We start from the raw sequence: 121,940 nt of genomic DNA, 5'->3' as shown, positions 1-121,940 counted from the left end.
CTTTAATAAATAAATGAAATACGTATCAAAATTGTGTGTTATGTGTTCACTCAGTGTCCCTTGTATCTAATACTAGATTTTGGTTGAAGATCTAATAACACTCAGTGTCAAAAATATTAAAAAATGCAGAAAATCAGACGGGGCAAATACTTTCACGACACTGTACTTACAGAAAAAAAGCGCTTCAGCTGTTCAGGGATTATCTATTCAAATCATCTATATAAAACAAACCAAAAAAAAATAAAACAAATTTAAGATCGAAACTGATTTGGTCTACACCAACTCGATCCCCCTATTATACAAGTTATGTGCAGTGTATATACTGTACTTTAAAATCTAATTTATACAACGTTGTAGTATCTTCGATAACCTTAAAATGATAAGCTTTTTTGTTAGAAAAAGAATTTGTGTAGATGAATCCATCAAATTATATTAGATAGTATTTAAACCAAGTGCTATCCCTGATGTTACTTTATTTTATATAAAAAAGACATACCAAACCTTGTGTTACTAAAGCCTTTACTGTAATAAACCAAATATTTACAATTTGTACAAATGTTTGACCTTCAACAAAAATACAAAAGTATCAATATGCCAAAAAAAAAAAAAAAAAAAAAAAAAAAAAAGTTCATCTGAGACACCACTGTTCTACAATTAGACAAAATAGATGCTGAAAGAATAGGAAACACCACAAAGATATAGTAAGAGTTTGAGGTCACAAAGGCGTCCAACATTCTTCTGAAGACCCAAGGTCTATAAAGAACAAGTCCCGATTCTAATTTCTTCAGGTATTGTTTGAGAACTTCCCCTGTCCACTCCACTGACAAGACCCCCCTCCCCTCTCCCTTCCCCTCCCTGTTGGGTCTCTTGACTGTAATCACCAATCAATCACAGTGAGCAGTTTGCACTCCCAGAAAGCTACAGGGTCCTAATCTATCTGGAGCACCCTGGCTTTGGCCCAGTCCAGACATACAAGGTACAAAAAAGCATTTGGTATTCAGTAGATGACTTCATAGACGGTGGCCTTCTTGTCCCCGGAGCCTGTGACAATGTATTTATCATCCACAGAGATATCGCAGCTAAGCACGGAGGACGATTCCTTGGACTGGGAATGAAAGAAAAAGAAATCTATATGTTTACAGGAATAAATGAAAAGATCTGAGTTAAATATATATTATTTGTGCTACCTTTAAGAAGCCATGTATTAAGTGTGATCTTTTTTTAAAAAACACTGCCTCTTTATAGTCATCTGAAGTCTAGTTTTGATCCTGCTGGTAATCTCATGATAATAGGTTCAACCCCTCCGGCAGACTATACTAAAGTCTAAAGTAAGTACTGCAGGGCAGGTTGTCTGCCAGTATGAAGGTTGCAGGTTTAATCATACCTGGTTAGAAAAAATTGCCACTGGGGACCTACATTTCCATTCAGTCTGATAGCTCCTAATGAAAAGGAGACAGGCACTGGCAGCAGTGTGGGCATATTAAACTTGCCATGCGAAAGCCAGCTGAGCCCCAATGCCACTGTGGGACATGAATAAATAAGCAGACTCTAAATTAAAAGTAAATTGACATTTTACTACTGAATTCTCACCATTCTAAGCTTTACATATTTTTCAATCTGAAAGTGTATTTAAAATAAATAAAACAATTGAAATAATGACATATCTAGATGTGAATTATTGTACTGCTAAAATGTATATAATATTTTGTACTTGTGTTCCAATTGTATGCATCTAGAAACATTTCAACACTTCTGAAAGTATAACTCTTCACTTTCATCTCTTATCGCAACCATTATTTAAATGTGCATGTTTTAAAGCCTTCTGCCATCAGAACCACAAACAATTATTTATAGACGTTCTTGCTGGAGTATTAAGATTTAAATGTAAGTTAAGCCAGGATCAACCTGTTGCATAACCCATTCATTCTTATCCTATTAACTACAGCTGGTAAAAACAAATAAAACAGGCCATCCAGATAGACCACAAATTATGAAAGTCTTACCTGGAATATGCTGGCTCCGTAAGGGGTCCGCCAGGCATTCAGCAGGTTATCTTTCCCAGTGCTCACAAACCATTTACCTATTGTAATAAAAAGCAGAACACACAAGTTAATCAAAATGACTCAGTCTTATAAAAATCAATACAAATCTAAATCACTAGCAAACCCTCACTTTAAAAACAAATGGATGCCTGTTTAATTGCTGTGGCTTGGTAAACGCTGCTGTAAGAAATACATCAATTGGCTAGATGTTTCTGTATACAGCACTCAAGTGCTCAGATTCTAATCGTAATGCAGGAACATTTGGGTCAGCTTGCCAATTCTTACCACAGTAAGCAAACTGCAATGATAGTACACAGCTCTCGTGGAGGTGCAGTTGGTACTTGTCTGGTTTGTTCACGTGCAACACTTCAACGTTGCTGCTCTCCATTCCTACAGCCAGCCATTCTCCAGTTGGACAGTACCCAAGGGAAAAGATCTAAAAGGAGACAATGCATTAACCAATCCAATCATGTAGCTAAAACCTCAGCCTTTTCAAAACCACCTAGCATATCACTTATTTAACTTAATACAAGTCTATACATTGATCAATTGCTAGGGCAGAGATGTTTTTCATATAAATTCTGCCTAAGATGGTAGTTTAAGTGCAGACTAGTCCTTTAATAACATAGCTAAGCCAAAGAAACATTACAGTCTATTCTTGTTAATTGCAAATTCTTACAATTAAAATATATTGCTTGATAAAACATTTAGGCTTTTAAATGACACCATATCACTTCATTTGTTTGTTATTATCCCATATGCAAAAGGCCAGCAGATTTAGTTTGTATTTTTAAAGGAAGAATCACTAATGCTCTTAGAATAACAATTTTATTGCCCCATACATTGTAAGATAAGGCAAGGCATATTACTATTAAATTATCCGCCACTTTGATCTTTAGCTTACCTGGGAAGTGAAATCATGTTGCTGTAGCTGCCTTCCTTCTCGGAGGTCCCAAGACCTGACTGTGTTGTCCAAGCCCCCTGTCCACAGCTTGGTGCCATCATTGGAAATATCAATACAGCTGGCTCCATCCGTGTGGCCCTGGAATTGCCTGATAAAATAAATAAGAGCTGACTAAAGATTTCCTGTCCAAGTTGAAGGTAAACACAGTAATGTTATTAGTTTTGGACTCTGTTTAAAAGGGTCGTCTCTCCATTGTCTGGAAAAGCATTTGAATAAACAAATTCTGAACATGAAGTGTGCTTATAATATGTAAACATTTCCCAGGTGTGAGAAAAGCAATTCCAGGGTACAGCTGGAAAAATAAGACTCTTTTTTTTGCTAACACAGAGATCGATTTTATAGTTCAATAGATTTAAATGTTAAACCATTAAAAGATCATAGATAAAATTTACAGACAAGTATGATGACCATAAGATAGTTATCTAAAAAACGTACAATATTACCTACAACTTAAGAGGTTTGGGGTAAAAATTAAAGGTACATTAAGACTATAAACAGGCATAAACTAAAGCATGTGATCTGGCATATAGCCTAAAGGTTGTTCAGAGTCCATAGGTTTAAATCTTGCTTTGAGATCAGAGAAACAATTAGAGATCCATCTCCTCTGTGACAATACATATTACCCAGAGTAATTTCTCTGAAAAACAGTTTCACTGCCACACCCAAGGACAGGGAGAAGATCCGTTTGCAAACTGACAATACAAAAATAACTTCCCTAAAAAAAATAACACACAAACCCTGGAAATTAAAGATGCAGATTTGAACATGACTGAAGATGGTACATGGTTAACATTTATTTATACATAGATGCACCAATATTAGTTTTTGGATGACAAGTAGCTTTCCTACATATTGTTACTAGGTGCAAAAAGACTTAACTAAACCTTATCCAACATATCTGTAAAAGCAGTTAACTAGCATTCAACTATCTAGATATTTGTCTTGTGTGGTATAGAGAGTCTCACCTGACTAGTGTCTGGTTGTGCAGGTCCCAGACTGCGATGTTGCCGTCACTGCAGCAGGAGAAGCACACCTTGGAGTCAGGACTGATGGCCAGAGCGTAGCAGGCAGGCGCCGAGGACGTCAACTCGGCCTTAATGCGTGGGGTGGGAGCCGCCAGGTCCCAGATGGATAACGTGCTGGCCTCCCCGCCGACAATCAGGGTGCATCCATCGGGCAGCAATTTACAGGAGCGGATGTAGTTATCTCTGTTCTGTAACAGGTTTGTCAAAACAAATCAGAAACATTTCCATAAAACTCATTATCAGATGCCAGTCTAGTGTCATTTACTAGAGTACCCTTTTTAGTTCTAAAGCACGCTGCTTCCATGGCCGTTTACCAGCAATATAGGGAATATAAAAATAAAAAAAAAATGCTACTAGATCAAAAGCCCAGTTTAATTTTGGCGGTGAAATAATAAAACATACCGTTTAATTAGAGTGTGTCTTCTTAAATAAACACACTCTGCATGCTATTTTATTTGCCCTTAACCTGTTTAGACAGGTCAAGTGTAGCCAGCTATCTGGAATTCCGCTTTAAAAGAGCAGATACTTCAACCACAGCAATCAAATCCAAGAATAACATTGTTTGTTAGCCATGTAACCCTTCAAGCATGAACATTAATAAGATGAGAAGCTTTCAAAAATGAGAATCCACTCAAGAACATAAAAAAGGGGAGTAGTGAAGCTGAATTTGACAATTCAATTGTGTGTGAAGGCACAAAAACTGCAGCAAGACCGGCCATATTACTGTACTGTTTAAATAAATTATATATAAAATATTGCAGCAAGAAAAGTTTAAAAAAAAAAAGAAAAAAATTACAGGAATGAATTTAACTCAACTCTAACAAGTTAAACCCAGTAACTAGTGTCTGGGTTTATTTTTCTCCAAAATAACACATTAAAAAACACACACAACATAAACAGTCACTTAGCTGTATAGGAGTTGGCCCTTCCTTATTTGTAAATAAAGTGTCCAACAACAGACACATAGTGACTGCTCCAGAACAATACGTCCAATTCACTTACCAAGCAGTCCAACTGAGACACTGGGCTCTTGTTGCCTGGCTGGCTGATGTCCCAGACCTTCACACAGCCCTTGCCACCAGTATACACGTGTCTAGTGGGATTGCTGATGGTAACTGCGCACACCACCTCTCCGTGACTCAAAGTGTTGATCTGACGGGCGTGCCGAGGGATCCCCGGACCAATCAGAGCATCAGGAGGGAAGGGCACAGGCTGCATCTGTCCGTCAGCACTCACATGAAATGAGTATGCTCTGTGTGAAAGGCAAAAACATTTTAAAAATGTTTTGTTAATTTTTAAATTTACTTTTAATCTTTTTTAATTATGGAATTCATTTTGTAGTACCATAGTTGCAGCTCTGCAGTACCTCCAAACTGTAAATTTAAGGATGTTGGAAATGGCAGTTTGCGAATAGTTACATACCAAACTAAATTACACTCTGTAACACAATTTTTGTTCCTGAGTAGTAAGTGTTATTTCCTAATTTCTTATGCCTCAAAAGTTTTTTTGGAAATAACACTTACTACCCAGGAACAAAAAAAATAAATAAAATTGTTACATAGTGTTATTTATCATTGTGGCATCCTCTAAATGTAAACTACATATGTGAACTATAAGAATATAGCGATGGAGTAGCCCAGAGAAAAATCCCCCTCACTCATCCCAGCCATTCTTTTATTTTTCTTTCTTTGATTTCTTCTGGGTCAGTCCAAACACATGTAGTTGTTACTTAGGACTACTTTGCTTTTTATAGTTTGTTCAATTGTAAAAAAGTTCCTGAAACTTCATTAGTGCATCAGTTAGGGTTGATATTAAAATGACAGAAGTAGGGAAAAATGCGATGTTAGGGTTTTTAACCCTAACTCTGCATTCCCCCCACCCCCCACAAGCAGTGGAAGGAGCAAGGCAATACAAGCAACCACAGACAGTCAGCATCAGTTAAAATGAACATACAACTCTCTGAAGACAAAACAAGAGACATCCATCATTACGGTCCACTAGAGACCTATTGGGAGGCTGCCGAGGTTGTCGGGGAAGGCACACTGCATAAGGATGGATATTTACAGAATGCATGTGTGTGTGTCATCTTAATATCAACCCTAACTGATGTATTAATCTTTTTTGCAAAGAATTTCCTTCCTTTTTGAGAATATATTTTTAGCTAGAAAGCCTGTATATTCTATTATATTTGTAAACTTGATTAAACATGTCACAGGTGTACATATGTTAAACACTGGCACAGGTTTATATATAATACACATGATTAGTTGCTCTTCACCTAGTCACAGTGTTTAGCGTTACAATATTTCAGTGTGTTTAAATTATAATTACTATATAGTTTAATTTGTGCTTAGAAAATAAACACCAAGACGTGTTTATTATCTGCTGCCTGTAGGCATTTCATTTTATGTTTAATTTTATTTTGTTACAGTGTAATTAGTTCTCTAGATAAAAGTTGAAACACGTTATTTGTGGATTCATGAGTAGGTAAATACCGACACTCCATACACCTCCATATTCTGATACTCTTAAAGAATACTGTAACCAAGTTTTATCACAATCAGAGAAGTAGTTCTCTAAATATAGTTCCCAGTGTTTCACAACCCAGTCCAGGGGGCACACAAACGGTCAACATCTACTTTATTTATGCTCTGCCTGATCCTTCTACTGACTTTGTTCCACTCTCTCCCATCTCGTCAATCCTCCCTGCTTGGCCTGGGAAACTGCCTTTACGCACCTCATTGACTACCAGCTTCCTCCATTGAGCTTGGGCTGCTTTGTGCCATGTAGGAGGAGCTGAACTGAGACCAAGTCACCCTCTTCCATGCTGTACTTACCCCACAGTATCACTGACACGAAGGGCAGCCTTTGCATCTTCCACATCTTCCTTTTATCAACACGTGCTGCCCCCCTCACACATTCATCGTGTGACTTTACCAATGTCATTTCCAGTCGAACCTTGGCACACTTCACATTACAGTCCCATTCTACTGAGGCAGCTTTGAACTCCTAACATTTAGTTTTGTGTAATAGACATCTGTCACACTGTACATGTTTCCTTCGCATGTTGTATTTTGATGCATTATTATGATTAATGTTGCATTCAATAACGTCTGCTGTGTAATTGGTTGCAGGGAAAAAAAAAAAACAAGATGGATGTAGGGCGAAATTGACAGATACTCGTCACTTGCTCACCGCCATGCTCTTGGTACAACCTGTTTTTCCCTATGCTATTTTCATCACTTTCCACAGGAATCATAGAACATCAGGGGCCTTCTTGTACACACTGTACAGAACTCCATTAGGCTCTCCAGCTCAGATTTAGTTGCTTTTAGTGTGCCAATTTTCTTCCCAGTGAATAACTTCTTTGCAAATTTGAATGGGTCTTTATAAGAGTTAGTTCTCGCATGCTCCTTTTTGCAGTTTCCTTAGGCGCTCAGCTCTGCGCAATGTTGCAAGCTTACCATTTATGACCCTTTGTAAAAGATTGAGTGCCTTTCCTGACTTTGTTCTGCTCGCCTCCATTGCTTCCTCAGCTGCATCCTTTCTCTAACTAAGCGTTCAGTCTCCTGCTGCCATCTAGAGTTTACAGGAATAGTTTGCACTTTCTCCAAACTTCTCGTTTCCATATCTTTGACTGTTCCACCTAACCTTTCCAAATGCAAAACAGAGATCCATGTTTACTGTGTCCCACACTGTTTTCTCAGAAGCTCTTTGCCATTTAACTCCAGGCTTGTGCCCGTTGAGGTTCTTTTCTTTCTTACGCTGGCTCATCTGACTGGGTTCACAAGGATCATTCGGTTCATCACTAGTTGTGTTTGTGCAAGTCCTCTCATCTATGACAGGGTTGCTGATATCCTGCAAACTGTAGTTTGCTTCATGCCACTGGATTTCATTCGACTTTGTAAAAAGTACTGATCAATGTGAGGCCCTTGTTCCTTCTCCCTCAAGCATTTCATTCTCCCTTGATGAATCTTCAAACCCTTAACCGTTGTCACTTTGCTCCAGCCAGACATAAACTTGGAGCTCCACCTCTTTGCTAACTGCAGATCTTGAGCTAGTCCTTTGCAAAGCACTCTCCGTTCTCATATCCGTTTCCTTTCCTAAGTTGTTAACCATATTGTCAAACCTTGAGTCTTCAGCCCCAGCTCTCGCAGATTCTAGGGCTATTTTATTCTTTAATTTCTTAGAAGCCTTGGGCTGGTGTCTCCAGCATCCTGTTCCATTTGAAAACAGAGCTGGATCCTGCCAGCTAGGGTGGCTAACCCCTGCCAGCCCCAATGGGGTCTCTCTCCTCCTGTCAGCTGTCTCTCCAGGCTATCACAAAATGCTGTCTGTCCTGGGAAAACCTCTCCTGAGGACTCAGCAGTGGCTGTCCAAATTCTTTATTTTGTCAGATTTTTTTTTTTTTTAAAAAGAACCTCATGAAAGAAGATCCTCCCGCGACAAAACAAATTCAATTATTTTTTTCCCCAGAGTACTTTTACTTTCGTCAGAGCACATTCTTTTTCGTGAGATGAGTGGCGAAAAAAGATTTTAAAAAGATAAAATAAACACATTTCCCACTCACAAAATGAAAAGACAATGTTACAGTCAATCTTCCCAACAATATACAGACATATCATGGTTTATTAAAGATATGATTTTCAGGCTGTTTCAGTTTTTATTTATTTATTTTTTTTTTTTGTAACTGAAAACAAAACATTCGCCTCATGAACAAAGATTAAAACCCCTTTAACATTAAACTGCCCGCCCAACCCTAGCTACTGCATTGCTATAATGATAATGACAGCTAGAGATATATAAATCATTTGGACTTTTCTAGTGTGACTGGTTTGTTGTATTTCTTTTTCACATGATGTGAACCATCTAAGCAGCAGCAACTAACTAGTTAAGCAAGATATGTCATGTCCTTCCTGGCCTGTACACAAATGTAAACTTTCAGTAAGAGTTTATAATATGGGAGCATTACAAAGCAAACAGGAGACTTCCATTTCCATCATGTGAAATTCTACATTTATAAATAAAAAGGCATTGGTTTCCTCCATCGTCGTGCACACAATGATATATTATTATTATATAAACTATAAGCAATCTCTTGGAAAAAACCTGTAATTACAGCTGCTCACCTTGCAGACCTTCATTAAACTCATAATAAATATCTCAGTCTATATAAATAAAGCAGCAAAAATAAAGCAAACGTTTGTTTTTAAAGTGAAGGTTACTTACGGTTTTCCGCCAGGGATTCCTGCCAGATTTGGAGGAATTCCTCGCATGTGAGGATGTGGATCGAACCCAACCTAACCCAAAACAAACAAATACTGTTCCATAAATCCAAAAGCACCTCAAGAAATATCTTTTCTTAGCCTCAACATCTTTATCCCACCCCACCCTTCCAGTTACCAAGCTATTTTGATTTATACAGACAGCAAGCAAAATTTCCTCTTTACAAGTCAAGTTGCAAACTAGTACACAATTACAATACCACTCATCGTGGCTACACAAAGCAGCTGTGCAGAAACCGGGTTGTAGCAAGAGTTAAACAGACAATGTAGATGTATGTTTTTCATTTCAGAACAGTTCAAAAGTAAACCTAGACCCAAGAGCAAATAAAGAAGGGGGTTTAAAACAATGTTTAAATTGGTTGTCTGTCCCAAGAAACCCATTTGCATGTAACTTTATTTTTTAATAAATACTCTCCAGGAGAACGATTTGAGCATGAAGTTGAAAAGAACTGGAACCAGGGGAGTAGATGCTGTTGTGAAATCCTGATTACATACTGCCTACTAATACAATAACAAGGTAAACGACCAAGAACAATGCATTCTTCATAGTAATGAGATCAATCCTCCTTCCTGAAAAAGTACAATAAATAAAAACAACAGCCAAGCCACAGCCTCCTTGAATTAGAAACACTGCGATGCTGATAGCCTAATCATAGTATAAGAATGCCAACAATAATTTATTTCAGACAAAAGAAAAAAATGGGGGACTTGCTGTTTTAAAGTATTTGATACTGCTTTGGATTACAAAGTTCGAAAGCAAACACATGCCTAAGGGAGATACAATAAACAGGGAAGCCCACCTTGATCCTTTTAAATATGTTATTTTTATTATTTAGGACATTAACAACTGCTTTCAAAATGGGACAACAAGGCCAATTTACAAGTTTATATCTCAGTTTTCTTGTTTGTTTTCTTGCATTTGAACAAGTGTGTATATGTGGGAGAAATCAAAAACAGAACCAGTTCAAAATGATCATCTACACAATAAATGTACTGTTACAGATAATAAAAGTTATAATTATAAAATAATTATATACTAACTAATTATTATATATAACAATTAGTTGTCCCCTATTGGAGGACTTTCCTTTACACACAATACATACATTTTGTAAAAATCCACACGCAATATGAAGGATACTATAAACCAAGATATATATCCAGTATTTAGAACAAGTATTGTTCTAGCATTCAACCAATAAAACATAAAAAGGAAACAGAAAGTGTGTGGTTTATGTTGTTGGTAACCATAAGTAACTTTTTTTTTTTATTAATCTAAATTAATGCAACTTAACAGAACAGAGTAAAAGCAAAAAATTACTTAACAAATTAATTATTACCATGGGGGAGCGTCCATAGGCTGCCACTGCTGCAGCAGCTGCAGCAGCACTCATCTGAGGTGACATGTTGTGGAGACTGGCGTAAGCAGCCCCTGGACTGGTCAGATCTCCATTCATCCCAGCATGGGGCACCATACCAAACGGACTGGGATAGGGACCTGGGACTGCTAAGGGGGCCCGCAACCCTGCAGCTGAAGAGATACAATCACTAATCCAATATCTGCAATTCACACTACAGTTAAGAACATGTATCTACAATGTTAATCTGAAGTGGGGCACTCATCATTGCATTTAATTACTCATCAAGGCAAGCTGAAATAGTAACTCTGTCTTCTGGCATCCGATACAAAACACGGATGTAAGTGGATGTTAAGTGGGACTTAATTAGATACACCTGTTTAAGTGGAAAGCCACTATTTTAAAATAAACCATGCATGTTGCTCTAAAGGGGCCTGGTAGTAAATGCACATGGAGAACTATTGCCCTGTCACCCCAAGAGCAGGCGCCCCTTTCACTTGTATGTGCGAGGTACATTGGTAAGGAACATGTACAAATGCTTACAAAAGGCCAAACAGGGATCAATTACGGGACAGGAATTTAGTACCAGACTATAACTGGTACTGCTGAAAAAACACAGAAATTACAAGTTTCACGTAGTTTGACAATGAAGAATATTAAGTATGACTAGGTATAAAATGCTTACCAGTATGGTTCACTAGTTGCTCCATGGACGGAGGCTTGCCTAGATTGGGCCGCAGACCGGGGGTGGCACTGGTGCCTGGAGTGGACGCGTCCCGGCGTGGAGTTGGTGTAGTGGATTTTAACACAGGTGCGCTGGTTTTTTCATGCTGGTATGAGTAAGCAAACTAAGTTATATTTAATCCAAACTATTACAGAATTTATCACCACAGCAGCTGGGCCGCTGGGCAACACGTACCGTTGATTGCAGCCAAATTTGATAAATTCAAACAATGCTGAAAGCATTAACTGCAGGAGGAAAATGCTGACCTCCCTGCTTTAGATAAAGTGATTACCGCTCATCTTAAATTACACGCCTGAAAAAGATACTGTATATGGTGTGTTATATATATATCACAAGTAACTTTGTCAAGTTATTAACACTGGATTGGGAGGCCTGGCTATACATAAGCGCGCACACGCACACAATCAGTATCTGGAACCTTGCCATATACAGCAAGAGTTTAAGCCCCTAGCCAAGAACTAAACCTCCCAGGGCCTTAGCATGCAACCTTTTTTTTTTTTTTTTAAACCACGGGAGAGTGGCTTCACGTACGCTACCTACCATGCTCATCTCTTTGGACTTGAGGGACAAGGAGCTGCTTGAGGATGCTGTTGATGCTGGACTGCTGGAAGCATCCTTCTTCAGCAGACGAGTTTTGTCCAGACCGTTCTCCCTTGGCGAATGAGCAGGAGTACCACGTGGTGAAGCAGGGTCCTAGAAGGGTAACGGCACTTACTGTATTATAGACACACCCTAAAGAAGTAGCTTTCATCACAGGTGTGAGCCTGAATCCAAGATCATCTTAATCTCAAAGGAGCTATGTTACATTTGCCAAGAGACTAATCACCATAAGGGTTTCAATCATGTATTTAATTATTTAAGTTTTTCTTTCAACCAGGGATGTTTCAATTGACTGATCTTAGCCAGTGCTAAACTCAAATCAACACTAAGTCACTAAACAATTCTAGGCATGAATCAATGCACACTTTATTTTAATTGAACTTTGATTTACATACATTAGAAAACTTTTTAAAAGAGCTTTCTTTCTGAAAATATGGCACAACTGAAAGTGATTGAGGTCCTTTACAACTAACAACGAATATGTTTCAAGAAGTAACTGATCTTTTTTTACTTTTAGTCCACTATGTCCCAGTCTGTCCAGCAATTCATTTGTTATGGTACATATAAACCCAAATATAATATTGTAATATAATATTGCACAACACAGACAACAAACAATTGCAGCACCTAAATTTAGCATTTAATGGTTCAGGTCCCAGCTCCTCGCATATTTGATCAGATTTAGGTCCCAGCTCATTGCATATTTGATCAGGTTTTTAACCTTTGCAGTCCACAATAAATCAAGATGTAGACCCACAGCTCTATGATATGCCTCAGCAGCTATTAGGTCAGGTTCAAATTCCACCTCTGAATGGCTGGAATACAAAGCAGAAATGCAGTAAGAATCCACATCTCAGCACTGCATTCCAGGGTCCACTTTCCTCTGGCATAGGTCATGTTTCTGGTTTCAAAAAGGGTAGTGGTGGTGGTAAATTAATACACAATATTCATTGCTAGTAGCAAAGCCTGGCTGCCAACTAGGTTTGATAATGCAGAAAAATAGGATCTCCTCAAGGACAGATAAACCAATATTGACAAATATTTTTCCTGTAATGGGCCGTTAACATTTATTTCTGACATCCCAAAGATGGAGATGTCAGAAACATACATGAGGCATGTTCTTAAAACAATACATAAATAAATAAATAAACTAACCTCATTAGAAACGTCGACTACCAAGTTGTCATCACTTTTGTCTCCATCACTGTCCTGCAAATGCAGACACTTGTTATGCAACAGCCAGTTACAACAGAAATAGCTGGAAAATGTCTAAAGACAGCTTTTCAGAGCTTCATGTGTATGCATTAGTTTAGCTACAAATTGCATTTTGGAAACCAAAAATACTAGCCAGTGTTAATTAAAGACATTGTCCTAAAAAAATGATATTATTATTATTATTATTATTATTATTATTATTATTATTATTATTATTATTATGCCAACTCAATAACGCAGCTCTGTAAAATTCCAAATCTTTTGCTTACGTAATGGCTTGAATCTTTATCATCAACTTTTCTTTTCTTCAAGTCATTTGAAAATTCTGGTCCATTTCGACGTTTATCTGAGCCTCGCAGACTTTCGGGGACCATCAAGGAATTACTCTAGCAAGGACATAATTTAAAAGTCAGTGTTATTCAAAAACTATTTGTTCAGGGTTCCTTTATTTAAAAAAAAATAAATAAAAAAAGTGATAAGCTCTTTAGAAATATGACACCTACATGCCTTCCATTCCCCTATAATTTAACCCATCAAAAGGCATAGCCTTTATTCCCCTATAATTCAGCAAAAAGACTTCAACGGAAAAACACTTCTAGTTATTCATACATTTTAAACAGGGGGTCTGTGTTATTCACTGCTCAGACAAACTGTTCAAGTCAGTCACTATTCATTCGTCTTCTATTCAAAAATCAATGTGCTTAGAGAACAGATTGCTCAGGAATATTCATGAGCATACTCTACATAGTTTAGCAACATTCTCAGCTCAGACATTTATGTATTGCAGCATTAGCATTTAACAAAACATTCCATCATAAACCAAGTTTGAGCAGTATGTTTTAAAGGATTTAAAAACACAAAGAAAAATATAAATTTGGATATTAAAAAAAAAAAAAAAAAAAAGGGAGACAGAATAACTGCCCCCTGCCCTAAACAAAATAGTTCAATTTTCTGGTATTTTACTGAGGAAATTCAAGAGAAACAACAAATTAACTTAGCCTCGTTTCACAAAGAGATTATACACCCTAATAATATTTTTGTATTAACAGTCACTAATAATATAGCAGAACCACTCCGCAGGTTTCATAGGAAAATATACGTTAAATATATTTAGCGGTTCTGATTTTCTGTTTTAACCGTTATAAACTGATAAAACACCCCCAATACAAAAGAAAAAAGAAATTGGCCTATAGTCAATAAACACCGGAAAAACGGTGGAAATGGTTACTCAATTCACACTGAACCCCACTTTCCCATTTAAAAAAAAAAAAAAAAAAAAAAAACTACTACTGGGCAATGTCCCTCCTTCCTGACTTGTATCTATCATTGATTCGTTCTGAATACTGCGTGGCAGCTCATTTCTATTGGTGACTGCGCTTGCAAGATTTAACAACAAGATTACAATTAGGAATGGCGATTTGTTTGCAGGATTTAAAGCTGTATTACAGTTAAGAGAAGGAGGATTTAAAAAGATAAATTGCAAATTGTGGCAAAATTAAAACAAATGCCTACACACAAAATCCTCAGAAGAATGTCCTAGTGACCATAAGGATTTAGTTGTGGAAGACAGCAAAGGAAAAATGGTACAGCTTAAAGTACTGTCAAGTTACTACTGTACATATGCTGACAGAAAAAAAACGGCCAAATATATATCCACAGTGTAATGTTAATAAATAACTCTGCAAATAAGCAAACAGAAATGCCTGCAGCAATGTTTCCATGTCAAGATGAAGATGAACAGGGTATGTTCCTTAAAAGATTTCACAAAATGATCACTGACCCACAAAATACAAGCAATTTTTATGTTTTTCAGGTCACATAACAATTTAACACTCCTTAGATTCCCATCTCCCCTCTGACTAAAGCATTAAAACATGTTACAATGAGTTCTTTTAAGTGCAGGATTAGCATATCCAAGGGGGCAATTTGTTCAGTGATGTGTTAAATGCTTTGAACAATGCTGAATAAGTTGTGTGAAAAAACCCTTTCACAAGGCTCTGCTAAACCCTCATTTGGAAGAGAAAATTGTTTAAAACAAAAGGAGAGAAAGCAGGCTGCCAGAATACTCTTACACCATGTTTTACAGTCCTGCTGCCATTTTGTTTATAGTAGCTGTAAATACAGGATAAATTATTTCTCGCTTTGAGTGTATTTAAATAAAGCCGATCTAAGTGCAAAAATCCTCCTAGTAAATAAGATGTTAAGACCAGGAGAGACGGATAACCATTTATAAAGCTCTATATGAATGTACAGTACATAAATAGAAATACATGCAATATTTAAAGTCCTGAGGAGCAACAAACAGAACACAAATACCAACTTGTCTTCTGTCTGCCTAAGCTATCTTTCATTCATGGCCAGTCAAGCCCAAAAAGTTGCCAGGGGTCTCTTGCATGAAGAGAGAAAAGACCCCAATGAAATGTAGTCTAACTCACAACATAACCTTTAACAACTAGTTGGTAGCCTGGAGGCACAGCTCCCTGGAATAGACAGTAGTTCATGTGAACTTTTATTTGAAAGCTGTGAATCCCCCATCCCGCCCCCTATTTTCAAAACTACTTCCACAAAGCTCTGTATTAAAAATCATGTTCCCAGTTTCTCATTCAGAAAAGCCAGGCTTCCCAATCCAGTGTTAATAACTTCACAAAGTATGCAATTGATTGATCGATCGATAATATGAAGGTCTCTGAAAAACTGAATTCCCAGCTCAACTTGCAAATGGCTTAGGGCCAGGAGATTCAAAGGCTGGCTTTTAAGATCATGTATGAGGGTACTTTAAAGCTTACAATCTTAATTCAAACATATATTGAATATACTCTTGTAAAACATTTACTGTAGCAGCTTATGGGAAGCAGGATTTTAACACATTTTCCATCTAAAATCAATACATTCAAGATCTATTTCCACCAGAAAATAAGTGACCGCCTCAATGGGTGTATACAAAATTAACAGGATGGACTGTATCAAATGTATTATCTAAGAAAACAATAAAAGATTGCCAGTATACAATCATTAATGATTAATCAATCATTAAATGCCACAAAGTTCAAGCATGCCATTTTGTTCGAGTGGAACGTGTACTTACCCTCCTTTTGTATATTGCTAAACATAACACCAAAACATACATATTGCAACAAGCCAAAAACAGGTCGCCAGATACACGACAGACGATACGAAAAAAAAGAGAACAAATTGTGGACATTGGGAGAGCGGGATAAATTGAATCTAGCTGGTTGTTAAACTTTACTTTCTATGTTTGATCCAATTCATGTATCATCTAGTAAGGGCTAAAGAGTATCTTGCACCATAACATGGTCAGCAGTTCAAACATTGCATTACAACTGCTAAAGAAAATGCATGCTAGCCTTCTACAGTCTGTTTAACTTACTGAACTTTTTTTTAAAAAATTTTTTCGCACTTTGATTAAAAATTTTAAAGTTGGCCTTTTGATCCTTTTTTTTTTTTTTTTTTACTTGGCAGCTTTCAAATAAGATGCCCTTTGCTACCATATCTGCTCATCTTTAACCAATGCAATAATTTGCAATGTCATAGTGAAAGGTTATTTTACCTTTATATAGCTCAGTAGAAATTGTACATCTATTTAATACTTTTATTCTGCATACCTAAACTCTCCCAAATATAAATCAGTCAATTTACAAGACCTGCGACATTTTTATTACCAACGATCAAAACACAAAACTTCCTTAAATCTGGATTTGAAGAATGAAAGGCTTAATATTGCATAACTTCTTGTCATTGCAACCTGGCTGTATGTAAACAGGCAGCCTGACTCTTGAGGCAATGTTCCTGCCAACAAAAATTAAAGCAAAAAGCAATCAGTAGCAAACATAAAACGGGGAAAATTTGAATAACAGCCAGAGTTATGAGTGCAGTGTGTGTGAACTGAAACCCTATGTGGATATAATGCCCATTATTTAGATATGTTTTCTCAGCTGCCATGCCAGGTGGCCCGGGGGAGCAATACTTTTCTCCAACTCATAAGAAATAACAGAAGCGTGTCTGAAAAACAGGCCGGGAGCTCCTGACAGCTCATTTATCCTAAATAGCCCGACCCAGGCATAATGCAGTTTCTGCATCACTAAACCTGTACTGTTGACTAATAACTTTGTACGCTGCACATTTAAACAATTAGATAATCATTAAAGCTCTTGTAACAAAGTGTTTGATTCTAAGCTGCACCTGCTGCAAATTAAAAAATGTGTGTACTTGATTCTATAGATTTTCTTTTTGAAATTAAGAATGAAATGGACAATTTTAAAATCAACACATTAACTCAATAGGTTGCTATGAGACCGACTGCTTTTACCCTCTGAACATGACCTTTGCAGGAAATTTATTTTCCCTCCCCAAGTGAAAATGGTGGAGGCGATATTCATATTAACTAACCCTAAAATCATGATTAAAGAAGTTTCTATCTTGTGGACTTGAATTCCAGCCTTCCAATCACAATACAAAAAGCTACCAGGTGCATATGTCAAGCAGCATTAGTGCCTATGTCACAAACCACACAAGCAGTTTTCACTCATTTGTTATATGCCCAAGTTGGCTTTGATACATTACTGCGTCAGAGGAGTCTTTGCTCTATACAGACTTTGCTTGGCGAGTCATGCTTAATGGACATGGGTGTGGAACTAAGGTTGCCACCTGTCCGGGTTTGACCCGGACAGTCCGGGAATTGGCATCTGTGCCCGGGTGGCAGGAATTAACAAACCCGCACTCCTTAATGTCCCGTTTTAATTGAAACACATAAGAAACACCAACTTTCCTTTAATATTTTCTTTGACATGCCATATCACGGGACATTTTGGAGTGGAATTTATTTTGGCTTTATTGGCAGTTTGGATTGGATTGACAATAATACTTCCACCAATCAGTGTGGCATACAGTGAGTGATCCCAGTCTCTGACAGACAGGTATGCAGCACAGGTTAAAGAAACGTGCGCCGGACAAGGGAAAGAATGTGCCGGGTGTCAAAGTGAACATGAGAATGGCAGTGAGTGATGAAGCCAATTTACTTAAAAAAATGAAAAGCAAACAGGGCATTTCCAGCAATAGATTTAGGAAATCTGGAATTTATGATGCGATCAGAAACTCTGAGGCTTTGTAAACTGTGCCTGCTACTGTGGTACCAGTCGGACAATTTTTTCATAGTTAAGTTATTTTTAAATATTTATTTGTTTACAAGGGGTTCATTAAGTAACAGCCAAAATTGTTATGCCAGACTTCTTAGAAAATCTGTAACAGTGCAGATTTGCTTTGGATTGTTATTGTCGATACATGTAGATACTACTATCCACCGTGGAGGTATCGCAAAGTCCCTAAACAATGTTAAAATAAACTAGTTCTTCACCACATAAACAAAAGCTGATTTTGCCAGTGCTTGCTAGTCTATTAACCAGTTTTAAAATTTAAAGCTTTTTAGTTTCGGCTTTATTTCACACATGCAATACTGTTCTACAATTACTACATGATACTGTGATCATTCCACTGTTTTATAATAAGAATCATCTTTATTTTTATTTAGCGCCTTTCATAGTGGACCACCATCATAAAGCGCATTAGGTTGTGTGAACTATGCATCAGCTGCAGCGTCACTTGCAACAACATCTCACCCGAAAGACTGAGCACAAGGAGGTCAGTGGCTGACCTGGGATTTGAACTGGGGACCTGCTGGTTACAAGCCAGTTTCATTAATGTTTCTTTAACCACTGGACCACACAGCCTCCCTTATGTTAATGAACCATAGCAAAGTTTTAAAACTGAGATTTAGCAAATGCCTATCAAAGTGTTCTGCAATTAGTAATCCTTTCCAATTTCTGATATCTTAAAATTGAAGGCCATATAAAGAACAATAATTATTGTAACTAATTTTTAGAAGGCCTTCTTTGTTGTTCTTCAAGTTGCTGCATCGACATTGTAGATGCTATAACTAGTTACTGTAAATGAGATACTGCTTTAGCAGACACATTTCATTAAGTAAACATGTATTTGAATGTTTTTTAAATTAAAAGTAGAAATACAAAACTGACATTTCTCTTTGTGAATGTGCTAAGTGATAAATGCCAATTCAAAAACCATCAATCTAAACAAGGTAGCAATTTAATACCATCCAAAATTTCCAGTTACATGGTACATTAGTTTCTTAAAGAATTTCGACTCTCTTATTAGAAATGTACCGTTTAGCATAATGCTTTACATTACATTGATCTGCATGTGATTAAATACATAACCTTTACAGTAAAATATGGGTTACTTACGATGTATAATGGCAATTAAACCACATATATGTTTGCATGTATTTATACACATTACATATTTAGTGGTAGCCATTAGTAACATTGAAAAACCTGAAACAAATTTGGAGTACAGTTTGACTCATTTTGCCTCTTTTTACCGACACAACACGGAGACATTGTCTCTTCAGATATTGCATTGATTTACTACAGTGTTACCCATCGCCACAGCTACTTGTCTCAGATAAGACTAGCCTCTAGCCTACCATACAGCTACTGTTTTTCTGGCTTGCAAGTTCGATAGATAGAAATATCAAGAGCACAATATTGTGTATACTGCATGATAATTGATTTGTACCGAGACCGAGTGTGTAACTGTATTACAGTATAGCACTATAGTGCAGTTTTGATAGAGCTAGGCTGACTGAGAAATATGTTCAGGTTTGGTCTGTGGAAAAGGTGGCAACCTTGTGGAACAAAGTGTCAACTGAGGGGTTGCACTCATGCAACCCTAGCAGTCTACGCCACCATACTGGTGGTCAAAACAACCATAACAATAAATGCAAAACGGTATCTCCACACCAAAATGTAATGTGTTTGCAACCACAGTGCACACTTCTCACCTCCAGTCAGAGAAATTAGAAATATATAATGGGCAGTGCCAGATAGTTGGAATTTGTGACCCATACTGTGCACCTCCCGCAAGAGAGCATGAGATTTGCTTTTTTTTTTTTTTTTTTTTTTTTTATTAAACTTACTTACATGTTACCAATTAAGAAAATATACACTTTAATAGTTTGTTTAAAATATAGTATGAATATGAACGATATACAGTATTTCTATGGTGTTTGTATATTAACAACTTTAGTTAAATAGACTTACAATTAAAACAATGTATGACATATTTGGCAGACACTACAGCAGGGGTTCTCAACCTGTGGAGGCTTCAGAAAGGAAAGAAAGTCAGGGGACAGATAAAAGAAAGAAGCATCGCAGCTTGGCAGTAGAAGGCAAAAAGGTACAAGAGGACTGCAAAGAAATGTTTGCAGTTATAGAAAGAGATGGGAAGCCATTTTGTTTATTATGCCATACTGCCCTTACTGTATGCAAGACGTACAATGTTAAAAGACACTTTGAAATGAAACATCAAGACTTTCAATCAAAATATCTGAAGACAAAGTTAAAAATGAGTCTTCAGAAAATCGCTAATACAAATGAGCAGAAAGTGTTGCGTGACACACTTACAGGAGCAGACGCTGTGATACGCATCTGACAATATTTGCTGGATGCTTGCCAAACACGGCAAATCATTTAATGATGGGGAGCTAGTAGAATAATCTTTTTTAGAATTTGCAGTCTATTTCTCATGATTGCAGAAACAAAAGCAAAGTCAGAAAAGGATAAATCAATCTGCCGTTAAGAAATGAGTCGCCTCATCTCAGATCTTTCAGAAAACCTGGCTACCCAATTTAAAAATCAAAGATCGCCTCTGCTGCTGCTTTAAGCTTTGCAGTGGATGAATCAACAGATATAAGAGACATAGCCCAGCTTTGCATTTGGGCTTGATTAGTCAACTTTGAAATTTCTAAAGATTTACTTTCACTGCGGTCACTACACTATCAGACTCGTGGGGAGGATGTATATATTGCTGTCTGCCAAGCCTGCAGTGAAATGAATGTTCAATTAAGTTCAGTAGTTTCTGTAACAGATCGAGCTCCATGTATGAACAGTAAAACTTTGGGGACTAGTTGTTGAAATTACAAAGAAGCAGGCACATTTGTTGACATTTCACTGTATTGTCCATCAACTGGATTTCTGCAGCAAGTTAGGAGACAGTTGCATGAAGAGAATAATTAACAGTTGTTAGCGTAATAAACTTAACTTATGCTCAACCTTTACTACATCGCCATTTTGATTCTTTGCTGCAAGAAATGGAATCGTCATATGGTGAGATACTATTACATACGGAAGATGGCTAAGTTGTGGTCAAGTTTTTCAAATATTTGCTAAATTACTTAAGGAAATCGTAAAATTTCCTTCTGAAATTAGTGAGGCTAATTCCTGATGTCAAACAATGCATGTGCAGATGCTCTGGAAATTGGCAAAAGATAAATATATGCTGCTTTGATACAGCAGCTGCAAGATTTTTTTTTTGTCAAACTTTTGTTCTACGAAGTGTCAGTAACTGGAACCTGTAGATTTTTTATTCCTGTAAAATCATCTTCAGTGAGTAACAGCTAAACAGTTAAGCTAAGAGGCTGTACTAAAGGACTATCAGCAGATACAGTCTTTAAAAAGCAACTGAAAAACAAAAACAATTAATTCTACTGATATAAATAAGTACGTTTTCAGAAAAGGAAAAAATAAACTAAAAAAGGTGTTTACTGTGCTCGCTCACCCCCAGTGAACAAACTATTAAATTGTATATTTTCTTAATTGGTAACATGCAAGTAAGTTTAATTTAAAAAAAAAAAAAGAATTATGTTTGCACAGCAAATCTCGTGCTTGCTCACAGGAGGTGCACAGTAGGGGTCACAAATTCCAAGTATCTGGCACTTATTATATTTTTCTAACTCCTGTGACTTGGAGGTGAGAAGTGTGCTCTGCGGTTGCAAATACATTACATTTCAGTGTGAAATATATTGTTTTTACATTAGCTGCCATGGTTGTTTTGACTGTGCGGTGCTGTCAGATGAAAAACCTCAATAAGGAAGAAACAGTATGCTTCTTTCCATGTTTCTAAAGAGATAGGGTAATCAACATTTGGTGACTAAATATGTACAAATCCACAACTCCCCACAATCTTTGACTGGTTGCCTACTGTAAATTAATGTTATTTAAATCACAAATCTAAACATATATGTTCACTTCTAAACACATCTTGTTTATAATTACCCTCCCCACATTTCAGTGAAAAATAAAAAATAAAAAACTCACCAGATTAAGTATTCTACGTTCATATTTCTGATTATATATATATATATATATATATATATATTATATATATATATATATATATATACATACACACACACACATATATATATACACACACACACTCTTTTTTTCACATATATTGTCAGTGGCCTGCAATCCACCGACAAGACGAAGCTACCGTGTCCAAGTATAGTATTTTCAAATACCAGCACACCCTTAATTATATAGTGACCTGCTTTAGATAGATTTGACGGGTACATTAGACAACAGACAACAAATACTGCACTATTTCAGGTCATCTGCTAAACATACACTTATGTGGGAGTAATTAGTTGGCTTAAAGCATAGTAGTACCTTTGCTATGACAAAGATTTATATAATAGTTTGACAATTTGTCTCTCTGAATAAGTGAACACTATGCACATGTCATGTGGATATCTTGAACAGATTAAGCATCTAACCAGACAGTTTGCTAATTTAACTGTTTATATGTAGTTAAAAATGGTTGAGAAATTCAGTGTTAGCAGGAGAGCAAGTGTACTTACTGTGCTTGGTTCTTTCTCTGTTTCCGCAGTAACCAAGAAAAGCACAAACATGGTCGTTCAGTAACAAGGTGCAAAAACAGAAACGAAAACAGAAAAAAAGGAATTAGAAACACAAGCCAATTCAAGTTTTTAAGCAGATTTTATTAATAGAAATCATTGCACATTCCTGATACAGCAATTTCCTGAAAATGTTTACACTTACGGTTTAATAACAGTATAGTTACAGTTTATCATACCTATCTCCTTCCCCTTGGAAACCAATAACGACTGTTCAATTAATTACTTTTAAATAGTTTAAAAAACAAAGTGCAATTGCTTGTCATTCATTGCGCAAATTACTATCTTTTTTTTTTTTAAATTGCCGTTTAAATGAGCACAAAGTTAGCTTCAGATAACCTGCAAACTTATAATGAAACAGATGTCCTTGCATCAATAGGCTCACATGTCATTATCTTTCCATTAGTACCATTTTCACATATTCTAAAGCCACAGCATGGAGCAGAAAAAGCATGCAGCATGAGGAGGTAATTAACTACAAATTACAAGTGATGGCCTGACTATTTCCAAAGACTATCCGATATTAGTCTTTATATGAAATATTCACAGTAACCTTGAAATATCACCGATACCAATACCAGTTATTTCTTATTTATTCTTTTAGCCAGGTCAAGTTCATTAATGACAGCAGAGATTACGCATACACAACTAGCATTTCACAAATGGTCACAGCTTTCCCTTCACGTCTGATTCACAGATCTGCTCCAGTTCAGCCAGCCTGCTGCACTTCCACAAAAACAAACACAAAAAACAACACAAAAGGCTTTCAAAAATGCAGACACGTGCAACCTCTGCCTTTAGGAAACCTATTTCAGCAGGGCTGCACAGTCTTTTGAAAACCTGATCTGTATGTTTTGAACAGAGAATAAGTTGATTCTCAGGTGCACTTAATATAAAACACTAACAAAAAAACTAAACTTCACTCTAGTGCAAGCCATTGCTTGAAATCATCCCACCCCATTTCCCCCAAAAATATTTAAAAACTTTAAAAAAATATATTCCATACTTTTCATCTTTAAAACAATCCTTACGGATTGGAGTTTTTTTTGTTTTTTACGAACTCAAGCAGGTGGGTCAAGTAATATACAATTTTTCTTTTTTTTTTTTTTTTTAATTGTCTGGACGTTCACACTGCAAAAGGTCCTAATCAAAATTGCCTGGCCTCTCACCTCTGTGGTGGTCGGAGTCATGGTGGCTTTTCTTGTCATCCTTAATTGGCAGGTGAGGCTGCCCACCAAGAGCGTTGGAAAGAGCCAGGAGACCTGCGCTGCTGCCCAGGTGGTGCAGTCCAGAAGGGTGCAGTCCAGAAGGGTGTGGGGTGAGAGGCACTGGAGGGCCATGGCCATGGGGCAGATGCTGGGCCTGTAGCTGCTGCTGCTGTTAGGGACGTGCATGGCAGGACAGGAAAAAAAAAGGAGAAATAACTTGGGTTAACTGAAAAAAAAGCACTTGCATTAATCTACCCGAGTAGTTCTGAACACATAGCAGAAAACTACAGTAAAAAGGAGTATGGGAATTTGAGCTCTTGCATGTGCAACAACAAAAAGGACATCCTTAGACGAACAAATCTGAATACGTTGATACAGTGAGTAACAAGTTCATCATTCCCTTGTTTGTCAAGAAACATTTTAAAGCAATTGAACAAAATGTTTTCCACCATGCAGATCCATTTACTTCATAGGTTTCGAATGTACAGTTATAACAGAAACATATGTTTTAGCATACATTAATTTTAATTTCAAAACATGATGCTAAATAAAAATTTGTTTGGAAGTCAACAAGCTGTTTGCCTCAATGACTAACAGCTTTGCAACTAGTAAGATGCTTTTGACCCCAAGACAATGCTGGGGTGACAAAGCAGGAACAGACTTCATGGAAGACAAGCCAAGAAAATTTATTTACCAAATACAGTGCAAGATGCCACATTTTAATAGCAAGGCACATGTTTACCATGACAAGTGTGTTTCAAAACTGCTCTTCTGAAACATTTAGAGTGAAAAAAGTGCATTACCAAGAATTAATTGTGTTCGCTATAACCACTTTAAGCAATATCAGGCTTTCTATATATTTAAAAAATGGTTCTGGAAAGCCTCTGCACTTATTTCTTTACCATATGAATGCAAATGCATACATATTTATTTATATGTAACATGCAAACATCAACTTTTACCAATTTTAGCTCAACAGAAGGATGTGCTGAAGCTCATTATGAAATTAAACAGATGCCTTCTGTGTGATATACAGTGTATTGACATTTAAAAAAAAAAAAAAGACAAGAAAAAAAATCCTTTAAGTTTTATATTTTGCTCACAAAGTGAAAAAGCAGCCATTAACATTTTTGGACAAGCAATCAACTTCCTACAGTAGCTCAGCTCCCTAACCTTTGTAAAACAAAGTAGAACATTCAACTGAAGGAAGCTGGTAGGGTTTTTTTCAGTCCACTAGACAAGCTCATTAGCCCTTAATTAAGAACTAGACATCTGCCATAAAAGTAACAGTCAGAGTAACAGATCTGCCCCAACACCAATTACTATCATCGCTCACAGAGCAAGAGCTGTGTCCAGCTTCGAGGCGGCAATGCAGAAAGACCACACTGCTCAGTGCTGGCAATTACCACAGCATTGGAATGGAAGAGACTAAAAACTACACTGTACAACTCAGCTAATTAACCTTATTTAACTATTTCAGCAACTTCACAAAAATGCCACCCTAGAAGAACTAAAAAGTTTTGTGTTACACTTAAATAAATACAAATGGACAGAGATATACATCTTGTTATAATAGATTTTTGAGCGGTATACAGCTGTATACAGGTTTGCAGTTTTGAAGGTAAAAAAAAAAAAAAAAAACACCACACCTTTGTAAAATGTACTGCACATTGTACTAGCAAGCATATCTTTGTTATGTATAGCATTAAAGCAGTTTTACTGAATACACTGACCAAATACACTTAATTTTGCCATCATGCGTCTAAGCATATTGTTTTAACATTATACATGTCATGTTTATGAAACAAACAGAAAAAAAAAAACAAACATAGGCTGTGTGTAACCTTGTGTTTTAGGTTATGTAACCTATTAATGTAACCTATTATAAGAACAAACCAAATACTGTACTAAGAACAAACCAAATACTGTACTAACAATAACAAACCCTTGAGGAGGTTAACATCATCATTTGAAAATTCACACAGTGTACAGTCAAGCAGAGAACATATAATAACTTATTTAATCATCTGGCAAATATCATATCTTTTTTTCTCCACTCGGTCATCACATTTATAGATTTTGTGTTTTGCTATAAGTAAAGAATGTTGCATTCAATGCAGCATTGTATAATTAGGCCTCTTTTTTTTTTTTAAATATGGATCTCTGGACTGTTGTATTGAGCATAGTAGTTCTACATTAATAACTACAAGATCACTGGTGTCTCATATACAGTTCATTACTAATTCAGAATTTGATAAGCAAGTATGTCTATTTTAGTCACTAAGTTTTTAATAACCAGTCTTAAATTAAAGTTAATGATGGGTTCAAACTCAAATTATTTTTAGAGCAAGCTAAAAGTTCCTGCACTGCTTTCTATTATTTGGAAACAGGGTGTAAACTCTACTTTTTAAAAGGCTTTGTTTTGAATAAACAAGTAGCCAAACACTTATAGGGTGGACAGAAACACTACAATAAAACCAGTATGGCTCCATTAACATGCAAATGAATGCTTTGGGTAAAGACATTTACTGAAAATATCCTTTTTTTCTTAGATCTTTCATGCTGCTAATGGCTCTCAAACCAACAAATATTAAAAGTTATTAAATTAAAATAACTCATCTTGGCTTAAACGCTACTGTGGTTTTACAGCATGCACCCCTATTGTTCCTACCACTGGGTTAGGTCCCCAAACAATATGGATAGCTCCTACCAAACTGGGCAAAGTTTACTTCGGCTACAGCTGCTGCCAGGAGGAGCAGACAGGCTCCCGCAGCCTCCTTACCCTGGGGAGACAGGTTGACACATTGCATGTGCAATGAGGGGACGGAAAGGTCTAGCAAATTGTCAACCCAATTTTACACTGCTCCAGTTTGTCAGGATGCACACGAACTCTTTCAAGCAAAATCAAGCATGTAACCCATTGTGCTCAAACATAATTACTGAGTTATTAAAACTGGAAATGGGTGGTTACAAGGAAGGAAAGAAAGAAAGAAAGAAAGAAAGAAAGAAAGAAAGAAAGAGGACTACAAAATTAAAACAGTAATAAGGCCCCTCAAGTAATCTAAATTTGTCTTGTTAGACTAAATAATGTTACAGTAAATATATATATATATATATATATATATATATATATATATATATATATATATATATATATATATAGATAGATAGATAGATAGATAGATAGATAGATAGATAGATAGATAGATAGATAGATAGATAGATAGATAGATAGATAGATAGGATATAGATGACTATATCCTAGCTATTGACTTTTTATGACTATGGACAACTTTTTATGCCAAACTTAAAATGTCTATATATATATATATATTTATTTTGACATTTCCCAGTTGTTTTTTTCATTTCGTTTTGGATAATCCAACACGCTCGATTGATATTGACTACTGAAATAATAGTGGTGAGTCGAGGCATTCCTAACCCAGGACCTCTCGCACTAAAGCATAGTGCCGATAACGCTGTACAAAAGAGCCGGCTCCTTTGCAAGAAGTGTACATCGGGCTTATGTCTTCGTGTATGATTACGTGCACGTTACGTTTATAGGACTCACACGGACATGCTGGCTGAGATGTGTTGAATGTCAAAGTGAATATGGAAATATGAGAATGGTGGTGTGATGAAGCCAATTTGCTTGTTACGTTAGTGAACCAGAGCTACGTTTTAAAACAGAGTTAGCAAATGCCTATCGTTAACATGTGCTGCAGCTACTAATCCTTTCCAGTTAGTGGTATCTTAAAATTAAGGACATATAACGATAATGCTGTTACTCATTTTTAGAAGGCCTTCTTTGTTCTTATCCAAGTTGCTGCAGTGACATCGTAGATGCTATAATGAGTTACTGCTTTAGCACTACCAAACACCAAAAGACAAATGCTGTTGCTATGCTGTTACTAAAATGCAGCCGCACCCAATAAATAAAACAAAAACCGTCAAAGTAGGAGGGCTGTGATTACACGATGTAACAATTTTTTTTTTTTTTTTTTTTTTTTGTTCCTGGGTAGTAAGTGTTTCCTAATTGCTTATGCCTCAAAAGTATAGAAAATGGCTATTATACGATTATACTGTAAATACAGTATAATCGTAAATCTCGAAAAACTACTCACTTCTAAATCTTTTGTAGTAATGTTTGTATTACTTTAGTATAAATACATGTTAATTTGGATTCATATGTTGTTTTTTCTGACTATGTGAACGAAAAGACACACATTTGCCCGTTTTCCCATTGGAAATAGTGATATTTTGAAATATCACTGTCCTGGTCACAAAAGCAAAGTTTGTGGGGAATAATAGCCATTTGCTATACTTTTGAGGAATAAGCAATTAGGAAATAACACTTACTACCCAGGAACAAAAATTGTGTTACATAGTGTAATCATTTAGGTCTACCGGAATTCATACTTCTGAAAAATGTGCTTCACCGATTACCATTCAATTACACAATTAATTGAAAGCTCAAGTTCAGAGCTCTCCATAGGGAAATCACCTGATGCCTGCTTCACCCACCCTAATATCAGTGGAAATCCACTCAATGAAATTAAAGATCATAATTTTCTTTTACTTTCATTATGAAGAGCGTACCCTCTATGACCCTTAGAAGTACCCTCAGCCTCACTCCAGCCTTACATAAACAACATACCGCAATGTTTGATGTTATACAGCCATCTTTTTATTTATTTATTTTTTTATAGGAAATGATTCCACGCATGATTTTGCTTTGCACAATTTAAGCAGCTCAAAATTTCAGTGTACTTCTGCCATATCTTGTTTTGTGTTTGTACCGCTTGCATTCCGAGTTCTCGCGGGAAGTTATTATCTCGCGAGATAACATTCGGCATTTTCCAGTATATGTTTCCGTGAATCAGTTTAACCAAAAAGACCAGTATTTTTGTTCAAATACCAGTTATTTTATTGCCTGATGAAGATCGCCATATACCGGAATATCGGTATTGTCGCACACACCTAGTGAAAAGTATTTATAGACATTATGGCATAAAATATCCTCCATATACCACTGCACGGATGCTTTCTCCAAGACTGTTGACATATAGAATTTAAAAAGCCAAAATGTAAAAAACAACACGGATTTCTTTGTATTTATCTAATAAAACAACTTAACAACCTTCAAGGCCAAATGTAAAATGGAACTACTGGAATCACTTTAAATGTTCCTTAAAACAAGGTCGCTACCAATTTGACATTTGTTTTTCATATTGCCCGGGACAACAAGTTTTACCGTTATACTTTGCCGGTCGGACAAGTACTTTTTTTTTCTTTTGTCAAAGCATTCTGTTGCTAGAAAAACTCCTGGAGATTTCTAGGGAGTCACACAAGGTCCTGAAAACTCTAAACTGGAAGTCCCGCACATACAAATTATTATTATATTTTTTTTTTTTTTAAATGTGTAACTCTAAACCTCAAAGCAAACATATATACAGAGTACACAAGTACACATTCTTTTAATTCACAACCCCTTAGTCACACAGTAACAAATGTATTTTAATTAACGCAACAATATTATTACATTGCCTTTGTCTAGTAGTAGCCCAATAAAATTTGACCGCTAGCTCTAGGAAGAACATTTAACATAATAAAAATTACAAAAACCTTTAAACTATTTTATATGTAATGTTTTAGCAATGTATTTATTTATTTATTTATTTATTTATTTATTTTAAAGCTACTTAAAATCAGCTGGTTGGCAGTAGGTTTGTAAAGCTATAGGATTCACAATTACTTTTAATACAAATCTGCGCTGTGACACCGACAGCGCAACGGCCACTGAAACACCCACAGGACAAAATGTATCTTTATCCAATGGCCATATAGGAACGTATTAAACAAGCGTCATTGCCGTTCTTCTAGACGATGTAGTTTAGAAAACAACCCTTTAACCCTTCCACTTCGGTGAAGAGTCTACCTGTTTGAGGTCTGACTGATATAAAAGTGATTTCAGCTTGTGTATCAGAACATCCACTGAACGTACACCGTATTATACCTTTCTAAACAGCTGAGAAACTGAAGATTACAAGAATACCGATTTTTTTTTGTTTGTTTTTACTCTGTTATGAAATATACCCTAACATTACCTAGTTTGAATGTATAAAAAAAAAAAAAAAAGCTTTAGAAAAGTACTTGAATTCATTTATCTAGAAATGTCTCCATAAGCGTAATTTTGTGATCTCCTACCTAAAAACTGTAATGGTACCCACAACTCTCATAAACTAGGATCAGATGTTATAAATACCGTGTCTGGTTTTCATTTTACACCAAATGGTTTGACGGGTGCGTAATGTGAAGAAGTTCGCCATCAGATAGATCTGTCAACTCATCACTATCTTCTGTAAATAATAATAATAATGTTTCTTTCTGATTGGGAAGCCGTTTTGGTTATGTAAAGCTCTCCGGAAATGCTGCGCTTTAAAATCATGGTATATACTGTAATCAAAAATGAAACCTACCAAATACTGCATTGCCTAATAAAAGGTCTCTCTATTGGCCTGGTGCATGAAGTCAGAACATAGATTGAATCTTTTTAGTTTAATTATCATTTTTGTTTTGGCATGTACAGTATTGTTTGGACTGAATTAAGTTTTCTTTATTTGATTTCAGAAAAAGCAGAATGTATTCACTAATTGATTGTGTTAATTGTTTAAAAGCAAAATCCTAAAAGTTATATTCTATGTGTGTGTATGTGTGTTTTGTGGGACACTGAGGGAGAAAGTAGGTTGTTAAGGAGGACAAGTATTTTTTTTTCAAAAATTGCACACCCGAGTCACCCCCCCCCCCCCCCCCCCACAAAAAAAAAAAAGCAGCCAGAATTGAAAGCGGCACACAAAGGGTCTGTATGTTTATGCAAGGCTGAGCTGTCAAGCGTTATAAAAGGGGGATGAACAATTGAAGACAAAAATCCACTGAAGCTCACCGGTTCAGGGGAAAAAAAAAAAAAAAGCTATTAAAAAGGAAATGAAGGTCAGCCTCCCAGTTTATTTCATCTAATTGACTGCCAATAGCTTAACACAGGCACACTGACTGCAGCTATGCAATTGAGAAACTGATGAAAGAAAAGTTGAAGCCAAGGCCAACTTTTATTTATTTATTTTAAATCGGCACTAATCCCCTACTCTTATTCCACATACCCAACTCCTTCCCCAAAAAAAAAAAAAAAAAAAAAAAAAAAAAAAAAACTTAAAGTAAAATATCATCTCCAGTGAGAGATTATAATTTTAAGCACAGATGGATTAACTGGTCCCTTTGAGCCTAAGTGCACCATCACTGGTCTATGCCAGCATTAATCCGTACAGATTAAAAGCATGTTTTAATTTTTCTTTGTGACTTGTCGGGTCGTCCCGTTGAAAAGACCAGTTAATGTACATACATTGATTTAGTATTTTTAATCTGCGAGGTCAGCAGTTATCAGGGTGGGGGGGGGGGGGGGGGGGGGGGGGGGGGGGGGGGGGGGGTTTTATAAATATATATATATATATATATATATATATATATATATATATATATATATATATATATATATATATATATATATATATTCAAAAAAAAAAAATTAACACATAGGTGTTTTGAATGTACTTTTTATAGCATTAGTATGGCAGTTTGCATAGTAAAATAGACAGTTCCAGAGACCCTTAACCTGTACAGGTCAAACAAAGGTCAAGGTCAACAGAAATCAGTAACAGGTATGCCCACCAATGGCATTGATGACAGCCTGACATCTCCTGCCCATGGATCAAATCAGAGCCTGGATAACATGCCGGGGAATGGCAACCCACTCTTGCTCAAGTGCCTGGAAAAGTCCTTGTAATGTCTGTGGCTCGGGGTGACACTGTCGCACATGTCGATCAAACTCATCCCACAAATGCTCAATGGGGTTCAGATCTCGTGATCGAGGCAGTTAGGGAAGCACTTGAACATTGTTCTGAGTGAGGAAAGCTGTGGTGGCCCGGGCTGTGTGCTGCTGTTCATTGTCATGCTGGAAAATTATGCTACGATGGTTCATGAATGGGATCACATGAGGCTGTATGATCTCATGACAATAGCGCTGATCTGTCAGGTTGCCTTGAATGTGAACAAGGTTGGTTTTGCCACTGTCTGAGATTGACGCCCACACCATGACACCCCACCAAATCTGTCAACCTGCCGCGCACAGTTGGCTGCAAAACATTCATGACGTCGCCTGTATACCCGGGCTCTTCCACCTGCACATCGAAGCAGAAATCTGGATTCATCACTGAACACCAAGTTTCTCCATCTTTGTATGGGCCACTCTGATTATGACACGACTGAAGTCATAATTGACGATGTTGCGGTGTAAGAATCACTCCAATAACTGGCCTTATTGCTCGGATACCTGACTCCCGTAGGCAGTTTCTGACAGTCTGGTCGGAAATTCTATGCATTCCTGTTACTGCAGAGGTTGTAGAGGTTGCAGTGGTGAACCTGTCATGTAAATGACGTAGGCGTATAAATCTGTCCTGGGCTGTCGTCGTCACATGTGGTCTACCAGATCTTGGGAAGTCAAGTGTTGCTCCAAGTTGCTGGTATTGGTGCCAAAGTCGTTCTATAGTGCTCTGGGAAACATTCAGAAGCCATGCCACGGAGGACTGAGATACACCAGCTTCCAAATGTCCAATAGCATTCTTCCGCGGTGCTTCGGTAAGTCTAGGCATAACTTCAAATGTGTCAACAATGAACAATAAGACATGCAAGCTGAGAACCCTCCACTTTTATAGCCACATCGCGGCATTTTGCAAGTGCAGTGAATGCACATGAATATTGCAAGTCTGAAGCAAATGGTGTTAAATGTGGGGAATATTCACGTTTTGGAGTACGTCATGCGCTTTCGATCCTGACTGACACGGTCAGCACAACATGTTTAAATAAAATACAATTATTTTGATTGAGTTTTGTTGCAATTTGTCATCGATTGAAGAAAAAAATATCTGATATGTGTTTCTTTTTTTTTTTTTGAAGGAGATATACAGAACTGTGACAAAGTATTTGCCCCTTGTCTGATTTTCTGTATTTTTGCATATTTTTTTATACTGAATGTTATCAGATCTTCAACCAAAATCTAATATTAGATAAAAGGGACCGAGAGAAGAAACACAAAATTGATACTTATTTCATTTATTTATTAAAGAAAGTTATGCAACACCCAATGGTCCCGTGTGAAAAAGTAATCACCCCCTTAGACTCAATAACTGGTTCTGCCACCTTTAGCAGCAATAACTGCAACCAAATGCTTCCTGTTGTTATTGATCAGTCTCTCACAGCGCCGTGGAGGAATTTTGGCCCACTCCTTCATGCAGAACTGCTTCTACTCAGTGACATTTGTGGGTTTTCGAGCATAAACTGCTCATTTCGGGTCCTGCCACAACATCCCAATGGGGTTTAGGTCTGGACTTTCAATAAGCCTTTCCAAAACTTTAAATGATTTGTTCTTCAACCACTCTGATGTAGACTTGCTTGTGTGTTTTGGATCATTGTCTTGCTGTATGACCCAGCTGTGCTTCAGCTTCAGCTCACGGATGGATGGCCTGACATTCTCCTGTAGAATTATCTGATACAGAACAGAATTCATGGTTCCTTCAACAATGGCAAGTCGTCCAGGTCCTGATGCAGCAAAGCATCCCCAAATCATGACACTATCACCACCAAGCTTGACCGTTGGTATGTGGTTCTTACTGTGGAATGCATTGTTTGGTTTTCACCAGACATAAGGGGACCCATGTCCTCTGTCCATAGAACATTGTTCCAGAACTCTTGAGGATCAGCCAGGTGCTTTTTGGCAAACTTGAGACGAGCATTCATGTTCTTCTTAGTAAGCAGTGGTTTCCGCCTTGCCATTCTGCCACGAATCCCATTTTTGCCCAGTGTCTTTCTGATGGTGGAGTCATGACCTTAGCCAAGGCAAGAGAGGCCTGCAGATCCCTGGATGTTGTTCTAGTGTTCTTTGTGACTTCCTGGACAATTTTACACCTTGCTCTTGGGAAAGATTTTGGCAGGACGGCCACTCCTGGGAAGATTCACAACTGTCCCAAACTTTCTCCATTTGGACAATATGGCTCTGACTGTGGTTTGGTGGAGCCCTAGAGCCTTACAAATGGCTTTGTAGCCCTTTTCAGACTGATAGGCATTATCAACATTTTTTTTCCCCGGAGGTCTTCAGGAATTTCTTTTGATCGTATTCAAGTATTCAAACAGACGACCTTAGTTATCCCTTTAATTCAATGTGAAAAATGTGCAAAAATGCAGAAAATCAGACATGGGGCTGTGACGAAGTGCCTGCCACTGTGTATATTATCTGTTATATGTTGCGTGTGGTGTGTTAATGTTGGTGTATAGTCATCGGTACACGGGATATAAACGGGTCTGTGTAACACAAGTGTTTAAAATGTATATTTGTATTTAGGCACGAGGATTGCACAGCACTTCACGTGCAAGTAAAAAGTAATATGTGAGCACGGGGAATTGCACTTTATTAATTCACATGCAGTTGTACCAAGACTCCAATTGAATGATTAATTAGCAATCGAGTCTTGGTACAGCTGCATAAAAACAGCATATTTTCACCCACTCGGGGTTGGGTGTTCGGTGAGTGGAGAACGGGATAGGAGACGGAGGTAGAAATAATAAGAATAGTAGTAATCGTTAAAAAATAGAAGCTCACCGTGTTTGTTTGTTAGTCCATTGTTTTGTTTAGTCCGTTTTGTTTGTCTTTTTATTTTGGCGAATGTGCCGTGTCCTGTCTTTGTATTGTTACAACTGTTTGTTTTCTGTTCTGTTTATTTATTAAATGCTGAGCGAAAGCATTCGCTCAGCTCCACCAAACTCCGCCTCTCTGTTTATTTTCCTGTTCCTGGTCTGATGCCACCCACACCGGCCGTCTTTGTGACAGGCAAATACTTTTTCACAGTACTGTATATTTAAAGTCTATTTCTTGTGTGATCTTTACAACAGATAAACAGTGAGCTATTGGGTAACATATGCACGGTCCATTAGATTAATTTAATAGACTGACAGCTACACACAACTTGTAATTTAACTGAAGGAACACAATTCTAGTACACAGAATACCCAAATAGTACCTTAAGATAAACAAACAAGGGCAATGAGAAGTAAAAAATCAATACATGAACAGCTCACGTGACACTACCAGCAATGGCAGCGCACGGAGCAACGCAGTCTACGAAAACTTTGGTAAGATGTATAATTTCTGAATAAATCCGCTTCGTTCGATAAATTAACGTTGCTGAAGAGCTTGATCATGGCAGATAAAGTTAGGGCGGATATGTGACAGGTGGATAGACAACAGATTACTGTATTAGACTAACTTGAGCAATACCTCGAGATTATACAACGAGAAAGCATTTGCTGTACTGGAAAAGGGGATACTACTGAGCCTCCCAGCTAAGGCCTATTCATCAATTGTGACTGACTACACTATTTTGTACTGTACCCCTTGAGGAACCTATTAGGCAGATACACTGGCATCCAACTTGTTACCCACAAACCCCAGCAATAAGAAATAGAAAGTTTTACACACTGTAGGAGGTAGACCTGGAAGGCCACGCACTCCGATGACGGCGTTCAGTTCTGCCATGGTCACTTGCTTGGCTCGCTCCACTGCTTGTGCAACTTGTTGTTGGTGCTAAAACAAACAAAAATGGACTTGAATATCTGCACACATATCCATGTCTAACTAATTGTAGTAAATACAGACTGAAGAAAACGACCACGAGGGACCAGGATTGCCCCAAGGGAAGACTATTGTTACCCATAGGGCGCTATAATGCCCAAAGCTGCAGGCTGAGGGCATTGCACCCTGGAGGTAACAGTAGTCGTCCCTAGGGGCATTTTATTTTTCACTATGAACTGAGTCTGCAGTACATATTTAATATTAGTTAGTCAAAATAATGAGGAGGCAAGGTAGGATAATAAATATAACTTTATATACTGTTGGTGAGGCTTATGCATTTTTTGTGTATGAAAAAAACAAAACATAAAACTGTTTGGCACCAATATCTTAGTGCTGTACAAATAATGAAGTAAACAACTACCAGTGCAACATTTCTGTAGCAAAATAGGTTGTCAGGATGAGATTCGCTAAATATTTTGGTAGCAAATATTTATGGCTTTACAGTACTTTGTTTAAATATAGCTGATACAGCATAAGTAAATAACTACATATTTACCAGTTTTTTTTTTTTTATCTTTCTGTTGTAGTATGTTTTGAAATTCATTTTCTGTTAAGTCACAGAATCACTTTTTTCATTTAGCCATTTTCTCATGTTAGGAGTAGAGTTAGAGGGCATTCCTTTGAAAGGGGGCGGTACTGACAGTGATGTGAACTAATCACCTATCAGAGGGAACTATTGTCCAGTGGTGTAAGGATGTTAGGGCAATAGTTCAATCTATTTTTGCTCCTATGATGATGTTTTAACTAGAGCTGTCAATCGATTAAAACATTTTTAAAAATAGATTAATTTATAGGCATTAGTTGTAATTAATAGATTAATCCGTGCACATTTTTAATAAAGGAAACAATATTATAGTGGCTGTCCTGCATAATTATTTTTGTATTATTATTATTATTTATTATTATTATTATTAATTTATTTCTTATCAGACACCCTTTTCAAGGGCAACTTACAATTGTTACAAAACATCACCGTACAAAGTATCACATTATAAAATATTACATTACAAGTTATCACATAAAATATCACATTAGAGAATCATAATACAGATAAGAGCAGTTATGAACGTACAATAAGGCAATAAAGAATACAGTAAAATATAAGAATACAGTAAGGTATAAGCAAGAGCAAGTTCGACTAAGTGCAGTTATAACATAGTAAATATTTTAAGAACATGCAGTAAGTATGAAATGCATGACTTCCCAATAACAGCAAATACAAAAAAGATGAGTATGGTTACCTAGAAGAGTAACATCAGATACAAGATATAGTTATAGGTAGGAGCAGTAGTTGAATGCGGTAAGGTATGGAGCAGTTCAGTGCAGGTACAAGCTGATGCAAGTACTGGTACAATTGGGTACCATATAGTCCAGTATAGTTGAGAGTTGAGTTTTACAGATGCTGTCTGAACAGGTGTGTCTTGAGGGACTGAGCAGCCCTGATATCCGTGGATAGGTCGTTCCACCACTGAGGGGCAAGGGTGGAGAAGGAGTGGGCTCTAGTGGCGGGGGAACAGAGGGAAGGGGGGGGGTACAGCTGATCTGCAGGTGGTGTAGGAGTGGAGGGGTTGCTTATGCCTTATCTTAACATATTTATGTTTTCCCGCCTCTGCTCACTCAAAAAGAAAATGTTTTGATGAATGTAGTGTGATGAACTAGTATAATTTTGACCTGATAAACAACTTGTATTATCTGTCTAGCTATAACACATATGAAACCTATGCATAGATAATGGTGATATACTGTTTAATAAACAGCTGTGTAAATTAAGAGACAGAGTAGATGTACTTATTTTAATACAGGGTCGGCTATATTGACTACTTAGAAATCTACTGTAGAAGCAAGTAATGAAGACGTTGGTAGCAAAGGGAATTTAAGCATCGTTTTGCTGCAAAATCTAAAACAGTCTGCTCCATTTACAAGTATTATACCGATTTTTAGCAATAAACAGCGTTTTCAAGCCAACCGGTTTCATACTTTATCCCTGGTTACACTGCAAGGAGTACAGTACTGTGCTTTATCTGTGCAAAGGCATGATACATTAAACTAATACACAGTTGTTATTTACAACAAACAAGTTTGTGTGTGTGTGTGTGTGTGTGTGTGTGTGTGGGGGGGGGGGGGGGGGGGGGGATGTTGTAAGGGGCAAAATTACAGGGGTTAACATTAGATATATTAGGAACATTTCTTATCTCTGCCGTTTCAATACACCATCTGTGTTTAGAAGAATTTGTCATGACGTCACACTATTTTCCTAAATTACCACATGTTTTATCACCTCCACCTTACAGATTGTCGCCCATGCACACAATACAAATTCATCTTCATTAATGGTGATAAAATATTTAGGACCATGAATTTCCAAGTTTATTTGTGGGTTTACAGGTTGCACAATGATATTGCAAAGAAAAGGGCCTTTTGAAGTATTGTTTTCAGAAGGGAGAGAGCTGTGGACCAAATAGTCTCTAATGCTTTTGTTTTCTATTAAGTTCTTCTGAATGAAGTATTGAATTGTCTTTATTTGTAGGATGATATGTTAGTACAAGAGGTTTATGATTTGCCTTGTTTTCTTGTATTTGTACAGGAGGGTGTTATTTGTTATCAACAAATCAGAATTCAAAACAAATATTTTGACATGCATTGACACAAAAATCATATGTTTATATTTGCTACAAATGGCAAATACCTTGCATTTATTCACCATCTCACCAGAAACAGTTTAAAAAATGGCAAATGAAAAAGTGCTCCGAGCTCCATGTGATGTGCGAGATATATACAAATAAAATAAATAAATAAATAAATAAAACACACTGCAGCTCGAGCCTCTACTTTAAAGTTTTAGGAGAGCAAAAAGTAAACAAACTAGATTATGCGCATGCAAGCACAGTGCTCTCTATGGAACGCCATCTGGGTCAAAAAAATGAATTTCATGGTACAGTAAAAAAGGCAAACACGTCACTCTGAAAAGCTGCGCCTAAACAATGTCCAACTTATTGAAAATGTGTAGTGATATATATATATATTTTTTTTGTTGTTTCGACTTTGTTATGTGGAATGTAATAAACGAGAACCAAAAACAGCGAGTATTTTTACCCTTCAATTTACAACACTATTTCCAAGTTTGTTTTACTTGAAGTTTTAAAGTTAAATTTCAATTTTTGTTTGTTTGTTCAAAAAGGCACAAGTAAACCTCATGTTATTACTTTATGAAAGTGTGTCTATGACCACTGTTTATTGTGAAGAAACAGCAAGGAATGAAAAAGTAAAAAAATAAATACAATGTGGTGTCAACTTAATGTACTGTTTTTTTCAGGAACGAACAAAACAACGTTTAACTTGAACTGCTATTTGGCATCCTTTGTTTTATAGTTAATTCACTCAGTTAAAGTAAGCCCTACACAGCTCATCCGTTACTCCTGGAATATTTTATTTCCATTTTAATGTATTACATATTGTAACACCTTGCTGTAAAACAAAGGCACACACACAGGGGCCACAGCCACGCCCCCCTGCACCTGCTGCTATACAGTCTGTGCTTGCGTTCTGAGTAATATAATGGCTTTTATTACTTTTAGAAAACAAGTGAATATCCGAAAGAATATTTAAATGTTTATTACACACACACCTTTGGATAAGAAACTCCTTAAAAGAGGAAGATTAAACTAAATGATAAATTATTGACAAATGTTTAACAAAAAAAAAAAAAAAAAAAAAATTGATGGATGCCAGTTAGATACCATGCGTGTTACACGAATCATCAGGAATCTTATACAGCTGCAATGGTAGCAGTCGTTCCTCAGACTCCTGTGTTGTGATAAATCCCCCCCCCCCCCCCCCCCCCCCCCCCCCAATAAAAAAGCCACTATTACACATTAACAGATGAGCAGACTGACTTACTTCCTGAGACAGAAATGGGATGACCTGTGCACAAATAGTATTCAACCTCTTTGCAATCTCTGTCTGTCAAGAAAAAGAAAATATATGTCAGTTAACAAAACAAAAGCTAAATATTTGTTATATTAAAATAAACCAATTATTCTTCCAATCAAAAGCATGCTTACATTAAATTAAAAAAAAAAAAAAAAAAAACACTGATGCATCGATTCACTGAAATTCATAGGACAGTGACACCACTCCAGAATGTCAAGTCTAGTTATCTATAGGCAGTGGCATCTACCCTCTAGATTACAAGCTAAATGCTACTTTCCCCTTTTAAAAGTTAAATACCGTACTCTAATACTCAAAAGAGCAATTTAAGGTTCGATAATCTAGTTGATATTTCCCTACTCCCATTTTACGTTGCACACAATTACAGTATACTTTTTACTTGTGCTAATTGTAAGACAGTTCATAAGGGACACACAGACAGTGAGCAACAAACTCTTAAATACTGAATACTTCTCAAATAAGACTAGTCCATTAGCTATAGTACTCAAGTTTAACTGATAGATATAAATGTATAGAATTGTCACAGTTGTAATCAGCAGCACATGCACGCAGCCTTCAACAGATTACAGTATGTGTGTTCTCAGTATCCAGCTTTTCTGGTTAGGTGATCAAGCATTTAAAAAATTGCAGATGCATGTCAGCTTTTTGAAGCAGCATCAAAACCATCGTCATAGAATTCTACTTCCCATACAATTATTTTCTACTCCCATCAAGTATCTGAGTTGCTGCTTCATCTGTGTGAACAGCCATGGTGCACCAATGGATGGACTTCAAGTGTACTGCATTTAAAACAATGATGGGGAGGGGGCAATAAACTTGCACTGAAAGATGCTTGGCCTGGCTACACTAATTGAGCTTTCTATTTATCTCTCTGGCAAGGCAGATTGCAGGCTGTATCTCCAGGAGAAAGCTCTTGTATCGGTCTGGCAGCTCTTACCAGAGCTTCAAGTGCCCTTAATTGTTTATGTTCCTAATGCAGAGTCTCTTGAATGTTTGCATTCCTTTTTAACAGCAGGCTTAAGAGCAGGGCCTATCAAAGACTGACAAAGCAATTCCATTCATCAGCTCTTGCTGCAGCAATGATGGCCTTTTGATTTATTTGCAAATGACAAGCTTGCCAGCCCCCCCCCCCCCCCCCCCCCAACTTAAGTGCTTGCCACTTTTTTGAAGCATCATTAAAATTAACATGAAGGAATTCTGTTCCGTTTTGCATGATAAAGTAGCAAACGCGATGCTTCCTACCTTTTTTATTAGTACTTTGTCGGCTGCAATTTGTTGCCAATTAAAAACTAAACACTTTAATGAATCACCGTTCTATGTTACATTTTATGTTAGGTGTCGTTCATGTAAAGATGGTCCATTTTTTTTTTTTTTTTTTTTTTTTTTTTAATTGACAGCCTAGTAACTTAAAAGCATAACAAAACAACCTGTGTGTCAGTTATTATATAACAATGAAATACATGGCCACAACACTACAAGCATGTACAGATACAGAAAAGCATGACTGGGTGACAGAATAAAGGAAATTGTACTCTATTTCAAAAATAAGCTTCCTACCACTAATATAATACAAAAATGGAGTAAGACAGATCTCTAGTAAGGTCAGTGCAAATCTTAATGCAGAAATCTTGCTCAAACACACAGTGATTCAGATGGGAAGCACTTACTAACCAACATTTCCATGGCAGCAAGTGCTTCTAATAGATATTTTATTTAAAAAAAATAATAAAAAAGGAGGGGGAGGGGGAATCACATACCCAAGCCCACATAGTTTGCAAGGATAAAATACTACTATAATATTTTAAAATACAATGCACACTACTATTCTAGCTTTGTTTTACAGCATGTATTCAAAGCTTCAATTTGTAAAGAATACAGACTGACAATGGGATGGGGATACAAAATGACACTTCTCATAAATAAACAAATGCAATTTGCTTCCTTTATTCCAAGTGCAGCAGCAAGGCTGTGGCACTGAAACATTATACCAGCAGTACATCAATGTCATACATGTGAAGCTTAGATTCAATTCACCCAAGTGCCATGCCAAATTCTCCTTTTCCCCATGAGTATTTTAAGATTATTTCAAGGCTTAAAATTGAATTTGTTCCAACTTTAGTCCCCATGGCAACTAGCAAATTATTTTAGTAATTGGATCTTATCTTTCAGTTACTCTCAAAATCAAATAATTCTTCTAGTATAGTAGCAGCCAATCGAATTTACTGGCCTCCTGAGTAATAGCTGTTGAAAAGTAGGCACCTACATCTCAGCTTTACAGCCACATAAAGTTGTACGTGACATCACTAGAAAGTTGTCCTTCCCAAATGTATTTCAGATATCCACTGGTTAAGATGAAAATAATTATTCAAAATAAAGCCTTTGGTACAGCTGGTAAAATGGTTTTGACTGTAAAATTGGTCGTCTATACACAAAACAACACTGTGCCATGCCATCCCCCCCCCCCCCAGTTTATCCAGCAATATGGGCTGAAAGCAGAAGCTCGGCAGCTATTCAGCAGGCAGTGTAAACAATCATCCTGCGGCTGTGAATTGAGCTGAACCTCTGCCAACTGGCAGCAGCAAAGCAGTTGTCAAGACACTGGGAGTCAGTCCCACTCACATCTTTAGTATGTCAGGACCAGCTTTCCCTCCAGCTTTTTAGATACTGAAAAACTTGCCATTTCGACTGAGAAAGGGTAAATTATCAGTGAGAAACTTTCTGCCAAGCATCAACTGTTTCATTTATTATTTGTGTTGTATTATACAATTATGAAACAATATTCCAACAAGTATCTCAACACAATTTTACAATTTGCTTTACATTTAAAAATATACCAGATTTTTATTCTGTCTGAATAGAACAGCAGTTCTTCCTCTGGCGATTCACCGAGATGGAACCAAGCTTCAAACGCTGTATCTAGGTAAAGCACACAATAGCACTGTATACTCAAAACTAATATACCCAACTGAAATCTATTTTAAATTGGATCTATTATTACATAATTGGATTTATAAATTATACCACACAAATAAGAAAAAAAAGGCTGTAATGTAGAATGATGATAAAACCACATAACCGCACACTGGCTAGCCATTATTATTTATTAGTTATTACTAACCTTTTCAGTTTTCACACCCTCCCATTAATAGTATGGCCTAAGTGAAATATCAGAATGTATATACTGTAAAAATACTTCTCAGGTAAGGAAAACCATTATATCAGGAGCCACATTACAACAAACCCTCTGTGCCTAAGATTTCTGTATTTACTAGAGAGTTGCTGCAGCCATCTTGTTAATTCTTAATAGCGTATATATTTTTTTTACAATTAATAAATATGTAAGACAGGGAGCACAAGTTAAATGTAAACTTACTGCTAACAGATATTTTGCGAAAAGCAGCAGCTGCTTGGCTGTTGCTATGTCTGTGCTTTCTTCTAAAATCAAAGTATGGAACCTCGACTCACAAAACATTCACAATTTGACAAATGGTTCATTTAGCGCATCTACAAAACTGCCAGTCGTAGTTTTTTTTCTTATATAATCTGCACCCATTGGATACCTCATGCCTTTCCATCAGTCTCATAGAAGAAAAGGCAGATATAGTTTTCACAGGACGAGCAAGTGTTGATATCATAATTATACATGTTAAAAATGAACAGATATCGCTTACTTGTTGCATTTACTTCAGAAAATGAATACAAAGAATAACGTAGTATTACATTAAGTGCTTGACAAGTCACACAGAAATAACATTTTACATGTGTACTAATAAAAATACTTCTGTAGACATATGTGTGTGTGTGTTTGTGTGACATTAACTTTTACAACCACTTGCTGTCAAACATTGCGTATTATAACGTCAACCTACACTGTACAGTAGAAAAGAAATGTAGCAATGTCAACTACAACAATATTCGTTAAATTCATATTTTAAGTGTACACTGCTTAAATACAGCACAACTTAAGTTGATCACTTATAAAACATTCCGGTTACAAAATTCAGTCAAACTTGAATTTGTTACTTAACAAAAGACAGCACAGTAATCAATATCTGCTTCAAAATGCCACCGAATACACCCGCAACCAATGCAGACTAAACAAGATAAACAAAAATTACAAGAGGCCATTTTGAAGTACATTGTGTAATAATAATAATAATAATAATAATAATAATAATAATAATAATAATAATAATAATTGCAACGACCCGTCAGTCTGCACTAACTAAAATAAGAGGACTTGTTTTGCTGTTCGGACGTGGTGAGAGTCTGTTCTTCTGCACACAACTCAGCTACCCTATTGTTGTCTTCAGATATTTAAAAACAAATTCCAAACACCATTCTTTTGAGAGACACATTTACTACAGGTTGATAGCACGTTACACAGCACTGGGGAAATGATTGCCTCAATGCTTTTGCGTCATAGAGTAAGCGCGCCTGACCAAACATTCAATTCTGTGCTGCCGATCGCCGATTTGTGTTTATTTTCCTTACATCGATGTCATGCTGATAGGCTAACGATCAGCAGTGAACCTCTAGTAATAACCTTGTCTGCCCGTTTCAGTTTTGGAGAAAAAAAAAAAAAAAAAAAAAAAAAACTTCAAATTGAACGCTGCACCATTGCGATAAGTTGAAATAAAAAGCTACGAGTATGTACGTAGGACGTCTACTCTTCAGGTTACGTTTGTGCAAACTCTCAGCTTGTTCTAGGCCAGTGGTCTTCAAAGTTGTGCCTGCGGGCAAATTTGTGCCCGCAAAGCCTGGCCATCTTGCCGCGGCACCTGTTCTTAAGTTATGGGGCGTGAACATATTTCTGGCGGATCGTAGTGTTGGAAAATAAAGACATCTTTAAACACATTTTCCAACAAAAGCGCCACAGCAGTCTGTTGACAGCGCTGCTCGCTTATGCTGTGCTTCTACATACGCGACGTTTTTTTTTTTTTTTCCTGAATGGCTTTTGCGATACGATCAACCAACTGAATAGCTACATTGTTAGCTAAGTGGGACATAAACTGTGTCTGTTTCAAGTGCAGGTACTAACTAAGTTAAACCAATAGGAGAGTCCAAATATCTGCCAAGTTTTACGCAACTGTCCAATGATAAGCAAGCAGAGGCCGTTCACGGTATTTGCATGAAAATTGAAGGCGAGCGAGTAGCCAAATGAAAAGTGAAAGATGCGACAGCTGTCCAATCATTCGCGAGCAGAGGCGGGGTGTTAATATGCTGGGTCAGCACTGAATCTCACAACTGTTATTGAGAAAAATACTACATTTCAGTATGTAGAATTTAATTTTCTATCTCTATTCAGTATTTAGAATTTAATTTTCTATCTCTATATTTTTTTTATTTCACCAGACAAGGGAAACACCGAAGTATATTTAGTTACGAATCCACTTTCTCTGAATAATTGTACTGGAGACTACCTACACTTTTTAATTTTCATTTATTCTCGGTTATCTGTGTAAACATGCTATTTAAAAAAAAAATTGCATTGCGTATTTTATGTAAATTGTTTAAAGAATTAAAGCACGCAGAATTACTACCCAAGACTACCCACACACACATACACACTACTGGTCAAAAGTTTTAGAACACCACCATTTTTCCAGTTTTTATTGAAATTTAAGCAGTGAATAACCTGTATTGGTACAAAGGTAAGCAGTAAACTGCCAGAGGTTAAAATAAAAGTTTAGGTTACCAAAAACAAAAATAACATACATTTCAGAGTTATACAAAAAGGCCTTTTTCAGGGAACAAGTAATGGGTTAACAACTTACAGCTGATCTGCAGCAATGGAAGTAAATTAAGCCTTGAAAGTTGATGCTAACAATTCCTACAGGTGTCTCAGCTTTTGTTGATTACTTACAAACCCTCTGTCTGTATAAAGCAGTGTTGGAACAGACTGTGTTACTACACCCTCTTAAGCATTATTTGGACAGTATTGTACTGCAGGAAGTAGTATATTGCTATCAATGGCGAGAAAAAGGCAATTAACAAAGGAAGACAGACCATTATAACCTTTAAAAGTGTAGGTCTTTCCTTTAGAGAAATTGCAAAGAAAGCCAAGGTGTCAGTGAGTACAGTTTCCTAGACCATCAAAAGGCACTTGGAAACTGGAGGAAACTCTGACAGGAAGAGGTCTGCCAGACCCAAAGCCACAACAGAATCAGAAGACAAGTTTCTGAGAGTCAACAGCTTGCGTGATAGGCGGCTCACAGGACAATAGCTTCAAGCACAGCTTAACACTGGTCGAAGTAAGCAAGTCTCAGTTTCAACTGTGAAGAGAAGTCTTCGAGCAACAGGTTTGACAGGTCGTGTGGCAGTAAGAAAGCCATTGCTAAGATGGCAAAATATGAAATCTTCGGTTCATCACGCAGGGTTTTTGTACGTCGTCGAGTAGACGAAAGGATGGTTCCTCGGTGTGCGACACCAACTGTCAAACATGGAGGAGGAAGCGTGATGGTCTGGGGCTCTTTTGCTGGATCCAGAGTCGGCGACTTGCACAGAGTGAGTGGCACCCTGAACCAAAACGGCTACCACAGCATTTTGCAGCGCCATGCAATACCCTCTGGTATACGCCTAGTTGGTCAGGGGTTCATCCTACAGCAAGATAATGACCCAAAACATACCTCCAGGCTATGTCAGAACTACCTTAGAAGAAAAGAACAAGACGGTAGGCTTCAAACCATGGAATGGCCAGCACAGTCTCCAGACTTAAACCCCATCGAGCTGGTTTGGGATGAAGTAGACAGAAGGGTGAAAGCAAAGAAACCTACAAGTGCAACATATTTGTGGGAACTTCTGCAACAGTGTTGGAAAGAACTTTCCAAACAATATTTGATTTCCATTGTAGAAAGAATGCCATGAGTGTGTTCTGCTGTTATAGCTGCAAAAGGTGGCTACTTTGAGTCAAAAATTTAGATTACATTTTGTTAAACAAAACGATTCCATGATTTCTTTTTTATCTCCAATTGTTTATTTGTTCTATGCTTTAATTTCAGAGTACACTGAGACATTAAACTGCGTAAATTTCTCACAAAAATGGAAAAATGGAGGTGTTCTAAAACTTTTGATTGGTGTGTGTGTGTGTGTGTGTGTGTGTGTGTATAGACAACCCCACCCGATATATATAAATAGATAATTTATATATATAGATGTATTATCTATATATATATATATATATATATATATATATATATATATATATATATATACATATATATATATATATATATATATATATATATACACACATATACATATACATATATACAGTGCCTTGCAAAAGTATTCAGACCCCTGACCAATTCTCTCATATTACTGAATTACAAATGGTACATTGAAAATTCATTCTGTTCGATATTTTATTTTTAAACACTGAAACTCAGAATCAGTTATTGTAAGGTGACATTGGTTTTATGTTGGGAAATATTTTTAAGAAAAATAAAAAACTGAAATATCTTGCTTGCATAAGTATTCAACCCCTGTGCTGTGGAAGCTCCCAGTTTGCACCGATGAAAGAAATTGCCCTAACGAGGACACAATTACCTTACCATTGGCCTCCACCTGTGAACCATTAAAGTTGCTGTCACATTTTCTGGATAAAAACCCCACTGTTGAAGGATCATTGGTAAGGCTGTGAATCTGAAGGAAAATGAAGACCAAAGAGCATTCTACAGAAGTTAGACATTATATTACAAGTTATAAAGTAATACAAATGCATAGATTAGGGAAAGAGTACAAAATAATATCCAAGTGTTTGGATATCCCAGTGAGCACAGTTGGATCAATAATCAGGAAGTGGAAGCTGCATCACACCACCCAGGCACTGCCAAGAAAAGGCCGTCCCTCAAAACTCAGCGCTCAAACAAGAAGGAGACTTGTGAGAGAAGCCACAGAGAGGCCAACAATCACTTTGAAGGAGCTACAGAGTTCAGTGGCTGGGGGGAGTAATGGTGCACCAGTCAACCATATCAAGAGCTCTGCATAACACTGGCCTGTATGGGAGGGTGGCAAGAAAGAAGCAGTTACTCAAAAAGTACAATCTGAAAGCACGTCTGGAGTTTGCCAGAAAGCATGAGAGTGACCCAGCTGCAATGTGGGAAAAGGTTTTGTGGTCAGATGAGACCAAGATAGAGCTTTTTGGCCAAAACTCAAAGCGCTATGTGTGGTGCAAACCTAACACTGCCCATGCCTCAAGACACACCATCCCTACAGTGAAGTATGGTGGTGGCAGCATCATGCTGTGGGGATGCTTCTCATCAGCAGGGACTGGGCATCTTGTTATAATTGAAGGAAGAATGGATGGAGCAAAATACAGGAAAATACTGCAAGAGAATCTGCTTCAGTCCACTAAAAAACTGAAGCTTGGGAGGAAATTCACCTTTCAGCAGGACAATGATCCCAAGCACAAGGCCAAAGCAACATTGGAATGGCTCAAGAACAAAAAGGTGAATGTCCTACAGTGGCCCAGTCAAAGTCCTGATCTCAATCCCATTGAGACTCTGTGGCACTATTTGAAAATTGCGGTCCACAAGCGTCGTCCAATCAACCTGAACAACCTGGAGCAAATCTGCCAAGAAGAATGAGCCAAAATAACTCACTGTATGCAAAACTGGCACATATTTACCCCAAAAGACTTAAAGCTGTTATTGCAGCGACAGGTGGCTCTACCAAATATTAATGTGTGGGGGTTGAACACTTATGCAAGCAAGATATTTCAGCTTTTTTATTTTTCTTAAAAATATTTCCCAACATAAAACCAATGTCACCTTACAATAATTGATTTTGAGTTTCAGTGTTTAAAAATAAAATATCAAACAGAACAAAATTTCAATGTACCATTTGTAATTCAGTAATATGAGAGAATTGGTCAGGGGTCTGAATACTTTTGCAAGGCATATATATATATATATATATATATAATATATATATATATATATATATATATATATATATATATATATATATATATTTATATATATATATCTTATCTATAATTTTCCATATATAGCTTATATATATATATCAATATTATATCATATATAGATATATATAATAGATTATATATATAATATATATATAGTGTGTGTGTGTTCATGAGAAGGCAGTGTGTAAGATAAGAACCTATGCAATAGTTAGCGTGCCCGCAAACAGCCAAGTAAGACCAATTTAAGCCCGTGCCCAAATTACTTTGAGGACCGCTGTTCTAGGCTAATCTGCCCATCTAGTAGATTCATTGGTGCCCAAACGAGCTCTGCACGAACGTGACGTTCATTTTTCCAGAGAGAAATTAGCTTTGCCAGTTAGAAACAAGGGTGTGTAATACCTTCAACTTGAATTGTGAAATGTCATCAGGAGCCACAATGTTATTAATGTAATTAGAAGCACTGTTCAATTTTTACATATTTTGTTTTAAAAGATTAGATAGACGAAGGAATGTTTTAATCAAAATGCTTGCAAGCACAACATCTACTTTAGCATTCTTATCACACATTCCATCTCCTATCAGTGTCAAGGTGACAAAGACTGTAGATACCCATGTAAAAATAAAAGCCTTAAAAACAAATACTTATATAAAAAAAATGTGTTTTTTTTTTATATATATATATATATTTATATATATATTATATTTATATATATATATATATATATATATATATATATATATATATATATATATATATATATCTCAGCCATAAAAAAAAAGAATGGATGCTATTAGATTACTAAAGGATAAAACAACCTTTGTGAGAAGCTCATGAGCCATGGTTTCAAATGCCCTCTCATTATCCTGACTCTGCTTTATGGCCCTCAGAGAAATAACATTTGGATTGATTGCCCAGTTGAGCTAAAGCTACATTAACAGCATCTAAGGAGCGACAAGTCTGTCTATGCGCCACCACCATCAACAGCTCTCAGTAATCCACAGGGGCTTTCATGTGTCACACAGAAACAAAAGCTACATTTGGTTCTCAAGACAATTTGTTCACATCCATCACTAATACTCTGCAGGGGAGAGCAAGAGAGAGAGAAACAGACCTTCCCTTCTAATTCAAAAATCCATACTGTCATTGCCCTTGCAAACTGCTAAACAAGCAGTATTGGCAATTCACTTGTTCTCTGCAATATATTTACTGCAAATCCCCATGGCTGTCCCTAATGCCATTTTCTATTGTGTCTGGCCATGTCAATACACTGACTGGCCATCTGCCGGATAAAGCTAGAGTGGAGTGGCTGTTTACCAAAGGCACCGATAGGATACAAAAGGGGGGTGAACTTTGACAGCTAAGAATCCAGGGCTCCTGCCTTTAGTAAGCCCTATTTAAATTTGCACTCTGCTTTAACTTCATAAATACCATATCTACCAGCCACAGCAAGCATATACACTGCAGTAAGGTACATAACTTGCTTTACATACCAACAGCAAAGATCCAGGTGAAGTTGACTTAGTTTGTATTAGATTTTCCACTAAATTTATTATATGTAATATACTGTGAAGGGGAGAATGGCAAAGAAGGCACTTTTGCATATAAAAAAAACAGATACAGTTTTTTACTGCATCATCATTCACACTGGTGTAGCTTCAGGCAAGTAATTTGTATTACATAGCAAGTATTAATGCAAATGGCTTAAAGCTGCTCAACAAAACCTCTGCATGTATCATCATGTCAGGAGAAAGAAAAAATAATCTCAGGTCATGTACAGCACCCTTTAGCAATTCAATTGTACCCAATGATAAAAGGAAGCTCAAAATCTCCCATATCAGTGCCTGCAATTACTCTGTGTAAGCTCAGGTGCCCAGGGTCCAAGGACCCTATAGGAGATAGAAATGGAATATGTCCACAGATCCACAGATAAGATTAACTACTTCTTTATTATGTAGGGCTTCAGACAAACCTTTTGGCTCCTACACCAAAAAGAATTGGCTGCCAAATCCAATTGCTGGGTGTCACTTTAGGAGCAAGTTGGTAGTTATCATATTCAACTGCTAAAATACAACTTAAGACACTAAAGTGATACTAAAACAGTAACTTAATGTCTGTATGCACTTGTTTGTTGCCTCATTCTGCTGAATGGTTAATCTATGCAGTTGATGACTGCAATAAATGCTGCACGATTATATTTGAAAGTGTTTTGCATGGAATTGGTGACCGCACTTTTAATTATGTACAGTTGTAATGTGTGTCACGGATAGCTTGTGGTGGTGACGTCAGACAAAAGACAATTATAAATACTGTGGATGACTGGTGAATAAATGTGCTGTGGTGCTTTTATTAAATAAACAAATAAACAAAATAAAAAGACTTGACAAAAACAATGCTCACAGAGCAAAATAAAAGGCTGAACCCAAAGCAAATCACAAACAATACAATATTAAATACACCACAGTAAGCAATGTTTAGTTTTATTTTTTTCTCTTCTCAACAGTACACTTCCTAATTACAATCGTAAGTATTTCTAAGAGTTCTGCTTTCACATTTCTTAAATGGTCAGTCTGAGAAATAAACAGTTTTCCCTGCAACAGCTGAGCCTGCTTTACTACAAAACTTATGCTACAAAACCTTTTTTCATTATGGTAATGTCGTAAATTAACGTGCCTGTTTTTTGGCTGAAGAGATATTATCAGCTCTTCATTTAACTAGGGAATCTGCTGCGCAAATAAATCAACCATTCTTAAAACTCTTGACAGATAGTTTAGGCTGCAAAAGAAAAAAAATAAGTTGGTGTTGACTCAAAACTTTTTAGACACCCTACAGTCTGACTGGCACAAAATGTTGGTTTATTGGAGTTCACAAAGAAAACTTTTTTTTCAGCTTGATACATGCTTTAAATAGAGAGGCAGCATTTTTGTGTTAGAGGTGCCAATGGTGCCTAACACCCCCAAAAAACTGTTGCCTTTGGGGGTTAATTGTAATGGAGCCCTGTAATGTAAAGAATTTGTTACGAAATGGAGTTGGTGGTGTGGGGACACAATGTCTTTGCTACAAGAAAGAAGTGCTTTGTGCACTCACCTCCCCTCCACTCCTCTCCAACAAAGAATAAGATAAAAACAAAACAAACATATGACACATATTTAAGTTAATTGTGCTTACTCTTAACACAAAGTAGTAACACGTCTGAAATTTGTATGGGTGGTGGTGGGTAACATAAAGAAAGACTATTAGTTTTCTTATCCAAACTCCACAACTGGTAACCCCAATAAAAGTACTTAGCTAATAGAGTGGCTATGCTGCTGGATCAAAGTGTGCAACTAAAAGCATTAGTGTTGAATGATGTGCTACAAATTTTTTTGGATTAGATTCCATAACTAATCAGTGTGCAAACTTTGAATCTGCTTGTCCTTCAAAACCATATATTACTAAAACCTGTGATTTCAGCCCTTTGATCTGTATAATGCACAAAAGCAAGCCAGATTTATCCAACCCATTCTAATCTGCTGCCTCCCCCTTTAATCACAATGCAAACTTCTTCTATGTGACTGATACCAACATTATAGTTATTCAAAAAACAAATCAAAACACAACAAGTAACAGGTTTCATAGTTCCACAACCAACTTATAGTACAGTGCATCAATACTGCATTACAGCTGGTAAACCTCCCAAAAAATTATTAGAAGTAATTAATTGTACTGTATAAACCCACTGCATATTATATATTTAATCGTTGGTAAAAGCCCTCTTGAAAATCATGTAATATCCTCTACAGGAGAAAATCCTCTAAGTAATACACAGCTGACCTCTAAAATAATCAGTATGGATCCAGAAAGAAGAGGTTGTGGGCTAAACTGTTACAGTGGCCTTAGAGCGCCAATCAATAAATGATGGTGTAACAGACAGGTCAGAAAAATAATGGCTGTCTACAGAGCTGTCACGGAAAAGGGCAAAATGCAAACGTTCAGGTGTAGCAGTTCATAGGGTCTATCAATGGGTTTTAGCAACAGAGACTCTTCTTCGGCTGCTTGCCACAGACCAAAAGCTAATCTTACACCTAAACAACCCAGGCTTTAGACACAGGAAGTGTTATCTCCTGAATTATTCCAGGCAACACAGACAGCAGTCACGGCTGATAAATATAAAAGGGCATTGCTGTAATGCCCGCTGACAGCACCTCTTCAGTCTATTAATGTCTGATGGTCTCATAAGCTTTGCACAAGTACTACAAACATAGGGGAGTCCAATAAGGTCATTAATTAATTAAATACCAAGAAACAACATCTTGGAGCTGTAGAATTGTTAGGCCTTACTAAATACATGACCTGTACCTCTGGGCATCAAGACATTCCACAAGAAGAAACAAGGTTGAGATACTAAAAATAAGGCAGCCTTAATATATTATAAAATCACACACAATTTATTCATGGCCACTGAGAATCTCATGGAACTTTCCAGTTAAAATCTACTAACTTTCCAGCTACTAAAATAATGAATGCCTATCTCATTAGAACAGTTAGAACAGGCTGGCAATATGACTAATAGTCATACAAATACCTTTGTATTTAAAGTACTAATGACATTTTGCACACACAAATATGGTAATGATAAAAGCATATTACTACTAGACATTTAACACAGACATTACCATGTAGTTTAAAATATTAAATCAGCACCTCTGGCACCAACTCTATCAGCTTAAAAAAGTATTGAATACATCTACGGAGAAACACCGAATTGTATTTGCTTCTTTCTATCTCTTCATAATTAACACAGTAGCTGAATAATAATAATGCATTTAAAACAAAACAAACAAAAAGAAAGTGACCCGAAAACCTTTGTGATATAGCCGCCAAATGTTAGCACCCACCACCATGTGAAATCTTGAACGGCAGCCAAACCTCTGTCAAAAAAATCAATGAATCTACTGGTCTGGTTAGCATATTAAAACAAAACTTTTTTATGGTCATTGAGTACTACTAAGACGTACACTGCAATGTTCTTGAATTTAAATAGATTTATAAAAAGGCTATTTTTTCTTCTCCACTGTAAACATAGCACGACAAAAATCTGTCAAACCTCTATTTTAATTAACAGAGCCTGAGGCTTGGCTGATGTTAGGATGTCAGTCAAAAAACAAGACATAACCCCCTACCCAGAAAACAACAAAAAAAAAAAAAATGCAGGCACCTACATTACTGAAAGCAAGATAGTTCTGAATTCTCTCTTTCATCTTCTAGATGGGGATCTGTATGGGAAAGTACACTTTCTGAATATGATACCACCATGAATGAGCAGCATGCCTGAATAAAAGCTTTCAGAAACAGCTCTGCAAACCCACAGGAGGCCTTCACACGGAGTGAGCACTGAGTCAGCCCAGGAGTAAAGATTGCCATGGAGGGGTGGGGGAGTTTCACAGCACAGTGTAACAAAGACATTGTCAAAATGACATTCACAGTGAACGCTAGCATTTGCTTATAAGCCATAAAAAGAATAATTTCAGCCTGCCAGGAGCCTAGCCAATGCCCAGTTCCCCCCCCCCCCCCCCCCCCCCAGAGAGAATTCCTGTCAAACGTAATGAGAGCTGCAAAGGCCCTCTCTACAACATAATGAGCACTTAGGACCCACTGGTGATCAGTCAGCGAAAAGGCATCAGTCTGAGCCTGGCTACACCCTTGGGCTGAGACGTCACCAGTTTTAATATGAATTATGATTACTTCATGCTGTACGCCTCCACAGGATCCGTAACAGTCTGTCATCGCCTTAAAGGCAGGACTGCATTTATGCAAGTTGCAGAGCTGCTAAAATGTATTACTATACATATAGCAGTTTTCTTTGATCTATTGCAATTAATCTGTACAGAAAACAAACTTGTGTATACCATTCCCCCTGGACTACATTTACACAAAAATGCAAGAATGTTTATGTTATCCAAATCCTATTGCTGAAGTACTACCATGTTATTCATGTCAAGTTATGTTTTTTCTTCAATTGAGCACAATCAGTTCAAAGAGCTAAAAAAAAAATCACAATATACATTCATCATCTCCCTACAGGAAATCCCTTATTATACAAAAGCTATTCGCAACAATAGTCTTCCAGTTTACAATAAAAAATGTAATTACAGATAATGCAAAGTATTGGTCATTGTGGCATCCTTTAAATGTGAAGTATATTAGGTTTTGCCTTCTAAAAAGGCTTTCTGGAGTTTCATCACAGCCACTATTAATATATCATTCACATCACTATTGTATACGCATTGTCATGTTAACTAATGTGCATAAGAGTGAAAAGATTCCCTTTCACACTTAACTAGGTATAGCATCAGCACAGTCTTGTCTTTTACAGTCTTTCAGTGTCAAGTTTTCTCTCTCTCATAATTTATATTAAATATATATATATATATATATATATGATATATATATATATATTATATATAATATATATATAGGTCGTCGAGATGGCTACTACCTTGTGGTGAGTTGACTCACTACAGGAGTTTATGTATCCCGAGCGAAGACGAGGACACTAGCAAAAGTCAAGGTGCAACTATCACACAGTACATCTCTCTCTCACAAAGTCTATACCCCCTTGAACTTGGGGTGGGGGGGTGGGGGGGGGAATCCCTTATCTATGCACCATACTCCCACACTGTTAAGGGGGGAAAAAAGTTAGAGAAAAAATGTCCTTATTAAAAATATAAAACTGAAAAAACATAACTGGATCAATCTCCACCCCACTGAATTAATACTTGGTGGAAGCACCTTTGGCAGCAATTACAGCTGTGAGTCTGTTGGGATAGGTCTCTACCAACTTTAGTCAAATATTGCCAAATCTAGATGTGCATTCTTCTTTACAAAGCTGTTCAAGCTCTGACAAGTTCCTCTGGGAGCGTTGATGGACAGCAATCTTCAATCATGCCACAAACTTTCAATTGGATTTAGGTCGGGCTCTGACTGGGCCACTCAAGGACATTTACCTTTTTGTTCCTTAGCCACTCCAGTGTAGCTTTGGCTGTGTGCTTTGGGTTGTAGTCATGCTGAAAGGTGAACTTCCGTCCAAGTTTCAGCTTTCTTGCAGAGGGCAACAGGTTTTCCTCAAGGACTTCTCTGTAATTTGCTCCATTCATTTTCCCTTCTATCCTGACAAGTGTCCTGAGAAACATCCCCATAACATGATGCTGTCACCACCATGCTTCACAGTATGGATGGTGTTCTTTGGGTGATGCGTGTGCTGGGTTTGCGCCAAACATAACACTTTGCATTTAAGCCAAAAAGTTCCATTTTAGTTTCATCAGACCACAAAACATTTTGCCACGTGGCTACAGAATCGCCCAAGTGCTTTTTTGCATACTTCAAATAGGATTCAAGGTGGGCTTTCTTGAGTAATGGCTTCCTTCTTGCCACCCTACCATACTGGCCAGATTAGTGGAGTGCTTAGGATATTGTTGTCACATGCACACTTTGACCAGTCTTGGCCATAAAAGCCTGTAGCTCTTGCAAAGTTGCCATTGGCCTCTTGGTAGCCTCTCTGATCAGTCTCCTTTGTGCTCGGTCATCCAGTTTGAGGGGCGGCCTAATCATAGCAGTGGTCCCGTGGTGCCATACACCTTCCACTTCTTAATATTCGTCTTGACCGTGCTCCAAGGGATACTCAAGGGCTTTGATATTTTTTTTTATTTTATTTTTTTTGTACCCATCCCCTGATCTGTGATATTTTTTCACTTGGAAGTTGTGTGGTAGGATGTGTAGATAAATGAAAAAAAAAAAAAACATTTTTAATGCATTTTCATTCCAGGCTATGGCAACAAAAGGTGAAAATTTTCAAAGGGGGTATAGACTTTCTATAGGCACTGTATTTGTATGTGTATGTGTGTGTGTGTGTGTATTTTTATATATATGTGGTATATATATATAATCATATAATTATATAGATATATAATATATATCTATATATATATATATATATATATATATATATATATATACATACACACACATACAGTACTGTGCAAAAGTTTTAGGCAGGTGTGAAAAAATGCTGTAAAGTAAGAATGCTTTCAAAAATAGACATGTTAATAGTTTATATTTATCAATTAACTAAATGCAAAGTGAGTGAACAGAAGAAAAATCTAAATCAAATCCATATTTGGTGTGACCACCCTTTGCCTTCAAAACAGCATCAATTCTTCTAGGTACACTTGCACAAAGTCAGGGATTTTGTAGTCATATAGTCAGGTGTATGATTAAACAATTATACCAAACGGGTGCTAATGATCATCAATTCAATATGTAGGTTGAAACACAGCCATTAACTGAAACAGAAACAGCTGTGTAGGAGGAATAAAACTGGGTGAAAAACAGCCAAACTCAGCTATTAAGGTGAGGTTGCGGAAGACAGTTTACTGTCAAAAGTCATACACCATGGAAAGACTGAGCACTGCAACAAGACACAAGGTAGTTATACTGCATCAGCAAGGTCTCTCCCAGGCAGAAATTTCAAGGCAGACAGGGGTTTCCAGATGTGCTGTCCAAGCTCTTTTGAAAAAACACAAAGAAAGAGTCAACGTTGAGGACCGTAGACGCAGTGGTCGGCCAAGGAAACTTACTGCAGCAGATGAAAAACACATAATGCTTACTTCCCTTCGCAATCGGAAGATGTCCAGCAGTGCCATCAGCTCAGAATTGGCAGAAAACAGTGGGATCCTGGTCCACCCATCTACCTGTCTGAAGAAGTCTGGTCAGAAGTGGCCTTCATGGAAGACTTGTGGCCAAAAAGCCATACCTCCGATGTGGAAACAAGGCCAATGACTCAACTATGCACGAAAACACAGGAACTGGGGTGCAGAAAAATGGCAGCAGGTGCTCTGGACTGATGAGTCAAAATTTGAAATATTTGGTTGTAGCAGAAGGCAGTTTGTTCACTGAAGGGCTGGAGAGCGGCACACGAATGAGTGTCTGCAGGCAACAGTGAAGCATGGTGGAGGTTCCTTGCTAGTTTGGGGCTGCATTTCTGCAAATGGGGTTGGGGATTTGGTCAGAATTAATGGTCTCCTCAATGCTGAGAAGTACAGGCAGATACTTATCCATCATGCAATATCATCATCAGGGAGGCATCTGATTGGCCCCAGATTTATTCTGCAGCATGAAAACAACCCCAAACATACAGCGAAAGTCATTAAGAACTATATTCAGCGTAAAGAAGAACAAGGAGTCCTGGTAGCAATGGTTTGGCCCCCACAGAGCCCTGATCTCAACATCATCGAGTCTGTCTGGGATTACATGAAGAGAGAGAAGCAACTGAAGCTACCTAAATCCACAGAAGAACTGTGGTTAGTTCTCCAAGATGTTTGGGCCAACATACCGGCAGAGTTCCTTCAAAAACTGTGTGCAAGTGTACCTAGAAGAATTGATGCTGTTTTGAAGGCAAAGGGTGGTCACACCAAATATGGATTTGATTTAGATTTTTCTTCTGTTCACTCACTTTGCATTTAGTTAATTGATAAATATAAACTATTAACATGTCTATTTTTGAAAGCATTCTTACTTTATAGCATTTTCTCACATCTGCCTAAAACTTTTGCACAGTACTGTATATACACACACACACAGTTGCAGACATAAGTATTGCCACCATGTATATGAAACAAGGTTATTCACTCATTTATTAAGTTTAATAAATAGAGTTTGTTAAACTATACTTACTAGTCAATTAAATATCTCAGTGGTGGCTTGTGTGGTTGGGGCTGACAGCAATTTAAGAGAATGCTGCAATATTCTCCCCCTTTAAACACACTTTAGACTGTCATATCACTTAAAATGGGGAGGTACGGACTAAAAATGTGTAATTACAAGATGAGATTCACTGCTTTCACATTCATCTTTAATCTATGTGTTGTTTTCAGTACCAATCATTGATAATGGGAAAAGCATCTTCAGAATTTAAAATATTAAACTGCTTGTGTTTTAATGACACCAATTACTGGCCACAGCAGCAGTTGCTTTGTTATATATGAAACAAGCGATGTAATGAATCTCCAGTATGTAATGCAGTATATATGTTTACATGTGAAATATCAGAAAGTAATAACCTCTAAGTACACAGTATTTAATTAGTTGTTAATTTTACAACACAAAAATGAGTTGGAGGACAGTGCATCATTTTAAGTATAACTACTAAGCCAAGTCTAGTACAGATATTTTATAAGTTCTTTTTACAAGCATCTCTTCAGATAGGTAAAACCAATTTCAGATATCATCATCATCTTAATAATAACAATACTAATAATAATACAAATCTACATGGATAAATATCTAGGGTTGCATAGGCCAGAGGCTTTGTTTGTTTACAAAATAAATTTCTAAAACAACTGAACAAAGAGTTTATTTTCTGTTTATAAGTAAATAGATTCCCAAATCTATTTATGTCCTTAGCAGACAGGAGCAACATACAAAACTAGACAATGTATTTGCTTTAATTACTTGATAATAGAACTGCGTGTGCTTAATAATTAAAGTTACATTAGGCCTTAATATAAAGTTTGGTTCACACTTTAGTTCACAGACAGTAAGAGTTTAAGGTGATGTTTGTGTGTTAAAAGGTTTTTCAAAACACTTCATAATTTTCCCTTGAGAAACGATATAAAATAGGTGTAAAAGAAACGATATATATATATCACGATTGTACAGTGTTTTTAAGTTCACTTTATTTAAAATCAGTCAATACTAAATTACTTACATCTAAAAACAATAATAGCACTTGACCTAAGACACATTCACGCTGTTACAGGTGTAACATCCCATCTTCAAAAAATTTTTTTGCCATCTTAGCTCTAGCAAATGCAGCAAGACAGTAAGAAAGTTACATTTTCGAAAATTCTGACTTCAACTGAATGCTTTACTATTGTTGAGGCTGTACAGTAGCAAGCAAAAGAAAGGTACTGGGAATTTAAAGTACATTTGGATTAACAGAAGTTTATGAGCACAGATAAAAACTGAAGCCTTCACTAATCAATTTCTCTGCCTTGCCCTTAGCCAGTCAGCCATGCTATTTAATTTAATGAAACAAGAGTTCTCAGAGAGGAGACTCAAATGCATCAAGCAAAAATTGCATTGTAGATTAGAATCTGGGCACTTCAATAATAGATTAGAAATTATATTTATATATTATCTATATATATATATATATATATATATATATATATATATATATATATATATATATATATATATATATATAGATAATTTTGAAAATCAATTCTTTAAAACTCATCATTGCCAGGATCTTGATGAAAAAGTAAAATGTCAGCATATCCACAAAACCCTTACACCCTGTCATTGAGTCTATTTGGCACAAGATAACTACTCAATTCAAGATCATGATGAATCAATCCCCACACCACTGCTTATTCACCTCCATTCAAAGCTCACATTAAGTACAGAAATCTGAACTTCAACCTGAGAACTATTTTCACTGTTTTGTTTTGTAGTTTACTCCTACCATACAAAGACACACTGCATAGATTATCCAACTGTGACTTTGCAAGAAGCCATGCTTTGGAGTGCCATCTTGGAGACAGCACTGTTCCAGCCTCTCCACACACACCCCACCCCCTGTGTTTTTGTAATGATGTTTAAATTAACCAGTACTATCTCAACAGGAAAATAAGAGAGAGTGAAACTACCAAAGAAAATAAATGATGCAAAGTTTTGAATGGTTAACGCCAGCACACATCCACACACAACTTTCCCACAATATGCACATGGCCAATTTTCTTTTAGCTTCTGGCTAGACCTGGTTAAACTTACCTGTTTATGCATTTCAATGTTGAGCCCGTAAGACATTTCATAGTACTGTGAATACATAATGTTGAAATTTGTTAGTTGGAATTGTAATCTAAAACAATCAATCATTCTCAAAGTATACAGCAAACATACATTTTATTTAAAAAGAGAACTTACCATAACATAGTGCCTCTGCATTTCTGTTTTCTCACTGGACAGCTTCTCACATTCCAGCTTCAGACTAACAGAAAAAGGACAAGCTCTTTAAAATACAAAACATTGCTGTGTGTGATATGAAAACAATACTCTTTATTGTATCAACAAGTGCAGGCAGGCAGATACATATATATATATATATATATATATATATATATATATATATATATAATATATAATATATATATATATATATACACACACACTACCCATATATATATATATATATATATATATATATATATATATATATATATATACACACACACACACACACACACACACAACACAATATATATATATATATATATAATATATATAATATATATAGATATAATATATATAATATATATATATGATCGACCTAATCAAATTACAGCAAGTATTTAGTTTTGCTGAGCATGTATAGTGCCTATTCGAGCATTTGTGGAAACCGTTTTAGGTCAACGGGGCCTTCGCAAAGAGTATGATGTGTAAAGAATTTCTCATTGAATTACATTCTTTCCGAACTTGGCAACATTTGTAAATTGTCTACTACTGATGCAAACGTATTGTCATTGACCAACCATTAATAGATTAAGTAACTATCCAGCTTTATAACCAACACAATTTATTTGTAGAAAACAAAACAAAAAAAAACACACCACATTGGTTTTATAGAAGCTTATTTAATCTGGCTCCAAACGCCGCCCTATGGTTTCCACAGTGTACCTACCGCAGACAACAACCGAAATGTCGTGAATGCAAACACAAATTCACAAAATGTCGTTTATTCTTGTATTTCTATAGTAGACAACGAATATCTACATTATAACTGCACACACCTGTGATACTGAGCTTGTAGAAACTGAAATTCTTCTTTTATCCGATCCAAGGACTCGGGGATAGTAAATTTAAAGGGGTGTCCCGAAGGCTGATGCGGCGTCTGTCAAAAGGTGTGTAGAAATAAAACAGAAGTAAAAAAAGACAAACACACGATTTAAGTTACATGAGCGGAACTACATAAATCCCTGGATATGTTTACACATACAGCTACATACTTAAGACTGCACAAAAAAAAAAAAAAAAAAAAAAAAAAAAAAAAAACGCATGTGTAGGCTGCTTTTACGAAAAAGCAAGTTGTGCGCTGCTTGTTCAATAAAAACAAACAACTGAAAAACTCTCAAAAGCGCTCAACGTCTCACACACAAGTAATTTTAAAAGGTACTACATTTCTAATGTTCTACATAGTATGAGAACATCAGAAAGACCGAATCAATAGTTAATTAGGGAAGGAACCCTTGAGGCACAGGGCAGTTCCCCCATTTTCCTTTGTGTGGCAACTTGTAAACTTACGGGATGTCTGCTTTGAGGAAACATATCTCTTCGACCACGTAACTCCTGCGAAGCTCGGTTCTCGGTTGTTTATATTTCAATCGGGTTCACGAGAAATTAAGAAGTACGCACAGGAAACTCAGAAGTGTGATAAAACCATCCTGGATCGCGAAAAGAAGAGAGACCGGAAAAAAAATCCCAGACTCGAGTCTTCCCAGCACTCACACAAATAAGATATCCTTTGCAGAACAAAACAAGGGTTTCTTAATCGTTGCAGCCCTGCGACGAAGTTGGATATTGTCGATCCGTCCTTGCTTTTAAAGGTTGTCCAGTGGCAGTAATCAAACTGATGATTTTAAAAAAATAAAAAAAATACCAACTAGTACGCGCTAGACTGCAATATAAACAGTCCACTTTAAACTCTGTTTTGGATACAAATTTCAGGGCTCCGACGGTTCGCAGCAGGGATATGCAGTTCGGTGATTAAAAAAAAAAAAAAAAAAAAAAGTCACACATAAATGTCTTTTGTAGAAGTCAACAGCAACAGAGATTTAAAAGTGGCAATCAGCCCTAGCCACAATACGAGTTAAATTGAAATGTTTGTTAATACAAGGAAATAAATCCCCAATATTGTTATTATTATTAAAACAAACGAAATCACTTAATAGTTATATCCAAGAAAGAACAATGTTGATCTCCAGAATAGGTTTTTAAAAGCAAAATAAATCTTAGTAGGAATAACAACGCAGCTTCACCCTACCCTACACTATCCCACTACTTACATTAACACGCGGTTTCACACTCGCAGAACTAACCAGACCTAGGACTGCCCCTGAACACTAACTGAAGCCAATCAAAATTGCGCAGGCACGTGGGGTTCTGACGTAAATATAATATCTGTCCAATAGAATTGTCAGATAGAAATTTGTACTTGTCGATTACAGTGAGCAACAAAGCGCTGACCAATGGAAACGTCGGTAATGCAGAGATTCGAGAGAAGAATGAGAAGGTCGGTGTGTGGGAGAGTGACAATCCTCAAATGTCAATCAAAGTAACGTGGGGAGAGTGCACTTCTTAAAGAGACAAGCTGTTATTAATAACAGCGTTGCCATTATTGTAATTCCAAGCGTTACGTTTTGGTTTACGCGTCTGAAACTATTTGATTGTTGTCATTATTTGAATCTGCTTGTTACATTACAAATGTCTGTGTAAGAAAGTTGCATTTTTCAATCTTCTCGTATGTTAAATATTTAGAATATATATATATATATATATATATATATATATATATATATATATATATATATATACACATACATATATATATATACATTATATATATATATATTATATATATATATATATATATATATATATATATATATATATATATAGATATATATATTATATATTGTGCTATAAATATATATATATAAGCATTGGCGTAAACACGAAAAATCTTCCCTACAAAGTATAATACTTTGGTATGCGACTCCCTTCCTAAAGTGATGATTGCTGAATCATAATAGAAAACTGTAAGAACTATGCATGTTTTGTACTTCAAATCCCCACAAAATTATATAAACAATGTATTATAATGCTGTTTACCATGACATGTGACAGTGGCATCATCACCTTATCATTTTGCTACCAGATCCATATTAACACGGTAACATAAATTATTTGTGTAAAGTGTTTATTCCAGTTTAACCCTAGAAGCACTCTTAACTTGTGTAACGTGGAACTTTCTCCTTTAAAAAAAAAAAAATTAAATACCAATAAATACCACAAACACAGCTATTAAATTACTATATACACAGGCAACAAGGAAAACAGATCCAAAGGAATTGTAAAATGAATGTGCTAGCTTTCTTTACGCAATGTGAATGTTACTGTAGGCTACTGTATATGAATGAAAAGGAGATCGCAGTGGCGGCTCGATGGAGTGGAGGCACAGCCTACTGATCATTTTAAAATAAATAAGTTATTTTTATTTATTTATTTATTTATATGGGTCATTTCCACGCCAACTCAACCAAACCAACGGACGACATTTTAGCTTGCCGTTCCCTCTCAGAATTTCCTAGAAAAATTCCCCTGGGGGGTGTCTGATAGCTTGTTCAGAACTGATAGCTTTTTTTTTATTTTTTTTTATTTTTTTTTTAAATTATTTTTTTTTTAATGTCCCCTTCGACCTGTGATCTTGTAAATGTCAACCTAAAGTGAGAAAAGGACCTTCACCAGAAAAATCACACTGGGCGCTATTTAAATGCTATCATCACGTGTAGCACCTCGTTCTTCTCGTAGTGAATAGGGCTTTTATATAAATCATAATACAAAATACACATACAAAATAATAAACTACACAGTGGTTCTAAAATAAATAACTAATACTTTATATCAGCAGGGCTTTGCCCCGCCCCCTTTCATGAAGTTAGACACTGAGAAAGTGTCTAAACCAAATAAGGAAATTCTACTATTAGAAACTGGGGGCCAATAACATTGATAAACAATGACGGAACATTACTGGCTTTAATATTTGCTGGTAGAATAAAAAGGGAATGGATTCAATTATTGATGAATCACAGTCTGGCGTTGTGTGGCGTAGACATATAATAGCATTCGTCTGATACTGGACTTGATAGATTATAGTGATATTATATATGAAGATAGCGTGACCTACAAAGCAGTTGATAAAGTAAGCATGACGTTTAATTTGAAAACTCTATAGATTTTTTTAATTATTATTTTGGTTTATATTTTCAAAAGGTAATCAAAGCCCTGTATATTGGTTGCAGCAGTTCAGTTAAATTGTCAAATGGAACCTCCACAAGATTTCAAATTGGTAGAGAAATTCAACAGGGCTGTTCACTTCCCTTTTACTCTTTTTTTATTAGCCACACAAACATTAACGCTATTTATGAAGAAAGATGCATTCCAAGGTATAAATATGTTTGGTAAAGAATGAAGATATGTCAACTGCAAATGACACCAACATCTTTTTGAAGGACAAATGTGAGAGACAATTGTGAGAGTATAAATACATTTTTCTCTATGTCTGGACTAGCCTTGAATATGAAAAATTATTTACATTACAAAATTTTGAATTAAAAGAAATGTCATATTCCAGTAAATGATATAATTACATATCTTAGAATCAGTATTTGCAAAAAAAAAAAAAAAAAAAAGAAAAGAAAAAAAAAGTAGTTTAAACTTTCATCCCATTATAGAGAAAACTAAGAGACAATTTAATTTGTGGTTGTCAAGAGATATATCCCTGCATGGACGTGTTCTGTTGTCAAAGACAAAAGGACTATCTAGAGCAGTTCATGATTCAATTTCTTTAGATGTGCCTCAGTCTGTAACTGCAGAGTTTCACAACATTTTATTTAATTTGATTTGGAGAAATAAACCTCATTATTTTAAAAAAAAGTATAATATGTAATAGACCAGATCAAGGAGGACTCAATATTCTAGACTTTAAAACTTCAAATTTAATTTTTAACCTAAATTGGATTAAAAAAAAAAAAATGATATTAAAAATAAAAAAGCATTTGAAACATTTTTCCAAACTATTTCTTTCAAAAGGTTTGAGGTCTTGAATTGTTAATAAAATGTCAAGTTGATATGAATACTCTTCCTATTGCTTTTGCTTTCATAAGCAGTGAAATGCTTCTTTTTATATTATGCTTCTTTTATATTACATAGATATGTTTCATATGTACAGAACGGTATCTAATTATTTTGTTCGACATTTATTAAATTAAGTTGATAGGGTGTCCTTGATTTTGTCTGCCCTTCTCCTGCTTTAACAACTTTGTTTAGAAAATATTTTATGCAAAGTATGTTAACGTGACGTGATCCTGAAATCTAAATACTATATTAATGTTGCATTTTAAACTTACATTGGCAATGTGTAACAGTTACGTTTATTAGAATAAATTACAGTGAGCTACTGTTTTCTTTTTTTCTGCTGGCTGGTAAAGAAAATGTGTTTAACAGCTTTGAATTGGAATATAATGTTAAGAAGATATGAAAAGTGTTGTCAATCAGAATAGAGTAATAAGATTGTTCTGCTGCTGATGGCTTAAGGGGACACCAAGACCTCTCCTTTTTTTTTGCCTGTCCATTTTTTTTTTTTTATCACCAGCCACCACTGGGTGATAGCCATTGCAGGCCTGAGCATAATCAAAGAGGACTGAGAACTGGCTGGCACAGATTGACACTGCAGAGGGCACACATGTTCCTAACCAGTGACCCTTTGCATCAGAAAACCATACATATGAAAAACAGAAGATGTGAAGTGGATAGACATTGTTTCATTTCAATGAAACAGCATGGAGGGCTAAGGAATACGCCAGAAACAAATTATCCTACAAGAGCAGCAACAATGTTCATGCTATTGAAGGTGTACAACTTTCATATGTAGCACAGCTTCAAGCTGTGTTTTGTTCAGGATAAAAACGCTGAGCTGCATTTCAAGCTATTTTTTTATTTTATTTTATTTTAAATTTTTATTTGATTTACTCAAGAGCTAGCAGCTGAATGCCACCTGTCCCTTTAGTGTTTTGGACCTTTAACCTTACATTCTTTCACTTAAAGGGCCAGTAGAAAGTTTACTTGCTGCTGCTGCTTATATCTTTATTTAGAAACCCTTTTCCATTTGAGACAATTTGGTTTTAAGAAGAAGTGTTCTAAACCCTTGGCATGTCTGACTCAGCAATAAGACCCATCTGAGAGTATTTTTTTAACCAGCCCAGTAAAATGTCACTATGAATCAACACATCTTTCCATAATGCTTTGACATAAGATTATGGGTAACAAGTTGAAAGTGTCTTGTACATTCTATAGGACGTCAGGCCAGCTTGGCTTGTGCCTTGCAGGCCATACCTCAAAGTGTGTATGAGAAGCCACTTGCTGAGGCAGTGTAAGGGGAGTGCACTTAATCGTCATCGTATAGCAACACTCTCCTCAGAGGTTCTCTTTTAACCCTTACCATATACAGTACTACCCTCCACAATGTCCAATATAAGTAAATAAAAACGTTATCACACACCCTCAATGTTTTTCTTTACATCAAGAATCATTGTGTGGTACACTGCCTTCATTTGTGCACTAAACCAAATAATCTCAACAGTGTAGTAGGCCCTTTTATTTGAGACCATGACCCTTTACCCTCTGTTGCTAAATTCCCCTAGTAGTTGCTCACACTCAATGTAATGCATGTGATAACTCCACTACACCTTCTTAAGATACTATTAAATTCAATCAAACTACCAATTGACCAAAATAAACAGGCTGCAGGACATCGTTTTGAGGAAGGTATATGTCTTCTAAGGACATATTTATTTTTTTCAGGACCAGGTTCAGTTGTTGGCTGTAATTCTTCAACCCAACCCCCCTGTAACAAATCAATGGAAAATCCAGATAACAGCTTGTATAAACACCTCATTGTTGTCACAGCTGGCATCTTCCCTGTTCTGAAACAAAGACGTGACACCTCCTCATGTGTAGTACACAGTGGTCTATACAGTGTACATCTGTGACAGACTAGTCAGGGTAAGGAGACTCAGAATCAGGAAGTGCAAGGAAAATAAAAGACTTTAAACAAAATATACAAAACAAAGGTACAATGGCCAAATAAAAAGAACAAACACAAAACACTATTAACAACAAGTTATAAACACAAAATTTACATCAATAAACCACTCACGCTCTCACACAGGTCTTTTTCACTCTCACAAACACTCACCCACTAACACGCCCAACAACTCCCTTTTATACAGGTGCTGCAGCTAATTGGGCAATTCGCATCTCATCAGCTGCAGAACCTTTCACACATTCCCCTCACAAACTTATTCACTCAGATCCACACAGCAGACTCATATCCACTCTAAACACCACAAAAACACACAAAGACAGGCTGCACCCTGTCACAACATCCAAAGAAGGATTTACACTTGTTGCAGACAACAGTAGATATAACAGTAGATAACTGTCCATGCATCAAGGAATCACAGAGAAAAGTCTCAATAATCTACACTGAAAAAAAATATAAACGCAACATGTAAAGTGTTGGTCCCATGTTTCATGAGCTGAAATAAAAGATCCCTGAAATTTTCCATACGCACAAAAAGCTTATTTCTCTCAAACTTTGTGCACAAATTTGTTTACATCCTTGTTAGTGAGCATGTCTCCTTAGCCAAGATAATCCCTCCACCTGACAGGTGTGGCATATCAAGAAGCTGATTAAACAGCATGATCATTACACAGGTGCACCTTGTGCTGGGGACAATAAAAGGCCACTCTAAAATTTGCAGTTTTGTCACACAACACAATGCCACAGATCTCTTAAGTTTTGAGGGAGCATGCAATTGGCATGCTAACTGCAGGAATGTCCACCAGAGCTGTTGCCAGAGAATTGAATGTTCATTTCTTTACCATAAGCCGCCTCCAACGTCATTTTAGAGAATTTGGCAGTACGTCCAACCGGCCTCACAGCCGCAGACCACGTGCAACCAAGTGTCGCAAGGATCTGTACACAATTCCTGGAAGCGGAAAATGTCCCAGTTCTTCGATGGCCTGCATACTCACCAGACATGTTACCCATTGAGCACGGATCGATGTGTACGACAGCGTATGAAAGCGTGTTCCAATTCCCGCCAATGTCCAGCAACTTCACACAGCCACTGAAGAGAAGTGGGACAACATTCCACAGGCCACAATCGACAGCCTGATCAACTCTATGCGAAGGAGATGTGTTGTGCTGCATGAGGCAAATGGTGGTCACACCAGTTACTGACTGGTTTTCTGATCCACGCCCCTACCTTTTTTTCCAAGGTACCTGTGACCAACAGATGCATATATGTATTCCCAGTCATGTGAAATCCATAGATTAGGGCCAGATGAATTTATTTCAATTGACTGATTTCCTTATATGAACTGTAACTCAGTAAAATCTTGGAAATTGTTGCATGTTGCATTTATATTTTTGTTCAGTGTATAATCTCCCTATCTCATCAGTATTTTGTCACTAGCTGACCCAGCAGCACTCAACAGCCCTAGATTACTCTTTAGCAGGTTATGCTTTTTCTTCTGCTACTTTAAATCTGGCTATTATTTATCATTGATGCTTCTCAAAGTCATTATTGCTTTAGATTTGGTAATCTTAAACTCCCAAACCAGACGATGGCAGCTCCAACATGCACAATTTACTAGATGGACCTCCAGTGGCTTGACCTTAAATACATATGAGCTAATATTTCTTTCCATCAGAATCCAGTTCAGACAACTGGGTCAAATGTTCTGATTACTTTGATTAGTTTTTCTTAGTATCTCCTGTTTGCACTATTTTTTGAGTGAGTGTTTGTTAAAGTAGGTTCAAGAAATATACAAAACACACAATAAATTAAATATTATATGTTTTTTTTTGTTATAATCCTTTAAATTTATGTCACTATTATTAGCCCATATGGTTATATATAGAGATAATGCAGTGTGAACAGAACCCCGGACTTCATTAATGCAAACTGTTAAGATATCCTGTTCTGATGTCTGCCACCTAGTACTTCCGTTGACCCAATATAAATTGCACATACCTCTTTCCCAGCTAGTGTGCTTCCCTTGGCCAATTCATGTGACTTATTGAAGTATGCATTACCTTAATCTAGCCAACAATCTGTCATGTTCTCCATTTGTGCCTACTTACATGCAGTAGATTCAGAAATTAAATATGTGTTTTCCAATGAGTCAACTGTCTGTAGTAACAGTTATCCCATCTCTTTTTTTAAACAACTACATAGTTTGTAGGTATTAAAATTTCATTGAAATGTATTCATTGTCAAATCTATTTCTTTAGAGCCTACCAAGCACTCTTCTGAAACAGCTGACGTTTTTCCTGTTCCTACATTCTCCTTTGTTTGGTTAATGTCTATATATGGGTCCATGGCACTACAATAATTATCAGTGTTTATGCAACTTCACATCAAACTTTAGAGGTGTGATTATCTCTTGTTAAACAACCCCCCCCCACCCCCACCCCATCCTGCATTATTGACTGAATACAGCTTTACATTGGATTGGATTGGTATGTTAACAAAATGAAAAATTTTCCAACATAGTCCATTGTAGTTTTTGGATGTTTTCTTAACAATCAGATTGTTAACCAAAACCAACGTTGATGCTGGAAGTTGTTTCTATAAATTGTGCATGTTTTCTATTACAATTTGTATCTATTTTACATTTTGAGTGCCTTTGGGGGTCATTTGTCTCTGTTTTGATTAGATAAATTAGATATATTTGGATAACAACAGTCATTTGCAATTCAAATATGATATGTTTTTAAACTACTCTCTGTGTCTAAACAGATCATTTACATTTTGAGAATCCGGTAGACGGAAAGCTTAAAAACTTTATCCCCTCACAGGTTTTGCATGATTCACATGGTGGTTAACACACAGTGAAAATGCACCAATAATTGTGATGGAATTTAGTTTTATACTTTTTTAAGAAAACAAATAAAATAAAATAATTAGACCACAAACCTCATTGGGAAATGTGAACTTATATAGCTAAAGAACAGTTTGTGGATGCTATTTCTTTCAAAGCAATTCAGCCACAGCTGACAGTATACCAAGTGTTGGTTATACAAACTTAAGTCTGATGCAATGTTGGGGTTTCAATATCTTACTGTGTCATCAAAGATTAATTAAATGATGGACAACCATCTCTTTTAATTTAAAGTCTGAGGTCTCTGGCATGATGTAACAGGGTACACCTCGCCCCTGTGTGTACTTTGTTTGTTTTGTGTTATTATTACTTAAATGTATGGTGGTGGGGTAAAAACACAATGTTCTTCTTCTTCTTCTTCTTCTTCTTCTTCTTCTTCTTCTTCTTCTTCTTCTTCTTCTTCTTCTTCTTCTTACTATTATTGTTGTTTTACAGTCTGGATGTGGTTAAAATGCCCCATCCAGATAAAATCATGACAATAAATGGTCAACAGCAAGTGATTATTGGCAAACTGGCTGTTGACCGTGCATATGAGAAACCCTGTGCCCGATGTGTTAGAGGGATAAACTAGGTAATCCAAATCCTTTGTTTGGTGGTAGAGTTTGAGGAGAGTTTGGTGAAGGCTGATGCCTAGCCTGAACAAAGATAAGAAATATACATGAGAAGTGAAACCTTGTGAATCACTGAGTCCTTTGAACCATTGTTCGCCACAAGATTCACTGATCCGAATCACTTAAAGTGCTTCATGCTCTTTAATGCTATTTAATGGGAGATTTTCACAACCCATTGGGCTTCTTTTACGAAATGGCACTAAAAGTAGCTGTATCGTGGACATTAAGTAGCGGGCCTAATGTGCACCATAAATCTAAACCTACTGTCCCATTTACTAACAGAGAATGCATTAATTTATGTGCACACTATCTGGCTATTTACATACCATAGCATGCACTCTCCATGTATTGTGACTGACAATTTAATGTGCACAATAATGTTCAGACTTACCCATGACCATCATGATATAAAGAGCACAAGCAGGTGTATCTTTTGGTCAGTGGGTTATTGTGAAAGGTGGAGCTTCTTACATTGACTTGAAAATGAGCAATCAACAGATGCAGCCCTCCATAGAGGCACACAGAACTGCACACAGACTGCACACAGAGGAGTTAGGAATTCTAGTGGAGGAGGTTGTTTTAAACTATAATACCTTGTTTGGTCCAGTGTTTTATTTAACTGTATTATTTGTAGCAATATAATGAGCTATAAAATAAAATCTAAGAAATTCTAACATTAAGTCACATTTATTCATGCTTATTTACAAGAAATTTTCACTGCTCTATATGAAAACTTTAATGCAAGTAATGCCTCCATGATGCCAGATAGATTTTAGACCACACAAATAGGTTTAAATAGTGTGCCCATCAGTGGATAAAGCCTGTTCTCCAAACTAACTAATTATCGCTCATTTTAAGGTGCACACTACGTTTATCGCCCTTTAGTAAAAACTGTGTGAATAAAACTCATCTCATTATTCAGAGCGGGGTGCCTCATTGAAATGCATTACCATACAAACCACATATTCATTCTGATTACAGTAGTGTGGAACAAAAAAATGAGTATGTGCCATAATATGCCCTTACATGATAATGAATAAAATTACAATAGTAAATATGTAAATCATGAACGTGCACACTAATTGCAATTATGGTGCACCATAATGTTTAATGCCCTTTCTTAACTGTCACTGTGTTTAAAATCAAGCCATTATTTAAATGAAACAGAACTATCAATAACAAAATGGCATTACAGATAGATAGATAGATAGATAGATAGATAGATAGATAGATAGATAGATAGATAGATAGATAGATAGATAGATAGATAGATAGATAGATAGATAGATAGGTTTAGATAGATAGATAGGTAGGTTTTACATTTTTTAATTATTAGTTCAAGATTACCATTTACTGAATCAACATTTAGAATATACAGTGCCTCATGAAATGCTTGTGATTTAACTGGTTCAGAGATGGAGAAGGCTTCAGGCAATGCAAATGGTTCAGTGTTTGACTGGGGCTTCAGTTGATTCCAATGAGAATGGGAATTCTGCATTTCTCAATTTATTATGATGACATTATTACACTGAAATATACTGTACCTACAAACTGAAAATCTATATAGTGATTTTTGGTGAAGCAATGGTTCAAAGAGCTTGGTGATTCTCGAGACTTCACTTTTCCCATCACTAGAACTCACCTCAAACTTAAGACTCGAATTTACCAACATTAGTGCTGCACTACACAGAGCCATATACGTTTTTAGTCACGTGACTTTTGTGAGTCATATACGATTAGTCACGTGACTCTTGTGGTTCACTGAAGTTCACCTGGTGAGGCTTCGTCATTTGTTTGCTTCATAGGAAGCATCAAACAATAACCATTTGAAACACCTGAAGCCTCAATCAAGCACTGAACCATTTGAATTGATTGAAGCCTCAATAAAACACAGAACCATTTGAATTGTGTGACGCCTCAATCAAACACAGAACCATTTGAATTGACCAAAGCATTTACCGAGGCACTGTATCTTTTGAAATGTTGGTTCACTGCATAGTAAGGCATCTTGAACCCGTTGTAGTGCTTCATAAAAAATGTTAGTAATTAAAATATGTACAATTAATATATGATATCCCCCTTGCTGGATTCAAACCAGAATGTGGCCCAACAATATTTATGCCACTAAAGCTTTAAAGCAGTCATGCTACAAGGTTCTCAATACCTTACATACATGTTATTTTTTCCTTCGTGCATTTGCACATCAGACATCTTATATATGATTGTGAAGCCTTCAAAAGTGAACAGTGTCATGTTAGGTTATTGTATTTCTTTAGAATTAGACATTATAATCTAAGCAAACTTACAAAATATTTTTCAGTACCAGCAGGGAATTTAACCCTAGTTCACTTAACAGCGGTGCTATCTCTAAAGCAGGTTATAATTTTCCTCTCAGCTAACTGGGCAGATAGGCAATGCTTCCTAGTAGGAGTACACGTCTGGTTAATATTAATTTTGAGGGGAAATAACTTTGTCTCGTGAAATAAACATGGACATGGTACCTTTTTGCATTTACATGTAAAGCCTCTCATTTTCCTGGGAACACTTACTTTTACCTGAATGCTATGCACATGAAGGAAAGGAGGAAGGGGGTTGTATTTAAATTAGCCATGCATAAGGACCAGTTCAATTCTCATGCTGTTTACTGTGCAAGTCCCCTAAGTACTGTTTACATGAGCAGAGAACAGTTTCACGAGGGAGAATCCACGTGTCATTGTCTTTGACGTAAATTGTTATTAAAGATCTCATTTGCTGATGGGTAGTGCCTGTTTTTTTTAACACTGTGTTGTATTGTTGTTGTGGTTTATAGCTTCATCACTAAAACATATTTGGACTAATTAATCCATTGAAAACAACATATTAGCAGCATATCTAAAGAATATCTTCAGCCCTCGTATTTCATCTCACTCATTAGCATTCTACATAGTTTTAGGGAAGAGAAGAAAAGATTTGGGTTATCTGCAAAATCAATCTGATAAGGAAAATACTGCAAACAAAAAAAAAAAAAACTTACCTGCTGCCATTTTTGGACCATGATAACGTGTATATTCCCATGTGACTTTTATAATAGCTTTATGTCAGGCAATTGAACAAGTTAATTAACATTTTCACGTGCAATCAGTGTTTCCATTGGTAAGTGGGTGTTGATTTCACAAGTGTTTACTTGAATTTCAAATGAGACTTTCCCAGTAAACTAGTGTAACCATGTTTTGGGCATTTTCATGAGATTTCCCTGCCAACATGCACGCACATTGTCAATTCACTTAAGACAAACCACTCATGTAAACTGGCCCATTGTTATATTATTATTATGTTTTTACTATGGAATTTCACCATGAACATGCTCTACCTTCACCATGGTGTGACTAACAAGATAATTGGGCAAATCTTGTATCCCTTCCCTCTTAAAAACCAGCATAAGCTGTGCTAAATGTAGCATGACACTTGTACAATGCATCAGACTCCTGTATGACAGATCCAACCTAGACTGTTCTTCAAGACTCAACTTGTTACATTTTATTATGAGAAAATGTTACTAAAACCATTGCATGCTATTAAATTAGTTCTTGCGATTTTCTATGTTTGGCCTAATTACTATTATATATATTTTTTACTACATATCTATCCTTAGGGTTGCTCTCTTATCTCCCTGCACCATTTGCCTTGTACAGGCAGAAAGAATGACCAGCTGAGCACCATGCTCTCTTAAAGAACACTGGGATGTGTTCTGTGATTCTGTTGATTTCTAACATTATATGTAAAATAATCTGAAAACAATTGTGTGTTATCATTAACTGCTTATCTCAATACTGAAAGCATGGTTTACATTTGGTTCATATGTGTGCTGGACCCTTGGGCAATTGCACATTAAGTAGTCCCAGCAGTACAGACAGCTGCCTCAGTTTCCTTGTGACATCTTAAAGTTGAGTTCCAAGAATTCTCCACAGATGCACAAATCTGTCTCCTACAGGTCATCATGGCATGTGATCATGTGACCCCATGATTCCAACAACCAGAAAACCACAAAATCAGTTTTCCATCAGCCATAACTTTAACGCTCTAAGAAACTAAAACAAGCAACATTTTTGCTATGATAATAGCATGACTACAGTATTTGTCTACTATTTATAGTAGGCTACTACCCAAACTCATAAGCCTAAAAGTTAATTCTACAATATGCTATCAATTTTATAAAATCAGAGAAACACATCCAAATCCTAGCTCTCTTGGCACAGCACTCTTTGCACTGACCAGTAGACCATATCGTTTTAGTGTAATATATTATACCTTTATATTCTGAATCTCAGAGCAGCACACTCTTGCAAATGTTAACATACCAAAACAAACATAAGCTTTCTTTGGATACTTGAAGTGACATCTGTAGCATATTTACATAGACTACAACAAGGTACAAGACTATTTAGCAGATTTTTTCTAATACAAATAAAATATTCCAATTCCACAATTCCAAACACTGGGGCATCTGCTGTAGTTATATGGAAACTTACCACAGCTGAGTGGTATATTTGCCTTATGCAGAGTAACAACTGGGTTAAGATAAACTGACATGTTTACTTGATCAAGCATGCTTACATAACACATTTGCACGCACATCTGCACTGTACAAACAACTCCAAACTAGAAATATTTGCATTACAAATAAGAAATAAATGTTCTGCTTGTTTTTGTGATGGCTAAATCTGTACATTTATTCAGGAATAAACAAGCTTAGTGTTGGGTCTTCAAAGTATATGTAAAACATAAAACTTTTCAATAATATTTGGGATGGTTAAGGATTACAAAACTTACAAATAACTCCTTTATTTGTGTAATTTCAATAAAATTAAATAGGCATTGCATTAGATGGCAACATGAAAGAAAAAAATGGATTTATTCAGTTTGTTAGTTTTTGTATATGGTAACCATTTATCTGCTGCGGAAGGAAAAGGAAGGAGAAATCAGTAGTGTGTTGGTCAGCAGTAAAACCTAAAATAAAATCATACGCCAAGAATCTCTGGTGGTTTCTCATAATAAGGTACAATTAGAGATTGCAGGAAACCAGCAAAATTAAATTGGGACCATTTGAAGAGAAACAACCAGTCTTTATAGAAATGACACATTGGCAGGCCTATATATATGCTTTATTTTATCAACAGTGTCTTTGTTGGGGAACACATCAAAGGGACTTGCACATGTTTTCATTTAGCCCTAACTAGAAAATAACATCCAGATGTTTAATAGGCATTCTGTTGGTTTTTCTGTGTTGATTAGATAGGTTGGTGCTGTTTGCTTACAAGTGTCGCTGTATCATTAGCTTATGCAAAGAAATGCTCTCATTGAGTTACTAATTAAGATTAAACCTCCATGCTCAGGAACAGTTTGTCTAGTTGCCAGTAAAACTCGCTGTGCTTGATATTTGTTTTCCCTGCCCTGTCTGGGAAAAAATAAAACTGGCATTCCCATTTCCTAAATCCCCATTTTTGCCCGCAGGAATTAAAGTTTGATCCTAGCTGACTGAAGTATAAAGAAATTAGGCGCTCAGACCACACACACAAAATACTGAGCCCTCATGCCACCTTAATCTACTGCCATTACATTTTGTTGCAAGTAAGGTTCTTATTTTCCCACCATCTTAATTAGTAAAGCCAACAAAGTCTGAGCTATAAACACTCGCCACCTGCAGATCATTTTACCAAATCAGAAAGTACATAAACAACTCCAAGTGAAAGGAGACCAATTGATTCTGAAGTGAAAAAAAAAAAAAACTACTACAAACAACTGTTTTATGTAACTGTAAATTTTATTTCATCACCACTTAGAATTTTTCAGCCAGTAAATGTATCTTAGTTGTCCTAACCAAAGAGTTGATGGTAAGCCATGGTGCTTTTGTATACTGTAGGTCATATATACTGGTTAATTTCCAACTTTAGCTCAGACTGGATGCACTGTAAATGCAGACTGGTTATAAGATCCCAAAGGATTATGTGATTTGCAGTGTTTATTCATATGCAGTATGCATCTTTATTTTCTTGAAAAGAAGGTGATGTCTCCCTCATAATCCCAAACCCTTCTCATTTGTGCCATTTGTTCTCATTTGTTCTAGTCTAAATTACTTATTATTAGTATAAAAAAAAATAAAAAAAAAACATATCAGGCCAAGTTTGATATTATTCACTAAAAACATTTTGGTCTGATTCTTAGGCAAGATACAGATCAGTTCAAAGAAAGACTCAGGCAAGATAACTGCAGTTTAAGTGCAATCCTGCAAGTTTAACTAGAAAAGTACAGTACGGAAAAAAAACACACTAACAAATAAAAAGGAACAAGGGCCAAAACAAAAGGTCTACACAAAACTCACAGACATAAACAAGGCTGCACACAGCCACACGCACCTTCGCCAAAACTGACATTAACTCACTAACACCCGTGATTACCCCTTTTATACAGCTGTTGCTGGAGCCTCACTAACCATTAATCAATCAAAAATGGCCTCAGCCACATTCCCAAATGTTTTCTCCTCACTAGCACACACACACACACACACACACACACACACACACACACACACACACACACACACACACACACACACACACACCTTATACCATCAGGGCTTGTGCCCTGCCGTAATACCACAGCCTTTTTTTTTTTTGCTTTAAATACAAAAAGAGATTTGCTTATGAAACCAGGCTGTCAAGCATGATGGTCCTTACTATTTATTTTTTATCATTTCTTTTTTTTTTGTTGTTTTACTATATAATGCAAATCCATGTTTTCCTTATAGAGGCTGCATTTTCATACATGGCACAAAGCATGAATGATTTGTACTAATTTCAAAATAATTTCAAAAACAATATACTTTAAAATGGATGTTGTCCTCTCTGTGACATTCACTGCTGCATGGATTGTATTTTTAAAACATTAGGTAAGAGCTTATTTAGTATTGTTAGTTGATATTGAATAAACAATACAGAAAAGATCCTAGAAAGGTTTGTAAGGCCCTGACATGTTGATACAGAGATTTAATGATGTGCTTCCTGATTACAAAAGCACTCATGAATCTGGAAAGGGAAAGAATCAGTTAGTCTATATGGATTTTTCCACATAATTCTGCCAGCATGGGTACAACTTTTGAAACACCCAGCTGCTAGTAGATGATTGATCTCAGAACTTTGTCAGGTTGGGTCCTAAAGATACAGCATCAACAACATGTCTAGGTAACCCATCCATACCCCAGCACTCTAGCTCCACTTAATTTTCAACTGGTCTTGTTTTTTGTAAAGAAATGGCTCAGGAGAACTGTCAACTTATTGAAACATTTTAAGTAATTCAATTAAGTCCCCCCCCCTAATTCTTCTTTGGTATAAGCTAAAAACATTGTTACTTCAACCCAGGCCCACCAGAGGGCAGGGAGGCCGGGGTATTTCCATAGAGAAGGTAAAAAAAAAATTCTGGTCAATCAACACCAAACATTTAAACATTTAAACAAACAAAACAAGTAACAGCACCAGCCTTCTCTTGGACAGGACCAATTGCCCACCACCACCTTAAAATAAATATAAACTTTTTTTCTGGGTGAGGCTCCACTACACTGCAATATAGTACTGTACATTGAACCGATGTGTTTCTGTGGTAGTCTATGCTAGTGGTGCACAAAGTGAGGGGCACGGAGAGTCAGTAAGGGGGGCACGACTATGCCTAAAGGGTCTTCTTTCTAATGGTGTGTTTAAATTAAAACAACTGGAAAATACTTACTCTCAAGTTTAGTCATCAATGAACAAAACTCTCTGTCAGAAAACACAACATAGTGCTGTGTCTTCAATAACAAAACTCTCTCTCTCTCTCTGTCTCAGAAAACACAACACATTCTATTATGCTGTGTCATAAATGAAAAAAAAAAAAATATGTCTCAGAAAACAGAACAAATTATATAGTGTTTGCAGTGTCCATTGTGGCTGTCAAAAGTACAAGTGTAAACAAATGATAACATCATCACATCTTGTTTCTGCTCAAATGCGTCTACTGACAAGGGTTATTTAGGATAGACATATCCCACAACTGTTGAAATAAACGCTGTCTCATGATCATGATGTAACATCTTACATTGAGGACCCCTGAAGCAAAGACAGACTTTGAAGAAATCTTGCTGTACAACTGTTTACAATGGAAGCTAGTCACTAGAGAACACAGCAATCCGAAGCAAAACAGGATACAGCCACTGCTCCGATAATCTAGTTAAATCCACGTAAACCCTTTATTTGAATTATATTTGGCAAAAGCACAATTTTTTTTACTTATTTTGTTTTTTTAACTGAAGAAAAGTAGTACAAAGTTAAGAACAATGTATAATCAGACTACAGACAAAGAAAATCCTTTTGAGGTGGGTTTTTTGTTTTTAATTCAACTTGTTGTTTCCTATTGCAGGGGCTGTTCCAACTAACCAAGTACACTAACCACATTTAAATGACTAAGCAGACACAATTATATTAGCTTTACCACACCTCTTTTAGCTGAGCGAGACTGACCTAGATTCACCTTGAAGAAACTTCCCTCTCTGTAATTACAACTTATATCTGCCACAAACCAGAAAAGAATGTCATAAGTGACTATAATTAGTTGGGGTTGTACACACTGGGACAACTGCAGCAGTATCGTGTATATATATATATATATATATATATATATATATATATATATATATATATATATATATATATATATATACACACACACACACACACACACACACACACACACACTATATATATATATATATATATACACACACACACACACACACACACACACACATATATATATATATATATATATATATATATATATATATATATATATATATATATATATATATATATTTTAAATATATTTTTTGTCATGTAACTTTGATATCGTTTTTTGTTTAACACGATACAATTTCAGTTAATGTGCTTTAACTATAGACAACTAATGGTCCATGTGGCAAAGTGGTTTGCAGTGCGCAGGTGTAGAGGTGATGCAGTGCTCAAGACAATAACAAACAACAAAGTACTGGTGAAATGGTGGTTTATTTGTAAATCCAATGTCATTTGACAACAGTAAGTAATGGAGGACTGGCAAATACACAACGATGTGTATTGCACAGTTAAATAAACACAGGGTTCAGTCCCGAAATAATAGACATGTTATTTAAACACACACAGAACACAAACACGATCACAAGTCCAGAGTGAGTGCTAACTTGCAAGCGGTGCAATACAATTTATTCAGTGAGTACTCAGGCAGTAAAGTCCGTGTTGGGTGCTGGCCTTAAGCAACAGTTCCCGGATGTGTTAGCCATCTATAAAAGACAAACAGCACAATTAACAAGGCAAAAAAATTAAACACGTAACACTTATGGTACATACACTTCAATGGTTAATCCGTAAACATAACAAAGGAACAGTTCCCATCATCACATCCCCTTTTATATCGTCAGCCATGCCTCCTTGATTAACAAGTGCAATAGTTTTCCTCCAATACATGATTGTCACATCGCTTCCCATCTGGGGCGATGACTTAGTGTACTGTGACTCCACCCCTTTGCAGATGGCCGACTTCCACCTTTCCCTGGAATTAATTGCCAAACCATCCAGTCCAGGTCACTGTTCCCTTTACACAGCCCCCTCACAGGTTGGGAGGGAGATTTGTAGATTCATTCTTTTTCTGTCACAGTCCATTATCACGCAATTAAACTTTTCTGTGCCTATACAGCAGTGTTGGCATCTAAAGTACAAGTACAGTCAGATCCGCCAGTTTGAAATGTGCACGAAAAAACAGGACATTTATTTTTACTTAAGTATGTTTGATGTAATAATAATCAATCTTTCTTTTTGTACAGGGATCTCTTTTATATATTTATCTGACACAGAATTCCACATATTGGATTAGTAAAGAAGGGTTTATACAGCTTTAATTTTAATATTAAGATCATTTAAAAGGTCTACCGGAAGCCTATAACAGTAGTACAGCATCATATTTTTCCATTAGTCAGTTTTTGTTAAGTATATGGAAAACTACAAAAGCGGTATGTAATTTAATATATTAACGTGTTATAAATGTATAAATGTGTTAATTCATAGGGTGATGAAATTTTTTTGGTCCTAGCTGTCAGTTAGTTCCCATTTTCGGTCTAACTTGTTTCACTTGTTCTGATCAGTGAAACCAATTACTGGAATTGTTTGTTTGGTATGCTGCAATCAGGATTAATTTAGTACAAATATGCAGGATTTTCTAGTCCTCATTTTAGTCCACTTGATGTGACTGAATCACTGATATGCTGCAATTGACCTGCTATGTTTTGTTTAGCTTTTGTGTTTATTATATTAGTATTTTGGTTCTTTTAAACTTGTTATATTTCATGTTTTATTTTGTTTATTACCCAAAGGGAGGCACATTGTTGCTTATTTTGTATTGCTTTGTTTAAGTTTTGCATTGTTAAGTATGTGCTATTATTTGTAATACAACACAGGTGATAAGATTCCAAATCCAGCCAGGTGTTTTCCATTTGCACCAATTAACTATCATTGACAGTCCATTATAAAAAAGGAACTAAAAGTTAAGAAGGGAGCATGTTGTTCTAGGTGGAGTTGAATGGAGGACATAAGAAGTTGGCAATTTTGAGAGACGGACCTGCATGGTAACAACAAGGATTATTTGGAACACTAAAGGGAATACAGAAGTATAAAGACTCGACAGCCTGAAGGAAGGACCGGTCAGAAACTGATCACAAAGTATTTATCCTTGAATTATACTGCTGAAGCAGTGATTTTTGATTAAAAGAAGACTGTTAATATTATTATGCTTTGGACCATGTGGCATTTGACAAATAACTCTGGCAGAACACTTGGCAGAAATATTTAAATTTACCAACATTAATTGTGCTTTATGACAAGGCACCCCCCCTCCACGACTGATGCCAGGAGGAGCAAACAGGCACCAGCTGAAGGATGGACCACCAGCTCCCTGTACACACCCGAGATGCAAGGTCTTACCCTACTTAAGCTACTGTAAGTATCAGAGGCTGGGTCGGAAGACCAAATAAGGGTAGGGAGGGCCAAGATTGGGGTGTATGTAATGAAAGAGCAGGGACACTGTGGGAGACGAACAAATAGATTAGCTTCTTGGATCAGTCACCTTCATCTTTGCCTTTCCTTATTGGCATTTCTACTGGGACAGTGGACCAGACATTGGTGACTTGGATTAAGTACAGCACCTTTAAGGCCCAAATCGTTTCACCAAACTGCTGCTTACACTGTTGTGGTAATATATTGTGAAGCTGAATAATTCTAATAACCACCTGAAGTCACAAGTAACCTGTTAACAATATGTTATGGAAGGTTTTACTTGGTGCACAGTTTTAGGTGTTTTTTAGAATAGGTTTTGTATTGAAATACCGTGCAAGACTTGATGGGGAGATTTTGAAAGGGGGGATTTTGCAAATTGTTTAACAAAATAAGTTGTATTCAATTGTATAATTCTGTCTATATATATATATATATATATATATATATATATATATATATATATATATATATATATATATATATATATTCTTTTAATTGCCTGTTGTGTGGTTCCATTTTGAAATCCAAAAAACCTGTGTGCAAAGGGTTATAAAGAATTATAAAAATCTTACACTTAACTGTAATTAGCATTGTTGGACCCTGACAGAAACAAGCATGCAACACTAAGTGGATAACCATATTCTCCACTGAACAATTCATACACACTGTGCAAGATGGATGACTTGGGTAAAGTACTAGTTTGAACAGGGAAATATGTGGTTTTCTGACTCACCATGGCTGAAACCTGTATGGCGACTTAAAAGGAGATATTTCAATTAATGCCTTAAACTGTGAAGACTTACTGACTCTAAAAATAACCTGTAAAACCATTAAGTCAACCTCATAAAGTTTAGAGGGTTACAGGTTAGGGCTGTTTAAAGAAGGCAATGTAAGAGGCTCCAACAGGAAGACAAAAAATAGAATAAGATTGACATAGTTTACCTTTTGAAAGCTAGAAGACTTTTGTCAAGTAGCAATACTGGTAATCGCTGTATCATACCAAAGATATAGGTATATTGGAGACATTTTACAATATCTAATATATAGTGTAAAATTGTTGGACACAAAGGCCTAATGTATTTATGTTGCAAATAAAATGTTGTTTACTGTAGACCAATTTGGCTACAGTAAACGGCCGAAAGATTAATCTTTCATTACCTGAACCTAATAATTGCTAGTTATTACTGACAAAGCCATAATATTTACAACTTTTGTGGTGTAAATAAGGAATGACCTGATTTACTTTGCACTGTACAGACTACTTTGAGCAATATATAGTAGTGGCTACAGCACAGTGCTTCACAGAAAAGGTGAATGACAGTTCAAATTGATTTTCTTTCTTATGGTAAATGTAACATTGTGTACATTATACTTGGTGTTCTGCATTTTTGGTTTTTATCTTTTTAAAAATAAAACTCCAGCAATCTTTTGGCTTTTATTTTACATGTATTAAAATAGGGATAGAATCAGTAAAAAATTGTCTAATTGAAAAAAAAAAAATCTCAGTATACTCACTTTACATGTTGAATATGATGCAAAGAAGTTTTGGTTTCTGATTAAGTTTAATGTCCCTGGCATGTATAATGATGCAGAGTCTGTGCAAATCAAACCACATTTTCTCAAGTTAGCTGGTACTTTGCGAACATTTGGGCAATTGCTGTGCTGACAGAAATAGTATCTACAGAAGCCATGAACATGATGTCAGCACAAAACAAGCCAGGTTTATCCGCCTTGAAATAATAAATGGAAAAGAACATTGATAGAACTGGTTGTGCAAGCCATCGGGAGACGCATCAAAAATCACACTGGACATTTCCATCAATGCATTCCATACAAGTTTACCAACTAAAGCATCACCACTTTCTGTCAAATATTTGATTAAAATTGTCAGCATTAGACAATGTTTTAGCTGATGGACTACTGTCGCACAAAGTCACCAATACATACTTCTCCTACAGTAGTCAGTTCTGACAGATAACACACTGTGACAAGATGTGAGTGATACGGTGTACAAAGTGAATGTCCAGACAGTACATTAAGTTCAAAACATCTGTGTTTATTTATAAATAGTAAATAATAAATCCGTCTCTTTACCAGCGATGGTATCGGGGGTACCTGGTGGGTTACAGTCCAAACAGAAAAGACAACCACAATCCTCTGTGGAAGAAACTGTGCTCTTCACAGCTGGGGAAATTGGTGCATGTCCGTGCTGTGCAGTGAGGGTAGTGCTCATGGGTTTGTGATGCTCCGTGGTGGCAGCTCCTGACTCCTAATCTTCCTCTACAACAGCAAGACAAAATCAAAAAACAAACCCAGCGCTCCAGGCTTAGTTTCGCTTCCAGCGCAAGGGTCTGTACTCAATAGCTGCATCCCCTTTGTACTACAAAACTCTTTCCTGTGATCAGCCCGACACCACTGCCTATCCAATCGCAGCATGCCACACAGCTGATCACAATGGAGTTGTTTAGTAAACTTGCAACTATGAGTTTTCTCCAAAATGGCCGACTTCAGGTTGCCACCTACCGTCGAGTCGCCCCATCTATGGGAAAGCATACCATCAACCTTACAGAGCTCCCTTTCTGGTTGGGAGGGAGATTTACAGCTCAGATTCCTTCTCTCTCTGTCATGCATGCACACAAAAATGACAAGTAAAAAGCAATTTATCGACAAATACATGGAAGATAAATAAACAATTATATTAAGAAAATGTAAATATTGCTAACAGCACCCATGAGTTATTTAGAGAGCATACAGGATTATATTAAATACACTGATTTAATGGCAGGGGGGTATTAAATTACAATTTCTTTTGGTTTTAAGGTATCAGCAACACAATTGTTGCCATTCGTGAAGGTAAACAGAACTGTTAATGTTACAAAACAATTAACACACAACCTGGGAGATTATTTTAAGGCACCAACAATTTACAGTTGTATTTCCCTTTCACAAAAATGGTGCTGATTAAATAGGAGGTATAATTTTGCAAATTCTGCTTTTGCTTTCTTATCTATTAATGACCTTTTAGATAAAATGTCTATCCTTCTACTTGAAGCAGGAGCATGTCTATTTGGCTATAGGGGGCCATATTTTGAAGCAGTCATGGAGGAAAACAACAGCAACTAAAAAGTAAATACGTCATCTTGTTTAAACCAATACACTGTGGACAGCAGAAGGAATAGGTAACATTCTTTAATTTCAATGGAACTGACAAACTGACTGGGCAGTGCAGCATGTGTTTTCCACAATTTCTTCATTTGGCCTGGCGCTGGTTTCAGGCGAGTAAATGCCTTCTAGTGTCGCAAGCTGTGAATATAACGTCTTTTGTTTTATCGATGATAGTACTGTTAATATTACATTACTGTAAGTTGTTCATGTATATTGATTTTTACCAGTTTCTATTGTAGACAATGGGTAGGAGGGTTGTTTTAAACAATTTTTATCTGACTCATGGTCCTGGAAATAAGTGCCGATAAATACCTGCCACTATATATATATATAGATATATATATATATATATATATATATATATATATATATATATATATATATATATATATTAAATCCCGGAAGACCTAATTATATGCCACCTTCTTGACCAGGTATCCTGTGAAAAAAGAGATTTTTTAATGCAGCTGTAAAACAATGCCACATCATCATAACAATACACATAGATTTTACATTATCTTTCCATAATGGTTCTGTACCATAATAATAATAAAACTATTGAAATTACTGGAATTAGGAAAGATGTGCATGTATTTGGGGCAAGGAGTCCATTGTTTTTGTAATGTTGTGATTAATCCACCTCTAATGTATCCTTAACAGGATTTTAGGCCTTTGCAGGCTGGAGATGCCTGGTATGTATAAACATGTCTTTTTCTATCTGTTTAATTGGTTGATTTTGTCACATTTTATGTACATGAGGTGTGGTTAATCTGAATCAAACACACTGGAAATGTGAAAAAAACACCAAGTTATCAAAAGTGCCAAGCCATTTTAAAGTAGACTGTGATAGAGAGAGAAAGGATCGATGCTGTAAATCTCCCTCCCGATTAGAAAGGGTGCTGTGTAAGGGGGAAGGTAAGAGCTGCCACCTCGGTGGTAGGTGGAAACCGGAAGGTGACCATATTAGGAGGGGCACGTAGCTGCAAGTACACAGGACGTTCCATTGCAGTAGGCTGCGGGTCAGCCCTCTGTTAGGGAAACCATGGCAACGCGGTGACTGCGGGGAGGAGTTTGCTGGGTACAAAGGGTGCAGCTACGTCAAAAACTCTGCTTACACTAAAGAATGAAACTAGACGGCCGGAGCCTGTATTGATTGATTGGTTTGTTTGGGTTACGTGTGTTTTGTGTTGCAGAGGAGGAGTGAGCCGTGGACCGACTGAGCACAGAGCATGTCCCAGCACAGCACAGCACAGCACAGCACAGCACAGCACAGCACAGCACAGCACAGCACCGCACCGCACCGCACCGCACCACTCACGGCACCACACTTCTCAGCACCAAGAGCACTGCGTGCACGGAGAACGTGGGGACTGACAAAGTCCAGTTTTTGTTTACTTTTTATTTTTATTAAGAAGAGCTGCTGTGGACGCCCCAATACCATTGCTGGTAAAGGGGTGGATTATTTTGTGTTGGTATTACTTATTTGTTTTGTTATTATTTTCGTTATTATTAAAACACAGATTTGTTTTGGGAGAATGATTGTGTGGACCTCCTTCCTTCACTGCACGTGACCACATAGACATATCAAAAACACAAGCCAAGTTTCAAGAAACCATTGGGGCAACCTTATCCAGCACCAAGCAAATAGGCACAACTGTAAAATGAATGGGGGGGCCAAGGTTGCAACATAGAAATACTGTATATAATTCGGTTCCATACTGGCTCCAGTAGGACTCCCCTTCTTCATCCTCAACGCTTACGTTCCATCCCACTTTTAACACCAATGTAGCATTTCAGGGGAACAAACAAGAGCCAGACTAGCACAGCAAGATCTCATTCAGATGTTTATTCATTCAATGTCAGGACAACACCGCCCCAAGCTGCTCGCTGGGAAAGACATGTACACACATGCGCACATACACACACACACACACACACACACACACACACACACACACACACACATATGTTTGTTTTCCTATACTTGTGGGACTTCTCATTGACTCTCACTATATTTTTATTTACTATTTCTAACTCCAGTCAGACAAACTCCATACAGGGTGAAAGTCAACAACAAATTAAATATTTTGACACTTTTTTTTTTTTTTTTTTTTTTTTTGAAAGCCATATTTAGTTCTTAAAGGTGTTTTACAAAATAGGGATGTCCCCACAACATTGTTTTTTCAGGAGTTGTTATCTTTGTGGGGACCTGCAACAAAGCCATTGTCTGGGTTGTTACAATATATATTTTTTAATTAAAAAGTAAAAACATATGAAAGCATGATGACCTTTATGTACAAAAATCTTCATTAATATACTGCACTGATATTTATTTGTTTCATACAGTATTAAATGTCAGTGTTTATATGATATTGAAAAATAAATAACTATCAAGATACATACATAAATACAGAAATATCTATATTCATTTATTTCAATATTTTTATAAATTTATTTATTTGTTTTACTTTTACCAAATATATAGGCTATCCTTCAGCATAGCTAATTCTCAGAAATGAATGTTCCTTTTTATCCAGTGGGGACCACAAATAGCGTTACTCTCATTGACCAGTATAGAGAGAGGAAACTCTACTTCCTTGCACCAATAGGGACCACAATGAGCGTTACATTGGCAGGAAATCAAAACGTTTCAGAGCTCAAGACCAAAACCTTAGAATGAGGATGAATATCAATGGCAGCTCGAAGAATTCTCATCTTTCAAAATACTACTTGTCCCACTAGTCATGTAGCACTGACAGTTAACACAACATGCTTGTAAACTGAAGGTTTGAGGTACCTGACTTTTTTTTTTAAATTTATATAAAGTTTGTTTTTTGTTTTTGCAGGCAAATGTTACATTTTAAAAAATAAATAAATCATTTAATATAAATGATATAGACATCACAGTAAGTGTGCTTCCCTAGTATATTTCCATGTTGACAAAAAAAAGTTAATTGTCATTAAATTCACATGTCCTGTAACATACATATGCATGGATAAAAGTGCCTAAAGCACCTAGGGTCTTCAAATTTCTTTGTATTTTTTTAATGATACCGTGGATAAAAGTACAGAAGGAGAAGATGATGATTTTTACCTTACTTTGGCGACTTGTTTCTCTTATCTAATGGCAGGTGTTGACTTTTTTTTCTCCATTTCACATAAGAGTGTTGGGACTGCAAATTAAATGTGAAATGGTACTTTTGGCTGATTTACTTGCTGCACCAATACCCTGAAAAAACATAAATTATCCTTACTGTATAGATAGTCACTGGCAGTTCTCCCACTTCACTAAACTTGGCGCCAGGACCTACTGTTCCTCTCGATCACTGGCAGTTCTTGTGCTTCACTGTAACTTGGCACAAGGAACTACCTTTCCTTTCGATTAGCTTGTTGGGAGCGTCATATTTTAATCTCTTCTCTCTCAGTAGGCAGACAGTCTGCAAGTGGTGCTGAAGCAGAAGTATCATCCACAGCCACTCTCCAGGGTGCTGAACCAGTCTAGCACTGTTTACCAACATAAACTCCAGCTATCATGCATGTTTTCTAGTAAAGATAAGAACTATAAACTGATTTAATAAAATGTTACTATGACTGACTTTATGTGAGTGAGAACTCGTAACATGAGAAGTGAAAGAGGTGTGACATACAATGCCATTCATTTCTTTGAATACAAAAGTAATCTTATTTTTATAATCCTTCTGTTTATTATTTGGCATGTGATTGTCTGTAAAGCTACATGAAGACCAGTACGAACCTGGATTGACACCATGGTGTTAATTCTGGGTGGAACAGCTTTCTAAAGAGGATTAGGCTATTCTATTAACAGTTGCTTTAGACAATCTGTTTAACTATTATTATGCCGAGTCCTTGTAAGTAGGTCAAATTAATGATTTCCTAGAGTAGCCTAAAGGGTAAACAACATATTTTGACAAAAATGCAGTTGAAATGAACAGTGATTCATTCACTCAATATAGAAAGGCTTTCTGGTGCCAATGGTAGTCAAATGATTGAACATTATAAATCAACTTGATCAGTAATACTGTGATGACAAACTGTTAAAATACATTTTCAGAGGGATATTTCAAATATTATTTGACAAACATTTAAATTACAAATCAAATACATTTTATTTTAGTTTCTCTATATACCACTCACGGTTAATGATATGTAAAAGATACATCTCCATTAATACACAATGTTTTAGAAATGCCTTTAAACTGCATACTTTGTATATGTAGGCTGTAAATACAAGACATGCTATTTTTTAAATGTTTTTTTGCAACCCCCCTTAATGTAGTTATTATCCTATCAACAGCAGGGTTCTCCATGGTTTTATCCAGTCTGGTCTGTGGTTGCCCATGTGCAATGGCTTGCCTTTTTAAATCGATTTGTTTATAAACAATTTGTTTAATGTATTATAGTTGTAGTCAAATTATATTACACATACAAACAGTATCAATAAGGTTAATAATTAATAATAAATATTTCCTTTATATATTTTCAAAAGAAGGTCTCTGAGTGGCTAATCTAGTAAAGACACTTGAAATATATTTAAACAGAAAACATTCTGTGCCACTAAAAAGCCCACTTGAGTTATGGTACTTGTAGCAGGATAGAGTAAATAATGAGACTCAGACAAGAAAAGGTGCAGATTAAACAAACAACAAAGTCAAACAAACAGGGCACAAGGGCCAAAATAAAGATTTAAGCAAACAAATCCATTGATAAACAAAACAAAACACCTGACCAGTGCTATGATGGTGTGCTAACCGAGAGTACAACCTGCTCCTCCCAGCTCTTCTCCTAACCACTGCTCTCAAACAAAGGATCTCTCCCCGCTTTAATAAATGTGGCCACTCCCCAGTTGGCATCAATTACCTAACTGGGGAATGACCACACCTGTGATTGCTGGCAGGGAAAGATTTAACCCCATCCCTGCCAACTTTACATTCCCACACTATTTACAGCAGCCGGACTTCTGCCCTGCCACAGTACGTAATTAAACATTAACTTAAAATGTTATTTCATCTTGATGTAAAATCTACAGTAAAGAAAGTTTGTGAAAAAGCACTGTAACCCTATTGTGCACTGAATAAGGGAAATGTAAGTTGAAATAAGTACACAATGTATTCTGTTTTTGATTTAGCTGAGTGCCACTTATCTTGAAATATTATGGTTGCTCTTGAATACCTGATGTAGTGGATAGGTCATTGAATGATTTGCAGATTTCCTGGAAGCATATCAATTTTAATAGTTTATTTGGCTTTGGTTCAAAAAATTTAAAATACAATAATTCATAACATATTTATTTCCTTTTGTAAAATGCTGGGGTTTCTTATATATTTTCTTTGAGATAGTCCAGTTTTATAATGTTATCAAGCATATCTTCTTACTGAGAACGTTGATTAAACACTTGAACTGTCACATCAAATTTCTTCCAAACGAGCTGACATTCCTGCGATTAAATATATTGATTTCAGCACTAACAGACAAAACATGTGCTGTAATTTATTTACCCAAACAACAAAGGAAAAAAGCTTTTTTTGGTAATACTTCATTACAGTATGACACCAACTAAACCACTACTACTGTATACGACTATCCCTGCTACTTATCCTATGGTAGATACTGTACATTTTACAATCTTGAAACTCATGTTAAACTGTGACATAAAATGTAAGCAGCCTAAGTGATCCAGTATAACCTATTGTGGCATAGTATCCTAATCAAGGCTGATCTGCACCCTTGAATTTGTAGATCCAGATACAGAAACTGCAGTTCAAGCGCTTCTTTGCTCACTTTTATTTTATTAAACAAACAGAGCAAACACAGAAACAAAATAAAGGTTTAAACAAAACACTACAAACAAAACTCTTCAAAATAAATGGCACCCAAACTTCAACTATCATGGTGCGTTATTTCACTTATCACTCCACTCCACTCCACTCCACTCCACTCCACTCCACTCCACTCCACTCCACATGCATGCATGCATGCACTCTCTACTCTCGCCAAACAAACATGCCTTTGTCTCTTTTATACCATGTTGCCAGGGGTTAATTGGCAATCAATAATTAAATCACCGTCTGGCCACATTCCATGCTTTTCCAATTAATCAAACAATTATCTAACTTATTAAACTATGTGGCATCTTCACCTCAAGCTGTTCCAATACCATGTTACCTCAAGCCATGTTAAGAAAGACATCCATAGTAAGGCCCTTGTTGCAGCCACATTGATTCATATCAGAGAAAAACAAGGTCAGGGCAAGCTCAAAAGGTTTATTAAGGTTTGGTCTGCTTAAATTATTTCATGCTCTTGAAAGTTAAGTAGATGAGAAATTCATAAATAAGATGACTTCAGATCATAGTTTTTTGGAGAGGAATGCTTTCACTTTCTTGCTTCCTTTTCTGTCTCTCTCTCTCTCTTTGCATTTAAGATGCTCAGATCTGCTTTGTGTGATTTATGAAGGAACTTGAAGCGATTAGTCACAACACCTGAAAATTCCTCAGATTCAGGGGGTGTCCAATCTGTTATGCTGCAAATTGTTGACTGGATGAGAACATGAGCAGCTCAGAGCCATAAGGAGATTATGTTGAGTTATTAAACACTTGTGCTAAAGCTGCTTATTTTAAATTCCCCAATGTCCTGCTGAACCGATTGGATCAGATTAGATCAAAGACCCTGGGAACCAGCCTTTCAAGCAGATTCATTTAATCAATAAAGAGGGCCGCATAGGAGAAAAAAGTACTTGGATCAAAGAAGATTACATCAGGGAAAATATGAAACTACAATCAGATTATTATATTTTTGACTGGAGGGTGTGGGCAGGATGTAATTCTCAAATATTAATTTTTTTTTTTTTTTTTTTATTGAATAGCATAAAACAATGTGCTTTAAAGAGAAACACAAAAGCAGATTTCTCTTTTTTTTTTTTTTTTTTTTAACACAGCATTCTGTGAGTATCTACTGGAGCACCATGCTGTGATTAAGGGCTCTTTATGGGTCTTTAGGTTCCATTTTAAGTCCTTCGTCTAAAAGTTTTAAATCAGTTCCCAGGCCAATGTAGATGCCCAGGGTGATGAGTATTAGAATGGCTTTAACCTCTGGCCCTGGTGTGCAAGAGGTTGTGCACCCCTGTCGACTACCTTAGACCTGAAGTAGTACTGCTCAGTCCTGAGAGGGGGGAATTCAATTAGCTCCTTGAGCTGCTGCACTACAGGTTTAACTTCAAATCTACTGGTACCCCTTAGAGGGTTGATTTGTTTTTCTGTAGCCACTTAGGATTTAGTAATTTTCAACTGGTTTTCATCACAGAAGTGAATGAACACCAGTATCAGTTCAGTATCTTTGCTTTAACAGTGTATGCTGCACACACATTTCCAACAGGAGGCAGAAACTGGAGCCACAATTGGTGGCAGTAAAGGCACTCCTATGAAACAAAAGGAAATGTGGGATTACATGAGCTCGACCCTTGCAGTCTCTCATCAAAACATAAGCTAGAAATTAAAGGTTTGGGGGTCATCTTTGATCCTGATCTCTCATTTGAGACTCTAGGGCAGTTACTAAATTATCTTTTTACCATTTGAAAAACAATTATTTCCGTATCTGATGCCGAGAGATTAATGCATGCCTTTGTTTCATCTAGAATTGATTATTGTAATGCACTTTTTTCTGGTGTCCAAAAACGTGTGGTATCCTGCCGCTGCTAGAATTCTGACTAAAACCAGGAAAAGTGAACATATTACCCCTGTTTTGGTCTCTTTACACTGGCTCCCTTGTGCAGTTTAGAATTGATTTTAAGATTTTGCTGTTAACTTTCAAGACCCTGAATGGATTAGCACCTAATTACTTGTAGGAGTTACTCTCTGAGATCACAGGATACAGGGCTGCTGGTTATTCCTAGGGTCAACAAAAGCAACCCAGAAGCTTTTTCTTGAAGAGCTCCTAAATTATGGAATGCTCTACCTTCAAAGCTGGGATTGTTACAGTTTTCAAGCCAAGACTAAAAACACACTTATAAAATGGCTTTCTTATCTTAGTGGGTTTTTATGCAACTTTTAAAATTGCAGCTTTTGTATTGTGTATACTGTTATTTAAATGTTCTGACTGTGGCAGTTGTAGTTGTGCTTTGCAATACGTTTGTATAAAAAACGTTATACAAATGCAATAAAAAAATGAATAGTTAGGCTAGGCCTCACCTCCAGGATTCAGTAGTGTTTTGAAGGGGGAAATAGACAATTGGCTTTGTCTAACAAACTCACACTGCACAATATTACAGGTTTATGTACTTCAAATCTTGAGCACCACTGAAGTACTGTAAGCATAATTAAGCACTGTTTAGATCAAGAATAATGTCATTTGAGATACATCTTGTTTACGAGTGTATTGTACAAGAAGCAAACAACATCATTACACAAAAAGCACTTTAAAAATAAGTGAAATACCTAATTTCAATAAATTGACATTGAACTGCTATGACAATGCAATTATTAGCTGTAAATCTTTGTTAAATATGATATTGGTATGGTGTACATAATTTTTTTTTTTTCATTAAGGTCTTTTTAGTGGACAGATCATGGTGTAAACTAAATTATCACCATCCCACCTATAATTTGCCAGACTGCCCTGTGCACTCCTTTTTCAATACATTTTAATATTTTAAAATTACCGAATTTGACATTCACCCTTTCATTGCAATTTAAGTAAATTAAATTGCATAGCTTTTGTCCTAAACAGCTTTTTTAGCCATACCAGAAAATTGAATTATTGTTAGTTAGCAATCTACTCGAAAATTGTTACTGCACCATGCAGGTAGTTTATCAGCAAAGTATTGTCCTGATAGGCAACAAAAGCATATATATATATATATATATATATATATATATATATATATATATATATATATATATATATACACACACACACACACACACACACACACACACAGGCACCTCAAGAAATATTGGCACCCTTGATAAAGATGAACAAAAAAGGCTGAATAAAATAAACAGAGGTAATGAGCTATATTTTATGGTAAAAAAATATGGGAAAACTATTTTAAACTAATATAATTGCTCACAGAAAATGTTTATTTTTAACAAGTAATTTTTTTTCTCATAGGTGTCAATTACTGGCATCCCTAAAATTCTTATAAATAAAATCAAACAATTAAATCTGCATTAACATTCTGCTTAAGGAACTGTATTGTGGCCTTCCATGGCTTCCTGTTTCACTGTGGTATAAAAATGAGGTAACACACATGTAAAATCCATTTGTCATCCTTCACCATGGGGGAAAGGCAAAGAACTCACAAATGGAGACAAATGGTTGTTGACCTTCATACATCAGGTAATGGGTACGAAAAAATAGCTAAAAACCTAAATATACCACATACCACTATTAGGGCAATAATTAAGAAGTTCAAAACTAGTGGAACAGTGGTAAATCTGGACACAAGTGTATCTTGTTCCCATGTACAGTGAAGAAGATGGTTCAGGAGGCAAAGAAGAATCCAAGGGCCACAGTTGGAGAATTACAGAACTTGGTTGCATCTTGGGGTCACCAAGTCTCCAAATCTACAATTAAATGCACCTTCTCCATGCCAATAGCCTATTTGGAAGGATTGCCAGAAAAAAAAAAGCCTTTATTGAGAGCAACCAACAAATGTAAGCACCTGAAGTTTGTTAAACTGCATTGACACTTGAATTGGAACCGGGTACTATGGTCAGATGGTGTCAAAAGAAGGATGCATATGCAGAAATGAACCTTATACCTACCGTAAAATATAGTGGTGGATCGTTATGGGGCTGTTTTGCTTCCACTGTCCTGGGGCCCTTGCTAAGGTCAACGGCATCATGAACTTTACCAAGTACCAGGACATTTTAGCCAAAAACCTGGCTGCCTCTGCCAGGAGACTGAAACTTGGCTGCAAGTGAATCTTCCAGGAAGACAATGACTACAGAGATAACATGGACATAAAGGAAACAGCTACTTCAGCATCCAGCGCTCAGAGAATATCACTGACATTTACAGAACTTTTATTTGATGTTATAGTAATAAAATAATGACTTGGATTGCATTATTGAGTAGTTTGATAAATCCTCTCCTGATCACTCGTTTTATCAGTATGCACGTCTATAAAGAGGTATGTGAAATACAGTGAACAAGGGGTGGGGCTTGACTGGAGATACAGTACTGAGTTCTTTTGCAATTCAATGCCTTTTAAACCTGTTTTACTCTAGGGGTGAAAAAAAATATATTTTAAACAGCACGTGTAAAATAAACAGCGCGTGCAAAAATAAATTGGACCTGATGCACCTGACAAGCGCTGAATAAATGGACTGCAAAGGGTTAAGACCAGTATCAACCTAGACAACACTTCACCACTGTACACAAATAAAATGTTTTTCACCACTTGGACGTTTGCGCTCAATTTGGAACAGTGCAATACATTGCTATGTATTGCCTGGGATTATTATTTGTGGTCACCAGACCGGTATTACAAAATAAACATCTGTTTGGACCGTGAACTTTGTTTTCTGTCCTCTTTTGCGTATTACATCACCTCTACACCTGCACACTGCACACCACTTTGCCACACATGGATCGATCATGCTGTTGGAGGCGCCGGAGAGCAGATGGAAGGCTGAGGAGAGAAGAGAGGTACACAGCTCTAATTGAGAGGATCGGAATTGCGATGCCCAATGCATCAACAGGACTGGTGATGACGAGCCCAAAAGCTTGTGCACAAAAGATGATCCCGGAGGATAACCCAGATGCATATCTGGTCATGTTTGAGCAGTTGGCTACCACTGAGTCATGGCCACAGGAGTTCTGGGCTATCCAGTTAGGGCCCTGCCTGATCATTTAGTCCCAGGCAGCCTACCAGGCCATTATGGACGCCAAAGCCAACCAATATGACCTAGTGAAGCAAGCCATTCTGCATTGCCTGAACATCACAGGGCAAACACACAGGGTATGATTCAAGGAGTACCTTAGAAAAGCCATGCCAGAAGTCAGAGAAAACAGATGGGCAAGGCTATCGTCACTGAACAGTTGTACATGTGGTCGGCGCCGAAACCCAGGTCTTGTATTGTTGATGTGGTTATAGGGAAAGTGAAAACCCATGCGTTAGTGGACAAAGGGTGTGAGCAGACCTTAACTTAAATGGCTCTCTTGAGCAGTGTGTCGTGGCCACCAGAAGGTCGGATGGCTATCTCCTGTATCCATGGAGACATGGAGACATACCCCGTACTAAAAGTGTATTTAAAGGTTGGACCGATCAACTGTCACCTGGTAGTAGGGGTGGAGGAAAGACAACCACACCCAGTAATTCTGGGCCGGGAACCATCAGTAAAAATACATGTTGAATTTCTCCTAAATGTGTGCTTACTTCAAGTGAATTCAACGACATATGTTAGTTCATACATAATTGTATTTGATTTTAAGATATGTGTGTACCACTTTGTTTTCATTTCTTTAGTTTTTAGTTAAAATAAAACAGCTTTTTGGTTGCTATCTATATTGTTGTATTTTATAGCAATACTCAGAACATGTACTGGTTTCTAGGGGTTATCACCATTAATGAATTTTCAAAATCCCAGTGCATCTATCCTGTGTATAGTTCTAATACTGTGACTAAAACATATGTAATACTTCTAAACTTGCAATCTATGTTTTGTAATTTACACCAAGTTAGTAAGACATGTGTAGGGTATCTCTTGCAATACCAGAAATCATTATGTACAGTTTGAATAGTAGAATCTCTTGCTCCAGTCTGCACAAGATGACATCACTCATAATAACCAGTGACACCCAACAAATAAATAACTTAAAGAGTGCACTACCTCACAGTGCCCATATTTCACATTGTTAAATATGAACAGTAATGCAGAGCTGAAATTATTTCATTTGTTATAACCACTTCGATAATGTTCACTTTCAGTAACAAAATACCTTGTTCAGGTATACTAGCACTTGTGCCAGCTGTCAGTTTTATAGACACAGTTTCTAGATTGCTGATACCTAGAAAGCAGTACCTGGGCCAGTCTTTGTTTCATCTATACAACCAAACCTTACTTTTAGAGAATAGGCTTAAACATTGCAATCCACAATTCTAACTAGTTAAAGGTGAAAAAGAATTAATCTGACCAATGTACAGTAAATAGACTTGTAAATCTGGAAAACCATTCAAGAAGCAAACATTTCAACAAAGCAAAACGAAATCCTCAACGTGGTAGGATGTAATAATATACCCAGCTCTCTTAGTTTACTGTGGTTTTACAATTGCTCAAGAACAGAAAGCTTACTTTACCATACAGAGGATGTCATCATTTATTATTTATTAAATTCAACATTGTCATAAACAAGAATGGGGCAATTTTACAAAACAGAATAATTTCACGCCCCTCTGCTTTACTGGTCTTCCCTGCAGTCACAAGTCAAAAAGATGATGCTTGATACTTTAAAAACAGGTTCTCAATCCCAGCAATATTTAATTACGGAGGCTGCCACCCTGAGTGACATTAATATAATAATCACCCAAGCTTTCTGCTAAGAATTGTATTTTCGGGGAGAGAGAGCAGGTGAGAAATGTCTGTAAGTCCAATTCCATAAAACTTAATTTTCCAACTGGACGAGCTCATTAACTTCAATTCTGCCTACCTATACCAATTGTTAATTACAATGGAATGGCTTAACATTATTTTTTGAATCATCATGCATGCCTGAATCACTGTGATCCAATTTGACACGTCATTAGTGATAATTATCGTTGCAGATAAATTCGATTGAACAGAAAATAACCTTCATCCTTAGTATGTTTTAACTTTCGAAATGAATGTGATTTAGGGAACACATATGAATAAGAATGTGATGAGTCCCCACTGACTGGCAGCCTTGGTGGTATTGGAGCGTATTAATTACATGCAGATGATGAATTCCTTACGCATTCAATAATAATCACGCTTGATTTGACAAGACTTTCTCATGCTATTTTAGGACCTTAAGTGTTCATCAAGCACCCACTTATCTGCCATACTTCCCGGACCAGTCAATTGTATGGCTGTAAAAAGGGGTGGGGGGGGTGGGTGGCAGTTCCAAAACGTTAAGATTCTGATCACGTGACTAATTCCAAGGAGTAAAACCAATCAGGGATTGATTAACATGCAGATCACATGACTCCTGAGGAGAATAAATGAGTTACACAGTAAGACATCAAACACATTTTCATCTTTAAAAGAGTGATTGCTTTTTCTGCTGCTGTGATGTTTGTCAAATTTGCTCCAGCCCTGTCCAATTAAGCCCCATGAGTTGAATTAATAATGAAGAGAGATGCAAGCTTCTTGCCAGCACAATTGCTCTAAGCTGTGTCGCTGAGAGAGAGGTTCTAAAAAGAATTGCCACAATGATTGATAAATCACATCTGGAGACCTGTGATAATTTTTTACAGATGCCACATTATGATGTGCCTAAAGTTCAGAAATGTTACATGAAATAGAAATAAACTGGTATTTGAGCTAGAAACTAAAAGCTAGTTTCACTAACCAAAGTTACTGATAATCAGTGTATGTGAAACTAGCCACTAGAATATCTAACTTAAGATTTGAAACAGACCAGCCTTTGTAAAGAACTTTTGATTTCAAGAAGCAGGCAGATGGGACGATGAGCCACATTATAATATTGTACTGCCCCCAGGGCCAAATGTCATTGTAAAGCAATAAAAAAGCAGATTTAACAATACACAGAACAATGTATTTTATTTTATTTTTATTTATTTTATTATCTTTATGGTAAAATTGATTCAATCATTTTTTAGTTGCAGAATGGACTTGTATGCAAAACAACATTAGAGGAGTTTAAAGGAACAAAGATTATTTAAGCAGTAAGTCCCAAAACATACAGCATTAAAAAATTTAAATATTTTGGTGTCAATAGAGCCCATGGAAAAGCCCATAAATCATAGAAAGAGATATACTGTAAAGAACAGAACTGAAGCCCAAATAGCACTTTCTTGTCAATCTAAATATGACCTGAGTTAGCTTGAAATGTTTGATATTTAATTTGTTTTGCCATGCAATGCTCTAGTCTACGGAAGTGAGTTTTACAAAAACCTTGAATAAATGTAATGTTTGTGAGTCCTAAGTAACTACTTTACAGTGTGGATTATCCTCCCCATGTCTTATGCTCTGTATGCTTGTCAAAACATTTAACCACTCCAAACAAAAAATAGGAAGAAAAAAATAAAAATAAAAAATGATAACACTGCGCTGCAAGTGCTGCGCTACACTACTATACAATAGAAACTTCTTCATTATTTATACCCACAGAGCGGACCTGTACTCTCTGACTGCAGCGCTGCTATTGGTCTGCAGTTCTCCTCAGATAGCAACACAGGTTCTCTGGGAAATTTGTTGCATTCTGACCCCACCCCTGCACAAACATTGAGTATAGTGTAATTTGAGTCTCAAAGAAAGGTTTCTGGAAAGCTTTTTTTTTGTGTGAGAAGTATGCAATTTTCCACACCAAAGCTGGATGAAAAACTTTACAAATGACTTTGCGTTATATTGAAAGAGACAGTGAAACAAACACTGCAGTACATATAGAAGTTAACCAGGCAAACGCTGGATACTGTCATCATTAGAAACTTAATTGTAGTAGCACTTCTCCTTACTAATAAGTCCTACATAACAGTACATTATTTAGTTTCTCTCAGTTCGGTCACCACTGTTTACATTTTTTATCGTATTTTAAATATTTATTAAATGATGGATGACGTGCAGGAATTAGGTCAGCTCTCTTGCCTTTGCACATTTTAACAGTAAATAATGTGATCAGTATCCTGAATTAGATTTTTTTTTTTACATCTATTGTAAATCAACTCTAGAAAAAACAAAAAAAAACGAAATTGTTCCTAATACTCTAATTCTACTGATAAAAAGTGCACTTGAGAGAGATTTTCTAAGAGATTTTCTCGAGTTCTCTTTCCCTGGGATAACCCAACAACCAATCACAGCTTTTATTTCCTTGAGTGGCTCTCCATTAAAGGTCTTCTGTTGGCAATAAACACAACGTAAGCTTCCGCTCAAGTCCTAGAATGCAAAGGGACACAAAGAGCCATGCTTTCAACATGACTGGCCGGAGTCCAGTCACACCATTCTGAAAAGACAAAGAGGGCTGTGTTGTGCCATGGAATTCATTTTCTTGTTTACTTCCTCCAGTAACAAGAGCACAATCACCACTCAGGTCATCAGATCAGACCGCTGTGTTGTTGACAGAAGCTTGGAGAGGAAGACAGCTTTCCACTTGAAACACTGGCTTTCTTCTAATACCCCTCCTACTGCCTGCTTTCAGGCCAATTCTAGCACATCAAAAAGTCCATTGAGATAATGACCATGAAGCATCACTATACACTTTGATGAAGTGTACAATATTTGTAACGGTTTTTGTACTCAAAGGATATTGACAGCTGATCGCATTTAATGTTATCAAACTGTATTATAAAAATATACCTACAGTAAAAAATTTGAAACTATACCAAAAGTCTGAAATGTAAATGTATTCTAATAAATACAGTATAGTAAGCAAGTAGTAAATGTGATGCTTTGGTGTGTTTAAAAAAAATCAGACACAAATGAAACAAAAAAGTCACAGAAAAATGACTTATTGATATTTTATTCCCTTGAATGGTTAACTGGAAATTTATAAATACTGTTAGATAACATTTTTCTACAAATCACTTTTCCTGCGAGATTTACGGTACAGTGTTTTAGCACATAGGGTTGCAATGCATACTGCTGACCTAATTTTCTGAAAAGTAAAGTTAAATGTCTGGACAAGCTGACACATGCTGTTTGCTCACAAACACTTGCTAGGCTAACCATTATATACTGTAAACAGTACTGTTTGGGGTTGTTTAATTGGTAAACACTCTTTACAAGTGCTAAACATTGCAGCTGGAACTATTCCAAGGTCAAGGGGATAAAAGCATCTCAGACTTCTTATCCAATCCTTTTGCCTTTCACTGATTGTCTGATTGTATTAACGGATAAAAGGGTATTCTTCCAGTAGCTGGAGAAGAGTGTATGTATTAAAAAAAGAGTAACACTTAGAGTACCATTTGTCATGTAGTTTAATGTTTGTAAAATTCCATTCTAAGACAAAACCTCTTGTTCCTCGTCTAAAAATAATTTAGCATTTGAAGACATGCTATGTGGAGAGGTGTCAAAGTGATTTGTAGTGCACAGGTACAGTGGTGTTGCAGTGCTGAGGAATGATAGACACAAGACAGTTCACAGTTAAAAAAAAAAAAACTCTTTATTTACTGACAAATAATAATACCGGGCTGAACACTATGATGTGTATCGCTCTGGCAAACCACAGGGTTCAGTCCCAAAATAAGAATACACTAAACAAGACCCACACAAACACAACACAGTCACAAGTTCAGAGTGAGTGCTCTTGGTGAAAGTGGTGATTTACAGGTTTATTCATTTACAATGGTGAAGTGTAGTTGGGTTTAATTGCTGGCGGTTTAGCTACAGCTCTTTGTGGTTAGCCTTCTATAATGACAAGCACAGACTGTTAGCAACAAACAACACTAACACTCACGGTAATTAATTACTTCCGTTTTCCAAAAGAATCTGTAAACAAGTGGCTTGCAGTGCGCAGGTGTAGTGATGGGGCAGTGCTCCGTAACAGACAAACACAAGACAATTAACACACTTCATAATCAACAGCTTTTTATTTCCTGCTGGGTTGCGTGTCAGCTACACTTTAAATAATATGCATAGGCTCTACACACCAATGTGTATTGCAATGAGCACAAGGAGGGTTACAGTCCTGAAAGGATAAGACACTTAAATTACACACAACACAAACACACGTCTCCTGACAGTGGGTGCTCTAGTGCAGGTGCGCAGTAAAAAGACAAACACAGATGTAACAACGGTGTAGTGTAGTCTGGGGTTTGGTGCTGGCGTGCAGCGACAGTTCTCGGTTCATGTTAGCTGTCTAGCTAAACAATGGCAACTGGCTGACAACAAACAAAACACGAAACACTCACAATACTTTTAAATTTAAATTCTCTCTCTCCCTCTGGTCCTTGTAGTTTAACCATAACCAAGGAATAGATCACTGGGGCCACTTCCCCTAAATACCCTCGGTCACGCCTTGTTTTGGTGGCACCAATCACGTCTCCTCCAATTCATGACTGACACATTGCCTACCTCATTAGGGCGATGAATTTGGGCATTGTGACTCCACCCCTTCCTTGGATGGCTGGCTTCCAACTGACCCTGGACTGAACTTCCAGACCGTCCAATACGAGGCACACTGTTCCTGTTATACAGCGCCCTCACAGGTCGGGAGGGATATTGTTGACTAGGATTTATTCGCTCTCTGTCACAGGAGGTCACATGATACATTATCTTGTGATCTTGACATAATGTTTTGTAATGTCGAGATCCTGAGATCATTTGCCTGATGCTTTTCACAGGGGCAGTAACAGGATCACAGTATAAAAAACAATCGAAGATCCCTGGTAACAATGAAATGTTTGCTGTTTGAATGATTCATATCAACCGTGTGGCACTGCCAGTACAAAACAAGGTGCTGTTTAAAATACTGACAAGGGCAACAGATCCAGATCCTGTTATTTGGATAGCAATAGATTGCTATAGCAATACCTTTTAGCTTCCATGAAGGTTAACAAAGGCGGGAGTGCTATTTCAAAGTGTCTAACACAGATGCTATTAAAATAGTCCGGCAGCAGACCTCCAGATCTCAAATTATGATATTACGTTTTTTTTTTTTTTTTTAATTTTCTGCTGATTATACATGGCCAAGTTATGTATTTTACAGATTTGAAGAATGATATTTTGTCACCCTCGAGCAATTTGAGATATAATCTGTTAAGTTTTTTATGTTTACCCCCCTCATATTTATAGCTATCCACAGGATTCTGATTTGACACTTTTGTATCTAGTCTACAATATAATGTTGTATTATAACAACTTATATTATGACCTCAAAAATAGATAGTCTACCACCTTCAACCTTCCTACTGGCCCAAGTGGTGTTTGGAATCCTTACAATTCCCAGTAATTAATACAATAAACAGTTAGAACATAATTTAATTGCTTATAGCTATTATAGGATGCAGTGTCTTTTGAACAAATAACTAAGAAACCAATACGGTCAGTCAAATGCACTCAGGCCACTAAAACTATCTTGAGTATTAAAACAAATATATAAATACACTGCTCCAAATTTTAATGTCCATAATTACATTTAATTTCTGATCTTATGCACGATTCTGGCTTATGAGACTGTTTGGGTTGTCATCATCCTTATCATCCGCTGGAGCTGTATGCGTGAGCGCATCGTAGCAACCATTAGAATGGAATGAACAGAACATTGTGCATGCTAACTTTACGTGGCTGCAGTCACATCTTTGAGTTTACGCAGGATGTGTCACTTTCACATGAGCACTTGACCAACTTCAGAATTTCTGGAGGTGCTAGTGATACATTATCAGGTTCCGTTACAGGCACTAGGCATTTGGAAAATCTTTATAATAGCCTGTGACAAAGAGAGAATGGATTCTTGTTTTAGATCTCCCTTCCAGTGAGGGCGTTAGGAAGGATGAGCAGTCACCCCCAGGGGAGGTGGAAGTCGGCCACCTGGAGCCGCGGTGCGCAATGTCATCGACCCGGTTGGGAAGCGCGGTGGCAATCAGGGATTGGTTGACGGTGGTTGCCCTCTCTGACCAATCGGGATGGGACGGAGCGTACAAATGGGGGCGTGGCCCACGGTTCTGTTCCTTCTGGCAAGGTACAGGGAGAGAGAGAGAGAGAGAGAGAGAGAGAGAGAGAGAGAGAGAGAGAGAGAGAGAAAAAAGAAAGAAAGAAAGAAAGAAAGAAAGAAAGAAAGAAAGAAAGAAAGAAAGAACTGGTTGTTTTATTGTGATCCTGCTAACCCCTCTACTTTCATATCCTAGAGCACTAACGAGACGCTCGAGAGAAGTGCGTCAGAGGAGCTGCTACCCGGAAGTGCTGGGGTCGCGGGAGCACGTTGTTTCTGTGACGTGGATTACAAGGGGAACACAGAGTGTTCTTCGTTTGTTTATTTATTGTTTGGGACTGCAACCCCGTTACACTTTATGTGGTTGGGTTACACATTGTTGTGTATCCTGGCTACCTTATTGTTTATTATTATTATTGTTATTATAATTAGTATTTTGTTGAGTGTGCTTTCCCTGACCTGGGGAAGGAAATAAAAACCCCAGGCACAGAAACTGGACTGGAGTCTCATGATTTTACACCACTGCTACGCACATTCTGCCACATAGCCATACTGTGATGGGTCCATTGCAGGGGGATTAGGTTTGAGAGCACTTTTCCACACACACTTTTTCTTAGAAGGATTCATCTGTCGGTGGTAATGAACAAAGCTTTGGCATTTGAAAACAACTTCCCATTTTAGTTGCCCACACCTTTAAATGAGCCTCAGTAGTAGACTTGCATTTAACCTGCCGACAGATATCAGGTAACTGTGCAGTGGGGTCACCTAGCAATGAGAGGGAATAGCCGTCTTTTAATGCTTTCACTACTTTACTTTTGCATTTACCAAGAAACGAGACTGTAGTGTCACATCCGCTCAGTGCATGTGCTGCTAGAGCATCTGGTATGATAGCTTTATGCTTCGATACAAATGCACCAATATCTATTACAGCCTGCATTGAACAGGTGACTCCATCAAAACTTACACCACAATAATCCGCAAGAAGTAGTAATGCAGTAGTAGCAGGAAGACATCAGTATCATCTGACGGTACACTTACTTGTGTGAGCCCATCTGCAGCGACACTGATTCTCCGTTGGACAATGATGTTGTCCACTTCTTCGTGAGTGGTTGCAATGTCCCGCCTCTTGCTTATAGTGTCACCACAAACTTCACGTGGAACATCATTCTTTTGTGATGACAAGCTTGTGTTCCTGAGTATGTTCCTGGTGCAATTCTATGTCATTTAGTGGGTCATGATAGATCATGGTTATCAGCTATTTTTTGTTTTCTGTGACTATAAGAACTACTTTCTGGGATGTTAATGTTGTTGACAGGGTCATTTGATGAACTCTACTGGCACCTGTGGTCATAACCTCTTGTGACATCCTATGTGCTGTATTCTTTGTAGCGGTCAAACACCAAATAAACATCACCAATTGCAACGTTTCTAACTATTAATGTTTTGAAACCATGAAAGCTACTCTTGCACTGTGCCCTGTTCTGTCCAGTGCACGACCCACAGTAAGGCTGATCCATCAATAACGATGCTTGGTGAGCCCTTATCTTTATTTCAAGATGAGTCGGGTACCTGTAGGATTTTCTTTAAGGCAGATTTTGATTTGCATACTCGCATCTCTCCTGTTGTTAAACATCAATGTGGGAACTGGCGCCAGCTCATGAGACAAGACATGGTTGATATCAACCTCACGAGAACTTGCTTGTAGACCAATAACTCAAGAGTAAAAGTGATATGCTTCTTTGTAGCTGCACTGGTAACAACCTTCTTGGGTATTGTTTCATAGAAACTTACTGGCCAGCCATCTTCAAACTCACTAACATCTAGTTCTTCAGGATTGAGCATTAGTTCATCACCACTGGTAACACCCCTCATAACCTTTTCTGCAACCATACGAAGAGCTCTGACATTTTGAGGGAGTTTCTTTCCGATGAGCATCTTTGGCAGACCATGCACCTGTGACCTCCGTTAAGCCACTCTCTGCCATTAGTGTATCAACAGACCCAACAAAGCTCATTAGAAGGTGCATGCCTCCAAGTCTTAGCACACCATCATAGAATCTTTCTGGGTACACCCACATTACATGTACAGTCACCTCCTGCCCAGCCATTTGTCAGGAGATGGGCTTCTACCAAAGAGGTCATCATTGTATCAGGATTGGAAGGGGTCATGTCAATAAGTGGCTGATATGTCGTGGAGGTACTTGGTTTCAAGCATTGTAGCTATTGAATTCAAGTTTTGGTGATTTTTGTTGAAAACATACGAGGAGCTAGGGAGAGGCCAAATGGCAGCACAGCAAACTTGTAAACGCTTCCCTGAAAAGCGAAGCAGAGATATTTGCTGTGCTCTAGTTGAATGGGAACCTGAAAGTATGCGTCCCATAAGTCCATAGTGGTGAATCAGTTGCCCGACAGCATCTGGAACCTCCTCTTTTTTAAGAACCCATTGAGGAGCCTCAGGTCTAGGATGGGGCAAAGGCCGCCATCTTTTTTGGGCACCAGAAAATACCTTGAGTAGTACCCCTCTTCATTGGAGGTGAGGTCTACGAAATGAATGGCTCACTTGCACACCAAGGTGGCCACTTCCTTCTGAAGTACCTAGGCCTGGAGAGGGTCTGCCACAAAAGTATTTGTGATACCTCGAAAGGGAGGAGGTCCCAAGCGGAACTGAAGCCCATAACAGTTGTGCACAGTGGCAAGCACCCAGGTGTCTGAGCTGCAAGTGCACCAGTACTGCAGCTGTTATGCCGAAAAGGGGGTCTGAGGCCGCCAGCCTTCAGGGGCCCTTCTGTGGTTGCGGTGGGGCAGTTTGGGGTGTCCTTCTAGGACGTTGGCCCTGGATATGCCTCCTGGGATGCTGGTGTGTGGACTGGCCACATCCTGCGTTCCCTCTGCCTGCCTGGTGGGCCCAGTGGTCGCTGCTGGTGTGCCCTCTAGGCATTGCCATGTCACCCAGTGGAGCCATGGGGACTGGAACTGTCCTGATGACAGTCCACGTCGGAGGAGCTCACCAGTAGTTCGACCTGCCCTATGCAGGAGCACAGGGAGCAATGCAGCCACCTGTCGAATGCTTCATGTTCCTGATGCGATCTCTGCAGGATCTCCTCCACGGTTGGCCCAAAAGTGTGTCCCGGGGATAAAGGCGTGTCTAGCAGCACAACCCTGCATGAGGCACCCTGGATTGCGACAACCACAGCTGTCTGCAAGCCACAATCAAGCTAGCCAGGCTTCGGCCAAGAGCTTGCCCTTGAAGACCGGAGATTTGCAGCAGTGTGCCGGACAGGAGACATAGCTCCCCTCCAGCGGGGCCTTAACCAGGGCCGCAATGGTGGAGTCTACTGGGGGGATCCCCACTATGCCCAACTTTTAGAGAGGTAAGCAGTGCAGCCTGCTTCAGCACACTAGGACCTGAGGCCGGACGATCTGAGGCCGGACGATCCCGGGAAGGCCAGGAACTTTTGAAGATAAGGAGCCATCGCCTGTGTCCAGAAAATGGACCACTGTGGTTCTGCTGCTGGCATCCAGGGGACCTGCAGGAAAGCTGCAACATGTTTCATCAGTGCCGAAACTCAGCCAGACAACGGGGGAGCGCTGGCTTCCGAGGCTACCTCAAAGTTAGGTTCTTCCTCAGTAGGGGGTTAAAGCTCCCTCCTACCTGCATGTCAGAGGAGAAGGGGGCCCCATCCCCAGAGGCTGCTATAGAATGTGTGTCCTCTTGCACCAGCTGGGACGCCTCTTCCCACCCACCCTGATCTCCCCTGGAGGGGGGGGGGGTGTTATGGCAATTGGGGCTGTAACAGAGCTGAGACTGTGGCTGGGGCCGCAGGAGCCTGTTTGTCCAAGAGCTCCAGGACCTGAGCCACCTGGGCTTTGAGGTCCATAATGTCCCTTGCCTGCTTCGAACGCTTCACACTTCTTGTCTTTGGAGATGGGGAGTGACTACGGGGGGGGGGGGGGGGGGGGGGGGGAACTGTGCGTCGGCTATGTTCAGCAGGGGGTCCTGGGACAGTTCATGGAGGAGGGGCTCTGGGGTTGCAAGAGCCGCTGACGGTGCAGCCATGAGGATGCGGAACTCGCCCTTGTGGCCCTCACCAACATATTCTCCCTTACCCGGGGCTGAAAAGCCACACAAATGCTGCAAGCCACCTCTCTCTCAGGGGCCAAGGTGGCATGTTGGATGCCCAAGTATCATGCACAGAGGCCTATAATCCTGCGGGATCTTTGCCTTGCAGGCTGTACAGTGGTGGAACCCCGACTTGCCTGACATCAGTTTAGTGTTCTGCATAGGCTGTGCACTGAACACAGCTTGCACTGGCTGTAACAAGCACTCACGCACTGATTATATAGTGCGGCACCATACATTCCAGCAGTAGCGCTGTAGCAGAGGGCACCGAACACCGTGCACTCTGTGCACAGTGCGTACCAAGCACCGTGCGCATGGAGTACTGTGGGCCCGTGCACTAGTGTAGCAGTTGGCGCCTAGCACCGTGTGTTTCGTGCACTATGTGTACCATGCGTACCAAGCACCATGCACAGAGTACCATGCAGCACCGTGCATTCTTGCACTAGCACTATAGTAGTGGGCACCAAGCACAGTGTGCACGATGCATGCCGGGCACCTTGTGCACCGAGTACCGTAGCACTACGTGCACCGTGTACCGTGCAACACAAGGGCCGAAGCCGCGGAGAGCAAGTTGGAAGCGGACAGAGAAAACCACAGTAGAAATAGATAGGGGAGAGCACACTGTTTGTTTACAAGGCCCTAATCACCGAGGTGGGCGGGCCTACGCAGCCGTCAAGGTCTACTCAACAGCAGGGATGCAGCAAGGCCTAGCCCTGTGGAGGAACTGTGCACTCTCAAGAAAAAAATAGACAACCACTCGCGAGGGTGATTGCACAGACAGTCGCTCACACACAACAGACAGAAAAGAAAGAGTGGCCTACCACGCAAGCGAGGGGGCCGCTGAAAATCAGAAAGGTGAAAGGCTTGGCCTTTTTCAGTAGCTGATTCCAGGAAAGTGGCAAGCCAGCTTTCAGCACAAATGCAAGGAAAATACAATCAACTTGATTCGACTCAAGAAGCTCTTTTCTTTCAACACACTCAGCTAGACATAGTTTACTGTACCGTCTTGAGAAGGAAAAAGACAAATGGCTTCCTCAAGATGACGGCTTTAACCCATCAGTGTGTCATCTCAGGAAAGGGCCTATCGGCAGCTCTGGTATAGAAAGCTCAGCAATTACCTGCCCAATGGGCAGGCATATCCCATACATAATGTCGTTGGTGGACGTCTTTGAATTGAAAGGGAACCAGAGAGTTGAAAAATCAAATCACACAGGCATGTCACCATGTCCAAGAAGTGGGGCATCGCAAAGATCAGAAAATTAAACCTCTTGTTTTATCTACAGTTTGCAGGAAATAAAAAAAAGATGCTTAATGGCAGAGTGAAGTATTTTGTTTAGCAATGTTTAGTTTTAGAGAAAGTGAGTATTTATTTTCAACAGACTACTTGGGTACGCTACATTGTATGAAAAAATGTTTCAAGAAATAAAATGTAAATATTAATTAATACTTTTTAAAGATGAAAGCCCACTTTTATGTTTAAAAAAATTAATGAACAAGCGTTGTATGTAGGTGAAGCTCATAACCGAGAGTTTACAGCAACATACGATCTGTATTCATTTAAATGCTCGCTCAGCTACTAAATAAAAGTCTCATTCACTAACCTACATAGCTACATGTAAATGTTGCAGGCATACACAACCAAACAATTTACAGATACCTGTATATTTGTATTTTCAGTGCATACTGCATTTTTAAAGGAAATAAAGAAAGTGACTAACCAAATGCGTTTTTACATTAATTTTCAAGATTTAAAAGACTTTTGTCCAAATTGACAATTTTCACATTTTCTGTGACCTCAGTGACAAAATTGTATCCTTAGTCATCACAATTATAAAGATTTGAAAGACATATACGAGGGTCCATTTCGAAAAAAAACTGGATAAGCCTGGTATGTATGATTTATTGCCATATGTGTTGAAATACCGTCAGAGAAGATATTCATAATTGCCACATCATGTTGATGAATATGTACCAGTCTTCATCATAGTTTTGTTAATAGCAATTTTGAACAGTTGTATAGATCTGGCAGTTTTCAAATCCGTCTCATCACTTCTGTATCGTTTCTGGTGTGTATGGTCATGTCGCTGCGAAAGTGTCCCCTCGCCAATTGAAAAATCACATGGCGTCTGGGGTGTCGAGACCTTAAGTCTGATTTAGAATCACAAACAGCCCACAGTCAAGCTATACCTGTACCTGTAAAGGTTACAGCATCTGTTCATTTTCATGCAACGGGTGCCATTCAGACAGCAGCTGGAGATAGATCAGGCATCTGTCAGACTTCTATGTCAAAGATACTGACAGATGTCACAGGTGCACTTTTCCATAGGACAAGAGAGTATATAATATTTACAATTGGGGATGTGGAACAAAACAGAGCCAAACACAAATGTTATCAGTTGTCTAGCTTCCAAAACGTGCTAGGTGTAATAGATTGCACACATGTTGCAAGATCCCCAGATTCAAGGAATGAAATTTCTCCCCGAAACAGAAAACATCATCATTCTTTAATAACTGTGCAAGTTTTATGTGATGCGCAATGTATATCACTGATGTAGTTGCTAAGTATCCTGGCTCACGCCACGATTCATTTACGTGGAGAACAGTGCCTTGTTTAGAAAATTCAAACAGGGTCTGGCTAGAATATGTATAATATATCATTAATATATGACCATTCTAAAACATATGCAACAAATGCATATTAATGATGCATATTTATTATGATTTTTAACAAACATAAACATTCAGATATTGCATGTGAAGAATATGAATATTAATATTGCATCAGAGAATACATAGTTATATTGAAATACATTTAGGATTATTTTTTCTGTATTATTATTATTATTATTAACACTGTCCTCTGAAGCGTGTGCCATCAGCCGACCGCTTCTTTACACAATGCAGGCCCACCATACAGCTACCTCAAAGCTACAGCGTCAGAGGACAACGCATCTCTGGGTAGCTTACAGGCAATCCCACAGTCGGCCGGCCAGACTACAGGGGTCACTGGTGCGCGGTGAGCCGAGGACACCCTAGCCGACTTAAACTCCCCCCGGGTGGCGCTCAGCCAATTGTGCACTACCTCCTGTCCACAGTCTGTGGACTAGCCTGGACTCGAACAGGCGACATTCAGGCTATAGGGCGCATCCTGCACTCCTTGAGGAGCGCTTTTACCGGATATGCCACTCAGGAGCCCACCAGCCTTGGTTTTTAACTGTAATGTTACTTTGAACTACTGTACAAATTACTACTTGGTCTTGCAATAAAAATGTCCCTTTCTTTATTTTCCACCTGAAAAAAATCCAACAATGTTTTTTCTTTCTCAACCATTTAGTCCGTCTTTATACTATTAATAATATTATAATCCAGAAAGTTGCTACTCTCAATGTAGTTATTTACTGCATTCAAAGAGTATCATCCCACTAAGAAGAAAATTCAGATCCTCCTTTTTGTTGCTGTATTCACATTTAGGATGTTATTAACCTTTTAACATATTGCTGTAATGGCAGCTAAAGAGTTTAATTGGGATATAATTGGACTGTCCCCAATAGAAGGCTATGGATAATGATAAAAATAAATAAATAAATAAAATAAGCAATAATAATGGAGAAATGCTTAAATTGTTAAATACATCTATTCTAAATGCTCCATATGGGGGTGGTCTAAAGGAAGTTAAAGATGTAGAAAGAATGTATGGAACATCTAAAGATACTAAATCTAATTAGGGTTGAGTTGTGGGAACTCAATATGGTTCTGACAATAAAACATGTAATAAAAGAATAAAAAGACCATTAAAACTAATGATGCAACTGCTACATAAGCATTAAGGGTTTAGAAAAGGAATTATGTTGGTTATAACTGCTTGTGTCCCACTTGCTTTAATAAACCTCAAAGATATTATTATTGAGACTTAAAAGCAGGGAAGGGCTGTTTTGGAATAAGCTACATGTTTCAGTCGGGTAGTATTTTCTTAATGCGTTTGAGGTTACATTCAAAATTGAAAGGGTCTGTATAATCTTTTGTGATTCAGTTTTAATATGACCAGTAACTAAAACCACAATGTACATTCCAGACCCATGTGTAAGGCAAATGTAAGTGCTTCTCTCACACAAATAACTACCCTTGACTGCCAGCTGATCTCTTTCTTGTTGGTTGTGGTTAATACATATAACCAATGTGTTACCACAGAAACTAAATACAAATTCATGGCTATAGTTCTTTTTGCTTTTCTGGCTTTTTGGTCCAAAAAAAAAAAAAGATATATCTTTCAAAATTTGACACAAACTTGTTTGTGACAAAACCAAAAAAAAATTGCTAATTTTAAACGCCCTTCTAATATAATATATAGTACATACTATATTCTTTGAAAAAAAGTTTGTTTATGCATCAGCTAGGGTTGACATAAAAATGACAAAAGGTGGGAAATGAGATGTTAGGGTTTTTAACCCTAACTCTGCATTTCCTCCCTTCCCCTTACAAGTAGTGGAAGGGGCAAGGCAACACAAGCAACCACAGACAGCCATCATCAGTTAAGACAAACAACATACAACTCTCTGCAGATAACACAAGAGACATCCGTCTGCACTGCATAAAGATGGATATTTAAAGAATGCATGTGTGTGCTATCTGTCAACATAGTCCTTAAACAATGGAGAATACAGAACATACTGGTACTACAGCACAATGTGTACAGACCAGCTGTGACAATGATGTCATCCTTTCCACTATACTGTATTATGTTGCTCATCCAGTATGACAAAGAAACTCTTGGTTGATCCGTGTTGTTGGTGCTGCCCTCTCAAACTGACATGACACAGCACATCCATGTAAACAGTTTCATAACAGTGTACCTCATACACTTCCATGACAATATCATTGTATCATACATCAATCGCATGGGTGTCCTGTTCTTAAAGCGCTCCCATTCCCCCTACCGATGCTACTATGGATGGTAATGCCAGCCCATAACCCCTTCCCCTCCTTGCAAAAAACTGTATTATGCCATTGAACATCTCCAATTCCATACAACAGAAAGTTATGCTAAGACATAGATTCATATAGACTTCCCCCCAATGTTGCCCTGCAGTTCCCCACTCCCCCACCAAACAAACTGACACACATTAAACATGTGGATGCCACACTAAACATTAGTCATGGCAGTGGAATTCAGAGGTACAGCGTGATGTTGGTGCCACTATTATGCATTCGTCTCCTACTAGATTTCATAAGCCATGCCCAAATATACACGACCCCCCCAACACACTGGAATGGCAGTAGACGTCATACACCTAGTGGACCATGATGATGAATGTCTCTTGTGTTATCTGCAGAGCTGTATGTTATTCATCTTAACTGATGATGGCTGTCTTGGTTGTTTGTGTTGCCTTGCCCCTTCCACTGCTTATAAAGGTGTGGGAGGGAATGCAGAGTTAGTGTTAAAAAAAACAACACATTTCAACATTTCAAACCAAAGGTTTTTGCAAAGAATTTCCTTCCTTTTTGAGAACATTTATAGCTATAAAGCATGTATATTCTATTATAGAGCACAAAAAGTAAAACTGTTTATATGTGTAAACCTCTCCCGAGGACTCGGCAGTGGCTGTCCACAATCTTTTTCCTCCTGAGTACATTTTTTCATGAGAAAGAAGCTCACAAAAGAGGATCCCCTTCATGGCAAAAGAAATGAAACTCTAAATTATTTTCTTGTCAGAGTACTTCTATTTTCAACAGGATAGCTGCTTTTCTCATGAAAATAATTCGTTTTTGTGAGACGTGGCAAAAAAAAAAACATTTCTCACTCACAAAATGAAAAAAAAAAACAATGTTACAGACAAACAATGTCCCTTAGAATACTCAGGGTATTTATGTACAATATTATGTGATATATAGTCCAAAAACAGTACCATACTATATATCTATATATATATATATATATATATATATATATATATATATATATATATATATATATATATATAATTATATATTAGAATATATATATTAAAGTCCCTCCAAGTCATTTTTTTTTTAATGTCCACCTCACAAACAAAAAAAAATCCTGATGAAAGAAAATTAGACCCTCGCGAAAATGGCATTTTGTCGTGAGGTCAATTCCTTTTTGAGATCAAACATCTACCTGCAAGAGCTGTACTGAGCATGCGCAGAACCAACATTTCAAATCCCTATAATTCAAGAACAGGTTAATATTTTAGACAAGTATTGTTAACTTGTCTAAACAGGCTAGGCTACTTACTGGCTGGAAAACATAAATCACGTTTGTAGCCTATTTGTTGCTCTAATAAAATGCCATGTTTCAGTGCGTTTGTGTGGACTGTACATCAAAAGGAGAAAGATATCTTTGAACATGATCCTCTCAGAAGAGTGAGAAGACCCAGGAGATTTGAGCTGTGGCTTGCTCTGTATTACTCTGATGATATGATTTGTAGCAGGTATTGATTTAAGAAGGAGTTAGTCACCTTTTTGGAGAACTAACATGTACTAAAGTGCCCAACTGCTAGATTAATGTATTAATGTGTATTAATAGTGCATGATTTGGATTCTGATGTTGGCGAGTTTTCAGGTTTTCAGGGCTGGGAAATACCCGTATCTATTTAGAAGTCAGGAGGTGACAGGAAAGGGGGGGGGGGGGGGGGGTGGATTTGGAGAACACACACAAGAATGGCATCAGCTCCTCTCCACCTTCATCTCACTCTCACTAAACCTCTCCACCGTGATACCTTCCACTGTTCTCCACTGATCGGGTTCTTTCCCTATTCATTCCTCGTGTCCTTCGACTCCACAAAAAACATTTTGCTGTCCGTGGCTTCCTCAGGCAAGCTTGGAGCCAACAATGCCCCTTAGCAATTGATCCTTCACCCTCTAACCTCGTGATTTATCTTCCGTCAAACTAATTCTATTTCTATTCGTGCTGTCTCTGCTCTCTGTCATCCAATAACCCCTCCCGCGATGACGCAGAGCCCCCTTTCCCTTATGGAAAAAATATTTTAATATATAGTAGAAAAGTATGATACTTATATTTTTCATATATAGAAATTGGCACATTTTTTATATATTTAAAATATAGGGGATATATTTAAAATATATTTTAGTCTGTAATCCATATATTTATTCTATATGGAATGCAGACTAATGAAAATATATAGTGAACCATATATTTTCAACAAATAAAATACCTATATGAATTACAGACTAAAATATATTTAAAATAGATCCCATATATTTTAAATATATATAAAAGGGGCCATTTTCTATAAATGAAAAATATAAGGATCATACTTTCCTACCATGTATTAAAAATATGTATTTTTTCAAACACCTTGTAGGCCCCGCCCCCAGTCGACCCAGGTTTGCTGGTTCCTCATCGTCCAATTACCCCTTCACCAATAGTGGTGCTCCCCGGGTTTTAGCCTACTGCTGGGATGTCTTTTCCTCACAGAGTCTGTGAGCCCCCTCAGGACGTTACAATGTCCCCTCAAAACAGTGAACCATCCCAGTCACTGCCCTACCCGTAACTCAGTCGTGCAGCCGTTTAGAGGACCAGCAGACCCATCTGCTCATCTGGGGAACCATGATTAGGTCGGTCGTGGACGAGATGATGGTTGTAGTTAATGGGGTAGAAGTCAACCCCGTGATAGGGCTGCCTACATAATGGGGACCAGAATTCAAAGATGGTATTTCCCTGGATGCAGCTTCAAGCCAGCAGCCTGGACCCAGTCCTCTGATATGCTGGCTCAGCTCCTGCATGGCCTCCTCCTTGGGTGGGAGGGCCCTTCCTGCCCCCTCCCCCCCCCGTCTTTGGGCCCTCCTCCAGACTTAGTACTAGGGTGGTGGTACCAGGGGTCTCCGACTGGATGACCCAGGACTCCATAGAAGGGCAGGGAAGGATGACCCATGGTCGGATGGCGGAGCCTGTGTTGGAGGTAGGCTGGGACAACCTCGCAGGGCTGGCAGCCTGATTGGGTAGCTGGCAGACTGGTTTGCCAGCTGGCAGGCTTGCTGCCTGGCATAGAAGCTGGCAGGCTGGTATTCTGGCTGGCAGGTGGCAAGACTGGTCAGTGGGCTAGCTTGTGGGCTGGCATGGTAGCTGGCAGGTTGGTATGCTGTCTGGCAGGCAGCTGGGCTGACAAGTGGGTGGGGTAGCCGGCAGGTGGTATGGTTTGTGCTTCGATAATACCTAATGAAACCAGCAGCATGACTTTAACTCAATATATACTGTAGCTCAACCTATTCTGCAAATACAGAATGTGAAACTGAACAGCATGAAGAACAAGAACACATGGACTGCATTTATTTTATAGGAAACACTCAAACAGTGTTATATTAATTTGGACGGGGATGCATATGCTGCTACTCCCCCACCCACTCCCTCCCTCAGAGAGCTGATGTGGGATAGACATTTGCAGTTTCATATGTTTTTCTACAAAATGGAAAATGTTAATATGATATGAATGGCTGCACAGCTTTTTATTAGCGAGGAAGATTATCTATGTAAGCTGTAGATGAAAAGTTATAAAGCCACATGCCCGGCTGTTTTGCATAGCATGACGCTTTAATTTGGATGATCACATTCATCTGGGCAAACTGGTTAGTGATGGAAGTGTGATGGATGGCAGATCCTCATACATTTTCAATCAGAATATTCCACAAAACTGCAAATGGCTTACACTAAATTAACATATAAAAAGGCATATAAACGTGTTTGTTCTCTTATTTTTTTTTATCAAAACCATTCATCTATAAAAGTGCTTTCAAAAACAAGTGAGAAAAAAAGAAAACAGATGCATTTAAAGCACTGTATGATGTAACATGTACATTGAGGGGTCAGTAAATTAGATGGTATAAATGTAAACCCCCAAATCACATTTTTTTTTACAGAACGACTTCAATGCTACTGTGAACTTTTGCAAAGACTAGCTGTGGAATACTGCAGTATGCTCAAAGGTAATATTCCCCCCTTAAACAATGAATAATAATCCATATAGTGGTAGTGCTTATTTTGTATGATTTACGTTGTGTTTTTGTCAATGTAATTGGTGGTATATATGTTCAAGGTGGATGTAAGTGCAATACTATATGAATTCCAGACCAGCTATTTACATTAGCAGACCCAAAGAAGCAGAGATGTCGCTTTAACAAATAACTTGCAGCTCCGATGAGTAAACTGTTCAAAGAAAAATACAAATTTGAATAACATCAATCTATATATATATATATATATATATATATATATATATATATATATATATATATATATTATATATATATATATATATATATATATATATTTCAATGATGAGTCGCTATGAATTAAAACATAAATCACATGAAACCCATCCATCCCTCTAGCAACTGCTATTAACAGATGGCTGCAAGCCCCTTAACTCTACTAAAGGAAGGCAGATGAGGCACGTACCTGTTCTAAGAAAAATACAAATTCGAACACATAAGCAGCAGGTCCGTGTGTTGTAGTTTTATTTACCTCTACATCCATTGGCCATTTCATTACAACATTACTGTGATCTCAGGCTGTATACAAATTTTGACAGTCGAGGTCTTTAAACTATGCACCACATATGTTTGCTTCTCACTGGTCAATTTCCCTAGTTAAGTTGCAGCTCCAGGATCGGGTCAAGATTACGGATCGGTGGAGCCTGATCTAGATCCATGTATTAAAACACCTTCTCATGATCCGGGTCTAGTGATTATGGATACAATCCCATTTTTTGTTAGTTTGTACAACTGGCCCAGTGCAGGACGTTTGACTAGACTGAGTTCAGTGTGTAAGAAGGAGCAGCGATGTGCTGCAATTCTGCATAGGTTTTATATAGGCCTACACTGTTTGCATCTAAATTTCAATGTTACAGTTAGATGGATCTTTCTTTTTACTCCCAACCAGAAGCCAGCCACTTCGAAAAAAGGCTCAAAGAGATGATCCTTCAATGAGTGGCACTGCCTAAGTCACAGACTTAACTGAAACTGAGGATGTAGATGGAATGCAGACGTAATGTGGAAAGTAAGTCTGTTGATTCTTGGTGAGAGGGCAACGACAAGTGTGATGGCAAGTGCTTCGCCATTTTTAAATGTGGTGGAAGATCTTGTGCCGACTACCCCAGGAAACCTATCCTGAACTCAAGCAGAATTTGAAGAGCTTCACTCCAGTTGCATGAAGTTGTTCTTATCATGCTGTCATCATTTTAGTAGGATAAAGTTGCTTTCAGGAAATAAAATTAAAAAGCTAACAGTAAACATTGATCTGCATTTGTAGCTCAGATATAGTTTTCAATTACAGTTACAGCTAGTTTCAATTTTGTTATTGGCGAAATATTCAAAGTATTTTGTCATCTAAGTTTTACCTGCTTTTTAAATCATGAAATATTGTTGTGTTCATCTCAACAGCATAAACAGAAATCAAGGACAAGTGTTTTGACAATGGGAAATTATTATTAATTATCTTTTTAGGCTACACCCATGACACCCTAGAGTGTGGATCAAGGAAAACAGTTGCAGAACAGCATGTCTGTGTTGAATAATCCTAGTGTCCATTTACATATAAGACATTCATGTGTATGCTTGTTTTAAGAAAATATGTCATTACAATTTCACTTTCTTGTTTTTTTTACAATTTCACTTTTCCTGTATGTATTTTACCCTTTTGAGGGTAAAATACATACAGCACATGTTTAACACTAGAACTGCCACGGCAGTCTTTTGACGGTTTGAGATTTTCACATTTAAATTACTCTACATGTCTGAAAGTTATGCGTTTGTCCATTTATGACTTTTCCTAAATACATATATTAAATACCCTGACGACATTTGAAAGGCAGGATCATGAAAATAAGAAAGTTAGAAATGCCAAAGCAGTCATTTTGACTGTTTTTTACAATTCATGTTTTTATTTTGAATATATATATTTTTTAATATACAAGCCTGTTGTTATCTCTACTGGACCTGGCAGCCATCAATTCCTTCGTTTTGTACAAGGAATGGACCGGGGAAAATATCAGTAGGACAGATTTCATCTTGAAGCTAGCCACAGCGCTTCAGCAGAAACATTCATCAGGAAATTACAACTGCAGCTCAACCTGGATTCAGTGACACATGCAAGAAAAACCTTTTAAATGTAAAAATAATTTCATTTGTAAGATGTGTATGTACATATACCTGTTTACACTTGTTTACACACCAGTTTCTTTTTAAATGTTTATTTTATTATAATTTTATTTTTTTTGAAGTAGCGCTTCATATGTGGTGTTAGAAAATAAACCCTTTCATGTTTAGTTGTTCATTTAAATACAATGTTTCGGCTGGGCAGATGTTTAATATGTTGTGTTTGAATATAACTTTTGAATATGAATTTCGTCTTTCATTTTAATATTGTTGCTGTTTTAGGTATTACTATGACAGTGGCGGTTCTAGTGTTAAAGGCCTACTGCTCACACAGGTCCCCATATCTGACACCGAAATATATTTTATGTGTCCCCATACAAAGTGGTGTGTAGACCCCTCAATTTTTTGTTCTGCCTCCCCTTAGCCCTCTGTGACAGAGATCGAATGATTCTTGGTGTTTCCCTCCTGACCTCTGAGGGCTCTGTGTAAAAGGAACAGAGTACCCTAGACTAAAAGGCATTAAAATTTATTCCAGTGGACCCAGATGGGAAACGGTGTGGCATCCGTGGATTTGAGAAGCAGATGCGTTCGTTAACCAAGGGGGCATGAGGGAGGGTATAAATAGGGGTCATAGCAAAGTAATGTGTAAATGGTTAGATACAACCTAAAAGGAGACAGTGTTATTGTTAGTGTTGGTTGTAACTGTTGTTTGTCTTAACTAGACTACCAGTAGCATGATCCGGAGCTGTAGCGCAAGCCAGCATCAACCTGGACATCACTTTCACCCCTGCATTTCATGGAGAAGTGCATTACACCACTAGTACTTATTTACTGTCACTAAAAACTGTGTTTGTGTTCTGTGTTTTGTGAGGGTGTATGTGAAAAACTGGACTTTTGGGTTACAGGTCAAACCCAGGGATTACAATTATTGAGTGATGCATGCTGCTGTATCACTCCAACAATTATTATTTACAGGTGTTTGCCATAAGGCTCTGGACATTGTAAATCAATAAATAAACACCGTTGCACCTGGAAATCATTGTCTGTCTGTTTTGTATCCGCTCTGCACTGCACTGTATTCACTCATCACTTTGCCACACCTCCTCATCAGGGAAAGTCCAGCACCGCCACTGCACATCAACACACAGGTAACCATAATAGTCCAAAATAGAAAAAAAAATAACCTAAAATTTTGGCACACCATATCAATATAACTATGAACAATCAATATAACTATGAACTTTTAGATTCTAGATCAAGAGAGGTTAATTAGTCTGATAACTATATCAACAAACTCACAATTTTCTCTCTCTCTCTCTCTCTCTCTCTCTCTCTCTCTCTCTCTCTCTCTCTCTCTCTCTCTCTATATATATATATATATATATATATATATATATATATGGTTTAAGGATATCAAATCAATTGAGTACTCATAATAGAGAAAAAGCAACTCAATACAAAACAATGATTCAGTTTATTAAGCTAACAAAAGTAAATAGAATATAATAGTTGGAAATCATGATACCAAAATTATAAAGTATAGACACAAGAAGGAATAAAACATTTACCAAACATTCTCATATTTATAAACATGCATGCTTCAGAATGGTTCCTTACACATGCACGCAGAATCCTTCGCACCTTACATAGAGTAACATCAGCGTCTATCGTGCTGGTCAGAAAGAAGGCTGCAGCATGATTCAACAAGTTCAGTTCATAAGCATTTTCAATTGCATTTAGTTTTGAGTTGTAATATTAGTTACTTCACCTCTTTGAAACGTAATACTTATTCTGGAGATGTGTTCATTGTTGAAAAACAATGTTGAGATGCAGCTGGTCTTCTTAGAAACATGTAGAGTTGCAGGATGTAAAGATGAGAAGTCTTCTTCAGGACAAAGATATGCTCTATGCTTGAATGGATCCCCTTTACAAGCGAAGGCTCCATGATCACTTCATGGTGAGATGTTTTTGAATCCAAGAGAGATAGAGTTCATGCTTGTATCGCTTTACATATTGCGCCCAAAGGGAGTTCACTTTAGTGATTGCATCACGTCCAGGTCAACACAGGACATTTATCCTTGACCGAAATCAATCCTTTCATTGGCTTCCAGAGTTTGAATGACAGTTCCTTGCACACAAGCAATGAGAGTCATTAACATAAACAACTCCCCAGATAGATAACACAGCATTTTTAGAATAAAACATGTTATATAATAAAAGTAAAATAATTTAGAATTATTTTCACTTTAAACTTCCTTAAAACACAATAAACATTTCAATTTTATTGGGAAAACACAATTAAATAATTCTTAAACTTCCGTCCACAAGATTAGAATT

At 37.3% G+C, this 121,940-nt stretch overlaps 1 protein-coding gene across 3 annotated transcripts; it reads right to left on the bottom strand.

The window, feature by feature from the left end:
* Positions 1-628: 628 nt before the first annotated feature.
* LOC121318782 (transducin-like enhancer protein 1) lies at positions 629-62,930 on the bottom strand. Of its 3 annotated transcripts, none has more exons than XM_041255831.1 (20): positions 62,186-62,930; positions 61,675-61,775; positions 60,812-60,875; positions 60,659-60,703; positions 39,867-39,929; positions 35,817-35,921; positions 24,197-24,404; positions 22,971-22,987; positions 13,504-13,620; positions 13,175-13,228; positions 11,960-12,112; positions 11,360-11,504; positions 10,657-10,847; positions 9,261-9,331; positions 5,034-5,283; positions 3,972-4,219; positions 2,947-3,094; positions 2,328-2,478; positions 2,004-2,080; positions 629-1,105 (listed from the first exon to the last, which is right to left on the bottom strand). In XM_041255831.1, the coding sequence occupies exons 1-20, from the start codon at positions 62,207-62,209 to the stop codon at positions 998-1,000; spliced, it is 2,340 nt and encodes a 779-aa protein (XP_041111765.1). In that variant the 5' UTR covers positions 62,210-62,930; the 3' UTR covers positions 629-997. The 3 variants fall into 3 exon arrangements, with proteins under 3 accessions (XP_041111765.1, XP_041111774.1, XP_041111782.1); XM_041255840.1 differs by having other exon boundaries at positions 24,197-24,401; XM_041255848.1 differs by lacking the exons at positions 60,659-60,703; positions 60,812-60,875; positions 61,675-61,775; positions 62,186-62,930 and adding an exon at positions 54,046-54,099.
* Between the last annotated feature and the right edge of the window lie 59,010 nt (positions 62,931-121,940).

This window comes from Polyodon spathula, chromosome 1 (genome assembly GCF_017654505.1).
Source record: "Polyodon spathula isolate WHYD16114869_AA chromosome 1, ASM1765450v1, whole genome shotgun sequence".
NCBI classification, from domain to species: domain Eukaryota; kingdom Metazoa; phylum Chordata; class Actinopteri; order Acipenseriformes; family Polyodontidae; genus Polyodon; species Polyodon spathula.
Note: the sequence above shows the minus strand (reverse complement) of the source record. Positions and strands in the feature narration are given on the sequence as shown.

What these genes read in the sequence shown, in the direction of transcription:
- LOC121318782 (XM_041255831.1), bottom strand. Translation starts at nt 62,209, where the DNA reads ATGTTTCCTCAAAGCAGACATCCC. An exon ending in TAGTCGACGTTTCTAATGAG is followed by an intron (nt 12,113 to 13,174) that starts GTTAGTTTATTT and finishes TTACCCTTCTAG; the next exon opens with GACCCTGCTTCACCACGTGG. An exon ending in CACAACCAGACACTAGTCAG is followed by an intron (nt 3,095 to 3,971) that starts GTGAGACTCTCT and finishes TTATTTTATCAG; the next exon opens with GCAATTCCAGGGCCACACGG.